The following is a 144,179-nucleotide window of genomic DNA, read 5'->3' as shown; positions in this document are numbered from 1 at the left end:
CGCGCGCTAAGCCGCCGCCCGCCGCCGCTGCCCCTGCCGGCCGGAGTGCCGCGCCGCCGCTGTAGGACTGGGGGACGGGAGCCGGTGGCCTGGTGCTATAGCAGGGAATGGGGTGTCGGGCTGACGGGCTGGACGCCTGGGCTGAGGGGAGGTGGGAGTCGGAGTGGGGGAGGAGTTAGGCGGGGCGTCCGGCGCGGCGGGGAGCGAGCTAGAGAGTGAGAGAGACCAGAGAGAGAGAGAGAGCGTGTGAGCCAGAGAGTTGTTAAGTGGGCGGGAGTTCGCCGTGTGTCCGATCTAGGACACATGGCAAATATTTTTTCCTTTTTTTTGTTTTCACATTCATATTTGCCGTGTGCCATAGTTCTTGGCACACGGCAAAGACTCCACCCAGATGCATGCTTTGGCGTGGCAGCTACGCGTGTTGCGGCGGATGATGTGGCAAGGCAGAGTCGCGCCACATTCTTTGGCGCGACTTAGTCACGCCATGCTCCGTGGCGCGACTCAGCCGATTTTGACTCGGCCCACCGACAAACCCTAGTCCAATTCTTCAGTTCCCTATCTTCTATCTTGTGGGTTGCAGCATGAGGCCCAGCGCCACGCGAATCTTCCTCTTCCAAGCAGCGCAGGCAACACATCGACCTAGCATCGAGCCGCCGCGTTCGCTCAGCGCCTGAGCCCCGCGCCCCGCGCCCCCATCCACCGCTCGCGCCCCCGGCAGTCGGCCGCGCCGGCCGCCGGCGGATCCCGTGCGCTCGGCTCGGGTCGCCCACCGCCGCGGGGATCTGCCTGCAGGGCAGCAGGGCGGCCGCCCGCCTCCGGCCTCCACCGCGTGTCTGCCTCGGCCCTCGCCCCCGGCCGCCGGTGTTTCCCACGCGGCGCGCGCTGCCCCCGCAGCAGGCACCTGCAGGCTGCAGGCCTCCTCGCACCTGAGGCCCCGACCCCCTTGCTGCAGCGGTTTGCCCAGCAGCTGCGCAGTGGCTGAGCGGTGCAGGGCGACGACCACCACGCGTGTGCAGTTTAGGTGAGGGCGGCGCAAGGTGAGCAATTGAACTTCTTGATTCCTTGTTCTTGTGCAAGGAAATGGATCGAGTGAGTACGAGAAAAATTCTGGCATGAATCGAGTTTATTCCTCAACAATCACCCTCCGCCTGTAAGATGTTCGATGAATTGTTTCATTAAATTTTTCTTTTTCCGTTACTTTTACTAGAATTGTTCTAGGCTTTAATCTTGCTCCTAATCGTGTTCCCGTAGTTTGTTCTAGCGGTAGCCTGTTAATTTTTACGGTAGCTCCGTTATTTTTACCAATATGCAGCTACATTCATGAACCAATGTTCATAGTACAAGTCTAACGAAACAAAGGGATTGCTTATTATATATTACTTTTTGTATGTAGATGGCACACCACCCGCGCTACCCTCTCCTGGAGATGCATTACGATCTGCGACACCGTGGCAAGATACAAGAAGAGCGTACGCAGGTGAATTTGTGTTTGTTTTTATTTTTGTGAAGTCATTAATTTGATTTTAGTTGATTATAAAGTTCATTGATATTTTTGTAGGTTTTGAAGCCTCTACGCCCCGCCTTCACAAGCCTCTGCAGTGGGATGATAGGTACGCACCGTACCTAAAATGGGCTGGATTCCTCCCATTGGCGTGGCTAGTCAAGGAGGGCCTCCCCGGTATGGACAATGCAGCTTTAACAGCTCTAGTGGACCGGTGGAGGTCTGAGACACACACATTCCACCTTCCCAGTGGTGAGATGTCAATTACACTCCAAGATGTGGCAATGCTATTTGGGCTTCGTATAGATGGTAGAGCCGTAATTGGTAGCATCTGTCCAAATGGATGGAGAGAAAGAGTGGAGCTGTTGTTTGGAGTGCACCCACCCGAACCACCGGAAGACATGAAGGATAAGAGGCCTACGGGAGTGACCTCAGCTTGGTTGACGCAACATTTTGGTACACCACCTGGAGCGGATGCTAATGGCGGGACGGTTGCTAGGTTCGCTCGGGCATGGCTATGGCATTTGATCGCCGGGTTTCTATTTCCTGATTCGAGCGGGAACACAATCTCATGGATGTGGCTAGAACTAATTGGTCAAGACTGGGACAATATTGCCACTTTCAGCTGGGGGAACGCAACACTTGGGTGGTTGTACCGTCAGCTGTGTGATGCTTGTAGGCGGAGCAAAGATAGTGCAAATCTTGGTGGTTGTGCTTACCTATTGCAACTGTGGATGTGGGAGCGCCTTCCTGTTGGCCGGCCGGAGCATTATGCTCATGGAGTAAGTATTTTATTTGTTCATTACTTTTGCATTGTTGTTGTTAGGTTTGGGTAATCTTCAAAATTCACTAATGTCATTATTTATTGTTATATCTAAGGTTACGCCATTATACGAGGGAGAGGCTGTGGCTACAGTGGGTTGGTTATGGAACAATATTGGTACCGTGTAGGGTAATCCAGGAAGGCGGTACATAGACTACAACAATGCCCTTGATTGCCTAAATGCTGCACATGTAAGTCTATAACCACCTCGTCTACCGCAATTCGTGTAATATATCGTCCTCAATTTGTTGTAATCATATTGAACATGTTGTATTAGGTTGAATGGCAACCATACAATCGCATGGAGGTGCAAAACATGAATCTTAGTCCGCAATGCATGAGGGATAATGAATACTGGCGCTCAGTTTGCCCTCTTATTTGCTATTACATTGTTGAGTACCACCTTCCAAATCGGGTGATGGGCCAATTTGGAATACTTCAGTCTTGTCCGCCTGAGTATATTAATACTAGCCATGAGTTGCACGGGTATGGTTATTTATTTTCTGCAATCTCATTCTATGGAAAATATTTGCATGTTTTGCAATTACATTAATTCTTGCATACATTATATGTAGAACTGATCGACGGAAGCAGCGGGGTGCCAAAAACTAGGAGGAGAAGCACCTTGCATATGTGAATGCTTGGAATGGTCGAGGCAACAACATAGTTTATGGTGGCCCTGTTCACCGTGAGGCCCAGTTCAATATATATTTGGACTGGTTGAAGCAAAACACACGGCTAAAGCTCAAGGCTGCATTGGACGATACCCACATCGAGAATCTACCTTCGAACCCCGAAGATGTCTTTGCCGAATATGATGCTCACACGAGAATGGGTACGCAGCCCGAGCGAGGACCCTTTGAAGACTACATTGTAAGTTGTAGTGCACAACACCTGAAAATATTGCAATGTCCTACATCTTTATGACCTAACTTGTTAAGTAGTTTGTAGAATTTTTATGGCATAATAACTTGTGCGACCTATGCATTTGCAGGGGCAGCAACTTAGTCGTTTTGATAACGAGGCGGGACAAGCGTTGAGGGTGCCAATAGGATCTCCGGATGAGGCCACCGTGCTGAGGGGATTCTTACAGGTAGAATATGTACAATTCCCTCTAATATGTCTAATGAATTTAGTTTTCAGTTCTCAATGATTAGTGTCTTTCGAATTCTGTGCTGAAATGCAATGTAGAGGTTTAGACGGGGTTGCCAAAAAATGGCATTCAAACTGAACTGCATAGCGGGACAAGGACAACCAGCGGCCGATGATGGTGAACCTTCCGGGTCACGCCATCGCGGTACAAGAAGCACGAGTACTTCATTGGGCACCTCATCTACCGGTGGGACATTAGCAATGTTATTTCCATTTCTACTACTTTATGCTTGTTTTTACTTACATATATGTTAAACAATTCTCTCTAATAGGAGGACGTCGCAGCCGATCCGGTGCTCTCAGTATTGGAACCCCTCGTAGGAGGGGCAAGGAGAGACCCCCTCAAGACATCGTCAGTGAGGAGTCTGAGGAGACATCAAGCTCAGATGGTGAAGATCCTGACTACGGCCATGATGAGATTGGCTTCTCACAGATTCCGGACGCTCCAGAGCCCACGCAAGATACTCCACGACCAAAGAGGCGGATAAGGGCACGAGCACGGGATCACACTGATGTCGGGAGTGCTAACATCCTAGCAACTAAGTCGGGCCGCCCTCGTCGTCCCAAGAAACCTTTCACCCCACATGCGTCCCATGATTAGCATGGTACTAGGTATGTTTGAACAAGGCTTGGTAGCCTCCACAACCATGTTGGGTACGAGTGAAGTATGAGTAGATGTAGATGGAACTATGTAACTTAGATGGAAACATGTTGGCTAACATCGATGTACTGTTGAATCAAATGTTGCCTAAATTTAGTTTGTCACTGGACCTCTTGTATTAGTGTGGTTGATATCTTTTGCTTGTGACCTCCGATATGAACAACTTTGGTGAGGATGCTTCTATTTTGCTATTGCGGCTGGATGCTTTTGGGTCATCGAGGAGTCGCGCCATTTTAGTTGCAACTTCTATTATGGAATGTTGTAAGATTATTAGCAGATTTTATTCTAGACATGTTCAGCCATTTGGCTGTTTATTCTGGATAGTCACTTTGGTGGTTTATTTTGAAAAAAAAGTGACAATGAATTGGAGTATGTGTTTATGTTATTTCTGTGTTAATGAATGTGAAATATTTCATTAAATGTTTGTTCATCGAGGAGTCGCGCCATTTTACTCGGTGTGACAAGTTGGCACAAAATATGCCCACGACAAATCTGGTCAGTGGTTGCGTGAGGCGTGACTCTTCACTGAGTCGCGCCGAGTAGCATGGCGGGACTCAGTAAAGAGTCGCGCCACGCACACCCATCGGCCAGTTTTGCCGTGGGCCAAAATGGCACCAACTAGTCACGGCAAATTACACTGCGTGACTACGATAAGAGTCGCGCCACGTGGTGTGGCGTGACTCGTTGAAGGCGTGACTGCGTTAAGAGTCGCGCCACGCACAGACATCGACCAGTTTTGCTCTGGGCCAAAATGGCACCAACTAGTCACGCCAAATTCCACAGCGTGACTGAGTTAAGAGTCGCGCCATGTGGTGTGGCGTGACTCGTTAAAGAGTCGCACCACACAGCCATCGACCAGTTTTGCTGTGGGCCAAAATGGCAGCAACTAGTCACGCCAAATTCTACGGGCCAAGAAACTTGGCGGGACCAGCTGAATGGTCGTGCCACGAGGCTTGGCGGGACTCAGCAAAGAGTCGCGCCGCACACTCCCATCGACCAAAAGGGCTAGTTTTCGCAAATTTAGATCGGTACGAGTTATTTATAAAATATTAGATTAAAAAGGATTAAAATAAAAAAATTCAAAGTGATGGCACTCGGCAAAGGGCTTGTTTGCCGAGTGTTTTAGCCAAAACACTCGGCAAAGCTGTCTAAAATTTAATTTAATTTAATTTTTGTTTTTAGTTTCAGCTCCTACAAATCAAACCCCTCACATATCACACATATCGCTCAAATATCACATATATCACACAAATGTCTCAAATATCACATATATCACCAAACAAGTCCACATATCACACATATAGTACACATATATCATCACAAGTCCATAAATCAAACCAAGTCCACCACCAAGCTCACAAGTATCACCAAACAAGTCCATAACAAATCACATACTCTGTAGTATGCAAACCGATACTCTAAATGTACATGCACACAGATCTGGCAACACAAATCCATCTCACAAGACCTTTCCAGCAATTACATCGATATAAGATCCGGCAAAGCATCTTGCTGGCTACCGCGACCTTGGCTTCCTCCTTCCAGCTGGCTACCGTGACCACTACTTCCTTCTTCCCTTGGAGTATTGCCATAGTAGTTGATGGTGACGACGGGGTTGTCGTGGTTGGTGCTGGAGAAGCAGCTGACATGGGTCGCACAGTTGCTACAGGGCATACACCCACCTAACCAGCTAATCATCTTGGAGAACTTCTTTCGTAATGTCATAGGATTTGGTGAGAACTTTGATATTTGAATGGCTCCACCAAAGCAAATACAGACAAATTTCACCTGTGGATCTGAGTTTGCTGATGTTGTTGTAGGTAGAATGCGATGATTAGAAATGCATGTACAGATCTGGGGTACCGGATTCGCCCGATGTGGAGGAGGTGGTGGAGGTGGCCTCCCCGCGGTCTTGGATTTGGAGGCGCCTGGGAGGGGGGATAGCTGAGGCCGCATACAAGAATAACTGAGTGGTCAGACAAGGATAACTGAGTCCCAAGAACAAAATAACTGAATTGGGAGAATAACTGGCATAAATTAATTATTGGAGTTGTGTATAATCGAACTGCATGACAATTTTAAAATAAATGGAACTGCATGACATTTTTCAAAAAAAAGGGACTGCATAGCGAAGCCGAATTTCTAAGCAATCCTATTAGGTAAAGCACCTGTACACTTGAAAAATATGAAATTAAATACTGAAGCCTGCTGTTGTATTCCACTAGTTTGTTTCACCCCCTTTCTTCTGAATTAGTGTGCTATGAAGTATAAATATGTGGTTTTGTTTGTGGAAGCAAGTTCAGTGATTCAGTATCACCTTGCTTACTGCTTGTGGGACTATATAGTCATTTCTATCTTCTTAATTTGTTGCCGTATTTTATCCTCCTCGTATTTGTAAGGACAATTTCTAATATATCTCAATTCAGAGATTAGTCATTTTATTTGTTTTGCATTTACCCTCTAAATCTTCCATCTTGGATCTGGACTTTTGTTTACCTAGCTGTGCTGGATGGCATAGGAATTCTTAAATATACGACTTTACAGCTATATTGTGTCATGGGATTCCTACGGTGCTTGAATGTGTCTTTGTGGTGCTTTGCCTTTGTCCTTGTTATGCAATTATTCAGTAATTGAAATCATAAAACAAATTTAGTTCAGAAAACAATGGGGAGAGAGATTGATGTGTACCGCGGACAGTGGCGCGGCAGTACGAGAGCCTGGGCCTGGCGGCACTGGACCTCCTCGCGGGATGGCGTGGCAGGAGGGGCTGCGATGGCGCCGGAGGTCAGGCATAGGAGACGGCGGCGGGCGGCTCTCCAGTAGGCCAGGACGGGCGACGCAGGACCTCCTCGCGCGGGCTCCAGCAGCGACGGCGGGAGGCGCGGGACCTCCAGCAGGGGCGGCTCCTGCAGGTCGACGGCGCTGTGCGCCACGCAGCAGCAACGGGGCAGGGCCGGGCCGATGCGCAGGGGCGGCGGCAGTACTGAATATTTTTGACACCTCAAATCACAAACTAGTAGCACATAATCGAGTACCGATAACACAAATTGTTCATAATCTGAAATGGTTTGACATATATATATAATAGTGTACTAAATGATCAGTATATCAAAGTAGGAATGCATGAAATAAATAGAGGATAAAATTGTAAAACAACTAATAGCATTGATAAGGATGCTTACAAATTATAAGATTATTACAATGCAAGCAATCAAATTTCATAAATTGATACGCATCATTGCAACAACCTTTTCTACAACTAGAACCATCACCTACATACCTAGCAATTCTGCAATCGACACGCAGCGCCGCTCCCTGGTCGCCGGACCTGGACGCCTGCTGCCCCGCTGGCCGCCCGCCTGCCTGCGCTGCTACGGAGCTGTGCTGTGCCTAGCCGGGCGCCGCTCGCCGAGCAGGGCAGAAGGGAAGCAGGGAGCAGGCGGTCGCTCTCGCTCCTTGCGCGCCCTGCACCCCTGCCCTTGCCTCTGCCGGTGTGTGCAGGTGTGCGGTGTGCTGCGCCGCCGCCAGTCCTGGCCGCCACCGCCGCCACTCAGCCGCTCAACGGCCTGCCGCCACTAGCTAGGGTTGGGATGGGAGCGGCGGGCGAGCAGCACTCATGAAGGGTGGGGGGAGATCGATAGGAGGGTGAGCGAGAGAGTGAGGCAGAGAGTTAATAAGTGCGCGGGAGTTCGCCGTGTGTCCGATCTAGGACACACGGCAAATATTCTTTGCCGTGTGCCACAGATCTTGGCACACGGCAAATATATAAATTTCGCCGTGTGCCCAAACCTGGCCACACGGCAAAACATGACGACGTCGACCGGCCGTGATCGACGGGCCACGTGGCGCTATTTTTGCCGTGTGCCTCCATGTGGCACACGGTATAGATGTAAATTGGCCGTGTGCCTAACGGAGGTACACGGCAAAATTTGACGGCGGTGCCCGACCGTGATGCTCTGGCCACGTGGACCTATCTTTGCCGTGTGCGGACCTGAGGCACACGGCGAAGCCTCCTTCCGCCGTGGGCTTTAATTTGGCCGTGTGTTCTGTATTTGGCCCACGACAAAGGCTCTCTTCGCCGTGTGCCTGATGGTTTGCGCACGGCGAACTATTAGGCACACGGTGAATTACCGGTTTCCGGTAGTGTACCCCATTGTACTTATTGGAATCTATGCATATGCCGGTGTATTTTTTCCCTTGTGCAGTACTACCCGAAGTCGTATGCGCTTGCCACTTCATACTTGCAAACACACATGTGTCATTGTATACCACTGCCGAGTGCCGACAAGTTGCGCCCGTTGCCAGCTTGCTGATAAATTGCTCTACTGCGTGCCTGCTTGCTGATAAACTGCTCTACTGCGTGCCTTCGTGCACTCTGATGTTTTGCGCCCTGATGAGCGCGTTTAGGTGACTCATGATGTTTGTGGCCGGTTGTTTCCCTGTTTTTTTTTTTTTTGGCTTGCTCAGGCTCGATATGTGTGTCCTGTGTGGCCTCCTACACGTTATGTCCTAGAGCTATTCCCGTCCTTTTTTTACAGAAGCTTGCTATTATCGTTGAATGCATGGAACAACTAGGAAATTACATACGCTCATTAAACTGACTATCTAAATTGTATTCATGTATACTTACCTGAAGTGCGTTGCATGATTATATAGACAATGGGTGACGTCGCGGCAAGGCAGTTCGATTGCCTCATGTTGAATGGCAAGAACTACCAGACCTAGGTTGTGGACTGTTAGTTCCACTTGGCAGCTATGCAGTTGACTCATACAATACTCCACGTGCAGACGCTGCACCTGCATTCCCAGAGCATGAGATTGCTAAGGCTTCTATTTTCCTGAGGCACAATATCCACAAAGACCTCAAGCAGGAGTATCTTGAGGTGTGTGACTCGCTCACGCTGTGGCAAGCGCTTGAGGAGCGCTTTGGCAAGCAAAAGACTGTGGTCCTTCCACAGGCCAGGCGTGATTGGGGACAACTGCGCTTTCTCGACTTCAAGTCAGTGCAGGCCTACAACTCTGCACTTCACCGTATTGTTGGCCAGCTTCGCTTCTGTGGGCAGAGAGTCACAGATGCCGAGAGGATTGAAAAAAACTCTTGAGACCTTCCACCCTTCAAATATGGTGCTCCAGCAGCAGTACCGTAATAATAGGTACAGAAAATATTCTGAACCAATCAATGTCCTTCTTGCCGCTGAGACTCAAAATGAGTTCTTAATGAAGAATGTGTTGGAATTAATCTCCACCAGTTGGCCCAACGGCCAACTAATCTCTTGACCTAGCGCCCTGATCGGGGGCCCAGCCCAAGAAGAGGCTAGTGGGCCCCCGTCGCGCAGCCCTATACAGAGGAGGTGGGGACTGACGGCTCTGTATACGAGGTTCGCCGCCGCCACTGTTCCCCACCTCAAATACCCTAGACCGATCGATAGAGGAGGGCTAAGAGCGACGGGAAGCGCCACCGGCTCGCCGTCACCATTGGCCGTCACTGCACCGCGCCTCTGCCACCTCTGCACCATGCCGTCGTCAGGTAGCCGCCGTCACTGCTCCGCGACTCCTCCACCCCTGCGTTCTTCGACGGCGACGCGATGTGGAGGTCACAGAGGACACGAGCAAGGTATTTTCCCCAACAGAAAGTTGTTTACCCGACTGATCCACACCTAGACGATCCACAGAATCTAACAATGGTATCAAGAGCTGCTCTACGGAGTGGATCTAGTTTTGGGGATCGAAAAGAAATGTTTTCGATCAGAAATCAAAAGAACGAAAGAAAAAAAATGAAATTGGATCTCATGCCAGAGACAAAAAGAGTGGATTCGATCTCGAATCAAAAGGAAAGAAACAAAGGATTTCGATTCGATTCGAATCGGAAGAACAAAAGTATAACCCTAACCCTAGGGGATAAAGGGGCGGCGGGCCTTACTGGAGCTCGTCGCCGGCGCCGCCGCCGGCCATGGCTGCACTCGAAGCCGGTCAGAGGCGCTGCCTCGTCGGCGCGCCAATACCGCTGGGCGGGAAAGAAGTCCGGGCACCACCAGGGCTCGCCGGCGCACTGCCTCATCGCGGTGGCGCACACCGGGCGCCGCTGCTAGACCGCTCGACGGCGGCGCATCCACCCCTGGGTGAGCGCGCGCACCGGCGAGGGGTCCGGCGGGCGGCGCCGCCATCTGCTCGGCCACCCATGGGCCGCCGCCGCTCCATTCGAGCGCGAAAAAAAGGAAAGGAGGGAAGATAGAGAGGCTTGATCCAAGGTCACCGGCCCTGTACCGGTGGCCGGACCTGGCGGCGCGCCGGCGAGAGAGCCGCTGGCGGCGCCATCGCACCGAGCCGAGCTGAGGCCGGCGGCCGGCCGCCGCTCGGGTGAAGAAAGAGAAGGGAAAGAACAGAATGGAGCTAGGGTTACGCAGGTGAGCGGCGGCCGCCGGTTTTGATCGGCCGATATCGACGGAGAGCCGTCGGATCGGATCCGACGGCCAGCGCCGCCACGTCGCCTTTTGGGCCGGATTTGGCCCAGGAGGGTGCGGAGCGCGGGCCGGTTTCCAGCCCAGGCCCAGGTTGCGGCCTGGGTCAGGGAGCGCGCCGCGCGAACGGGGCCTTGGGCCATTTTCCTTGACCGGGCCGAGTGGACAGTAAAAGAAAGAGTAAATTTCTCAATATTCAGAGGCCATTTTGATGAATTTTATTTCTATTCAATTTTACACCAACGTGTATCTTGTTTAGAGAGCAAATGTACAGTAATACTTATGAATATAGAACATATTTTTTTTTCATATTTCCATTGCAAAGTTTAAAAGTTATTGCTCTTAATTTTAATTGAAAGCAACGGAGAATTATTTTTGAGAGCATGATTAAAGAACTTACTTTGAGTAAGTTTTGTATAGTTTTATCTCTATTCAATTTTGAACCAACGAGATAAATTGTTTAGAGAGAAAATGAGTATAAAGTACTGTTTCTAAAAAGAAAGAAAAAGTTTTCCACTGCCATAAAGAAAAAAAAGGATTTCCGCTGTTATACTATTGCTATCTTTCAATTAAGTCGGAACCAACGAGAAGATTTAATTGGAAAATGGTCGAAAAGTCTTAAATGAGTTTTACCTATGGGTAAAAGACAGAAAAGCTTCCGCTATTTAAAGTAAAAGTTGAGTTTTGGCATGAAGTCTCAAAGTTGAGCATTACTAGAATTGTAAAGATATTTCTCAAAGGAGAGAAAATTAAAGTTAATTATGGCATTGTTATTTTCTGACCAACGTTGATGATAAAAATATTATAATTTTCCTTATGAATCATACCTTATAGTTTAAAGTCTTTTGGTAAATATTGCATCAAAGTACCTTTTTTCAGAGAATAGATAAGGCACTGCTCCTAAACTAGAGAAATGTGTTTTTTTCTAGTTTCCCCTGCAATAAAGTTGATTATCCTCTAATTAAATTCGAACCAACGGGAGGATTTGATTTTGAGGAGCAAATATATATGGTTTAAAGTTAATTGAGTTTTTCACACGTTAATTTCGTTTCTACCCAACGGTGATATGGAATTAATGTAAAAGAAAGATGTTTTATTCTATTTCTGCCCAACGGTGATATAGAATATAGAATCTAAAGTATTGACTATTGTCTTTTGAGACTAAGATTTGCATGTAGTCCTTCTTGAAGGGACAACAGAAAATGAACTGAGTACCTGTGACTCAGAAAGAAAGAAGACCGGCGCATGAGAAAGTGTATTCTCTTTAAAGAATGGCTTGAAAAGAAAAGTACTTATGAATGTTGATCCAACAAAAGAAGATAGAGCAATAAGAGATAGTTTTGAGAAATGTCTCTTATGTACTCTCTATCAAGAAGAATTCATTTTGAGTTCATTCATAATTGTGATAAGTCATACATGTTTAATTTGACCAACATCGAATTAAGCATGTGTGTCATGGAATATTCAGATTTATTTCTGAATTTGATATGAGCCAATCCTGACATTTATGTCTGGAAAAAGTATGAAACAATACCCGCATGACGAGGTAAAGTTGGCATAGTGCTAATCCTGCATGGCGGGAGAAAAGTTGTGATGACTAAAGTGCTGGTTTATCCCACACTGGGAGAAAAATTTGGAGTAGCTTTGCTATTCTATAATTGATCGGGCACTTCTATTGTGTCACAGTGATTACGAACTCGATGAGTTTAAGAAGAATGAAAAGTTACATACTAATCTCAAGATAAGAATGATATGCGAGCGTTACTTGCAAAAGGTCTTAAATAAAGGACTATGTTGAGTCCTTAAAGTGAAATAAGAAAAAAAAACTGTCATATGAAATAAAGGACTCTGTTGAGTTCTTAAAGTGAAATGAGTAAAAGGTACTCCCATACGAATTAAGAATTACTTTTTTCTGCATGACGTAATCATGTGGATGAAGTAAGTAATTAAAGTTTCCTCATTTAAAAAAGTTGTGAATAGTTTTCGAAATTGTGGCAGAAAAGTTCAAGCCACATTTCGAGGGGGAGAAATATGAGACAGTTAAGAAAGACACTCCCCTGTAATGTGTATTGAAAAGTAAGAGATGATGTATTAAAGAACGAATGTGATAGTCAGGGGGAGTACAACGGTCACTATATTGATACCCCTATGTAAAGAAATGGCTAAATTCCAGTATTTATGCTGGACGACCATCAAAGATAGTAAGATGGTGCTTACAGAGCACATATAATGTTTTTAACAGATAACCCAAATAAAGAGATTTACTGATACGCCATATTTACAAAAGATGGCAAAATCTGGGGGAGCATGGTATGTAGAGACCTAAGCCTTGAAGAGAAGTAGAAATGCGTGTCCACTTCGATGATTCAGGAGCAATAAGTTTCTCATACTTGTTGATGTTGAATACAACACCTGTTGTTAGCTTTTCAAAGAAGAAGAATAATATAAAGAAGGGTCTTGTTATGCAAGAGCCTATAGAGTCTATTGCCTTTTGGCAAAGAGCAACAACAACCCTATATAGAAAACAATGTACCAAGAAAAGAAATGGAGGTTGATTCCACCTCATTTGAAGAAGTCACGAGAATTCTATGGGCTAAGTCCATGTAAAAAGGAAAATAATTCCTAAAAGAGTCACCACAGTGGGCTGTAATGGACCTACAAAGAGAAATGTGACTCTAGAGGGAATGATGAAAGATATAACGCAAGGCTTGTGACAAAAGTTTCACACAAAGAGAAGAAATATTTACATGACACTACTTGACGTTTTGTCATGGAAAGAAAGAATATATGAGATACCACAAGAAGAAACCCATTTAAAGCCTTGAGATGGTGGTATCTAAAGTTCATAGAAATAGTAAGAAAAATTTGGGTTTAAAGAGATTGAGGAGGACAATAGTTTTTAAGCAAAGTTTTAAAGAAAGTTAAAGAATGGGAAATTTTATTTCCACAACTTAAAGATAACACCCTACCCACTAGTGGTGGTGTTAATATGCTATTTCAGATAAAGAATTCTTGTTCTCAAGTTTTTTATCTCGGTGGTTGGTTTTCGTTCTAAGAATTGAAACTCATTGAGATAAAAAGAAAGGGGTATTATGGTTACAACAAAGGCATACTTAGAAACGATTCTAAAGAGATGAAGTATGCATATGAGTAAACCTACGCCTGTTCCTATCATCAAGGGTAATAGTTTTGGAAACGTTAGTGTTCCAGGAACCAATGAGAGATGGAAATGGTTCCATAAGCTTTAGCTGTTCGAAGCTTTATGAGCGCACAAGTAAAGAATTTACCCTGACATAGTTCATGTATCTGGGTTATTTTGGCAAAAGCTCAATCCAGATATAGATCACTGGAATGAAATTGAGAATATCGGCCTCATGCTAAGAAAGAAATAACTAGTGCTCTCAAAGGGTTGTGAGTACGAAAGTAGAGCTTGTGAAATATGTAGCGAAATCCACAATTGTCGCTAATTTTCACACTTGGAGTTTTTGTGTGGAAAAATCTCCAAAATAAAACAATTAACATCAATGTGATGCAAAGACATGGTATAGCATGATACGAGGCCGAGGGACAGGCGGAATGGTTAAAGAAACCTGTACCCGGAGTTTTGATAATGGTTGACAACAGCGATAACCATTTAAGTAGTTTGCTCCTATAACAACGCGTCAAGTGTGGTGCCAAACACATTGACACAAAAGTTATACGTTGTAAAGGAGAAAGTCCGGAATTATGTTGAAATGCATTGAGTAAAAGAATGACAGACATGTGTTTGTGGATCCACTTATTAAAGGCTTGCCGCCCAGTGTGTACAGAGAACACACAGTCGACATGGGTTTATGGTATAGCCTATACTTTTTGGACAATAAAGGGCCCCAAAGTTAAAGTATCTATTTCAGAATAGAGACATGTATTGTAGCTGTTGAATCTATCGGCAACCGACCGTGACGATGAAACTGCTCTATGCATTAATTTGTGATGAAATATGAAAAGAAGTAAAAGATATAAAGGTGAAAGTATAAGAGGAGATCAAGGGGGAGAATATTGGAATTAATCTCCACCAGTTGGCCCAACGGCCAACTAATCTCTTGACCTAGCGCCCTGATCGGGGGCCCGGCCCAAGAAGAGGCTGGTGGGCCCCCGTCGCGCAGCCCTATAAAGAGGAGGTGGGGACTGACGGCTCTGTATACGAGGTTCGCCGCCGCCACTGTTCCCCACCTCAAATACCCTAGACCGATCGATAGAGGAGGGCTGAGAGCGACGGGAAGCGCCACCGGCTCGCCGTCACCACTGTCCGTCACTGCACCGCGCCTCTGCCACCTCTGCACCACGCCGTCGTGAGGTAGCCGCCGTCACTGCTCCGCGACTCCTCCACCCCTGCGTTCTTCGACGGCGACGCAACATGGAGGTCACAGAGGACTCGAGCAAGGTATTTTCCCCAATAGAAAGTTGTTTACCCGACTGATCCACACCTAGACGATTCACAGAATCTAACAGAATGCATTGCCTGAAGCACATGCAAACTTCCAGAAGAAGCCTAAGACCTTTTTCAAGAAATGTTTGTACAGCCAGAAGCATGGACACAGAGGGGAAGTTCAAGAAGCAATTCAACATGGCCAGACGTCTCACGGCCAAGGCAAAGCTAAGGCCCAGAGTGGCCAGAAAGGTGATGCAAATGCGATTGAGCATCCAAACAAGGGTTGTTTCTTTTGTGGATCAATGACTCATTTGTCTCGCCAGTGTAGGACTGAACCACACCTCATCCAGATATATCAGGACTGGAAGAAGCGTCAAAATCCAGAGGCTCATTTTGTTCAGGCACCCGTTGATGCGGTGACTGGGGAGCACGCTGTGGTGCTACCCCAATCTGTCCAGAAGATAGAGGATGCTTCTACTGCTATGGATGTTGATCCAAAGGATGCCTCTGCCCCAGCTACCCAGGATGGCGACGATGATTACAACCTCGATGAAGAGGACACCCTTGACGATGATTTTGGGGACGTGGAGTAGTCCCTGAGTCATGAGTCATTTGCTTAGAATATTTTAATTGGGTTTCATTAGTCAGTTTGATTTATTTCCTGAAGAACTTTGGCGTGATGTAATAATGCTCCAGTTGAGCAAACTGAATTATTTGTTTGGTCGAACATTAGCATTTAAATATTATATCTAGTTGTGGTTAAATTTGTGGCCTTTTATTGTTCGATACATGCATTGATTTGTTTATTTCTATGCATTCTATTTTTTCTCTGCCTGTATGCATTACCAAGTGCTTTAATCCTTACGGGAGAGTTAAATCAATGATATTTTAATCGAACAAGGGTGACGTACGTGATTTTATGGAGCCTGAAGAAGAGGATTATTGCCTAGTCGATAGCGCTGCCACAAACTCAATATTGGGATATACGAAATATTTTCAGACATTACAAAAACGAGCTGAAAATGTTCTCACGATTGCCGGAAGCAATGGCCGCATCGTTGGCTCCGGTCGAGCTGTTGTGGTCCTCCCAAATGATACTAGGATTCTTATAGATGAAGCTTTCCTGTATCCGGAAGCTGACCGTAATCTCCTTATATTTAAAGACATCCGTCGTAGTGGCTATTATATTACCACTGCATGTGAAAGCGGTACTGAATACCTCAATATAACGGAGTCTGAAGACACCCAAATAAAAGTGGTCGAGACAGCGCCTGGCACCTCCTCTGGAATATACTACACAAAAATTAAGCCCCCTTCTGAATATGTTGCGATGTCAACTATTTTTAAAATTCCAGAATCCTTTAGAATCTGGCATGAAAGGCTTGGTCACCCTGGATTAGGCATGATGCGAAAAATCATAAATAGCTCTATTGGTCATGGCATTAAAACGAGTCAGTTTCCTAAACCAGAAGATTTTTTGTGCACTGCCTGCGCACAAGGAAAACTGATCACTAAGCCTTCTTACCTAAAAGTAAAAATCTGAGTCTTTGGGTTTCCTGGAGAGAATTCAAGGTGATATTTGTGGTCCAATAAATTCTTTATCTGGGCCATTTAGATATTTCATGGTTCTTATAGATGCTTCTACAAAGTGGAGTCGGAGTCACGTATGCCTATTGTCTACGTGGAACCACGCTTTCCCTAAACTCATTGCTCAAATCATCCATTTGCGTGCTAATTTCACGGAGAATCGCATTGAGTCAACTCGGATGGACAATGCTAGCGAGTTCACCTCAAAAGCATTTAATGACTATTGTTTAACTTTGGGCATTGATGTAGAGCATTCTGTACCCCATGTCCACACTCAAAATGGGCTTGCCGAGTCCTTAATCAAAAGAATTAAATTAATTGCCAGACCACTTTTGCTGAATAGCAGACTCCTCACCAGTTGTTGGGACCATGCAGTGCTGCACGCTTCTGCCTTAATCCAATATAGACCCTCTGCATATCACTCTGCTTCCCCTCATCAATTAGCGCGTGGACAGCAACCAATGATTTCCCATCTGCAAAAATTCGGCTGTGGTGTATATGTGCCGATATCACCACCCCAGCGTACATCTATGGGACCTCACCAGAAGTTGGGGGTTTTTGTCGGTTATGAAACTCCGTCTATAATCAAATATTTGGAGCCAAAAACTGGGAATCTATTTACGGCTCGGTACGCTGATTGTATCTTCGATGAAGATCATTTCCCGGCATTAGGGGGAGGATTGTACCTTAAATCTAAAAAATGCCGAGAAATAGAATGGAATGACATTGGCTTTCATTCCATTGGTCCACATACTAAAGATGCTGAACTTGAAGTTCAAAGAATAATAAATCTGCAACAATTGGCAAATAACTTACCATATGCTTTTACTGATATAAGAGGAGTGTCAAAATCGCATATTCCTGCCCGGACAGAGTAGAAATACCATGGAGGGCATGAACTCTACTCAAGCCCCGAATTCTAGGAAAAGGGGGAGAGAACCGGATGACTCGGTTGATGCATTGCGCAGACGTCCACAAAAGCAGAACACCAAAGTACATGCATTGTGCTCCCATTCACTAGTCCCAGAAGTGACATGCCCTGAAGGCGAAGGCCCTAGTGCACTAGTGCGCACAAATATAACAGATAGCACAAGGGCATCAGAACAACCAGACTCGAATAATACGGGAAATCAAAATGAGCTGGATGATGCAAATGAAGAAATTGCCACAGACTATGCTGAGTCGAGAAATTTATATAATAGAAAGACTACAATTGTCGGCACAAATTTTGTCGCTGAAATCGTTACTGTAGCTGATGAGGATCCTGAACCAAAGTCCATGGCAGAGTGCCGAAAATGCTCAGATATGAGTCAAATGGAAAGAAGCGATAGAGACATAATTGCGCTAGCTTAAAAAGAGGCAAGTATTCGGGTCTGTCGCCCCGACGCCCCCAAAGTATTTCCTGTTGGATACAAATGGGTATTCATTTGTAAAAGGGACGAGAATAATGTGGTGGTGAGATATAAAGCGAGGCTTGTAGTTCACGCAGAGACCCGAGATCGATTATGATGAAACATATTCTCCTGTAATGAGTGGCGTAACGTTTCGATACTTAATCTCAATGACAACAGGATTAAGTCTGAATATGCAGTTGATGGATGTTGTGACTGCGTATTTATACGGGTCATTGGATTCGGATATATATATATGAAAGTCCCGGATGGACTGAAAATTACGGATCCTAAAGTAAATCGCAACATGTACAGTGTTAAGTTTTAGAGGGCGCTGTATGGGCTGAAACAGTCTGGTCGGATGTGGTACAACTGGCTAAGTGAATTTCTCCTGAAGAGAGGTTAAGCAAATAATCAGGATTGTCACTGTTTATTCATTAGAAAATCCTAGAATGGATTTTGTATCATCTCATTCTATGTCGATGATTTGAATATCATTGGCCATGTAGAGGACATTGAGGAGGCGAGTGCCTATCTTAAGGCGGAGTTTGAGATGAAAGATATGGGTAAAACCCATTTTTGCTTAGGCCTGCAGATCGAGTATCTTCCTGAAGGAATTTTAATACACCAATTGACCTATACGAGAAAGGTCCTTGAGAGATTTAATATACTAAAGGCACATCCCGTGACCACCCCCATGGTCGTGAGATCACTTGACAAAGATAAAGACCCATTTAGACCAAAGGGTGAAAATGAGGAATTACTCGGACCAGAAGTTCCCTATTTAAGCACCATAGGAGCACTAATGTACCTTGCAAATTGCACTAGGCCTGATATTGCATTCGCGGTTAATTTGCTCGCAAGATATAGTGCAGCCCCTACTAGGCGGCATTGGGTTGGCGTCCAAACTATATTGAGATACCTAAGGGCACTCTTGATTTTGGTCTATTTTTCCTGAAGAAAAATGATTTGACCATGGTGGGTTATGCAGACACTGGATATCTTTCAGATCCCTATAATGCTAGATCTCAAACTGGTTTTGTGTTTCTCTGTGGTGGTACTGCTATCTCGTGGTAGTTGTTGGCACTCCTTAGCTTAAACGAATTACTCCGCAAGCGCACAGAGACCGATGTAGCTTTCACCTTGAAGTATTCCAGGGTATCGAATCCACGGGGAACGATAAAGCGCGACCAGACCTAGAACTAGTTCAACCGGACCCACCAGGGGAAGAGAGGTAAGTGGGCAGAGGGTCTAACATCGGCTAGCCAACTTATTACCCAGAAGACATGCAACTAAACTATCCTGATCTTCTTCGGTGGCCTAAGCGAAGGACTCAGATAGGGGTGAGAAGGGGCTCAACATACTTTTGGCAATCCTACTACTATGAAAACACCCCAACATGGTGGACTACAAAGGACGGACAGGGCTGTCACCACCTGCCGCCTACCACTGCGGTACCGTGGGGTGGAACACAACCCTATGTAACTAATCAAGTCTAGGCACCATGCCTAACACTATTGTTGACGCTTCTTAAAGCGCCAATTTACGTACCGCAAGCGCACGGATCGTGATAGCTTTTCCCTTAGAGTACTCCCCCAAGGTTTATCAATCCGTGGATCGGAAGCGAACCGACTAGGGTTTACCATCTAATCTATCAAACCTATCCTAAACATGAAGCGAAGATTGCATATAAATTGAACACTTGATAGATATGAATGAAGCATAAGTGTTCATCACACCCACAACTGTAGATGAGATAACACAACCAAGGAGCTAGGGCCTATCGTCTCTAGGTACGGTTCTAGTGAAAAAGGTGATCAAAGCATAGATTGCATCTCAACTAAAGGTACACGAAATCATCTCTCAGAAAGGCAGCTCGCAAGCGACCTACTTTCCCAAGGTCGTCGGTGCGAGGTGCGTGTTGACGCCTAAGGTTTCCCAAAGCTTTACCCCAGACTCCCATGGTACTCGCCATCGATCCTATTCCACATCATGTCATCGCTAGAACTTTTCCCTCCGCCATGCTGTCACCACACCAGGGTAATCAACCACTAGCTAAAACATGCTACCTCAACGTATCCGCAAGATGTAGACTAATTACCACGAATAGATCTAATCTTACTATGAACATATGGATGCATTACATATGAGAAAGAAAGCATGCATTGAAGTAGACCAAAGTCGAGACAACTAGAATAAAGAATAGATTGATATCACCATCGTGTGTGTACATATCCCGACGAATGTTGGGGATGACTCTCGAACCCCACCATGGCACAACCTCGCAGGGAGGCCATGGCGGCTAGGGGTGGCCTAAGCCATCTCCTAGGTACCCTCGAAGACTTGCGGCGGCCGTCGTCTCCCTCCGGTCTTAGCCCTAGGTTTTCGTCGAGTTCTGGGTGGATTGGATCCCCTCCCTTGGGCGCCTAGGGGGTTGTATTTATGCCCTTGGGGAGCCTTGGGGCGTGTTCCACCTTGTCTTGCACGAGATGTTCCTTGGGAGAGAAGCAAACTTGGTTTCCATAAAATCAGCCTCGTCCAGATTTTCCTGTTTCGCAGCCCTTCCTTGCCGATGCCATATCTCCTATGTACGGACTCTAAATAATGCAAATTCGGTGTCCAGATTGTGTGCCACGAAATTATATCCAACTTTGGTATTCATTGCTTTCCTTGGAAACGAAGATAAGATCCCAAAAATAGCCTCGGAAGAAAATCTGTCTGATTTTGGACTTGTCTGCATAGCAGGTATTTCGGGGGTCATATCTCCTAGCTCCTTGACCCGAATTGGGCCTTCCATATGTCCAAATCGAAGATCTCATCAAGGCCCACAACTTTGGTATTCAACCTTTTTTCCATTAGAGGCCGTTTAGGTCTCTGAATTCGCACTGAAAGATCATGCTGTTTGCGCGAATATCTCTCGGGCTGAGTTGATCTCATGGGTAAACCTCCAAATCTCAAGCCCATCTTCCTTCATGTGGCTTTTCTCGACATTTTGACTTTCTTCACCTTTACATGTGGGCTTTAGACATCATTATCTCTGCGATTTAGATAGGGGTGCTTATCGTCCAAGCTCCAGCATCTTCTGTTTAAGTCCCCAGAGTTTTACGGCTTCGTGCTTTGGTCCTTGGGCTCTCTTGGAAGGTGGATGTGCATGAATGAGCTTCGAATCAACATGAGATTTGGTCCTTCCTTTGGGCTTTGGCCTTCGTCTTTCTCCGTTTTAGCGCTCGATCACGGGCCTCATCATTTCATGCTCCAAAATAGGCCAAAAACCTGCAAAAACGAAGTTCCTCCAAAATATATGTGCAAATGTGAAAATGACCAATAATTAGGCCGGGGTTAGGACGGTTAGTGATTTTGATATTGAATTCATGCCATTATCAAGGATAAATAAGGGATAAAAGGGGTACTTAAGGAGCGCCAACAACTATCAAGTTACGTACCCCTGCCTCCCGGCAAGATAGAAAGTACTCTCAAATAAGTAGAATTTGCTACTTACACAAACTAGGGATCCCGCAGATCAAAGATAGAAAGTAAACAAGTAACTAAAGTAAGAGAAATACTAGCGAGATACCGACGAGAGACGAGGAACTTCACTCCAAAGATGCTTCATTCCTCTGAGGTGGCTTACAAAAGTGGAGTAAGGCCGAGAGAACTCGGCACCGCTCCTTTACTTTGGCTTTCGCCAAGACTCTCACCTCACACTCTCCCTATTCTACTAAGTGGGACTACATCTTGCTTGAGACTCTTCTCTTCTCCAAATGGTGTGTGTAGAATGAGGGGTGGAGGCTCCCTTTTATAGTGCTTCCAAGGCGGTTATTCTGAGGTCGCCTGTACTTTACGCAAGGAGGTCGGCATCGTAACTTCCACGTGAAGGCTGGACACGTGGTGTGACAAAGTCAGGCCAGCCAGCCTCCCCTAGGCCAGCCGGCCTAGGAGTCACGCCATATGTCCACCGCCTTCGATTCGACGCTCCTAATGCTCCCTGGAGGTCGGTGCAAAAGGCCGTTCGTCAAACCGACGTTCCTTGGGCCGGGCGGCCTAAATTAGGCCGGGCGGCCTGGCTCTGGAGGGATTTCGGCCCTCCGTTGCACCGACACACTCCTCAACGGCTGTAGATCACTCCTGGATGGGTGGTTATCTTGTGCTCTGATCATGGCACAAAATTCCTCCGTTTTGCCTAAGGGTTCAAGCCTTCCGATTCCAACTCGTGCATTCTAGGAAACCACCCATTGGAATGGCTTGATTTCTCTCTCTGGGTGATACTAGTAAAATCTCATGCCAAGATTCCACAGAAAGTATGCCAGTCGGCCGGATCCGGGCCTCCCGGTCCAAACAGTGTCCGTTTTGGGTCAATTTTGGATATGTTGTTCCTGAGATCAAATATACACCAAAACTTGTGGAACTCATTAGTAATAATGGTTATGGAATGGTTATGTCCTATATTTCATGAAATCAGGTGGAGCGTTGGCGGCGAAAATCATCGATATCGACCGTCAAGACACCCCCACAGCCAGACTTTGCTCGCCCCGAGCAATAAGGTCGAAAAAGAGCGAAGCCTGGTTTCATGAACTCAAAGAATGCATAAGATTTATTTCTAAGCATTCTTCATACCTTGGATTCCGATGGCTAACACCTTCACCTTTGAATATTGATCCTCAGAACAACTCGATGGAGAACATGATTCACTTCCTTTTCTCCGTACTTGGAGGTTTTGCAAGATTTTCAAAATAGGAGGCATGCTCTCATTTCTTTCAACTCACTCTTAGTCTCTCAATTTGTGTTTGAATCTCACTAAGGTCTTTAGAGAAAACCTCTCCTAAGTTTAAGAAGGCTTTTGTGTAGCTCAAGGTAAGGATAAACTTGCATATCTTCCTCATTTATTTTGCTAGATCAAAGATCTTGTCTTTGAGAGATCATGTCACATTTTGAACTTGGTCATGTGCATGTGTGTGTGAGGGATGAATGTCCTTTTGATTGGTGTTTGACTTTGGCTTCTCCATCCTTCCCCTTGGTCCTTTTTTTTTGCTCGAGTAAGATTGTAGGCTCACTCGCTTTTGTCTTTTTTTTTCTCTTTTTCAGGGGGATGGAGAGCTTCTAGTGAACCACTTTTGATGGACTTTATTGATGAACGTGCATAGTAGATGACCAAAGTACTTGATGATCATGATATCTCTCGAAAGGCAACGATGTTTGATCAAGCTCAAAATGTCAAAAGATAGCTATGTGGGTTCAATTCTATTTATGTATGGCTCTGGATAGGACTTGTATGGTTGAAAGTAAATGAGAGTTGCCTCATTTTAGCTTTTTAAAGAAAAACTCCAAGACTTCGAATTAGAAAGAACATGTCTCTCATTTTGTCATATCATGAGGGTCAGTAAACAAAAGTTCAAGTGATCCTATCATGTAAGTTCCAAAGATAACAAGTACTCGCATAAGAAATAAAATTTAGTCACCTTTGGAAGCCATGTGTGAATTCATCTCTTCCATGAGTTTCATCCAAATTTTAATTTATTTCATTTAGAACTGATTTTAATGAAAATCTGGAAGGAAAAGAAGGATGGGGTCGCAAACCTCCGTGACGAGTTGTACATGTAGATGTTTAGGCACAGGTGTAGTCTGGCTACCTGTCTTGAGTTGCATCAGATTTTGCTCAACTTCGCCAAGGAGTTCATCTCAGTGATGTTCATGATATTCATCTACGCACTTGTTAAAAATATTAGAACAGGTGGGTGGGGGGTTGGTTGGTACACAAATATGTGTACCAACCAACTAAAGCACAAGCATGAAGCATTTTTTATTTTAGTTTATTTTAATTTAATTTTTTTTCAAACATAACTGGGCGCTACTGAAACAAAACTTGAGAAATAAACTTGCGCCCATTGTCCTAGACTAGGGTAAGGCACGTTTAAGGTCTGGCGATGACCATAGACGGGGGCTCTAGCTCGGAAAACTCATAGACGTCTATTTCTTTGAGTTCCGGTAGTTCGGGCTCGGGGAATATATTCCCGTCATTGTCCTGGAGGGTTCACTAGACAAGGCCCTTCCCACTTACTTTCTAAGCTTACTAGACCAGGCAAACGAAGGCGGGAAATAGAGAAGAGTACCTTATTTCCCACTTTGAAATGCTTGATCTCGATCCGCTTATCTTGTCATCTTTTCATCTGCTCCTTGTAGAGCTTGGAGCTGTGGTAGGCCTTCTTCCTCCATTCATCCAATTCAGCCTATTGGATTTGCCTTTTAACCCTGGCTGATTGGAGATACATTTTCACCTCTTAATTGCCCTGTGGTATTTGAACTCAAGGTCAACTGGTATATGGCAAGTTTTGCCATAGATTAGCTGGTACGATGTTGGTCCTGATGATTGTTCAAAATGCCCCGAGTGCCTCGGGTATCATGCTATTCCATCCTATCCCCATGACATTCTTCTGCAGAATGTTTCTGATCTTCTTGTTAGATATTTCTACCTGGCCATTGGTCTAGGGGTGGTATGGAGTAACAGCCCGGTGGTTTTGCTCTCAACTCCCTGAGACACTTCCTATTGGTCTTGTCTTGTGAAGTGTGAGCCTTCACCACCAGACACGACTCTTGGAAATTCAAAGCAAGGAATTGTGATTTTCTGAACTATCTTCTTTGAATTCTTCGAGTCGGCCGCAACACAGGAAGTGCTTCATCCATTTGGACAAATAGTCCATGGCCTCCAAATGTACATGCTCTGACATAGGGAAAGACTCACGAAGTGAACTCCCCATATGTCGATTACTTCCAACTGAAGGTTGCTCTTCAGTGGCAAAGCATCAGGGAATTGAAATTCCTGTGTTTCTGACATCTTGGGCACCACACAAATTCTTTAGTGTCTCAAAATTTGGTTGGCTAGAATTGCACATTCTGCCAAACCTAAGCATGGATTCAGAATACTTGTAGTATCATCCTTATGGTAAGGAGTGGCATGCTCAAGAATATTTTGCGGGTCTCACATAGTGGGATGCAGTAGTGGAGTAAACCAGTAGCACTGACTTTGAATGGATAGGGATTCTCCCAAGGGTGGTATTTGCTGAGGTGAATTTAGCTTCTTCTTATCTTTGTCTAGATATATATATATCCAGTCTCCATAAAATTCACTTAATCCTCATACCTTGGTCTAGATATAGTGACCTCTAGAAGAGTATCATCTCTCAAGAAGTCAGTTGGTTACTTGAATCCTTGATAGATGAGCAGCCACACAATTTTCTGCTCCTTCCTTATCTCTGATTTTGAATTCTTGTAGGATCAAGATCCAACGGATGAGTCGTGGCATGACTTCCTTCTTGATCAATAGGTGCTTTAGTGTAGCATGATCCGTGTATACTATCACCTTGGCACCATCCAAGAAGGAGCTGAACTTAAGGCAAATACCAATGCCAGAAGTTCCTTCTCCGTTGTTGCATATATGAGATCAGGTCAATGTCTTACTTGCATAAGATTTGGCATAATGCTGATTATCCTTGTATTGGCCTGGCACTACTTTGACGGCGTAATCATTTGCAACACCCGTGGCCTCGAAAGGAAATTTCCGATCGGGAGGATGTATGATGGGTAAAGAAACGAGTGCCTCATGGCACTCAATGTCCGAGGACAATCTTTTCTCTAACCATAAAGTGACACTTGTCCTAATTAAGGTCAAGGTGTGTTTCTTGGCAATCGCCAGAGATTGAGAAAACATCCATGAATCCCTTCATGATGCTCTCAATTGGGTCAGAGAAAGTCGTCATCTTACACCTCTGAAGTAAAGCTGGTGCGTTGCAAAGACCAACAACATTCACCTATAGGCAAATGTGCCGAGGGACAGGTGAGGGTAGCCTTACTTGGTCATACGAACTTGGTGATGACCAGAGTATCCGTCAAGGCATTGGAAGAACGAGTGTTTAGTCAGCTGTTCAAGCACCTCGTCAAAGAAAGGGAGAGGATAGTGGTCATTTCGGATAGTCTTGTTGACTATCGATACACGTCCTTGATGACTTCCCTCTGAGGTGTGATATCTCTACTCTCAAAGGTGAGTGCTTGTTGGCACTCCTTAGCCTAACGAATTACTCCGCAAGTGCACAGAGACCGGTTGTAGCTTTCACCAGGGAGTATACCTGGAATATCGAATCCGAGGAACGGTAAAGCTTCGACCAAACTTAAAGATCGTCAACCGGACACAACCAGTGAGAAGAAGATACAGGAAGAGGGCCTAACTCCAGATAACCTACTACTCTGACTAGCTAACGAGCTAACTACTAACTTGATCTGCTTCAGTGGCTGGAAGAGGAAGGACTTCAGAAAGGGATGAGAGGGGAGTCCAACAGCAACCTGCACTACTGCTATGAAAACACCTAAATGTGGTGGACTACAAAGGACGGATAGGGCTGTCACCACCTACCGACTACCACAATGGTTCCGTGGGGTGGAACACAACCTAAGGTAGCTACCAGGCCTAGGCACCACGCCCACAGCCCTCAAGCTACTTGCTCCTACCGTGTACTTAGATAGAAAGCAACCTCAAATAAGTAAAACTTGCTACTTACGTAGACTCAGGATCCCGCAGATCAAAGTACGTACTTAACAAGTAACTAAGACATAAAGTAAAGCTAGCGAGAAACTGAAGTTGAGACAAGGAACTTACTCAAATAAATTCCTCCGATGCGGATACAAAGTGGAGTAAGACCGAGAGAACTCGAGTCCGCTCCTTTCAGCTCGGCTTTCACCAGAGCACTCACCTCACTCTCTTCCTACTCAACACAAGTGTACAAGAGACTCTCTTCTTTATGGAATGGTGTGTGTTACAAGAGAGGTATGGTGCTCTATTTATACTACTATGAGGTCGGTACTGGGCTGAGCGTCAGTTGCACGCAGGTAAGATGGTTATGCTTGCCTTCCATGCCAAGATTGAGCTGCAGAGGCCGCCAGGTGGGGCCGGCCGGTCTCCCCTAGGCCGGCCGGCCTGGGGATGTGGCCGCGCGGCCACCGCCTTTGCAGGGATGCTCTAGATCTTCTCTGGAGGTCGGTAGCGGTTGTGTAGCTCCAACGGTGACAGTTAGGGGCCGGCCGGCCTCTCCTAGGCCGGCCGGCCTGGCTTTGGCTCGGCTCAGGCTCGTGTTGCACCGACTTGTTGATAACTTGGCCCATGTTGCTTCTCAGGTTGAATTGGGCTCTGATTCTTTGAGTTGTAACTGGATTTGGGCTCAACCTGACTTGGTTTAGGCCTTACGGTCTTGACTTGTGAAATTTGTAGAACCCATCTTGGTATGACCTGACCCTGGGCTGCAGTGGCTCCCCTCAAAGTTTTATGGCAAAATGTGGCAGGGGTAGGCTAACCGGCCTGGGGTTTGCCCCAATTCGACCCAAATTTGCAGATGTTGATCCTAACTTCAAATAAGCATCAAAACTTGTGGAACTTGTTAATGTTAGTAAAAATCATAGTAATATAGTTCCAAATGCTTGAAATCCGAAGAAATGTTGGCGGTAAAAATCATCGAAATCGACCACCAACACACCCCCACACCTAGACTTTGCTCGTCCCGAGCAAAAGGGGTCGATATAGATTCCTGAGGATCAAGCAAAGTCTGGAGCTCACAAACGCTAGTATGCATAAGAATTATTTCAGAGCTTTCCTTTTATACCTTGGATTTCGGGGTGGCTAACACCTTCATGTTCACCTATTAATCTCCAGAATAAAATCGATGAAGATAATGACTAGCCCTGCCTCATAGTACTTGGAAGGTTTTTGTTTTTAAATAAACCCAAGGCATACTCTTTTTGCTCAAGCCACTCATTCACTCAATTTTGTTCATACTTCACTAATCCTTCCAAAATTTGTTTTGCCAGAGAGTATGTGGAGCTAAGTGAAGGATGTTGCATATCCATAACATTTGTATTGCAGGATCAAACCTGGTGTCTCTTAGGAATCTAGATGCTCATCTCATGGGTCAAGTGCAAGTGATAGACGAAGATATATTCCATGGTGGTTTGATGCATAGCATTACACACCTCCCCCTTCTCTTTTGTTTTTTGTGAGACAAGGCATGAATTTTGTTCATCCTTTTCTTTCTTTTTAGGGGAGTGTAGCACTGTTTGGCAACCCCATTTCATGAATTCGAGTTGATGGACGTGTACGTGAATGATCCCATTGAGATGAATCAATCTAAACTCCATTGGAGGCACCAAACTTGAGCAAGCTCACAATGCATAGGATAGCTATGTGTTTGGTTTTCATAAGTATGGCTCTGGAATGGGTACTGGTAAAATTGAGCATAGAGTTTTGCCTGGTTTTGTATTTTCAAATTGAAAACTTTCAAGATCTTGAGGCAAGAGCTAACATAACTCCATGTCATTATATCATAGAAAGCAATAAGCAAGCAATCAAGTGATCCTAGACATGAGTTCCGAAGGCATTTCGGTACTTGCATAAGAAATAAATCCTAGCACATCATGGCTGTGAAAAGATTTCAACTCTTCCTTGTCATTTCATTCAAATATTTTATTTAATTTTAGTTAGCAAGATTTTGAATGAAATTGAACAAAAGCAGGAAGGAAAAAGGGAATAGAAGTTGCAAACTGTGAGTACGCGAAGGGGGTCAGAGGATGGCCGACAGGTGTGGCCGGCCGGCCTAGGAGAGGCCGGCCAGCCTAGGCCTGTGGCAACCCTCGGTGACCCTTTTAGCACAAGCTCAGCCTCGGTTTATTGTGCTCCAGTGATGGTGTTTTCGTGATTTCTCCAAAAATCTCAGGCCGGCCGGCCTGGTTTAAGCCGCCCGACTTGCTTTTTCTCTGGATTTCATCCGAATTTTTCTGCGCAATGATGAAATGTTAGAGTAGGGGGGTGTGGTTGGCACACACATGTGCACCAACCACATAAACACTAAGGGAAGAAACTTGAGACTTTATTTTATTCAAAAAGAAAATGGGGGTGCTGCTGAATACAAATTAAACAAATGAAGGAAATAAAGGAAATGAAAGCACCCAAACTAAAACTAATCTAAACCTAAACCTACTTGGGATCCGGGGATCTATAGAGATCCTCGTCCCCGGTCGCCTTCGCGAGGCGCTTGATCTTGGAACAGACCGCCTTGCGAAGGGTGTCCACCCTATCCCCCAACTCCATCCTATCTATCTCCATCTCAGCTATGCGCTCATCCATGTTGTTGAGGCGTAGCCGGAGAGCAGTAAGATGCTCACGGAGTGAAGCGACGTCGTTGGGCTCCTCCTCCTCCTCCTCCTCGTCGTCGTCGGAGTCGGTGTAGGCGTGGACCTCGATTGGTCCACGGATCGGTGGCGGCCGGATGTGGCGGCGCACCGAACTCGGCGGGAGATCCATGCCAGTACGATCCACCTGGGGAGTGAGCACCTTCCCCCTGCCGACCTTTGCCCCGGTCACGTAGTGGCGTGGGGGGCTATGGCTAGCGGGAGTGTACTCTGGGGAGTACGTGGACAGGTCCTGCTGCACCATCTGTAGTGCAGCGACCTGTGCGACACGTACCCCGCTCGACGACGTCCCCGCGCGCTTTGTCACACCCTTCCTAGGGGAAAGAACCCCCATGGTAGGTCGTGTCGAACTGCGTGTGCGGGAGCGCACGAGGGCCTTCGACACCGGGCCCTGGACCGAGCTCTCCATTGAACCGGGGCACAGACGGCCTCGGGGTGAGGCCGGCCGGCCCCCCTGGTTTGATTTGGAGGGTGCTTTGGGAGTGGGTGTGTCCATGGCCTCGGATATGGGAGTTTTGGGTGAAGTTTGCGAGGCCATGGTGGTGTTCTTGTAGAAAGGAATGGAGTTTGGGATGAAATCTGGTGGATGACTCTGAACTGAGGAAGAGAGGGGAGCCTTTCGGTTTAAATCACCTCATCGTGCTCCGAACACCTAGGATCAGAGAGTTTGAACCTCAGGGGACGTTGCACGAAAGGATGAGGCCGAACGGCCGCGGGACTAGGCCGGCCGGCCTGGGGTAGGCCGGCCGGCCCCACCTTATCAGGTGTGGGTCCTGGGCTTCTGGAGGCTTCCCTAATCCCTTTCCTTTCTCGGGTATGTAGGTGGTTTTGTCCAGAAATGGAAAGAAAGAAATAGAAAGAGAAATCTATCCTAAGATAAGGCACGTTTTAGGTACGGCGACGACCGTAGGTGATTATTCTATCTCGGTAAGCTCGTAGACATATACTTCTTCGAGCTCGGGAATTTCAGGCTCGAGGAATATTTTCAATCTCTGGCCATTGGCCTTGAAAACATTCCCGTCATCGTCGTGGAGGGTTATGGCACCGTGGTCAGCGGCGTTCAACACAAAGAAGGGGCCTTCCTATTTGCTTCTAAGTTTACCGTGACCAAACATGCGAACACGGGAGTTGAAAAGGAGTACCTTGTCTTCCGCCCTGAACTGTTTGATCTTGATATGCTTATCATGCCATCTCTTTGTTTGCTCTTTATAGAGTTTAGAGCTATGGTAGGCCTCCTCCCTCCATTCATCCAATTCAGCCAATTGGATTTGTCGCTTGATTCCGGCTGATTGGAGATCCATGTTCCACCTCTTAATAGCCCAATGGGACTTATATTCGAGTTCAACTGGCAAATGGCAAGTCTTGCCATAGACTAGTTGATACGGTTTTATGCCGATCGGCGTTTTGTAAGCCGTTCTATAAGCCCATAGTGCCTCGGGTAGTTTGCTTTTCCAACCCTTCCCCATGGGATTGACTGTCTTCTGCAAGATGTTCTTGATTTGCTTATTAGACGTCTCTGCCTGACCACTTGTTTGGGGGATGGTATGGTGTTGCAACCCGGTGGTCTACTCCTAGCTCGCGGAGGCACTTCCTGAAGGTTCTGTCAATGAAGTGTGAGCCTCCATCGCTGATCACGACTCTTGGAACTCCAAAACGAGGAAATATAATTTCCTGAAACATTTTCCTGGAGCTCCTTGAGTCGGCCGCAACACAAGGATGTGCTTCGACCCATTTGGACACGTAGTCCACAGCCACCAAGATGTATTCGCATTGCTCCGACATTGGGAAAGGATCCATGAAGTCAACTCCATAGGCATCAAAGATATCCACATGAAGATTGCTCTTCAGGGGCATTGCATCTCGGGAATTGATATTCCCGTATTTTTGGCATCTTGGGCAACGCCGCACGAATTCTTTTGCGTCTGCATACATATTTGGCTAGAAGAGTCCACTTTGCTAAACTTTTGCATATGTCTGGAAAGCTCCGTAATGTCCTCCGTAGGGTGAGGAGTGACAATGTTCTAGAATCTTGCGGGTCTCACATAATGGGATACAACGGCGGAGTAAGCCGTCTGCACAGACTTTGAACAGATATGGGTCATTCCATAAATGGAATCTGCTGAGGTGAATCAATTTCTTCTTGTCTTCTCCCGGAGGTATGTATCCAGTCACCATAAAGTTCACTAAGTTTGTGTACCATGGACTGGATGAGGTGACCTTCAGGAGAGTGTCATCTCAAGTAATCATTGATCGAAAGATTCGATCCTTGTATTTGCATCCTTGAGAGATGAACTGCCACACAATTATCTACTCCGTTCTTGTCTCTTATTTCCAGATCAAACTCTTGTAGGAGCAGAATCCAATGGATAAGTCGTGGCTTGGCGTCCTTCTTGGTTAGAAGGTACTTTAGTGCTGCGTGGTCCGTGTACACAATCACCTTAGCATTGACCAAGTGGGACCTGAACTTGTCCATGGCGAATACTACCACCAGGAGTTCCTTTTCCGTCATGGCATAGTTGAGTTGGGGTCCGGTCAATGTCTTACTCGCGTAGGATATACATAGTGTTGCTTGTCTCTACATTGACCGAGCACTGCGCCTACGACGTAGTCGCTTGCATCGCACATGATCTCGAAAGGAAGTTTCCAATCGGGAGGCTGGATGATGGGTGCGGATATGAGTGCCTTCTTGGGGGTGTAGAAGGCCACGAGGCATTCCTCGTCAAAGTTGAACGGGGCGTCTTTTGCCAGCAGGTTGGTCAAGGGTCTGGCTATGCGGGAGAAGTCCTTAATGAACCTCCTGTAGAAGCCAGCATGACCCAAGAAACTCCTGACTCCCTTGACATTAGTCGGGGGTGGCAACTGTTCGATGACATCGATCTTGGCCCGATCCACTTCTATTCCTCGTTTAGACACTATATCCGAGAACAATTCCCTCTCTGACCATAAAGTGACACTTTTCCCAGTTAAGAACTAGGTGTGTCTCTTGGCACCTCTTGAGAACCTTTTCCAAATTCTCAAGGCATTGAGCGAAGTCTTTGCCATAGACGGAAAAATCATTCGTGAACACTTCCATGATGTGCTCAATTAGGTCCGAGAAGATTGCCATCATACACCTTTGGAATGACGCTGGTGCATTGCATAGACCGAAAGACAATCGCCGATAGGCGAACGTACTATAGGGGTAGGTGAAGGTAGTCTTGCTCTGGTCATCGGGATGGATAATAATCTGATGATAACCAGAGTATCCGTCGAGGTAGCAAAAGTATGAGTGCTTTGCCAACCGTTCAAGCATCTCGTTGATGAAGGGAAGAGGGAAGTGATCTTTCCGGGTTGCCTTGTTGAGCATCTGGTAATCGATACACATTCTCCATTCGGTCACTATCTGTTGAGGTATGAGCTCGTTCCTCTCATTGCGGACTACCGTCATGCCTCCCTTCTTTGGGACTACTTAGACTGGGCAGACCCACTCGCTATCTTTCACGGGGTATATGATGCCCGCGTGCAGCCACTTGAGTACCTCTTTCTTGACTACCTCCCTCATCGCATCATTAAGCCGCCGTTGATGTTCTCGTGACGGCTTATGTTCCGGCTCCATTGGAATGCAATGGGTACAAAGATTGGGGCAGATCCCCTTCAAGTCTTGGAGGGAGTATCCTATGACGGACCCATACTTCTCTAAGACTGCAATGAGCCGCCGAGTTTCACTCTCTGTCAGCTTGTCGCTGATGATAACTGGCGTGGCTCTATTGTCGTGGAGGAATGCATACTTCAGACCAGGAGGCAGCGGCTTCAGCTCAGGTAGAGAAGGTTGCGGAATCTCCTTTCCGTCAAGCTTACTTTTGCCGGCCGGATCTGTTTCCTAGGCGAAGTGTGAGACATCTTCCTCAAGAATGGGCTGAGTTAGCCCTTCTTAGCTGATGTTCACTACATCCTCCAATGGGTCTTGCTCCGGCCTAGTTTCAGCAATGGTGTTGCATGAGCGAACTAAGTTGACCGGGACTTTCTCCTTGCCAACCTTGACCTCGAGCGTAGCTCGGTCTCCATTTGGGTTGACAAGGGGCTCTATTGGCTGACCAATCAAGGCAAACTCTTCACCTTCTGGGATATCAAAGATGTGGAAGTCCAGGAAGACCTTGTTACGTCCTATCTTTAGGGACATAGCATGTAGAATTTCCTTACTTTCCACGATCTGGCCGTCGATCCACTTCAGGTGCTTACGAGAGGAGGTCAGGGGCTCAGATGAAATGTGATCTGCCAAGGTTTTGGACATCACATTCACCCCGACCTTCGGGGTCATAAAAAGTTTCTTGTGATTCAGCGTCCCCAATAGTGCAGAGGAGCACTCTAGGATTATAGTAGATCTGAATGATGCTACTGCTGGCCTCGGCTTCCTCTATCCATTCCTTACTTATAATCGCAGAAAGACCCTCTATCTGTGATGAAACTTCGAGAATGAACGCCTCAGATCTTGAGCAAATGCACTTGTGTCCCTTTGGCATGCTTGCTGCATTACCGAGTTCCAAATACTCTTCCTCTGCGAAGAGGTCGGGTACGAACATAGACATATCCTCGATGAAGGGCTCATGATCTGGGGACTTTGGTGGTTCGGTTATTTCCTCTATGTATGGTGGAGGTGGAGAGGATATGGCTGAGAGGATTCGAAGTTGCTGTGTCTCGCTGGGCTGTTCTAAGGGCTCTGGTGGATCATCATAAATACCAGTGTACTCAGTACTATTCAGAACCTTCTCTAGGAGAGTTCTGACCTCAGCCACTGTCCTGTACATGACGGATCCCTCGGAAGTCACATTCATGAAATGTGCGCTTTCCGGTTTAAGGCCATAGAAGAAATGTTACATAAGTATTTCCTTCGGCATCTGATGTGGTGGCCCGAAGTCTACTAAATGCATGAATCTAGCCCAGGCTACTCCAAGTGATTCATCGCCTTGCTCGAATGATAGGAGCCGTTTTCGATGGGGAATCACTTTGGAGATGGGATAGAAGAACAAGCAAAATTCATCCTTCAGTTGTATCCAATCTCCTCCGACTCTTCTTGCCGTCCGGTTGTACCAGAACTTAGCTTCCCCCGTCAGAGAGAACAGAAATAGCATCCACCGTAAGGTGTTTTGGGACATACCGGGTATAATCAGAAGAGAGCAATTCTCTTCGAAGATTTGCAAGTGAGCATAAGGACACTCATCCTTCTTTCCTGAGAAGGATTGTGCGCGAACCATGGCTACGAGACTGGGACGGATCTCGTAACCATCAGATAGTATGGTGTGGCAAGATGGTGGCGGTTCCAAATACCCGCGAGATGGAACTGCCGGATAACTAGGAGAATACTTCATATGGATGGATGGAAAGTCGTACGGCTGATTAGCTCTAAGCCTAGTGTTGCTACCGTTCCCCGGCAACGGCGCCAGAAAGCATGTTGGCACTCCTTAGCCTAACGAATTACTCCGCAAGCGCACAGAGACCGGTTGTAGCTTTCACCAGGGAGTATACCAGGGATATCGAATCCAAAGAACGGTAAAGCTTCGACCAAACTTAAAGATCGTCAACCGGTCACAACCAGCGAGAAGAAGATACGGGAAGAGGGCCTAACTCCAGATAACCTACTACTCTGACTAGCTAACGAGCTAACTACTGACTTGATCTGCTTCGGCAGCTGGAAGAGGAAGGACTTCAGAAAGGGATGAGAGGGGAGTCCAACGGCAACCTGCACTACTTCTATGAAAACACCCGAACGTGGTGGACTACAAAGGACGAATAGGGCTATCACCACCTACCGTCTACCACAATAGTTCCGTGGGGTGGAACACAACCTAAGGTAGCTACCAGGCCTAGGCACCACGCCCACAGCCCTCGAGCTACTTGCTCCTACCGTGTACTTAGATAGAAAGCAACCTCAAATAAGTAGAACTTGCTACTTACGTAGACTCAGGATCCCGCAGATCAAAGTAAGTACTTAACAAGTAACTAAGACAGAAAGTAAAGCTAGCGAGAAACTGAAGTTGAGACAAGGAACTTACTCAAATAAATTCCTTTGAGGCGGATACAAAGTGGAGTAAGACCGAGAGAACTTGAGTCCGCTCCTTTCAGCTCAGCTTTCACCAAAGCACTCACCTCACTCTCTTCCTACTCAACACAAGTGTACAAGAGACTCTCTTCTCTATGGAATGGTGTGTGTTACAAGAGAGGTATGATGCTCTATTTATACTACTCTGAGGTCGGTACTGGGCTGAGCGTCAGTTGCACGCAGGTAAGACAGTTATGCTTGCCTTCCACGCTAAGATGGAGCTGCAGAGGCCGCCAGGTGGGGCCGGCTGGCCGGCCTAGGGATGTGGCCGCGTAGCCACCGCCTTTGCAGGGACGCTTTGGATCTTCTCTGGAGGTCGGTAGCGGTTGCGTAGCTCCAACGACGATAGTTAGGGGCCGGCCGGCCTCTCCTAGGCCGGCCGGCCTGGCTTTGGCTTGGCTCAGGCTCGTGTTGCACCGACTTGTTGATAACTTGGCCCATGTTGCTTCTCAGGTTGAATTGGGCTCTGATTCTTCGAGTTGTCACTGGATTTGGGCTCAACCTGACTTGGTTCAGGCATTTCGGTCTTGACTTGTGAAATTTGCAGAACTCATCTTGGTATGACTTGACCCTGGGCTCCAGTGGCTCCCCTCAAAGTTTTATGGCAAAATGTGGCAGGGGTAGGCCGGCTGGCCTAGCCTAGGCCAGCCGGCCTGGGGTTTGCTCCAATTCGGCCCAAATTTGCTGATGTTGATCCTAACTTCAAATAAGCATCAAAACTTGTGGAACTTATTAATGTTAGTAAAAATCATAGTAATATAGTTCCAAATGCATGAAATCCAAAAAAATGTTGGCGGTAAAAATCATCGAAATCGACCGCCAACAGTGCTCTCTTCTTTGGGACCACTTGAACTAGGCTGACCAAAACACCGTCTTACACGGGGTTGATGACGCCCGCGTGCAATAGTCTCAACATCTCTTGGTTCACTACCTTCCTTATCACATTGTTCAGCCATCACTGGTGCTCTCAGGATGAATTATGGTCCGGTTCCATAAAAATGCGATGGGTGCACAAGTCGGGGCTGATCCCCTTTCTAGTCCTGGAAATAATATCCGATGACGGACCAGCACTTTCTCTAGAACTGCAATGAGCCGCCGAGTCTCACTCTCTGTCAGCTTGTCACTGATGAAGACTAGCATGCTACTATTATTTTTGGAGGAAGGCGTTCTTCATCCTAGGAGGCAGCGGTTTCAGCTCAAGAAGAAGATGTTGCGGTTTTTCTTCTTCATTGAGCTTGAGGTGGCCGCTTGGATCTAGTTCCTAGGTGAATTGAGTGGCATCTTCTTCAGAGATAGACTACCTTCTCAATTGAGTCATTCTCCGGTCTAGCCTTTTGGAATTGTATTGCCTGAACGGACTAGACCGACTGGGATCTTCTCTTTGTCAACCTCGAGCTATGAAGAGTAGCTCGGAATCCATTGTAGTTGACAAGTGGCCCTATTGGCTGACCGATCAAGAGATCTTATCACCTTCAGGGATATCAAAGATGTGGAAATCCAGAAAGATCTTGTTATGCCCCATCTTCAGAGACATAGCAGGGAAAATATCCTTACTTTCCATCATCTGGCCGTCGATCCACTTCAAGTGCTTACGGGAGAAGGACACGAGTTCCTTCAGACCGTAGAAATTCTCTTGTGGTGCAGTGTCCCCAAAAGTGCAGAGTAGTTTTCAGGGATTGAATTCGCTTCCTCTATCCATTCCTTGCTAGTGATCACAGTAAGACCCTCAATCTATGATGTAGCATCTGGAATGAATGCCTCAGATCTTTGAGGTAATGCACTTATGCTCCTTCGGCATGTTCGAAACATGTCCGAGGTAAAGATGAGCATTGGCATATCATCAATGAGTCGCTCATGATCTGTGGACTTGATTGGTTCGGTAATTTTCCACTATGTGTGGTGGAGGTGAGAGGATGCAGCTGATAGAGTGGTCAGTTTGTATGGGTGGAAAAAGGGCTCTGAAAACCAACGAAATGTTGCTTCAGCATCTTCTGGAATACGATGAGGTGTCCCGGATTTTGCCATTAGCAAAGATCTTTCCCATGCTATTCCAAGTGCGAACACTTTGGTAGCAGGGAAGCAAAATTTCATCCATCAACTTGATCCAATCTCCTCCGGCTCTCCCTGCCGTCTGGTCATACCAAACTTTCGCTTCGCCCGTCAGAGAGAATGGGGAGAGCTTCACCGTAAGGTGTTTTGGTTCGAACCGGGTATGGTTGAATTCTAGCAGGTGAGGATAGGGATAATAGTCCTTTCTCATAGAGAAGGACTATGCACGAACCATGGCTGCGAGATTGGGACTGTTCACGTAACCATCAGATAAGGGGGTAGGATGGTGGCCGTTCCAAAGACTCGCGGGATGGAACTATTGGATAACTAGGAGTAGAACTCCATGTGGATGGGCGGAAAGATGTACAGCTGAACGAATTCTAGACTAGTGTTGCTACCGTTCCCCGGCAACGGCGCCAAAAAGTTTGTTGGCACTCCTTAGCCTAAACGAATTACTTCGTAAGCGCACAGAGACCGATGTAGCTTTCACCTTGGAGTATTCCAGGGTATCGAATCCGCGGGGAACGATAAAGCACGACCAAACCTAGAACTAGTTCAACCGAACCCACCAGGGGAAGAGAGGTAAATGGGCAGAGGGTATAATGTCGGTTAGCCAACTCATTACCCAGAAGACATGCAACTAAACTATCCTGATCTGCTTCGGCGGCCTAAGCGAAGGGCTTAGATAGGGGTGAGAAGGGCCCAACATACTTTTGACAATCATACTGCTATGAAAACACCCCAACGTGGTGGACTACAAAGGACGGACATGGCTGTCACCACCTGCCACCTACCACTGCAGTACCGTGGGGTGGAACACAACCCTATGTATCTAACCAAGTCTAGGCACCACGCCTAACACTATCGAGTTACGTACTCCTGCCTCCCGGCAAGACAGAAAGTACTCGCAAATAAGTAGAACTTGCTACATACGCAGACTAGGTATCCCGCAGATCAAAGACAGAAAGTAAACAAGTAACTAAAGTAAGAGAGAGATTAGCGAGATATCGATGAGAGACGAGGAACTTCACTCCAAAGATGCTTCATTCCTCTGAGGTGGCTTACAAAAGTGGAGTAAGGCCAAGAGAACTCGGCACCGCTCCTTTACTTTGGCTTTCGCCAAGACTCTCACCTCACACTCTCCCTATTCTACTAAGTGGGACTACATCTTGCTTGAGACTCTTCTCTTCTCCAAATGGTGTGTGTAGAATGAGGGGTGGAGGCTCCCTTTTATAGTGCTTCCAAGGCGGTTATTCTGAGGTCGCCTATACTTTACGCAAGGAGGTTGGCATCGTAACTTCCACGCGAAGGCTGGACACGTGGCGTGACAAAGTCAGGCCAGCCAGCCTCCCCTAGGCCGTCTGTAAGGATCGATGGACCAAGAGGGGGGTGAATTGGGCCTTTTTCAAATTTCTAAAATAAAATAAAGCAACCTTAACCTATGCAATGCTAGTAAGGCTCAATTCACCAACCGGCTAACTAAGCAACCTACACAAGCTATAAAGGATACAACAAGATATAAAGCTAAGCAAGGTAGAGCTAAGTTATGATCTCTAGGGTCAAGCACATGAATAAATTGCATGAAAGTAAGTACTTGAATGTAAAGAGTTGGCAAGAGATGACCGGATTTTTTTTCCGTGGTGTCGATGTGTTGTCACACACCCCTAATCCACGTTGTGACACTCACTAAGAGTCTTGTCACCTCCCATGTCACCAAGACGAGGGTGCTCACTAAGAGTCTCTGTTCACCATCCCGGTGTGGTGGAGCTCAAGCCACGTACAATCTTCTTCGGGCTCCCACAATCAACTTGGCAAGCTCCGCAAGAAGCACCTCAATCACCAAGATTGCCTAGGTGATGCCAATCACCAAGAGTAACAAGCTAGGGCCTTCACTTGAGCAAGAACCGATCACCAAGAACGGATGCACACAAGCTTCTCTCTACTCAAGTCCTTAGCCTTGCTTCAAATGAGTGGAATGTGAAGCTCAAGGTGGCTCTCAACAAGAGAATGAGTGTATGAGTGTTGCCTGGTGTCAAGAGACTTCAAAATGACCCATTAGAGGGGTATATATAGACAGCTCACACGGATAGAGCCGTTGGAGTAAAGCTGCCAGAAAAGTACACAACGCCGGTTAATCCGACGGCCCTCCAAAAGTCATCGTCGGTTTAACCAATGAATGTAAACTGCCCTTTTGAAAAACTAGCCATTACTACTCTAGCAATTTAACCGACGTATCAATGGTTTAACCGGTGAATGTAGCTATCCCATGATTAACTGAAAAACCAACTCTCTGGACAAATGCACCGACGTTAACTCAAATCCTTCGTCGGTTTAACCGGTGAGTGTAAGTCTGAAAACCCCTGAAAAACCGACTCTCTGGACAATAGAACCGACGTTAATTTTTAAACATCATCAGTTAATCTGGTGCACACCGTGTCCAGACTTCAGTAACTGCGTTTAACCGACATATAGAAAATTGATGTCGTCGGTTAAACCGATGATAAGACTTTTTTCTTGATTTTGCTTTTTCTAATCCGAGTCTTGAATGAAATCCAAATATTCTTGAGATATGAGCTAAATAGCACTTGTTTGAGCTTCCAAGAACCTGAGTGACCAATGTGTGTGCATCCATTCTTTTATTGACCATGTCCATGCTCAAGTTACTTGGCCTTAACCCCTCTTAATAGTGCGACCTCTACAAAACTATAAAACCTATACTAACCCAAGTGTCCTTCTCAACCTTGCGACACTTAGGACTAGAAAGATCCTTAGTCTTGTTATATACTTGAGTTGAATACCGAGATCGCCTTTTTGAATAATGAAATTTAGGGGCCTCTTTAACATATGATCCAATGAGCGATAAGATTTCATTAAGCTGCACAAACTCATTAGTCACAATAATGGTTGTCATTAATCACCAAAACATACCTTGAGGGCCTAGATGCTTTCACCGGCCGGCCTAGGAGTCACACCATTTGTCCACCGCCTTCGATTCGACGCTCCTGATGCTCCCTGGAGGTCGGTGCAAAAGGCCGTTCATCAAACCGACGTTCTTTGGACCGGGCGGCCTAAATTAGGCCGGGCGGCTTGACTCTGGAGGGATTTCGGCCCTCCGTTGCACTGACACACTCCTCAACGGCAGGAGATCACTCCTGGATGGGTGGTTATCTTGTGCTCTGATCATGACACATAATTCCTCCGTTTTGCCTAAGGGTTCAAGCCTTCCGATTCCAACTCGTGTATTCTGGGAAACCACCCATTGGAATGGCTTGATTTCTCCCTCTGGATGATACTGGTAAAATCTCATGCCAAGATTCCACAGAAAGTATGCCGGTTGGCCGGATCCGGGCCTACCTGTCCAAACAGTGTCCGTTTTGGGTCAATTTTGGATATGTTGTTCCTGAGATCAAATATGCACCAAAACTTGTGGAACTCATTAGTAATAATAGTTATGGCATAGTTATGACCTATATTTCATGAAATCAGGTGGAGCATTGGCGGCGAAAATCATCGATATCGACTGCCAACAGCGGTCGTGTAAACAGACCTTGGTGGCAACATCATCAAATCTCTCAGAGATTATAGCATTTTATGAAGCCACACTTGAGTGCGTTTGGCTACGGAGTATGATTAAGCACATCCAGAAGTCGTGTGGATTTAATATTGCCGATACTCCCACTATTATCTACGAAGATAATGCAGCATGTGTTACACAAATGCAAACATGTTATGTAAAGAATAACTTAACAAAGCATGTAGCTCCTAAATATTTCTATCCTCATGATTGTTGACGGTCACTAACGACTAATTTTGACCGTCAACTCCTACACAAAAAGGAACCAAAATGTGGAATAAATACTAGGATAGATTTATTTACTAACAGATTCCACAGATGATGTTCTAGAATGTGTGCAGGTGATTTTGAGTTAATTTTGCAGCATAATAGTGTGGTTTAATCCAAGACACAACGTTCTGGCAAATCAGGACGCGACACGTGTCAGAATATGGAGTATAGGGCCCACCAGAGCAAGGAACCGACATGATAAAAGGTAAGCCTCATGCCATTGACAAGTGGGCCCAAGAAGCGACCCACAGGCCAAAATGCAAGGTCGGTGGGCCCACTGGGAGGCCGGCCGACCAAGCAGGCCGGCCGACCTATCTGTGGGCCCCACTGCCTTCAGGTTCCATGTGGAGGCCTCTTACTGGCTAGTGATGGCGGTTTGATGAGGCTCGGCTGCAGCTCACCCCGTGGCTCCCTCCTATAAATACAGAGGGGGGGGGTAGAGGAATGAACACACACATCTCACCCTCTCAACTCACCCTTCCTCCCTTGGAGCTTGATGCCTTCATCCTAGATGCTTAGGTAGACTAGGAGGTGTAGAAGAAGAGGAGGAGAGTGAGGAGGAGTCGGGGGAAGTGCCGGGTTTGTCGGCACTCTTCTCTGCTTGTACCTCGACGAATGCTTATTCGGTTGTAAGTGTTTGAGACTTTCTTTGTTTGTTTATCTGGAATTAGAGTTTAGATCGCAAGTTATCATCTCTGCCTTATATTAGTTGATGTGTATGCTAGCAAGTAGCATTTGATCTTAGCTTAAGACCCCGGATAGAAAAGGGTAGTCTTGGCCAGGGCTAAGGTTAGTAGCGAAAGGCGTAGACGTGGTGTCTAGGCTGGACTATACCACTCAGTTGTCTGATAGTCCCACGGTTTGTAGAGGTAGCCGACAGGTGGTGACAGCCCTGTTCGAGCCTTTTAGTAATCCTCCATGTTCGGATATTGGATAGAGCATCATTTAGGAGCTATCGGCTTGTATAAGCCGGTCGACACCTTTAGCTCGAAGTATAACGGCGGCGTGATCTCTTCTTCTAGGCATAGATTCTAGATATAGAAAGTCCTCTCTTTTGTCTTCTCCACACCGGCGTGTGTGTCCTTGGATGAGCCTGAACCCGTAGATAGCGTACTCACGTTCCTTAGTGGATACGATACCCTGGAATACTCTTGGGTGAAAGCTATAGCGGTATCCGTGCTCTTGTGGATTTTATTCGTGATGTTGCAAAGCATGCCCGTAAGATGTTCCATGAGATTATCTTTCCAAGTTTTGGTACACCACGGATGGTAATCAGTGACGGAGGGTCACACTTCATTGAATCGGCCTTCCGGAACTTCCTCAAGGAACTAGGGACAAGGCACAACATCGCGACTCCGTACCACCCTCAGACCAGCGGTCAAGCAGAAACATCTAAAAAGCAAATCAAGAATATTCTGCAGAAGACCGTGAATGAGATGGGAAGGGGATGTAAGCTGAAATTACCGGATGCACTTTGGGCATACCGGACAGCATACAAGACAACCATTGGAATGTCACCCTATCAGCTTGTCTACGGGAAAACTTGCCACTTACCCGTAGAGCTGGAGCACAGAGTACACTGGGCTATCCGGAGGTGGAACATGGATCTTAAAATAGCCAGAGAGTACCGGAAGCACTAGATCTCGGAACTGGAGGAATGGAGAGATAAAGCCTATCATAGTGCCTCGATCTACAAAGAAAGAACCAAGAGATGGCACGATAAGCAGTTGAAGCCAAAGAACTTCAATCCCGGAGACAAGGTATTGCTCTTTAATTCCAGGGTCAAGTTATTTGGTCATGGGAAACTACGAAGCAAATGGAAAGGACCGTATCACGTCATCGACACATCACCACATGGAGCCATCACTATATAAGATGACGATGGTAACGCCTATAAGGTAAACGGTCAACGACTCAAGCTTTTCCTAGACCATAATAAAGATCTTGATGAGGAGATAGACGTGATTGACTTAGTTGAACCCGTACTTACATTCAAAAAGAGCCATACAGGCCAAAAGGGCAGGTGGGCCCATCCTACCTCTCAAACTTATAACCCCACCAGTTGGCCCGCGCAAGCTGGGGCCCACTGGGGCCCAGCCAGGGCCGGCCGACCTATAGGTCGGCCGAATCTGGGCCAGCCCCAGTGAGGCCCAGTTTCGGGGCACGACCTCCTTGACCCACCTAGAGTCCAACTCCGTGAGGCATGATGGCGTTTCGCGATGAGAAAAGGAGTATTGTACCCTTCTTCTTTTCCTCAGAAACCCTAAACTCCATACCTTGTTTCCATCTATTCCCCAAAATCTTCATCGGTTCCACCAGCATCTCATCACTATCAACCCATGGCCGGCAAGGGAGAATCCAAAACCGTAGCCACCACACCGGCCATGACTCCTCCAGCAACTCTTCCAGCAATCAACACCCCAACTCCTACAATGGAAGCATCGATGGAAGACGTGGCGACCTTTGTGCAGCCCCTGGCCATGATCCCGGCTGAGGGGAACAGCGGAGGACCGGTGGGAGCCACCCTCCGGTCGGCCGACCTGCCTGTTCAGCCGACCAGGGGGCGTGACATCCAGCACCCCCGCTCCGCTGTACGATCCCCCTCGCCTCTCAAGATTGCAAGATCCAGGGCATGTGCGCATAGTCCCTATGGAAGGCCGTCCAAGGAAGTTCCGGACCCATCGAGGCCGATCGTTCAGCAGCTCTTCATGGATGGAGCGGCAACAGGACCACCCGCGTCCCCTCAGATCGCACAGGCTGCTCCTGTGACACAAAAGAGCGCTCCGGGATCTGCACAGGAGGTGACCCTGACATGGACTCTAGACACTCAGAAGAGGAGCACAGCTGCAAGTCCATCGCCAAAGAAGACCAGATCCCAGTCGTCGCCTGCAAAGCCTAAGGACGACATGACTTCAGATGGACCCACCATTGCCGACCTCACCGCGATGGTCCAGCAGCTACACCTAGAGAATAGGCGTCTCGAGGACCAGCTTGTGGAGAGAAAGATCGAGGTGGAGGAGCTTCGGGATGACCTCCGTCTTTTACGGAGAGGGTTGAGCGCTAAGATGACGCGCTTGTTTGAGGCTACGGGTCACAAGGACCTCTATTAGGAGTCACCTCCTAAGAAAGGTCATTATCATAGGATTAGTTGGGTGCTAGTTTTAATCGTGTCGTTTAGGTTTAGGTTAGTGTAGTCGCGCCCCGGTTATTATTTCAGAAGTGTGAACGTTGGCTCCCCGGTGTTAATGCCGGCAAAGCCCCATTATCTTTCATATTTGGTTTGTTTTGTCTATGGTCGAAGAGCAGGTCAAAAACAAGTGTGGGGGGGGGGATCCCATGACGCTACACATTCACGATCATATTCACACGTCACGTACACCTCCCGCTCCGACTCATGAATTTGCATCACCTCACTTGTTTCCTCCCTTTAGCATTTCTAAACATGAGCATATCTTCTCAAATTCTTTAACCTGTTTAAGAAATTTGCTAATAAGAGCTCTTGATAGATGCTTTGCATAAATGTTTTTCTTACTGCGCTTAAGTTTGTGAACCATATTTTATAGGACCCATGATGCTTAGTTGTTGACTAACGTGATATATCTGGTTTAAAGTTGATCGTTTCTCTCATGTTGACCAGTTTAGAAATTTTATTTATAAAAAAAAACTGAGTTTTTGGTCTTATCTCTTTATCCACCATCATACCAGAGCCATATGATACTATCCACTTGAAAAAAAACCCATGTTTTGTCTCTTGGTTACATGTTGAGCTCGATCAAATTTTGTGACCCATTATGGTTTTACTTTGTTTACGCATTTGATTTAAGGTTTTATGCCCAGATGAACCTCGTGCTCCTTAAATACTGTCTGACAATAGTATTCAAAAAAAAGAGAGAGAGATGAAAAGATGGCATGCCAAAAAGCCTGACCCAAAGAGAGAGAGAGAGAGAGAGAAAAGATGGCATGCCAAAGAAGCATGACCCAGCAAATAAAGTCAGACATGAAAAGGAGCATATATTTATCTGTGCACTAACCCGATCAGTCGTAAATAAGAGTGTAAACCTATGGATCAAATCTTTGATCTTGCAATAGATTTGAGCCAGGGAGAGGACATTCTACCTCATCCACCGAAACGCCGGTGAGGTAAAATAGGGATAAATGCTGGTAAGAAGCTATGAGCGACTCTGAGAGACCCATGGAAGAGAGTAAGACCATGAACATTTTTTTCTGAAAAAAAATTCTTTCCAAAATCCCCAAAGTCTGGCAACATGACAGGATGACACTTGAAGCCAAGATCATTCCGTTCTTCAACAACTTAAGATATTATGATAGACACATTCAAGTTCACAAGCAAGAGCAAGGTATGGAATAACCTTTGTGCAGGATATTCTATCAGGAAGCTACCTCTTTACCTCAGTCCTGACCTTTACTCGGGACGAGCACAGGGCCAAGTGTGGGGGATCTTGTTGACGGTCACTAACGACTAATTTTGACCATCAACTCCTGCACAAAAAGGAACCAAAATGTGGAATAAATGCTAGGATAGATTTATTTACTAACAAATTCCCCAGATGATGTTCTAGAATGTGTGCATGTGATTTTGAGCTAATTTTGCAGCATAATGGAGTGGTTTAATCCAAGACACAATGTTCCGGCAAATCAAGACGCGACACGTGTCAGAATATGGAGTATAGGGCCCACCAGAGCAAGGAATCGACATGATAAAAGATAAGCCTCATGCCATTGACAAATGGGCCCAGGAAGCGACCCATAGGCCAAAATGCAAGGTTGGTGGGCCCACTGGGAGGCCGGCCGACCTACCCGTGGGCCCCACAACCTTCAGGTTCCACGTGGAGGTCTCTTACTGGCTGGTGATGGCGGTTTGATGAGGCTCGGCTACAGCTCACCCCGTGGCTCCCTCCTATAAATACAAGGGGGGGTGGTAGAGGAATGAGCACACACATCTCACCCTCTCAACTCACCCTTCCTCCCTTGGAGTTTGAGGCCTTCATCCTAGATGCTTAGTTAGACTAGGAGGTGTAGAAGAAGAGGAGGAGAGTGAGGAGGAGTCGGGGGAAGTGCCGGGTTTGTCGGCACTCTTATCCGCTTGTACCTCGACGAATGCTTATTCGGTTGTAAGTGTTCGAGACTTTCTTTGTTTGTTTATCTGGAATTAGAGTTTAGATCGCAAGTTATCATCTCTGCCTTATATTAGTTGATGTGTATGCTAGCAAGTAGCATTTGATCTTAGCTTAAGACCCCGGATAGAAAATGGTAGTCTTGGCCAGGGCTAAGGTTAGTAGGGAAAGGCGTAGACGTGGTGTCTAGGCTGGACTATACCACTCAGTTGTCTGATAGTCCTACGGTTTGTAGAGGTAGCCGGCAGGTGGTGACAGCCCTGTTCGAGCCTTTTAGTAATCCTTCATGTTCGGATATTGGATAGAGCATCATTTAGGACCTATCGGCTTGTATAAGCCGGTCGACACCTTTAGCTCGAAGTATAACGGCGGCGTGATCTCTTCTTCTAGGCATAGATTCTAGATATAGAAAGTCCTCTCTTCTGTCTTCTCCACACCGGTGTGTGTCCTTGGATGAGCCTGAACCCGTAGATAGTGTACTCACGTTTCTCAGTGGATACGATACCCTGGAATACTCTTTGGTGAAAGCTACAGCGGTATCCGTGCGCTTGCGGATTTTATTCGTGACGTTGTAAAATACCAACAATGATCTCCAGAAGCGGGGTGAGGTAAAAATATTGCAAGATAGGTCATGTGACAATATGGCCGATTTATTTACTAAATCTCTTCCAGCAACTACATTTAGAAAATTTGTCCGACGAATTGGAATGAGATTTTTTAAAGACTTGAAGTGTTCAGGGGAGTCCGCCCATGAATATTTGCTATTGCTCTTGGGCCCTGAAGATCCTACTACATATAATACAGAAGATTATAATATATCCTGAAGATATTAGTTGCACTTTTTTTTTTCTTTTGTGAGTTTTTCAAAAGTTTCTTATGTAAGGTTTTTAACGAGGCTACGAGTGTAAGACATTAAGTGGCTATGATGTACTCTTTTCTTCATTCAATTTTTTCCATTGGGTTTTGGAAGGAGTTTTTAACAAGGCGTCTGCGGTATTCGCCTAAGAGGGAGTGTTAAAGGGAGTGTTAAGATATCCCTAGAGTTAGGTATAATAATGGGCATATACCGAATATGCCCCTGAAGAGTTAGCTCTATATAATGGAACATATACCTATTATTATGATAATATGAGATCAGTTCCATCCACATTTTGTCTCTCTTGTGTTTTTTGTGTACTCAGGATCGGGAAGGGAGACATATCATTTACATCTTCTCTACGCCTCATCTGCTGCCGGGAAGGGGACACGGGACGGGGCATTCACAAGGACACCTACATCTCAACGTTCTGAACTTGGTATGCGCATGGGAGGGACCGAACCTGCAGCGATTGACCACCTGCTGGAGAGTGGAGACTGGAGTATCTATCTGGGTCCAAATCAAACATATCCAAATCGTATCGGAAAAAAACGGGCAGCCCCAGTCTTGATGCACGCCACGTGGATGCCCAGGAAATCCAACGCCAGGGGAGAGGAAAGAATCCCAGTTGCGCGCGGGGCTCCCATCAGCGCCCCCGAGTCCGAGACTTGCTCTGCTCTGCTCCGAGGCCGACTCCGGAATAGCTCGTGTTCGTGAGTCAGTCGGTCAAGACTCTTTGTTTCTCACCCTCATATAATCGATGGCAAACATCAGAGGCCTGTACCGTGCGCGACCAAGAGTTTTGAGTGGAAGGTACAAGAGATTAGAGGCAAACACCATGGATGCGTGCATGGCGACGACAGGCGAGCGCTTGGCCAACCGCTTGCTCAGCATCCACCGCTTCGTCAACCGCAACCTCGTCGGCAGGCTCCTCCACAACGTGCTGCCGGGCGGTGCGACGGCGGCGCCTTCCCCGTCCCCGATGGTACGCCAGCTCGGTAAAAACGCCCTGGTGGTCGATGCGGACGCCCTCCTCCTGAAACAACCGTCGCCGGGCGCCGCGTTCCCGCCCTACTTCCTCGTCGCCGTCGAGGCGGGCGGCTACGTCCGGGGTCTCGTCCTGCTCGCGCTCTACCCCGTCCTGCACGTGCTGCCCCACGGGGCGCGCGCCAAGGCCATGGCCTTCGTCTCCTTCTGCGGGCTCCGGCGCGACGAGGCGGCGAGGATCGGCAGGGCCGTGCTTCCCAAGCTCTTCTCCCGGGAGGCGCCGCCGGGCATGCGCGCCGTCGAGGCGCTGAACGCGCTTCCCAAGGAGGTGAAGGTGGTGGCCGTGAGCCGGACGTTCCCGACGGTGATGGTGGAGGCGTTCCTGAAAGAGTACGCGGGGTTCCACGCGGTGGCCGGGAGGGAGCTCGAGGGAGGGCCACGATACCTCACCGGCGTCATGGCCGAGCTCGACACGGAGAGTCTGGCGCGTGCTCTGAAGCAGACAGAGAGGGCCCCGTGCGCGTACTCGAAGCCCGTGGTGTTCCACGACGGCCGGCTCGCATTCACGCCGACGCCGGCAGCCGCGCTCGCCATGTACATCTACCTCCCCTTCGCCGTCGCCCTCGCCGTCATCCGCATCGCCATCTACGTGCTCCTCCCGTGGCGCCTGTCGAGTGTCGTCGCCGGGCTCACCGGGGTGAGGGTGCGCGTCGTCGGACCCACCCCGGCGGCGGCGGGCAGCAACGCCGAGCCCCACGGCGGCCGGCTCTACGCCTGCAACCACCGCACGCTTCTGGACCCGGTCGGCATCGCCTGCGCGCTCAAGAGGCCCGTCGCCGCCGTGACGTACAGCCTGAGCCGCCTGTCGGAGGTGCTCTCCCCGATCCCGCTGCGGCGGCTGACCCGCAACCGCGAGGAGGACCGGCGCCGCATGTCGTCGATGCTGGCGCGGGGCGACGTGGTGGTGTGCCCCGAGGGCACGACGTGCCGCGAGCCGTACCTGCTCCGGTTCAGCCCGCTGTTCGCCGAGCTCGCCTCCGAGGTGACCCCCGTGGCGGTCGACGCGCGCACGACCGTGTTCTACGCCACGTCCACGTCGCCGGTCGCCAAGAGCTTCGACTCGGTCTACTTCCTGATGAATCCCCGGCCGGAGTACAGCGTCCAGTTCCTGGAGCCGGTGAACACGGAGAGCGGTAAGAGCAGCATCGAGGTGGCCAACGAGGTGCAGCGTGCGCTCGCCTCCGCGCTCGGGTTCGAAGGGACGGCTCTGACGAGGAAGGACAAGTACCTGCTGCTCGCCGGGAACGAAGGGGTCGTCAACACCAAGTGAAGCGCGCGACAGCTAGTTGACATTGACATGGTGTTCTAGTGAATGAGTTTTCATTAGCAAGAGTAGGGGTGTTAGTTTGATTCCAAATTTTTTTTAGCTTTGCCGTTAGTTTCGACTTAATTTCGTTGTACGAGTAATAGTGCTTGCCGCTTCGTGTACGTTTGCCGCTAATTTGCTCGAGCTCATCTGCTTGGTGTCGCACATGACTGCTATATATCATTTGCATCGCTCCCATGTGATGCTATGCTTATTCTTCAGTTTTTCACAATTGGCAATTCGTCCTATCGCAGCAATTCGACTAGAGTCACATATTCACTTTGGAGAAATCCAATCCAATTGTCAAAACACAGGCAAGATCGACAAGTAAGCAATCAAGTAACCAGCATCCAGAATCTCCAACTATGCCCATCATTCAACAACTTCATCACAAACGTAACGAACTCGATCACCCACTTTCTACATGGTCTCATATATTGCCTCAAACCGAAGAACATATAGGCTTTCCATTTGCATATGGCTACTCTGGTAAGAGCATCTCCAGCAGTAGCCTCTATTTTCAATTCCTACTTTGTTGAGTAGGAGCCCCTCCTACTTTTGAGGGCTATAATTTTTACTCTCAACTCCAACAATAGCCCTTAAATTTCAGCCCCTACTCTCCTATAATATATGGGACCCATGCATCAGTGTCTCATCAATTTTTATTCTTTCTTTTTTTTCCTTCCCTGCGCAGGATGATGCCCCTATCCCTCTCTCGCATCTCTTTGGATGCATCTCTCGCGTCTCTTTCTCTGTATCGCTTTTCCATCCTCTCTCCACCCGTTCGGCCGGTGGCTCCATGGAGCCAAGAACCATCTCCGAGCTCGGCCGATTCGTCTTGAGGAAAGCCGGAAGGGCTCGAATCCATGGGCAGGCGCGCGGGCGTGCAGGATCTCAGGTGCCGTGCGGGCAAGCAGGCAGCGACCGTCGTGCGGAGCGGGATCTCGGCTGGCCACGCGGGCGGAGCTCCACTGCGTGTGTGCTGCTCCATCGCCGCGCGGGTGGGAGTTCCGCCGTGTGCGAGTGGGCAAGCAAGACGCGTGCAAGCAAGATTCGCCGGCTTGTGGGCGAGCGAGCTCCAACGGCACATGGCGGTGGCGGCGGCAGAGCTCCAGCTTCGCGTCATGGCTCGCGTCGCGGGCGGAGGCCAGCGTGAGGAGTGCGCACGGCTCGCCGGCGGAGGCCGCCGTGCGGAGTGCGAGAGACGGAGCAACGCGGGCTCCTACTCCGGCGTTGTGCTAGATCTAGCTCGAGGCTCGAGTCTCTCTCCCTCTCTCTCTCTTCACGAGGCTGGAGCCGGCGAGCTGGGCAGGGGCGCTGCTGGGTGCTGGCGAGGCCCGCGGCGCCGTGCGGGATGGTAGTACCGAGGTCTAGGCGGCGCGGAAGTTCCAGGCCTAGGCTGCAGGCCCAAGCTCCCCACCATGGCGCAAGGAGCAGGGGCGGCACCGCGACCCTGGCCTGCGGCGGCGGCGCGGAGGAGCGGGACAGCGCTGCGAGCCCGTTCGACGGCGGCAGTGCGGAGGAGCTGGCGCTGCAGACCCGGCCCACAGTGGCAGCACGCAGCAGTGGCAGCGGCAGCGGCGCGCAGGAGCCACATTTCCCACCGATGCGCTCCTCGGCTCGCTGCCGCGCGCTCCTCTAGCTCACCCGCCGATGCGCAAGATCCGCCTCTGCTCCGACCCGGCGGGCGGGCAGGAGCTCCGCCGCATGCACGAGCAGCTCCGGGAAGCGGCGCGGGCAAAAGCTTCGCCGTGGGCGCGGACGGCTCCGGCCGGCGGGAGATCCGCCACAAGCATGGGCGGATCCGGCCGAGCGCGTCGGAGTTTCGCCTCGTGCGGGCAGGAGCACCTCCACGGGCACGGGCGGCTCGGGCCAGCTGGGCGGGCGGGAGCTCCACCGCCAGCGAGGCGAGGTGCGCAAGGGAGGCCGCCGGGCGGCGCTCCAGAGAGGAAAAGCTGCGGATCCGGCCGCCGGTGCGGAGGTCGTGTGGCGGCCGGCGTGGAAGCGGTGGATCCGGCCGCCCGACTGTGGCAGATCCGGCCACGCGGGGGCCCGGACCAAGGCCGCCGCCAGTCCGTCGGCCTTGCCGGAGCTGTTGACATCGTCAGTAGGTGGCGGCGCGGGAGAAGCCCAGGAGAGCGGAAGGGGGAGCTGCGGTGGAGGAGGTGGGACCCACGAATCGGAGGGTGAATAGGAGGCTCCTATTGCTGGGGGCTTGGGATTGGAATTTGGAGACCCATGCAAAATGACAGCCAAAATAGGAACCCCACTGGAGTTTGTTTTTTCCTCAAAACTCTTAAAAAGTAAGATGGGGGCCTGTTTAAGGGCCTCCACTAGAGTTGCTCTATCATGCAGGTCTCATATTTATATCGCCCTAACCGAAAACTTACTACCCAACAGTCAAGAAGATTTCAGCAAGTTCAGTTCCACGCCTCCTGCAGTCCTGCTACACTAGCATGCATCTTGTATGTTGATTGCTGTCGCTCTACTGAGGTACGACCTCAACGTTGTCATGTCCAGTCTTCGGTGCTTCATTCTCTCAGCCAAGCTCATTTCTTGCACAAGTGGTGGCTTGATGATGGTCGCTGGAGTAACATGCTCCTGGGTAGGAAGGCGGCCTTTCCTTTCACGATGCTCCTGACAGATTGCGCACCAGTGCAGACTGCAATGGACCAGCCAAAAATTGCATTGGGGAGTCCTGGTGGAGAAGAAGAACAGTGAGATGTGCCATTAAGGTTGATGATGACACAGTTACTTGAAAACTAAAAACAGAATTGCATCCACCTAAAATGGCTAAAAGTGGACTAGGTTCTTTGAGAAATCTTTATCTAAAAAAAGGTTCTTTGAGAAACATCTAGGGTCAGAACATATCTGGAAAGATTATAATTCATCCTATTTTAGGGTAGTCACGGAAAGTGGATGGCATGGCAAAAGGAAATATGGTGTGCACCGAATTTTAGTGATTATTGGTGATGAAATTAAACCAGCATTCAATAAAATATTTAGCGCACCGCAAGGGATAACGACAAACAATGCAACTTTACCAAATGACACCTCTCCAGGGCAAACTACTTGAGGCCTGAAATCACTATCATATCCCAAATAAAAACTGTATTTCCTTCTCTTATTTTCCAAAAGAATACAAGCGTATAATATAAAGCCAGGGGCGGATCCAGCGGTGGGTCAGGGGGGCTCGAGCCCCCCCTACCGCCACAGGAGCCACGGAGCCCCCCTGGAGCCCCTCCATGGATTTTTGATCCTAAGAACAAGCAGTAGGGGAGGCTGGAGGTCTGTCTCGAGGTAGAAGACGACTGGTTGGGCCGTCGGGGCATCGCCCTGCTCATGAGTTAGTCATCACGGTCCGCCCACTAAAAATTTCAGCCACTTAAAACCCAAATGTCCAGCTGCTGAACTGCCCAGGCCCAAGCCCAATAGCAAAAGAGTGGACAGAGCAAACCCTATCCCTGTCCATCCACCACATCGCGCATCGCCGCATCGGGCTCGCAGCCTCGCAGGGACGGCGGTGGCGCACGGCGGGCGCCGGACAGGGCGGGTGACCAAGGGCCGGGGCGACCGGGCGAGGCGAGGCAGCAAGCGGCCGGTGGCACGCCACCCGCGGACAGGCGCGCGTCTCAGCGTCTGTGCCTCCCTGCTCTGCATTCGTGCCGTGCGCCGCCCGGCTGCCGCTCACCTGCGCGCGGCGCGGCTGGGCCTGAGACCGCAGGCCTGCGCGGCGCGGCAAGCGGGAGCAGTGCGGTGCTGCCCTGCTGCAGCCTGCAGGTGCAGGCCTGCAGGCGTGCTGGTGCAGCTGCAGGGCCGCAGGGGGTGAGGCGGACAGACTCAACCCCATTCCTGATTCCCCCAAGGCTGGCTGGTACGATTCAATTTCTAATTTTGTATGATTCAATCATTCAATTTCTACTTCTATTTGTCCGTGAATTTATGATTCAGTTTCTATTTTAATTTTTCGATGATTCAATATTTGATTGGTAATTTGGTATGACAGACTCACAGATTTCAAAATGTCGAAAAGAACCATACACACGTACTTTTCAAGTTCAAGTTCTTCAACTCCGCATACTAATGAGAGCACATCTCAACCAAAGAAATCTAGAGCAGAGTTTAGTCATTCAGATTTAATTGGGGACCCTAGAAAGCGCAAACCAATTGATGATTATCAGCCTGAAATTAGAGATCAAGTAAAGAGGGCATATGCTTTGAATGGACCGAACTCAACCTCGTGATATCATATTTCCTCGTAAATGGATGAGTGGTGAATTTAGATCTTTTCAGAAGACTTGGTATGATGAGTTTGATTGGCTAGATTATAGTGAGTACAAGGATGCAGCTTATTGCTTGTATTGTTATCTTTTCTTTAATTCGGCAAAGCCTGAAAAGTTTGGTAGTTCGGTCTTTGCACATCAAGATTATGTGAATTGGAAAAAAGCTAAGGATACTTTTAATAACCACAATGTTTGCAAGACTCATGTAGAAGCTAGGCTAAAGTGTGAAGACTTTATGAACCAAAAGACAAATGTGGGTAGAAAATTAGTTCAAATTAGCAAGGAGGAAGAAAAGCGTTATGAGATTCGATTGACAGCTTCCTTAGGTGTTGCAAGATTTCTCATAATGCAAGGGGATGCTTTCCGTGGACATGATGAGTCTTCTACTTCCCTTAACAAGGGTACATACAGAGAAATCATTGATTGGTACAAAGATAAGGTTGAGATAGTGAAGGAGGCATATGAAAAAGGTTCTAAAAATTGCCAAATGTTATCTCCTGATATACAGAAGGATCTTACAAAAGCTTGTGCAGAAGAAGTCACGAGTGTCATCATGGATGAGATTCGGGGTAAAAAATTCTCAATGCTTATTGATGAGTCTCGAGATGTATCAATTTATGATGAGGATTTTGATATTGGTGACATTACTGTTTTGCCAAATGAACTTAAATCCTTCGTCAACCGTGCTAGAAGAACTTCTGAATTCCTTGGATGTACTGAACTTGGAAAAGTTGCTGAAATTATGGTCAAGACTAATATGAACACATCTTATCAGTTGGTTTATCGTCTCATTGAGCTAACCTTGATACTACCGGTGGCAACAGCTTCAGTTGAGAGGATATTTTCAGCCATGTCCATTATAAAGACAGATTTGCGTAGTAAAATGGGTGATGAATGGCTCAATGACTTGATGATATGCTATAACCAGAAGGAGATATTTAGAAAGATTTGTAATGAAAAGATCAAAAAGAGATTTGAAGAGATGAAGAAACGTCGTATGTTATTGCCTAAAAAATTAATGGTAAATTTTGTTCTATTCTAAATTCATAATTTGGATGTCCATATATGTTTGTCTAATTAATTATGTCTATTTCTGTAGATTGCTTCTTCGGATGAATAATGGGTGTCACCGTCACGGGCGGCGTCTATTAGTTTTGTAATTTGGCTTTTCGGTAGGGATAAACCGCATCCTTTAATTTTCATGATGTATTTTGTGATTTTTATTGTCCATCGATGTTTTAATATAAGACTACTTCAAACTATTATATTTGTCTTTCGTGAGGTGTCGTAGTGGTGCCATGTCGTTGTGGTATTTTTTTCTCAGCCCCTCCTAAATTTTTTCCTGGCTTCGCCACTGTATAAAGCTATTTAAGAACCAAAACATTACGTACCATGAGATGATACTTCTTCCGAAGAGCTTCACGAGACAAACTGGTGACGGCAGCACATAACATAAACCCACAGAGTAGTCCTTCACCAATCAGGCATGATACTGCTGGGGTAGCGACGAGAGCAAGGAGTCCAACGGCGGATGTGGCGAGGCCCCCGGTTGTTGTGTTTTCGTGATGGCGACTGCGAGGCGGCCTGCGTGCGGTTCGGGTTCGGTGGTTCCACCCTGCCAGATGATGTACGATGTTGCAACGGCACTACGGCGGCAGGTCCCGCATGGCGGTGGTCTTCTCGGTGCGGTGCTGTCCGTTCCTCTCGTTACCCTATCGACTTGGGGTCATGTCTCGGCGGCGACTTCAGAAGATGAGAAAGGTTGTTAGCCGCAGCGGCTATGCTTCTTTTCTGCCTCCATTGCCCTGACCGGACTCAGTTGTCTCGTTTGAGACATGTGGTGTGGCTTGTCTCGACGTCCCAATCCGACCAGTCTGGGTTGAGTCGAGTTGAGTTTTGCGTGTGTTGAGATCTCAATCCAACCCGCCAGTGTTGTTACTCAGACGTTTTTTCTTTTTCTTAATTATGGCCTCTCAGGGACATAATCTTGTATTTTTTCTGCTATATCAATAGAAATACACTCGTCGAGTGTTGTTCGTTCAAAAAGAAAATGAAATGTTGTTGTTAGGATAGCCAGTGCAATGCTACCTTCAACGCAAACAGCATGGCAAGTGCAAGGGCTGTCCATGGGATTCCTGTAACGGCCAGAGTATTACGTCCAAACAGCACACAAGGGCAAAGTAATCCAGTCCAACCTACACAGAAATAAGAGAATGTTACACTCATTAGGTAAATCTAGAACAGTGTATGTCTCAGAGAATAACAGACCAGTTACATAAAGCAGATATTGGCAGTACTCAGTGCAGATTTCAGTAAACTTGGTGGTGTTACCTCACTCCCTTTGTTTGTTAGTTCGGTAACTACACACTCCTAGTTAGAATGACAGTACAAGCAACAGCAAAATCAAATGGATAAGAAAAATACCCGGTGTGTCCAACATTGATACCCAACAAATTATGAGTCTTTAACCTGTATATCTTTATGAAAGTTAGTGATTACCTTCGTACCCCTAAAAAATTCAATCGCACTTATAAACATTTGTTCGAACTTTTTTTTACCCACATGCACTTCCGTTCACCTTCCAGCCATTCTCTCCGTTAATAAGTATTCTGACTTGTGGGCCCGGCCATCTAAAATACTCCTTGCTCTCTCCCAGTCCCTCCTCCGCTGTTGGCTCCGCGGCGGCGGGCAGGCCCTCGGACTTCACCGTGAGGCCGGCGCTCAGGCTCTGCAGGAGGGCGCGGGCGTCCGCATTGTGCTCCGGCGGCTGCGCGGCCTGGCCTGCCACCACCGGCGCCGGAAGCCCTCTGGACGCAGGTGTGCGCGCCGGGGTAGTAGACGTCGACGAGCGTGGGGTCCGCGTCGGAGCGCTTCACCTGCTTCGTCGCCTAGCATCCCTGGGAGTGGCGGTGCGTGCACTGGTAGTAGCCCCTGAAAAATTCGCCAGCCACCGTTTCATTAAAATTGTTATTGTTGCGAATCTTTTACGAGAACAAAAAGGAGATATTTTTATTGATTGTGAATATAATTCAGAGGAAGATCAAAGAAGACGCCGCCAAGGTGGCCGGTATGCTGCCGTTGAATTGGTTGAAAGCGAGGGAGCCTGCTGCCGCCGGAACCGCCCGCTCGTCTCGCTGCCGCCGTGGTCAGGGACGATGTTGCTGCTGCTCAGCAGAGCGGCTCGGCCCGGCCTCCGAGCTGGTGCCGGCAGCAGGCTCCTTGTGCGGCTTATTCCGGCCGAGGCCACCCGCGAAGGCCTCCTGCTGCGAGGCGCCAGTCTTGGTCGCCGGGAATCTGCAGGAGCTCCCGCACCCTCTTGTGGCGGCGGCGATGTGCCTGTCGCCTGCGCCGAGCTGGAGGTCGTCGCAGCAGGAGGCCTCGTGGTCGTCGCGCGCGAGCGGGAGCGGGAGCAAGACGCCGCCGGTGACGACGGTGCGACAGGCCGACAGAGTGGGCAGTTGGTTGTGGTAGAGCCAGGTGTCGATGCAGTCGATGTGAAAGGCGTGGGAGGCGCTGGGCAGCTGCTTGAGGCACTCGTCGTGCGCGAACTCGGCGAGGCAGACGGCGCACTCGAGCGCGGACGACGCCGAGATACCCGCGCGCGGCGGTACCTGATGACGGGCAGTGCGGCGACGAGGTCGGGGTCGAGCCCGGCGGGCAGCTCGGCCTCATAATCAGTGAAGAAGTCCACCAGGTCCTCGCCGGGGCGCGAGAGGTGGAGCAGCCCGGACCGGGCCCGCCGCCGCCGCGGAGATGCAGCGAAAATGACCTCTCATGCCATATTCTAATATATTGTTTTGGCGATTGATGACACACACAATATTTGGACTAATATGATTGTTAAGGTGATCATTCTCAGGCTTTTAGTTTCAAGTGATGACAAAGAGAAGATAGGCAAAATTAGGCCCGATGGTTGTTGGAAGAACCGACGCCATGGTATTTTGGTGCAGAAGGGAATCGAAGCCAAGTCAGCTTATAGGCACCGGATGAATCGATGGTTCAAAAAGAGGCATCAGTGCATTGGGCGTACTGTGTTCCAGAGACGATGTCAATCGCCTAGGAGAATATTTTTTAGCACCGGATGAACCGGTGATGCATCGGTGCATTGGGCGTACTGTGTTCCAGAGACGATGCAAGTCGCGCAAGAGCCAAGTCTTCAGCACCGGTTGAACCGATGAAGCATCGGTGCGTACCATCGGTGTAATGACGTCAGGTGTCAGGAGTTCAACGGCTACTTCGGGTTATGAGTGACCGGATGAACCGACGCTACCCCAGCCAGAGGCATCGGTTCATCTGATGATACGCAGATTTTCTACTGACCGTTGAAGCAATGGCTACAAGACTTGGTGGCCTATATATACGCCTCACCCCGGCCATTTGAAGTTTGCTGGAGTTGCTGGACATCGCACACACCCAAGAATATCTCCAAGCCATACAAGAGCATCAAGATCATATCCTTAGCCCTTTGCACACTTTGAGAGTGTTGTGAAAAGGTTAGCTCTTAGTGAGTGTGTTTGCTAGGTCTTGAGCCTTTGTGCTGTGGTTCTCTAGTGAACCAAAATAAGAGCTTGGTGCGCCGGCACCTTGGAGCTTTGAAGCTCGCCGGCAACGTCATCGACCCTCCGACTTGGTGTGGAGCGGCGACGACACTTTGTGCGGGGGACGTGGAGACCCCCATCCTTTGTGGATAAGCTCCTTAGTGGAACTCGGGGCCAAGGTGACCGTGATTGTGCTCACGGAAGAGACTTGGTGGCCGAGTAGCAATACTCTTAGTCAGTGCTACAACAACGTGGATGTAGGTGTGCCTTTGTGGCTAACCGAACCACGGGATAAACACCCGCGTCAAGAGTTTGCTATCTCCTATCCCACTCATTAAACTTCCGCATTTCATACTAGCAATTTGTGTGTCTTTACTTTCATAGAATAGTTTTTTGATAGTAAAGACTATAAGTTGCTAAACTCTTTTGGGATAGGGGTTTCACACTAGAACAACCTAGTTGCACATCTAGATAGTACGTTTTAATTTAAGTTTTGTGCAAACTAGTTGGAGCCATAGGTCAAAGTTTTTATTAGTGCCTAATTCACCCCCTCCTCTTAGGCTAGAGCACCCGATCCTTTCAGGAGCCAACAGCAGAGGAGAGACTGGGAGAGAGAAAGGAGTATTTTAGATGGCCGGGCCCACAAGTCAGAATACTTAACGGTGAGAATGGATGGAAGGTGGACGGAAGGACACATGAGTAAAAAAAAAGTTTGCGCGAGGGCATACAAGTGCGATTGAACTTTTTAGGGGTATGAAGGTAATCACTAACTTTCACGAGGATATACAGATTACAACAACAACAACAACAACATAGCCTTTTTTCCCAAGCAAGTTGGGGTAGGCTAGAGATGAAACCCGAAAGAAATAAGTTCAAGGTTCAGGCACATTGATAGCTAGTCTCCAAGCGCTCCTATCCAAAGCTATCTCTTTAGAGATGTTCCAATCCTTAAGATCTCTCTTAACCGACTCATCCCACGTCAGTTTAGGTCTACCTCTACCCCTCTTTACATTATCGACTAGCTCAAGGATCCCATTACGCACCGGCGCCTCAGGAGGCCTTCGTTGGACATGTCCAAACCATCTCAGCCGATGCTGAGTAAGTTTCTCCTCAATTGGTGCCACCCCGACCCTATCCCGAATAACTTCGTTCCGGACTCTATCCCTCCGTGTGTGCCCGCAAAACCACCGCAACATCCGCATCTCTGCTACACTCAGTTGCTGCACATGTCGTCTTTTTGTAGGCCAACATTCAGCACCGTATAATATCGCCGGACGAATTGCTGTCCTATAGAATTTGCCTTTTAGCTTTTGTGGCACCCTCTTGTCACAAAGGATGTCAGAAGCTTGCCGCCATTTCAACCAGCCAGCTGAAATTCTATGCCTAACATCTTCATCAATGTCGCCATCCTTTTGTAACACCGATCCTAAATACCGAAACGTATCCTTCTGGACCACCACTTGCCCATCTAGACTAACGTCTCCCCCCTCATGCCTAGTCGCGCTGAAATCGCACATCATGTACTCGGTCTTGGTCCTACTAAGTCTGAACCCTTTCGACTCTAACGTGCGTCGAAATTATAGAGCTTCCAATTGCAATTCACTATTGGGAAATGATTGCATATATGGTTTGACTGATTTGACCTCAAAACCGGGGGAGACAAGTTTGATCGGTTTGGACCTCAAAATCGAAGGCGGACTTGGCGCGTTCAAGGTCTGAGCGGATGGAACATGGCGCCGTCGCGAAACTTGCGTCGAGGTGAAGCGAAGTCGTGAAGGCATTTTGTCCGTTCGACGCTTCTATCAACAGTTTGACAATTTGGCCCCTGCGTGGGGAATACTTAAATTAATTGAGTAGGGGTATTTTAGTCTTTGTAGTGGAGAAATTAGGGCATAAGAAAGGGGTGGATGGCACATGGTGAGCTGGTCAACCCCCTCTTATTCTGTTCGGTCCCCTCCTCTCTCTCGTTACTCTCTTTTCTCCCCCCTTCTCCACCTAGAGTTAGAGATTTGAGATGGATTTTTGAGAGATTTATGCAACGGATTTGTTGACGTCTTTTCTGGTCAACACACGAACGCGCTAGATTGCGCGATGCGAGGCTCCTTGCAGCGCCTCCTGCGTGGAGCGGTCAGACCGGTCAGAGGGACCGGTCAGACCGGTCGCCGTGCAGAACGGCGACGATCCGACAAACGCTCACCCGGGAGGGACCCTGTCGGGACAAATGCGCGTAGAGTTGCCCTAGGCTCGGCAGGCCAGCTAGGGCGTCCTCAAAGGCCATGGAGACGAGAGAAGAACAACATGTCGAGGTTAGAAAAGTAAGATAACGAGGAAGAAAAGTAAAGATAATGAAATAGTAGATTTGTTTTGTATTTTGATCGATTGGATTCCATAATCGGCCGTGACCCTTTATATTTATAGGGTGGGTGGACTTATCCCGCAAGAAATCCTGTTTACAGATCTAAATCTATGAAAAACCCTAGTTGTACTCGGACTCTATCTGGACCGGTCAGACCGGTCGGAACTATCGGTCAGACCGGTCGGTCCCTGCCGGACAGGCCACAGTGCCTCGACCGGTCAGACCGGTTGGTGCCAATTTTGGCTGTCAACACGATGTATGGGAAAAGGAGGCCCTTCCCTCTCGAGGCCGCTGGGCTTTTGATTTGACTCCAATCGTGCCTTGTTCATCTTGTTTTGTTGTTGGTTTTTTTATTTCCCTTTTGCTTTTTCTTGTGCGCAGGGAAGAACCTTGGGCTAGAGCAGAACTGCGGCCATGGTGCGACGGCCTCTAGGCGCAGCCATCCAGGAGAGAGCACAAGGGCCTGGCGCGTAGGGATGGCATCCGCTAATGAAAACTCGCCCGCAGGCAAATTTGTGAGGTTGGGAAAAATTCGCCTGCAGGAAAATCTGCAAGTGTATTTCTGCACCTGCACCCGCACACATCGGGTTTCGGGTGCTCGTAGGTGTGGCAAATAGATATAATAAACAATACACAAATTCATTAATTTAAACGATCAAACAACACATTTCTATAAGTAATAAGAACAAATTAATAATAAATCCATAAATTTAAAATAATAAAAACAAACTAATAACAATTTCATAAATCTATGTGCTCATTTTATAGTTAAGATAGTTGGCTGGTCCTTACCTAAACAGGCTGAGTTGGTTTTTCTTTTTTTATTTCGGATGGATGCGAGTCCACTAGCAGGTAGAATCTCAAACCTGCATCCGTACCTGCAATATACGGTGCAGCTGCGAATCCATCCGATGGAATATCGGATCCGCACTGTCAGGTTTAAAATCCACGGTAACATTGCCAGGGATCCTGGAGGCGCTACAGCACGGCGGCGGCCGCCGACGCACAAGGCGTGGCACTGCGGGAAGCCCCTGGGCAGCGGCGGCAGCAACAGCCAGCAGGCTCGAGCGTTCGCTCGGCCGAGCAGTGCGTGCAGCCGGCCCGCGCAGCGGCCAAGGTGGTGCAGCCCACCAGGAGGGTTCACGCGAGCCTGAGCAGCAATGCAGTTGGCTCGAAATTTTTTTATTTTTTTTGATTTATCAAAAATATATACTGATTTTTTTTTTGCAAATTTGTCACTCTGCCGCCAGTTCATTTGGCGGTAAGGAGCTACCGCCGGATGAACTGGCGGTATGTCTGCTAGGCCACGGCCCATTGCACATATCGTCGACTGATCCGACGGTAGCTCCTTAACGCCGAATGAACTGGCGGTAGGAGGTACCGCCGGTTTGGCATGGCGATAGCCGTCCTGTACCCCTGTGCAGGCCTAGTAACCTTCCGCCAATTGAATTGGCGATAGGTTTTAGTGCCCTTTGCGTCTATATTATTTTTGTATTTCGTGGATCTATTATTTTTGTGTTTTTCCTGGTTTAATTACATCTTTTTTCTTAGCGCTCTTCCGAACCATTATATCTTCGAAATTATTAGGCTCCGGGCCCGAACCATAATTCCTAGGAAAAAAGGATGCAATTGTCGCGTCCCCATGTAAACAAGACATGGTAATAGTCTCTAGCTAGCAAGCCTCTGCCAGGTTTGAAGACATTTTTTTTAGCGGATCGGACTTCCGAAAATATTAGCCTTTCGGACGTCCAAAAATATTAAAAGAAGGTGACCGATTTTGCTAGTAGTTGTCCGATTTTCTATTTGTACAGAGTAGTAGTACGATCTTTTTTCAATACCGGATGATGCACGATTTTATTAGAAAGGAGAACAAACTCCATAACACCTCGAGTACACATGAAAAGCACGGTAGGGAAAACAATACATAGAAAGCGAAAAGAGGCTTCCAAAATAAACACGCAACATATTGGCCGGGCAGCTACATTACTTGTTCAGACAGCACGATTCATCCTAATGAGACGGAGCACTACAACATCCATCATTCACAGCCAGTACTCTTATCATGTCCCGCCTTGTCTGCTTTCGCGCGCTCGCAGTTGCATACATCTTCATCCAACTTCTTCAACCACTCCATATAATGCTGATCACGATGAGTGATCCACGTGTCAATCCACTCATGGAAATGACACCAATGAGTATGCGTGTCATCACCAGCGTACTTTCGTAAACAAGAAATGATTCAAATTTATTAAACATAACAAAACCACTAAACAAACAAATGTACAAATTAATCTATACCTGTGATGTTGCACCTCTTTTTTGGACTTCTTCGATATTCTTGCAACACCAATACCTCTAGCCAAAATTCTCGTTATCACGAGATATGTTCGGAACACAACGCATCTGGCAATAGCAATCGGGTGGCTCTACACCTTTCGGCCATACCTTGCAATCTGTAATACATCTATTGGGATCGTTAGGATAGGGTCCTAAATTAACCTCCATTTCCTGACGAAAAACTGCCCTGGAGAATGAGGAGCTCATAGCGGTTTGTTTGGGCTAACTGAAAATATACGGAAGCAAATTTGCAAGCATGTGCTCTCGTGCACCACATGCTTGCCTTTTATACACGCTGGGCTGCCTGCAGCGCCCTTTCCAACGGCGAGGGAGTCACGGAGTGTATCATTTTGCATTCACAGTGACCTTTCATGTCAACAGTTGAAGCTCTTTAAGCACAGACATTACCTCTCACTGCTCCACAGTGCTCCACACTTCTACACTCCAGGGTTCACCTTACCGACGGTAAAGCGATTTTCGCCAACTAGCGGTATCGGTAAACCGGCGGTAAATCGCCGAAAACCGCTAGAAACCGCTCGAAATGACAATTCAAATTCAAAAAACTGGTAACCATTGTTTACCGACCGGTAATCGATGTTTACCGACCGGTAACCGTCGTTTTTAACCGGTAAACACCGTATGACTTTGGAAAATTAAAAATTTTGGCAGCATTTCACCGTAATTTTGTAAATATCATTACTGATGGTATATATCAAACAATTATATAACATTTACACATACATAGAATAGAAGTTCATATCCATAAAAATAGAAATTCACATCCATAGTCCATATAGATCATCACAACAATAGTCCATGCAAATCATCACAACCATAGTCCTCACAAACCATCATCGTCAATATATATAATACATAGTAGTGGTTTCCGGTCCAAATGAACAAATGAAAATATATGTACATATTTGAAATATGAACACACATATATACATATAGCTAAAATGAAAAAATTAACATCCGACTACTATGAACAAATGGATCCATATAGCTAATATGAACACATGTTTTTGAATATAGCTACACAACAAACATATAAAAATCAATGTAAAATCAAGAAATACTCACAATGCAGTGGTTTCCGGTCCAAACGCGCCGATTTTCGCTCGGAAAATGCCGAATACCGCTCGGGATTAGAGGATACCGCTCGGGATTACCGATCCGAAAGTTTTTTTTATTTTTTTGAGTGCCCAAATAGTCAAATATTTGAACTTGTTCTATATTAGAATGATGTATGTCATCTCTACTTTCTTACCATATTTTTTCCTTTTTTATTTCAAATATTTTTGAAAATTTTAAATTCGGACGAAATTTTTCGAAATTTACCGCCGGTATGGGTTGCCGCCTAGTAGCGGTATCGGTAAAAATCGGCGGTAACCGGCGGTAACCGATCGGTAAGAAAAACACTGCTACACTCACACGCTCCACACCGCTCACTGATCGCACTTTAAACACGAACACGACCTCTCGCTGCTCCTGACTTTTGCAATCGCACGGCAGTAAAAACGATCGCCATTAACTGTGGCACACCACTGCACTCTCACGCCAGGACAGGCAAAGCAATCAATTAGCATCGTTTCAACGTCAAGTTATGTCAGTTCACTGCAAAGTCAAATCCAATGCACGATTAAATGAGACTACTGTCCTTCGCACTTTAAGGACTGACGTGACCACTCACAGCTCAACACTGCTGCCCTCTCTCTTTAAACACGGAAATGACCAGTCCCTGCGGCACCCTGCTAACCTCGCACAGGACAACAGGAAGGGCTGCCAGCATTGTCCTTTGAAACAGCGACGGAGTCAAGAGATGCCCTCACTGCGCCACACTGCTGCCCTTACAACTTTAACGTCGGAAGGGGCCACTCACTGCTCCATACCGCTGCCAGCAAAAGCGAGCACCGTTTACTGCGCAAGACAGACAAGACATTCAATTAGCGTCCTTTCAATGTCAACTCATAGCAGTTTACTTTATACTCAAATTCAATGCATAATAAAATAAGGCAGGAGCCATAAAGTGATGGATTTCATTAAGATAACGATAACATAGCAACGGGTCATTGCGTTTGCACTACTATGATAAACGACGCATGATATCTTTGCTCTGAACTTGGAACTAAAACAACGAACTACAGTGGCACGTGCAACACGGTAACCATGCCTTAGAGAATTTAAATTGTGTAGATTACATGGTGGTGCTTTACTGAGTGCACCAGGGATATTTCCCCTTCCTAATAGCCTCGGGCCCTGCTTCCTTAGCACGGCAGGCCCTCTCTTGCTTCTTCTCCCTATCAGCTTCATGTGCCTCCGCCTCCTGACGTTCGACTTTAGCAATCCTCTTTCGGATATCTTCCTGGTCTTTCTTGCGCTTCTCCTCCATCTTTTCCTCGTGCAGCATTCGTTGCCACCTTTCTGCAGCCCACCTTGCTTCGCGTTCAACGTGATCCTTAGCCTCCTGAGATTGCTCGGTGTCTAACCACTGCACGAAATCACATAGAGGCGGTGGAGACTTTCCCCAAATCATGTTAGTAATCAGTAACTAGTCAACAACTGCGAAGATCTGGTAGTTTATTTCAGTACCTTAGCTCGGTGGTTGCCGTAACGCTTGGTTGGATCATACTCATAGTTGTCGCACATGAAGAACCTCATGCCGAAGTCGTCTCCCAAGACTGTCGACTTCTTGAGCTTGCACAACGAACCGCAAAAGCACATAGGCACCTAGATTCCTTGTGGTACATTTGCTCCACGCTTACTCCAAGGAATATAGGTGGATCCTGAGGAAGACATGTTTTTGAGTTGTTTGGTGCTTGCAGTGTGCTGTTGTATGGTTCCATGGTATGCCTGGTGGCCTTATTTATGGAGCAACTTGGAAGGTCCATGGGCTATGTTCACGGATGTTCCGAAAAGAATGCAGTGAGGTGTCTTGTCACTGGTTCATAGATGTACATGCAGTGAGCATCTCGTCCTATGCATAGCACTGCATCGGTCTATTCGTGATACAAGTACTGCACACTCCACACAACTGTGTCCTTTGGCCTGGACACGTAACATCAGTCAGAAATGATTCCCCAGCATGCAAACATCATTGAACAAGTGAAGACAATACACAGACGTACTGAACGTTCTACCTCTAGGATAAATCGAGCGGCATACAGACAGCACGCTATCATAAACCTAGCATGGCGTAGGTTTTTTAGATAGTCAGCTTTTATTCGAATATAACAAAGGTTACACCTAGTTGTGCGACCACCTTGCATATTGTGTGGCTCCTTCGCTATAGTAAGCATCCGTTGTTGGTGGTGGCGGCAGCGGTGGCGGCGGTGGCAGATCCCCATCTTTCTTGTGACACGGACAATTGCAGTATGGATCACTGCAGATTGTCTCCTGTGACACGGCAACATTGTTTTCATCATCTTCCGTGCCGTTGTCACCAATATTCATTTCTAGATTGAAGATACAATTCTGCAGGTACTCAATGTATTCTTGATGTGGATGAATAGGAGCTAGATCCACCCACCTAACGAACCCGCAACCATCCTCATCTGCGGAAGACTGAAACATGTAACCTGGGGTAAGTAATACGAACGAGATGCGACACATATTACAAACGAAGGTTAATTAAAGTTACCCATGCTCGCGGGCATTTGAAGAAACGACGGCCTCCATCCTCTCCCTCGGTCATCATCTGCACTACACAATCCTCACCATGCATACATTTTGGCCATTCCTCTTTGCGGTTATCGTATCCTCTTAGGGGTTTTGTGGTAGTGAACTCACTTTTAATCTGTATCGGAAACTCAAACACTGGTTCTGGATAAATCTCAGGACCAACAGAACCCTCCCACACAATAGGCGGTCCATTCCGTAACCCCTTTCCTCTCCCACCACCGAAACCCTTACCACTAGACGACCCCCAAGACATAACTACCTAATCAAGACGCTGCTACCGAAGTGAGTAGCAATGCGTCTCCCACTGCGGATATATATAGGCGATCATGACACCGCGGCCTCGGATCAACGGGTACCGGTCATAGTTGTATTGCATGCAGCCTTGTCGTCGTACTGTCAGTGCAATGTCGTATCCCATCGAGCATACTATCGTACGGACCTAATAGTCGTACTGCCACTGCATCGACCTACTCGTGATTATTGCACTGTCCTAACACATCCCATCGCCCGGAACACTGCACGGCACCGGCCTAATCGTCATAATGTCACTGCATGGACACATCCCATCGCCGAAAGCACTGCACCGGCGTACTCATCATAATGGCACGTAACGGACACATCCCATCATAGTCTGCACATACCTACATAACATAGTCTGACGGAATAAAGTAATTAACAAGCAATAACCTATACACTAGATGCGTCCACGCTTGCCCCCTCTCCTCCTGCCACTTCGCCCTGCAGCCTGGGCCGCCCTAGTGTGGTGCTGCGAGTACGTCAGTGGCTCCGGCGGGATGGTCTCGCGAGTGGACCGACGACCCTGCTCAGGAACAGGCGTCTGCTCCCTCTGAGTGTAGTCCTGCATCGCGGGTGGGGCGCTCCCCAGCTGTGAAGGGCAGACGACCTCCTGCGTCGGTGCAGCAGAGAAGAACGTGTTCACCCACTCCGTCTGCGCGAGGCCGTCCACGTCATGAATCTTCTTATCGTCGTTTGTCCCTCCCATCTGCCGGTACTCTGATTCACAAACCTCCATCCATCAATGTTCAATTAAGTATGTACTTGTTATCGCAAATTAACAACTCATCTTAGACGTATCTAAATCGTGTATTGGACGACGATGGGTGGAAGATCCGGCGCCATACGGATCTATCGGCGGAAACGACGACGAGCCGGGCACTACACGAATAAGAAGTACAAGTTGATGAATAAAGTTTTACATGATGCGGTATTGTAAGTGACACGAAGTTAGAGTATGATTTACCTGCCGAGTACAGTTGTGCTGGCAGCGGCATGTACGTGGGCGGAGCTGCAAAAGCCGACGGTGTCGCCATCATGACGTGCGGCGGTGGCGGTGGACCTGACTGTGCCGCGGGTGCAGACCGTCGTGACGATGGACCGGCCCTAGGCACCGGCCCCGAAGTGCGAGGTGGGAGCAAGGTGTCGTCCTCACGACAAGTCACGGCTCGCCAAAACCGCCCGCACATGTCGACGATCTTCCGCACATGTCCCTTCGACTGACCACTGCCATGAAAGAGATCTCATGTTCATCTCGATTAAGGCCGAAAGCTTTAAATAGCCAATTGGATATTGAAATCCAAGTCATCTCTCTAGCTCGGGGTACTTTTTTTATGATCGAGTTAAACTCTGACAAATCTACCCCTTCAGGACCATATCTAACTTCTCCTGACCCATAGAACACTTGAAAATATAAATCATCTGACATGCCTGCCAACATTTACGACAATAATTACTCTTTCTTAGAATTTAATCAATGCTAATAAATGTTTCTGCTATTTTAACATCTATCTTAATTGTTTCTCTAGAATTTCTATTATTGACATATATTCTTAGGTTTTCTATGTAATATAATATCAATTAATAATATTTCTATGAGACTAATATGTCTATTTGAATATATTAATATTCATATGTAAAATAATATTCGTATGAAATCTAATATTTTCAATTTCATATTCACCGATTTTATATCAAAAACAATTATATCCAAATCACTAATATTTATTGAAACTATTTCTACACCTAAAACTATATCCAAATCACTAATATTTCTAGTGCTAATCAACGAACTATTATTAATAAAACTAGGTTTTAAAATTTACCTGAGACGAGTAGGTGCGCACGGCCGGGCGTGCGACCCAAGGTGGCGTGCGCCGCCGCGGTGCGGTGGCCGCGGGAGCGCCGGCCGGCCAAACCCCGGCGCGCGGGGGCCGGGCGCACGCTGCCGCGTTGCGGTCGGGGGCGGCCTTGACCAGGCGCGACGCGAGCGACGGAGCGGGCGGGCGGCAGCATAGGGCGGGCGGCGGCACGGGGGAGCTAGCGGGCGGGCGGCGGCGCGGGGGAGCAGGCGGGCGGGCGACGGCGCGGGGGAGCGGGCGGGCAGGCGGCGGCGCTGGAGGAGCCGGCCGGGCATTAAGAAGGGGTGCTTACTGCCGGTTAGTTCGGCGGTAGGTACTACCGCCGGATGAGTCGGCAGTAATTGGCAACTACCGCCATTTCAACTGGCTGTAGGTTCCCGGCCCACCACGGCCCATCGGCCTAGCCTCCTACCGCCAATTGAACCGGCGAAATGTTGTCAGGCCGTGGCCCACAGCCCCTACCGCCGGTCCATCTGGCGATAACTCGCTTCCGCCGGATGAACCGGCGGCAGGGTGACAAATTTGCAAAGAAAAAGTATATATTTTTGATAAATCGAAAAAAATAATAAAAAAATAAAAAAAATTCAGTCGGCTCCCACGTGGCCCAAGCGGAGCCAAGTTGGCGCAGCAGCCAGGCAGCTGCCCACCGCGAGGTAGCGGCCCACGTGGGCAACGAGCGGAGCGGAGTGTCCAAGGCCCAGGCCAAGACCACCAAGCAGGCCGCAGCAGCTTTTCTTCACGGTGAGCATGGTAAGCCCTTTTTCTTTTGCTTTTTCATTTATTTATTTCTTGTTCTCACATGCTTAGCTAGTCTTTAATAAATATTGCTTCTAATCTTTGTTAATCGTGCTAGCCTAGTTAGTTAATTTTAGTTAGCTTTTGTTCTTTCTAACACTTGCTTGCATACTTATTAATTGATCAAGGTTGATTAGTGCTAAGTCTATTTTGGTGAGGCTTTTGACCGGCTTTTTAGTTAAGCTTTGATTCTGCTTACTTTGAGCTTTGTTAATCATTGATGAATCTTCTTTTTCCGCATGCCTTGTCAAGTGAAGCTTTCGTGGTAGTTGTTGTTCGAGTAGTTTACTTCTTACTTGCTTCCGCTTAGTCTCGAGCTTTCGGGGTTTTGATTAATCATCGTTTTCGTTTTGCGTCAAGCTTTGCCTAATCGTTCCTAGGATGAGCATGTCACTAATTGACTCGATCTTAGTGATTAGAAGAGAGAATTTTTGGATTGTGAATTGGAGTCCGCTTTTCTCAGAGAATTTTTTAAAGGCTCCCATTCACCACCCTCTAGTCGCCCGTTCTGGTCCCACAGGTATCAGAATCGGTTGGGATCATTCCTTGCTTTAACCAGTGTCTGTGATCTATGAGGTGACCACGGAGACGGCGCTTTTGCTTGTGGATTCAGTTTTTCGCGTTTTGAGTTCGTTGTCACTGACGCAAACCGGTGCTTTGAGTTTTGGCACCCAGCTTTTGTTCTGTTGGCTCTTTGTCCTTAGGTGGTGCAGTCGCAACCAAGGATGAGTGGAGAAAGAAGCGCGACGAGCTGAAAAATGATGATAAGCTATGACATTTTTCACATCTTTTGATGGAAGAAATATCTGAAGAATGATGAACTGCGACACAAGCTTCACAAGATGAGCAAAGGTAAACTCTCCAAAGGTATAATCGGTCTGTTCATTTGTCTTTGTGCTCATCGTGAGACGTTTGCCGAGCTTAAGGAAAATTTGGATATGTCTAGATATGATAATGTGAATACCTCAATTTCTTGCAAGTCTAGCTTATCTTTGCCATGATCTTGTGATGTGTTGTTGTTGAAAATGAGAAATTAAAAAGAGATGTCTATCTTGCTGATAAGCAACTTGAGTGTCATAGAAGATTAATTTATGAGCTCTATGTTGATTATGATGCTTTGAAATATGAAATTGAAATGTTGAAATCCAATGCCTCTATGCCTTGCAATTTTTGTATGCTTTGAATGATGATCTTGATAAGGCTAGAGATGATATTTCTTTATTGAAGTAAAATGTTTCTTTACCATGTGTTTCATGTGAGTCTTTACTTGCTGAAATTAAAGAATTAAAATTGACTCATACCACATGTGTAGATGAACTTGAGCAAGCTAGGGTTGAAATTTGTAAAATGAAGTCTATGCCTTGTAGCATGTGCTCTTTGGTTCTCGATGATGATGTTTGCCCTACTTCTTGTGATACTCATGATATCTTGCTTGATGTGAATGATGATGCTTGTTCATGCGGTCTTATTTGCACATCATACATTGATTTGGAAAATGAAGTATTTGCCTTGAAGCAAATGCCCGATGGTCAGGGTTAAAAAAACCGTTGGAAACCAGTCCGGGCCGGTTACGGTTTGGGCCGGTATCAAACCGGCCTCAATTCAAAATTCAAATTTGAATTCAAAAAAATGAAAAATTCCCAAAAAACTCCTAAAAATACTTCAAGGTGCGACGAATCTAATGGTGTTAAATTTTTTCAAAAATTCGTTCATTTAGTATAGTTTGCAGACATTTGAAGTTAAATCAAAAAAGAAAAAGAAAAAAAAGGGACGACCCATTAAGGCCCATCGCGCGGCAGCATCCAGTTAAGCCGCCCCTAGTAACCCTCTGCCCAACACCCCCTAGACTCTGCTCCCACTCCTCTCGCGCTTGGTCCGCCGCCAGCACGCCCCGACCGGCGCTCGACCCCGGCCAGCCACCCGGAGCACGCGGCTAGCCGGGCAGGAGCACCGGTAAGCCGGGCCGGTAGCGGATCTACCGGCCCCGACCGGTTTGCCGCTCTCGCATCTTGGTTTACCAGCCCGGAGCGGCGGTAAACCGGCCACGAGCGGCGGTTAGCTGCGGCCAGGTATGTTTTTTATTTTCCCCCTATGATTTAGAGTATTAGATGATTTGTTTTAGGATTTAGGTGTATGACTTAGATGTATTTAGAATATAGGTAAGATTTATTTGTATTAGATGATTTTTTACACTATGTAGTAGGATTTGGGTAGATTTGATTTAGGTGTATTAGACGATTTTTGACACTATGACTTAGGATTTAGAATATTAGATGATATGTTTTTGTTGTCCATTTATGTAGATAGACAATGTCAGGCAGAGATAGAGATGTTGTATGGGAACATGGTGAAAATCTTTATCCCGGATGGCGATGCAACTATTGTCGTACGCAGAAAGGAGGAGGTGGTGCGACTAGATTGAAACAACATTTGGTGGGGCGCAGGGCGGAGGTGGTCCATTGCAGGAATGTGCCACCAGATGTGCGGGAGTTCTTTCAGCGTGACATTGAGAGGGCAAAGAAGGCAACTGCTGACCGGGTTTGAGAGAGGTTGAGACGGGAGAAGTCTGCAGTGGAGGAAAACTATCCCGGTTATGAAGAAGATGAGGAGGCACAGCTGCAGCGAGCCATGGATCTATTGAGAGCGGAAGCAGAGTTCCGACGGGGGGTGGAACAGAGAGGAGGTGCATACGAGCATGGAGGGGGTAGTGGTTCGACGAGAGGGAATGCTATGCAGAGGATGTTTCGAAGGGCAACTTCGCAGAGGGAGAGTCCTGTGGTGGAGGACTATAACTTGGCAGCTGGTGGGAGAAGAGGAATGATGCAACCAAGGATTGATATAGGCTCCTGGACGCAGAAGAGTAGGAATGAAAAGGAAGCTATTGGTAAAGCTTGGTCAAAATATTTCCATATTGCAGGAGTACCTGGAAGACAGGCTGACAGTCCATACTTTGTTAGCGCGGTCAGGGAGACACAGAAGTGGGGTAAGTTTTCATTCATTGGAATGACACCTATGAGCTTACATTCTTGTATCTCATGATTTTCATATGGTTGCAGGTGAAGGTATTGCATCACCCACTGGACGGGATATTGATGGCAAGTACCTTGATCAGAATGAGCAAGACTTGAAGACAAGGTACGTAAAGTTTCAGAAAGACTGGCCCTTATTTGGCGTCACATTGATGTGTGATTCATGGATTGGCCCGATGAGGATGAGTGTCATCAACTTTTTGATATATTGCAATGGGGTCATGTGGTTCCATAAGTCTATTGATACGAGTGGAAGAACTCAAGATGCCGCATATTTGATCAAGGTAGCCCCTAAACATGTTCCATTCACATTGAGTATGTTTTGACATGTTACTAAACAATCTGTCTTTGTTTGCAGGAGATTCGAAAGGTGGTGGACGAGATTGGACCGGAGAATGTCGTGCACATAGTCACCGCCAATTGTCTAGCACACACCGTTAATTTGATGTTGAAGGATATAGCTCAAAGGCCTGAACATGCTAGTACGATCAAGCAGTGCAAGCGAATTTCAAATTGCTTACACAATCGTGGTCAGTTGAATACAATGATGAGGAACGCAATCGGTGGTGAGTTGGTTGTTGACGCTCCTTAGCGCCCCGATTTGTATACCGCAAGCGCACGGTTCGTGTAGCTTTTCCCTTAGAGTATTCCCCCAAGGTTTATCAATCCGTGGATCAACAAAGAACTACCTAAGGTTTTCCATCTAATCTAATGGATCTATCCTAACATGAAGCATTGATTGCATATAAAGGGTAAACCTTTAAAAGATATGAGTGATATGTAAAGGTTGATCTCATCCATGAATATAGGCTTAATCATAGCAAAACCAAAGATATGACTAGGCCTATCGTCATCTAGTTGTAGTTCAAGCTAACGAGCAAATAAATCATGCATCTCAATCAAAAGCATCTTTAAACCCAAAATCTATCTCGATAATAGATCTAAGATGAAGCAAACCCAAAGAGAAGAACGAAATCGAAAGAGAGAACATGATCGCTAATAGATTCGGAAGACATGATTATCATTACTCACATAATAGATTAGTTTGGATCATCACCGCCATGTGCACACCATCGATGAATCCAACTAGCTCTTGAACTTCGCCATGGCACAACCACGCAGGGAGGCCACGGCGGCTAGGGTCGGCCTAAGCCATCTCCTAGACAACTTCGAAGACTTGCGGCGGCCGTCGTCTCCCTCCGGTCTTGGCCCTAGGTTTTCGTCGAGTTCTGGGTGGATGGATGCTCCGAGATGAATAAGGTGCGAGCTATTTATAAGCCGAGGAAGCCACCGGTCGAAGGGGAGGCCAAACCACCTCGAAAACGGGCTGGGCCGGCCGGCCCCATGGGCCTAGACTGGCCGGCCTACCCCTTTTCGGGCTCGCCTCGGTCTCATCTTTTGCGTGTAGACTCCTCGCATCTTCTAGAGTTTATGTCCTTTACGATTGCACCCCTTTGGATGTCGTTATCTTGGAGATATCTTCGAGGAAATGATGGGATAGAGAATCCTTCCTTAAATCTTCATTTGCTTTGCTTAATCCCGAAGTATCTTGATCTCATCTTCGTGGGCTCGGTCCTTTGGGCTCTCTTGGAGGATGGATGTGCGTGAATGGGCTTCGGTCCTCCCTTTGGGCTTTGGCCTTCGTCTTTCCTCATGTTAGCGCTCGATCACGGGCCTCGTCATTTCATGCTTCAAAATAGGCCAAAAACCTGCAAAAACGAAGTTCCTCCAAAATATATGTGCAAGTGTGAAAATGACCAATAATTACGCCGGGGTTAGGACGGTTAGTGATTTTGATATTAAATTCATGCCATTATCAAGGATAAACAAGGGATAAAGTGGGTACTTAAGGAGCGCCAACATTCCCCCCATGCTTAAACCTTTCTCGTCCTCGAGTAAGTCCAAGAGCTTTGCTTATAAAGAAATCAGCGTTGCCCCTCAATGTCCTCTCTACACTTAGTCATACATAACAAGACATATTGCTCTCTCAAGTATTTAGCATTTAAGTTCATGTTGTGACCGGCTACTTTTTCATTATGGAAGATATACTAGCAATTAAAGAACAAGCCACAATAATAGATAAATGCAATGCTCTCAAACTTAAGCGAACTTCAAACCTTTACCTTGTTTCATCGTGAAGAGTTTTCAAAAGAATGCATATCAAAAATAAGTGAGGTTCTCTTGCAAAAGATCATGGAAATACTCATCTCATCAAGTCGCTCAAGCCTACATTAGATTGTCTTCAACCTATTCCACTCATATGTAAAATTGAAAGGCTTATGTGGAGCTTGGTAGGTAAAAACAATCCTAGCAAAACATTATATCTGAAATATTGTCAAACTAAGAGAGAGATCTATTGGATTTACTGAGACTAGTCAAAAAGGCCATTGGAAAATAATGTTGGAGAGGGAGAAAGATGAAACACACACATTTAGATAGGTGGACATGTGCAAGTGGCAAATGGATGATCCCGAGACACAAATGAAGTTCTCGTTATCGGATTGCACATGGTTGGAAGATTTGAGTATGGAATAGTTCTTCAAAGTAACTTGGAAGATTAATGAAGCCAAAAAGAACTAAAGAGCATTTTATTCTTCTCTTTTTTTCTTTCATTTTTCTTTTCTTTTCTCCTTTTTCATTTTTCTATTTTTCTCTTTCTTTCTTTTTTTCTTTCTTTTTGCTCCTTAGAACTTTTGATAGCATAGAATACTTACCCAGCCATCCCCCATGCTTGAACGAATGCTCGTCCTCGAGTATGAATAGTGGGAGAACCAACTAGCTAGGGTAAGTATCTCAAATTCACCTTCTTCTTCGTAGAACCTCTTGAATCTCTGGAGAGCGTTGTCTCCCAAAATTTTTCTTTATATGGTGCCCTTGATTCTTTTGATTCCGTCGAAATGATAATCCATACTCAAATTGGGTTGTGGTCAAGGAGGTAATCACAAAAAGATATTTTTGGTTTAGGGTGGATATCCAGCGAGGTTTGCAAAATTCCCGAAGTAGAAACTCACAATGCATGGATAAATAGGCTAGCAAAAAGAAGGTTACACAACAAAAAAAAGGAATGACCAGCTTCTTAGTCTCATACCAAAGAAATTAATCTTAATCCAACTCATCAAAATATAAGTTTGCAATCTAAAGGTTTCATCATGAAAGAATATGTATGTATAGGCTTTGGTAGGTAGAACTTTGCAAGAGATTCACAAATGTAGATAGCATAGGAATTAAATTTTCAAATTAAACAATCACAAGGTGTAAGGTCATCGGTAGACTTAAATCAAAGAGCAACATAGAATATGTGGGTTTAGAATTTAGTCATTTAACCTCCACAAATAAAAGAGCCGGTATTTAATCATTTTAATTCCATTTAATTGAGAGCAAATGGTCAAGTCATATACAACATAGCGTAGGTAAAACAAAGCAGCAACTTTCATCATTTTTCCATAAGCATAAGGCATTGCCAAAATGTATCAATGTGGTGAGAGCAAAGTGATGGTGATCCTACACTTATTGAAAACAAAAACAAAACTAGGTTGTCCTCCTAGAAGCCATGTGATAGGTTGAGTGGTATATACAAAGGTTGCATCTATGGTTGAAGGCATATATGTACAAGCATTTAGAAAAAGAGAGAGTTGAGGAAGAATTATCGCCCTTCTCGATGCTCGTAATGAAGTGTAGCGCGTCCTCCCCCATACTTAAGCATTGTGCTAAGCATGGAAGAAGAATCATGAGCATCTTGTGGCAACCATGATTATCTTACTCCATGAGATTTTTCTTCCTTGTCCACGAAATCCTCCCCCATGCTTAGCATGATGCTAGGCGTAGAAGGAGAAGATGGATCATCTTGCAATTCTTGAAGTCCTTCCCTCATGTGTATGAATACCATCTTCAATGTATCTTCACCTTTATTGCCTCAATTTCCTTCAACTTCTTCTTGTACAAAGTCATGGTTCCAATCTTTGCTTCCCATCGTCGTCGCCTCCTTCAATTCCTCGTTGTCCCATTGCTGCCTCATCTTCACGAATTTTTCTTTCAATTTCCAGAACAGAACATATACTAAAACATTGCTCCATTGCGAAGTGCACGAATTTTTATTTCCAACGAGTATTCATTCGCCCAAAATTGATTCCGAACAAGAGAGTTATGTCCATTTTATCCCAGCGCTGCAATCTGTTCCGAATTTCAGAACGCGCAGCGTCCAAAGTTTTTGCCATATCTCCTTGTACGGGTCTTCAAATTCATTGATCTTGGATGTGTTGGAATGGTAATTTCATGGAGCTTCTGAATATCAACTTTTTCTTCCTTGTACATCTCTGTCCATGTGCAAAATTTTGATGAAAACAGCGGGGCTTGCTTTCGAACTTTGGAGATGTTGACGAATTTGATTTCTTCTTTGATCACGAATTCATGGGAACGCTTTGTCATGCCTGCAAAACAATTCAAGTGCACAATCTACCCCCAAGGTGACAGTCGGGAGTAGAGACAATTGCCAATAAACCTACCATTCCTAATATCTCAAATTGTGGCATAGCTAGCTTAGTGAAAAAAAATAAAAACCTAGTGAGTGTACGTGTGTGCTAGTGTAAATGCAAATGAGAGGAAGATATATAAACAAATACAATGTTTACACCTAGTTCTAAACACCATGTTTACAACTAGGTTGCCGATCTTCTCCATAGCCAAAAAGACTTATTTAACCAAGGTAAAAATACCATGTCTATCCCAAGATCAATAGGCCTTCATAGCATAAGAAAAAATAAAGCGCATTGCAAAGCTTATAAACCAACCAAATGCAACCTCATAGCTTGGTAACTAAATGATGATGGTCTTCAATCATGTCTAAACACCATGTTTACACAAGATTACAAAAGGTAAATGCTATCATGATTAGCATAACATAGATAGGAAAGCATACATCAGTAAGATTGAGACCAAGCTAGCAAAATGAGGGCATGAACGATGGAATGGATGCAAAGTGCAAATGCAAAGTTAGCAAAAACAAGTGTTAGCGAGGTTGAAAGGACCTTTCAATGTCGTTCCGCAACTAGTTTATTCAAAAACAATTGCTAAGAGTGACAAAAAGCCTTCGCGATACTTCATAAGAAGTGAGGCTTTTGTCAATGAAAAGGTTATTTATCGAAAAAGGATCAAGCAACCGAGCTAACAAGGTTTTAGAAGTAGGTTTATGGGTTTCCTATATTTTTGGCTTAAAACAAAAATTTTGAAGAGAGAGAGTGTTGGGTATAGAAATTCTATCTAAGGTGGTTTCAAAAAAAAACTAGAGAGAAACAAAAGTTAGATTTTTTTTGAATGAAAAACATACCCTATGGCTTTGGGATTGCTCTATGAGTGGTTTTCCTAAGGGTTTTAGGATCTCAAAAGCGAGGCTAGTCAATGTTTTTAGAAAAGGTTTTTTTTAAATGCAACATGCAATGCAATGCAAGGGTGAGACGAACAACATGGTATGCAATGCAACACGGGGTGGGCGAATAAAATGATATGACATGATGAGGTGGTCTAAAACAAAACAAAAATTTAGCCTAAGTTAATTAGCCACAAGTTTAGAATCAAAGGGTGGTGCAATGCTTCATAAATCTCTCTAAAAAGACACAAAGAAAAAGACTCAAAACACTAATAGGCACACAAAATGGTCTACAAGTTTCCCAAGATCAAATAACAAAGTGCTCCCTCAATAACATTTAGAATGAACAACATGAAGTTGTGGTTTTTGTTAGAGCAATGGTACAATGTTACTTGATATTCCGATTAAAGAGTGCAATGTATACGGTCATATTAATATATATAAAATAAAAGATCGGGTTGCCTCCCGCAAAGCCCTTCATTTAAAGTCATAGAGCTCGACTTTCTCACATACCTTCTCATTTATGTGAAGCCATGGTCCTTTGTGCGAGAATCCGAAGTGTCCATGCAGGTTGATGTCGCCTCTTGTAATCCATCGTGGTTTGCTTGCAACATCTTCATTTGTCGAAAGTCGACCGCTTGTGTCTTCATTCACCAATGTCATTGGGGTTCTTTGTTTTGTTCTTATCCTCTGAATTTGATCATGTACGCTTGATGAAAGCATCGCCCAAGCTCCCCTTCATTGTTGTCATCGTCATCTTCTCTATCTTGTTCTCATCGCGTTGCTCCTGCCTCTTCTTTGTGGAATCTCTCCTATATACTCAACAGAACATATACCAAAATATAGCTCTATTGAAAATTTTATGAAATTACCTTTCCAACAAGTGGTCATTCGCTTTAAACAGAGTCCAAACGAGAGAGTTATGACCGTTTTACTTTAGCGCTGCGTGCTGTCCAGAAAATTTCAGAGTGCACGACCTTCGATGTTTTGGCCATAACTTCTTGTAAGAAACTTCGATTGACTTCATTCTTGATTCGTTGGAACTGGAACTTCATGGGGGCTTTTGAATATCCAAAAATATACTACAATTTTCTTCTGAGATCGAGTAGAATATTGATGATAACAATGACTTGTTACGAATCGATCCGAAGATGTCGATGATCTCGATCATGTGGTCTTTGGAGTGTAGTGTCATGCGTCCCTAGGCTTCAAGGTCATCACCATTGATTCACCAGCAAATATCATGGCTTCAATGATGTGTCTTCTCCATTGTTCTTGGTTTACCCATGGTGTCGGGATTGGAAGATGCTCCTGTGCTTCGTGTTGATGATCCGAATGGTTTCCTTCCTTGATAGCATCACTTGATTAGAAGTATATCGAGCATCTCACTGGAGAAGATAGGTGGTGTCGTGGTTCTTCTAATCTTGTTGCATCCAGCTTTGGTTAACTTCAAATCATCATCTTTCGCGTACACAGCCTTCCAATCATCCTTTGACATCATCATCACCTTCTTCGTCGGTTGCTACTGCCTCTGTCCTCATTGAATTCCCCTTCATCCAGTGCAGAACATGTACCAAACTTCTCCTCCATTGCAAGGTGCATCAAATTATCTTTCCAACAAGTGATTATTCACCCCAACGAGTGATCTATCTCGATAATAGATCTAAGATGAAGCAAACCCAAAGAGAAGAACGAAATCGAAAGAGAGAACATGATCGCTAATAGATTCGGAAGACATGATTATCATTACTCACATAATAGATTCGTTTGGATCATCACCGCCATGTGCACACCATCGATGAATCCAACTAGCTCTTGAACTCCGCCATGGCACAACCACGCAGGGAGGCCACGGCGGCTAGGGTCGGCCTAAGCCATCTCCTAGACAACTTCGAAGACTTGCGGCGGCCGTCGTCTCCCTCCGGTCTTGGCCCTAGGTTTTCGTCGAGTTCTGGGTGGATGGATGCTCCGAGATGAATAAGGTGTGAGCTATTTATAAGCCGAGGAAGCCACCGGTCGAAGGGGAGGCCAAACCACCTCGAAAACGGGCTGGGCCGGCCGGCCCCATGGGCCTAGGCTGGCCGGCCTACCCCCTTTCGGGCTCGCCTCGGTCTCATCTTTTGCGTGTAGACTCCTCGCATCTTCTAGAGTTTATGTCCTTCACGATTGCACTCCTTTGGACGTCGTTATCTTGGAGATATCTTCGAGGAAAGGATGGGATAGAGAATCCTTCCTTAAATCTTCATTTGCTTTGCTTAATCCCGAAGTATCTTGATCTCATCTTCGTGGGCTCGGTCCTTTGGGCTCTCTTGGAGGATGGATGTGCGTGAATGGGCTTCAAATCAACATGGGCTTCGGTCCTCCCTTTGGGCTTTGGCCTTCGTCTTTCCTCATGTTAGCGCTCGATCACAGGCCTCGTCATTTCATGCTTCAAAATAGGCCAAAAACCTGCAAAAACGAAGTTCCTCCAAAATATATGTGCAAGTGTGAAAATGACCAATAATTACGCCGGGGTTAGGACGGTTAGTGATTTTGATATTAAATTCATGCCATTATCAAGGATAAACAAGGGATAAAGTGGGTACTTAAGGAGCGCCAACATTGGTCAAGTGGAATGCCACTCGATTTGGAACCAACTACATATTCCTAGAGAGCATCTATCGGAAACGTGATTGTTTCATGCAGTGAATGGCATCTAGTGAGTTCCAACACAGCAAATGGGTGGATACCGAAGATGGTAGATTTACTCATGCTAGGTTTTCAAGTATGGAGTGGTGGGATGGATTGAAATATATCATCGACACGGTTCAACCAATATACAAGTTCCTTCGCTTCGCTGATCAGGACAAGAGGCCCAACATGTGTGAAGTTGTGATGGCCTACCAGACTATGAAACGAGAGCTGCGGTCTTTCTTTGGAACAAATGTTTCCACACTAAAGGAGTATGGTGAGGTGGTGGACGAGAGGTTGGGTGACGTGTTCATAGGCACGTATGTGGGTCCAAGTAAGCACACACATATATCATCTATTTTTAAGCTCTATTGACCTTATGCTTATTTGAAGTGATTTATATTTTGCAGCTGCTGTCCTAAATCTGAGGTATGCATATATGATGGATCCAACTCAAGAAATGTTTCATGGACTCAAGGATACATTTCAGCGTATGACGGATCTCCAGAGCGTCGTGCAGGCATTGCAGGAGCTTGACTTGTTTCGGCAGAAGGTTGGCGAGTTTGGCGGTGAAATGACAATGAATATGGCGATGGACCCAAGGACATCCCCATGTAAGAGTTATTCCGTACGACATTGTTTTTTGCTCTATTCGAATATATTGCTTACATACTCGGTTGCACATGCAGCATCCTGGTGGATGATGTTCGGATCAAGTACTCCAAAGCTGCAGTACCTTGCCATGCAGCTTGTTTCACAATGTTGTTCGTCCAGTGGATGCGAGCGGAACTGGAGTACTTTTGCCTTGCTGCATACAAAGGTTCGCAATCGGTTGTCGCATAAGAAACTTAACAAGCTTGTCTATATCAACTACAACCTTCGTCTCTGACTTGAGGAGGTCTCCGGCCCACCGATGCGTGAAGAAGGTGATTTCATTGACTAGCTGGCCCATCTTTCTTTCTATGATGAGAATAATCCGGTGCGGGAATGGATGGAATATGGTAGATCTAATTGGGCTCCAGTTCTGGACGAGGATGATGATGACGGCGATGTCCCTCTCCCGTCCCATATTGTTAGAGATCAAATAAACCACTCAGATCTATGTGAGGCTACAGGGGATGATTCCATCAGCGATTGGGCATGTAAAAATGTGGGTGACACTCACCTAGGGAAGAGGAAGCTCCAGAAGGGGCCTACGAAGGGTGACCCAAAGCGTCAAAAAGGAAAAGGCAAAGCAACAGCAAAACCAGTGAGCAGTGACACCGAGACTGATGATGGCGAAGGTGAGCGTAGTCCACTGTATTAGGAGTCCAAGGATAGCAGCTCGGCCGATGATGGTGATGATAGTGATGGTGCTGATGTTGATGCTGATGCTGGTGGTGGTGATGGTGGTAGTGGTGGTGGTGGTGGTGGTGGTGGTGGTAGTGGCGGTGCTCGTAGTGTTCGTTTCACAGGTATACATTGCACCTACATATGTACACATGTTTATGACTATAAGTACTAATTATGATATATGGTTGATTGCAGGGGAGACTCAGTTCACACATGCTACTCAGGACACCGACCATGGAGCACCGCAATCGCAGAGGAGAACGGTTGGACCGATGGACTATGACACTCCTCAGTACTCTTCTTCCTCCTACAGTGATTCCTCGCAGTCTTTTCACTACCCCATACCTGACATTAGCATGCAGCCACCGACAAGATGGGTGTACGAATGGGAAGACCCCCATTTTTACACTATGTTAGTTTAGGAATCGGAGACAACATCGGCGTGGACGGGCCAAACTTGGCAACACTACAAGGCTGAGCTACTTAGAGTGCGAGGTATCGCTGTGATGTCCACCGCCGAATACCAAACCGCGTCCCAAATGGGGATCTTCCTATTCCTACGTTGAACTTTTATTGATGTGTATAAGTGTATGCACGCTTATGACTCGGTATTTGTATGCACGCTTATTACTATTGTATTTGTATGCATGATTATAAATTATTGCTTTGGTGCGGTCTTTTACATTAATATGTGCATAAATCATGCCAAAATTTTCTTTTATTTCACACTAGGGAACCACTTTTAAACCGTCAGATTTTTTGGTTAAAACACCGGTAACCGGTCAGACCGGACCAGTAAACCGGTCAGTATACCAGTCGGAACCAGTTACACATGCGATTTTGAATTTGGTTTTCAATTCGACCGGTTTCCACCGGTTTCCGGTCAAACCGGTCCGGTAAACCGCTACCGTAGGGCGGCGGTTTGACCGGACCGGTCGGGAAAAAAAACCCTGGTGATGGTAGGAACGCCAAGTTAGTTGAGCACAATGATATGAGTGCTCGCTTTGAGATAGAAGTTGATCTCTTGCATACCACATTTGTTAAGTGCATTTAGGAGCAGGTGGAAAGCTTGAGAAATGCTCCGTGTGGTACTTGTGATCATCTTAAGTTTGAGAATGAGTTTTTGAGCGGGAGATGCATAGATTGATTGCTAGGTATTTTGATTCTCACGATTCTTGTCACTCCGGTATTGGTGTTCTCAATGTTGCTTCTTCCCAACTAGAGTTGGCACCATTTCCAAACCAAGATATGGCACGGAAAAAATTTAGTCAGGGTACTCACATACCTCCCCCACACTTGCATTGCTGGGCAACAAATCTTCAAGTGCGTGGAGTTCAAGTTGGGAACATATCAGGTGCAAACCAATCTCTCCGTGCAAACCATGCAAACTCTAATATGGGCCACCATATCAACATTTAAGGGGCGTGTAGAGGGAGTGGGAGGGGAAATTTGCAAAAGTGTGATTACGCAATCCAAAGGTGGGCAGTTAATTGTAAAATTACCCAATCCCCCCATGCTCCTTGGATGTTGATCCAGTGACCTAGATTGGAGTTTGCATGGAGAGGTTGGTTTGCACCTGATATGTTGTCGTTCAAGTTTCCTTTCATAGTCATTCCCTCACCAAGACGTACCAAGGAGTTGAATTTGGTGTTGCTCCCATGTTTGTAAGCATCGCCTATCCGTTGTTCTCTTTGATCTCCACCTGGAATGGTTAGAGACCAAAAATACCCGAAGGAAGACTCCTAGAACATGCTCTTGCTTTTATAAAAGGGAAATATAAATGATAATCCAGGTTATCTCCCGGTAGTGCTTTGTTTTTATGGTCATAAGCTCGACCATGGGAATTTTTGCTGCTATCATTGGTGATGTGTACTTGTTTCACCACCAATTGTTGAAGCTTAACTGCAAGGTCAGTGCCACAGTGCACCCATTGAATCTGCAATGCTTACGATAAACAAATGCATCTACAATCAGCCTTCTAAAGATTTTTGCAAATGAGAGCATTAAGGTGTCTACAGTCCTCGTGCATGCGTGGAGCACTAAGCTTTGCTAACTCTGGAGCACAATTGCATGAGCACAATATTTCAAAAATGACGATTTCATGCTCATCTATGGAATCCTACTCTTTGGACTCCAGAGTCGATGCCTCACATAACACCATGGCCTATGGATTCTCCATCTCAAGAGTTTCATAGTGAAAGATCAATGTTGATTCTTGATCATGATCGAGAACAGCATACTCCAGTCCAGTGAGAAGAGGCTCAAACTCAATCGAAGGAGATGACGATCGTTCGTCTTCACAAAAGTGAAGGGTGTCTTCCAGAACATACTCTTCGGAAGTGGAAAATTTTGCAACTTCAAAGAGTATAGGCTCGTATGATACAAACAGAGATATGTGCATCATCTCCTCAAGAGGGTTTTGCACAGGAAGAAACTTCGCCATAAGATTTTCTAAGCAAGAAGTAGCAGTGGCAGAAGCGGTTTCCATATACAAATCATCTAGGCTCCCTTGATGAGATGTGAGAAAACTTTCAAGTGGGTAGTCTAGGAAAAGATCCAAATCGAGGATATCGAAGATATGAAAGTCTAGGTGCACCTCGATTTTGTGTAATGTTAGCAGCACGACACTTTGCAACCTCCTGACATTCAAGAATATGTCCAAAGGGACAACTTTTGAATAGCTTGTCGGGTGGTTTAAGCATAACGTCGCCCAAACGAGTATACACAATGTCATGGCATGATGTTAACCTCCATGATGGGGTTAACATGCGCTTCTACGGTAATCCCCCCTATAGAGCATGGGATGATCATAAAGGGTGAACTCATCCAAACATCTTCGGAAAAGCGTCTCGCTCCATCTAACCATTCCTCCTTCATGTCCTCCTTGAGAATTGGTTCATTAGAAGGGTCAAGAGGTAAAAGAGGTTCCATCAAAGGAATTTGAGATTGTTCGGGCATCGAAGAAGTTTCCTCCCCTGATTGGGCATCGAAGCAATTCGAGGTGTTTTGGTGATTTCTCGGTGGATCGTCCTCGAATTTAGAAATGAACTTTAGGGGTTGAATTTCTTATTCCCCCAATGTTCCTTGTCCGAACGAGTTTCTATGGCTGAATCTGAGAATGTGAAAGGTGGAGGATTGGATTCAGCCATTGAAAGATCCTCTTGGCTCGACTTGCTCTCTTTTCGAAGGGATTCACACTTGACCGCGAAGTCGGTGTACATCATGATGTTATCTAGGATTTTCCTACCCTCAATCAGAGACTTATGCAGAAATGACCCTCCATTGGCAACAACGAGATAATAGGAGGAGTGTTGTCGAGGTCCTCATAAAAGTTGCGAAGCAACAAGGATTCATGTATCGATAGAACAGGTCCAAATTTCACTAAACATGAAAATCTACACCAAGCCTTGCCTATAGATTCCTTCTTATTCTGCCAGAAATGACAGATATCCCTATGTAGATCAATGATACATGATATCCGGAAGAACTCAAGACAAAACTTATCTCTAAACTCATCCCAACTATCGTTCACACTGCCTATGTTATACGTGTACTATTGTTCGGCCTTCCTTATGAGAGAGTAGGGGAACAACTTCCACTTGAGGGTATATTGTGTCATACTTGAAATGTCAAAGAATGAACACAGTTGCTCAAATTACGATAGACGGCTATATGGCTTTTCACTTTCTAACCTAGAGAAGAAACATTTTCGAACCAGAGTGATAAGGTTGGGAAGGAATTCAAAGCCGGATGTGAGGATTATTTGTGTCGAGGGTGGTGGCTCAAAGAATCCCCGCCCCTTGGGGTAGAGAGCTGTTAGAAGGATAGCTGCTACATGGGTAGCAGGGGTAAAGGTAGAATCAAGAAAAATGGGAAATATACGAGGACGAAATAGGTCCTAAGATAATATAGCTGCCGTTACCCGGCAACGGCGCTTGAAAACTTGTTGACGTTTTGGAGCGTCACGAATAGAATTCGCAAGCGCACGAATATCATCGCAGCTTTCACTCAGGAGTATTCCAGGGTATCGTATCCACTGAGGAACGTGTGTAAATTATCTTAGGCTCGTATTCATCCAAGAACACCACACTACTAAAGAGGTAAGGGGTAGAGAGGATTTCTAAGGCCCAGAATCAAAAGCAAGATAGTAGTAACTAGTTGTTTACTTCAAGCTATCAGGTTTGCTTAGATAAAACCAGAATCTCTGATAATAAGGCTACTGTCGTACAACCGAATGTGGAGGATTACGATAGCACAAAATAGGGCTGTCACCACCTGCAGGCTACCTCTACAAACCATGTGATGTCACAACAATTGAAAGGTAGAGTCTAGTTTAGACACCACGTCTACACTGTCTTCTACTAACACTAGAGTCGATCAGAATTATCCATCTTTATCAGGAGTCCTACTCTAGAGGCATCCACTAATATTAGTGAACTACCAATATGTAAACAACTAGAGACCTAGCACTACTTAACTAAGAAACTAAAACACAGATTAGATCACGAACACTTACTATGATTGATATGTCTAGGTACAAGCTGGAGAAGTGCGCCGGGGGCCAACCTGCACCTCCCCGACTCCCCATCACTCCCTCCCTATCTACCTAGGCAGCACTACCACTACATGAAATCTCTTAATCCATGACGATGTTTTCGTGACGTTTATATAAAGCGTCATAAACTAGCAACATCTATGACGATTTAAGAATTTTCGTCACAGATTTGCAAATGACCCATTTGGGCTCCAATTCAAGCCCAGCTTCTATGACGAACCTTTGATAACTGTCATGGATTGAAAATTAAAATCGTCACAGATTTGATACTATACTCAACCACAAATTTGACAAAACAAATATGTTGCTTACTTAAAAAAATGCATTACTTCTTTTTTCTTAAAAAATGTGGGTGTTGTGCAAGATAGGAAATAAGAAAAAAATAAGTTGCCTTTATTTGCGTGCGATGGAAGAAAAAAATTATCCGCAGAATTGGTGATAAGAAAAATAAAGAGATGCTCACAAAAAAAGATAAAAAATTGGGGAAAAAAGAAAGAATGGAGCGTTGGTGATAAGAAAAATAAAGAGATGCTCACAAAAAAAGATAAAAAATTGGGGAAAAAAGAAAGAATGGAGCGTTCGAACCATGATCTCCAAGACCATGGCCGCCGAACCATACCACTGTTCTACACCTTCGTCTCTGAAATATCTTGGTATTATCCTTTATATACTAATATTTTTGCTTTAATTTAGAAAAATAAAAAAAATGTGCGCTTATAGGGCATCGAGAACTGCGGGGATTGGAACCCGGGAGCCCTACCAATGCGCCAGACCTTTGTTTGTGATTATGTTGAATAATAGATATTTTATATATTAGTGTTGCATCGTGGCCCTATAGGGAAGAACAGATATGTGAATCATCTTTTTCTTTTCGATCCGGAATTAAATTTTGTAATTAGTATTTTTCCTCATATAAACTCCAAATTTAATGGTTCTTTTTTTCCAAAATTTTCTAAAATCTGAATCTATTATTTAGCGGCTTTTGTTTGTACGTTAATCGCTATATCTAGATTGTTTTCGTAATACATGTTTTATTCCAATTAAATAGAGAATTGAAAAACATGTTTTTGCATAACAATTGCTAATGTAACTTGATATTTTTCATTGTTATGGTCAACATAAGGTGGTGTCCAAATTTGAAGTGCATACAAGTTCGAACATGTTTTGAGGTATTCAAATCTCAAAGTTTGACTTGAGATATATGAAACTATGTAAGAAAGGTATCGATTTGTGAACAATGTATAGTGACATACTATTAGAACTACTTGATTTTTTTATGGGAAGCTAAATGACCAAAAATATGTTGTCATATCAATTTATAGAAATTTTTTACTAGATTTGAATATTACTGTAATTATTATATGGTAATTTGGAGAAAGAAGTTTGAATTATCCCTAGAAGACAATTGAATTTTTCACCCATCTCCGAGACAGGGGACAAAATGGAACATATGAGCCTAAATATAATTTCTTTACAATTTTTTGTTTCTTTTTGGGTACACATAGTTCAAATTGTAATTACTTTCAATAAACATGCAGAAATTCATTGTTAATATCTGTGAATAAACTAATACATCTCCATTTGGTTGTCCTGTTATCATGACTGTTCATAGTTGGTTCTTTTTAACTGCAGTGAATTTCAGTGACAGTTTTACAATTTAGCTAGTAATTTTGTAGTTGCTGAAAACTGTTCTCTTTTCCCGAAGGACTAGTTGCTGAAAACAGTAGTTAGACTGATAGGTGGATCTAATGTGTAGTCAATTATTTATGTTTGAATTCCATTAGTAACTTAGAGCTATTACTTGCTGTTAATTTTACAGTAGTTCATTGATCACAATTCCTTTTATTGCAATATTGCCGACTGTAAGTATTTGACATTTTGACAATGTGCTCTTTTCATTTTCAGGCTGAGTATGATCATATGGAAGGAACAGAGATGATCTTTTATCTCCATACTTTCTATGCTTCTAAGTTTAAGCTTATGTAATGCTAGCTATTTCGCTGGATAAGACTTGCATATGATCTATTGGATTCGATTTCTTTTCTATTTACAAGACTTGTACAAAATTATGAAGATGTCATTATGGTTTTTTTTGCTATAATCTTGTGCTGAAATTATAATATTGAAATGGGCTTTATGGGTTGAAATTTTAATCTAAGATGGCTGTGGTGGGCCAAAATTTTTATGGGCTGTGCAAATTTAGTGGGCTAGAGATGTTGCTATGTCATCATCCACTTAGGCAGCCACGTAGTTGGCTATGTCATCATCCACGTCCATGTCATCACCATGTCAGCAGCCACGTCATCCTCCATGTCATCAATGTGTGACATGACAATTGAATCTATGACGAAAATTATACTGTTTAATTTAAGAAACGTCACGAGGTGTAATCTGTGACGCTCAATACATGACACAATTTGTGATTGTCATAGATACTGTTTTATGACGGTTATTTAGTGATCTATGACGAAATTTAATCATCATGGATCAACAGATTTTTTATAGTATACACCTCAAGGATGAGCCTAAAGCTCAAGTGAAGTAGTGAAAACTCAAGAGAGTGCATAGGATGTGTTCCTATTCTTACCCCCTCCTCTACTATTTATAGAGGGGGTAGAAAGGTGTTTCGGCAGGTAGGAAGCTTGGGGCACTAGAAACCAACTTCGGGAATTCACCAGGGGCCGCCACATGGAAGCTGGAGATGAGTGGGGCTAGGGTCTGTTCGGCTGACCAGTGGGGTCGGCCTACCAGTGGCCACCGCCTTTGGTCAGGAGACTAGTAAGTGGGCCCTTGAGTCGGTTCCTAGTGGCTTGGGACAAAACTACGTCGGTTGCATGCTCTGGTGGGCCTTTCAATCCATGTGCTGCTATGTGTCGTGCTTTGATTAGTCGAGAAGGTATTGCCTCCTATTAATGACGTGTTCATGTATATGGTTATGTTTCATTCTCATGTGAGGCTGTCAAGTGGACCCTTTTGATCCTTGTGGTTGGCCATTCCTATCTTGGACCATACTTGCTAGTTTTTAGCAATTTTGGTCCTAATTAACATGCACACATTTTCAGACCAGCATATGTGGAATTCACCAATAAGTCATCCTATACTAGCATTTATTCCCTTCGATATTTATATTTTGTGCGATATTTGACGGTTAAAATGGGTCAAAATAGACCATCAACAGATAGATAGATAGATAGATAGACTTACACATATATATAGACAGATAAATATGATAGAGATAGATAGATAGATAGATAGATAGATAAATAGACAGACATATAGACAAGATAGACAGATAGATAGATTGACAAATAGACAAATAGATAGATAGATAGACAGACAGATAGATAGGCACAATTTTTTTGATAATAGGTCTGCTTTCTACGGCTGCAGTTACAGTTGTGGTTCAGCCACAACTGCAGCCGCTCGACTGGCGCAGGCCAAAAAACCTCGACTGCCCTCTCTTGTAATAAAGAAATAGATACTATTTAATTACATGAATATCGTGGGAGAGGTATTAGCTTACAGATTTAGTTTGAATTAAAAAACTGCAGCTTTTACATGGAAAGATAGAAAAAATTTATCAGTACAAAAGCATTGTTTTACAAGTTATTCTGGAATATCTTAAAATTAAATTTAGAATTTAGTGGTAGCGCCGTACAGAAAAAAACAGCTTCTTATATATAAATATTTTATTATTGTAAAAATGTGTGGCACACAAACAGCAGGTGCAGTATAAGGGCCTGGTTTAGATTCAAACTTGAAAATTCCAAATTTTTTGTAAATCGTCTGCATGTTGTATTAAATGTAGTCGAAAAAATCGCAATATACAAATAGACTGTAAATCGCGAGACGAATCTAGTGAACCTAATTAAGTCCTGATTAGACACTAAATTGCTATAGTAAAGCTACCGAAAATATATGCTAATGACGGATTAATTAGGCTCAATAAATTCGTCTCGTAGTTTACGGATGAATTATGTAATTAGTTTTGTAATTAATTTATGTTCAATACTTCAAATGTGAAAATATTCTCTTTCAAAATTTCAAAATCGGGAAACTAAACACACACAAGATACCTTTTAATATGAAAAGATACAGGCCTAGAAGAAAGTGAAGTGTCTCCATATGTCACATAATAACATCTCCTTTTTCTCTGCCTATAAGAATTGAAATTCTCTCTTTGATTTGATTGCCAGAATAGCCCCTTGGCCTCCCGAGACGGCTTCTATAAAGCTGCCTTAGTTGCTAATCTCAACCTTCTCACACTTCAGGAAGCTCGCCAACCTCGGATCCGCTAGAAGATGAGCGGCTATCCACCGCCGCCGGGGTCCTGGACCACCGGCCTCTGTGGCTGCTGCAGCGACTGCAAGAGCTGTGAGTCATGCCACGCACGCCCAAACCTTTCCGGAAACAAATCCTCCAAAACAACTTCATTTTTCAGTGTAACCATGCAATAATTTCTCGTGGAATTTAAATTCCCACAATCCAAACATGGCTTTTACTAACCTAGGCAGCCTCGGTTCGTGCAGGCTGCTTGGCGTTCTTCTGCCCGTGTGTCGCATTCGGCCAGGTGGCAGAGACCTTGGACAAGGGATCCACATGTAAGTCAGTTTTGCTACAACTGTTGTGGATGGATGATGGAAGTCTTGTCTGTCCATCGAGTAATTGTCTCTGCTCAAAGCAAGTGTGCCAACTAATAATTAATACTTCTGTTGTATATATATGCAGCCTGTGGTATGGCTGGTGCGATCTACTGCGCGCTGCTGCACGCGGGGGTGTGCCTGCTCCACTGCCTCTACTCCTGCTCCTACCGCCGCAAGCTCCGGGCGGCGTACGGCCTGCCGGCGAAGCCGTGCGCCGACGGCTGCGTCCATTGCTTCTGCGAGCCATGTGCGCTCTCCCAGATGTACCGGGAGCTCAAGAACCGGGGCGCCGACCCGGCAGATGGTAAGCGTATGGGATTGTATATATTCATCCACCTCATACCGCCCACTAGTATAGAAAAATCTTTTTGTCGCAGTTCCAACCTCCTTTTGTCCCGGTTTTGGAATTGGGACAACGAAGCCGGGACTAAAGATCCGGACCCGATCATTAGTTCCGGTTCCTTCAATCAGGACTAAAGGGTACATACAATGCAAAAAAATTAGTCTGCATCCAACATGATTCAAATCCGTGATCTTTTGACTCGCGTAAAGCTTACTTGCCACCCCACCTACACAACACATGTGACCTTATATGTGATGACTTCATTTTAAACTAACCCGTAAATAACCCTTTAGTCCCGGTTGGAGCTACCAATGGGGACTAAAGACTCTTTTGGTCCGGGTTGGAACGACCAACCGGGACCAAAGAGTCACCCTTTGGTCCCGGTTGGTGGCTCCACCCAGTATTAAGTGTCCAGGACCTTTGATCGGTTGGAGCCACCAATCTAGACAAAAGGGTGATTTTTAGTTTCGGTTGGTGGCTCCAACCAGGACTAAAGCTCTCCACTGGCCCCCCTAACCGTTGGAATTGGGACTAAAGCCTTCAGTGGTCCCGGGTCCAATGGTGGTCGGGACTAATGTGTTGGACCAAAAGTCATATCTGTAGTAGTGGCCGCGAGCTCCAGGCTATATTTGAAGAATAATATATATCAATAAATAGCTTGTTCGGGTGGGATGAAGTGGCTGGGCAAGTTGGCTTGCTGAAACAGCCAACCCATCCAGCTTTCAGCCCAACCAGTTTAGTCCATCCGAACAGAGCGAAATGTGATACGGCTATGCTAAAATTTATTGGGATCTGAAATCTATGAAGAAAGGATACGAAATGCTAAAGAAACTTGGTTTTCAAATCTGGGAAAAATGTGATATGGTCGACCGAGACTAAGTGTTCTTCACGAATTAGTTTAAAATGAAAGTATATCATCTAGAGTCATATGTGCTGTGTAGGTAGAATGATAAAAAAACCTATATGTGAGGCAAGAGGTTTGAGTTCAATTCCTGTGGACCGTAGGATTGGTTGTGTAAAAAGTAGATTTAGTCCTAGTAGGGAAGAGACTTTAGTCCCATATTCTCAACCGAGACTACCAATTCGGGACCGAATTCCCAATAGGGACTAAATGGTGACTTATAGTTCCCTTCTATGAGTATATATCGTAAGTATATACTTCCATGTTCATAAATAAATAACGTTTAGGACAAGATACCCACTTATTGAAAATATGATCTAGCTTGTCCAAGACGACTTATATTCGAGAACAGAGATAGTAGTATACCGGTAGATGCATAAATCGAGAGTAATTAATCTGGATCACCGGATCAACATCCAAGAGTATGGGGGAATAGGTAATTTTACAATTAACCACTCATCTCTAATCACACTTTTGCAAATCTCCCATCCCACTCCCCCTGCATCCCTCCTTGAATGTTGATCCAGTGGACCAGATTGAAATTTGCACGGATTGTATATGAAAAAGTTGTTTTTGCATCTGATATGTTGCCAAACTATATATGTGCAATTGTAACATCGTTGCAGCCTCACACATCACACATGCTTTACATGTACGATGTATAAGCAATAAAGTAGCCTGCCGTTACTCCAGAATAAGAGGTGCAGACAAACACCACCAGGACTCCAGGGGGGCAGAAAATGGTGGCGACAGGAAAGGAACGGGGACACGGACAGCGCAACGGCAGCCAGCATATGCTCGTCCTGCTTGCTTTATGTTTCGTCACACACAACGACCTCCACTGAGATACATATATATATTCTCTAGCCAAAACTTGTCAACGCCTAGTAGATAGTCCTATGTGGAGTTTCGCTATCACAAATGGTATCCAGACCTCCTCCAGACGTTAGCAGCTTTGACGTTTTATAGCCATTTAATAAAACAATGTCTACAGTTAGCAACCTCATATACCAACATAGTTAGTTACTCTTTCCATTCTTAAACTTATGATGTTTAAGACAAACTAATTTGTTTTAAAATGAAACATATAAATACCTTGGCCTAAAAGCCATATATATGATCGTTTCAAACTAATTATGGTTCTATTGTTATCTGTTTATTACAAATGGAGTATTCAAGCATAAAAAATCTTGAGACATATTTTGAAAAAAAAATCTCCTACCTACTGCCTAAGGTAAACCACCTATCTCATCTCCTTGCCACGGACCCCTTATATTGAATTAGCTAGTTCTAGTCCTATTGGTTATTTGCTCGATCAGCCTACACTACTAGAAAATATACTATCGGTGCATCTCAAAAGTACCGGTAGGAAGATGACCCGGTACTTAATTCTAGCATTAGTACTTGATCATTTTCCTACTGGTACTTTTGAGATGGATGAAAAGGTATAGGGACCTTCAGTACCGGATGGTAATATCAACTAATAATACTAAAATCTACATATTAGTACCGGTTGATATTATCCTCAAGTAAGAAAGGTTTGACCCACATTAGTACCGGATGGTATCAATGTCTAGTCGTGCAGGAGCTGTGACTTTGAAGGCCTCTGCTGCCGCGCCCTGCTCCTCGTGTGAACTGAATACGTTTTCACACAAAATCAGTATGCATATCTCCTATTAGCTGCATGAGTCTGGAGCCTCACAAAATTAGCCAACATTAGGGGTGGTAATGGGCCTACAAATTGAGTCCTAGACATTTTAAGGATCGGGGCTAAAAAAGGGTTGGGCCCATATTCTATATGTTTTTAAGCTAAGAATGATTAAGGGCTGAGTTAGATCATGAAGAGGGCAATAGGACTATGATCCATTACCATCTCTAAGCTACAATTATTCCTATTGGCTAGAAACAGATTAATCCTATTAGCAAAATCCTGATATACCAAAACTAATGCCATATTTTCTACATCTATTCATATAAAGGCCGTGTTACATGAGCTAACACCAAGCTCTACCTTACCTGCTAGTGGTAATACAACAAACTCCATGTATAAACTCTTTTGGTACAAAATATTCAACACATTTATAACCTAGTGGCATTATTGTCATAGTAGCACTTTAGATGATTTGGATACTTATAATCGAACGTCAAGAAATCCAAATTCCTTAATTTCTGAAATGCCCTGTCTTTAATTCAGAACAAGTTGAAGCAATGTGTAATATGTAGTGTGCTAATCATTTTCCCTTTAATGTTTTATCTACCAAGGATGGGAAGTGAACTCACAGAAGATGGTCACGGCTCCTGTACCAATGCAAGACATGACACGTTGACGAGTGTGTCCTAAAGCTAGAAAAGCTCTTGATCAGCAGTCATGTTGTGCCTCGCAGTACATTTGTGAGCAAGGTGTTTGCATGCATAGCTGTTAGCTGAAGTAAATAAATAGAGATGCATGTGTGTGGATCATGTGTGAATTATTGCTATTTAATATATATAACTGTAAATTAACGTGTGAGAAATAAAAGTCATCAAGCAGTTTTAATGATATTAATATCAGATTTTCTAATTGATTGATAAATTACATGGACAGCAAAGTTTACTTGTAATTAGTTACTTTTTGCTGTCTAGAACTAAATATCTAATTATGACCACAGGGAGTACAAGTTACTCCTACTCAAAGATATTAATCAGACAGTCAAATTTTTCAGCATGGATTTATTTACACAATAATGATTTGGTTTTTCCACAAAGGGTGAACCCAAAATTTCATACCGGTAAAAGCAACAAAATTAAAAAGTCTTAGACGTTTTATCCCTCCCGCGTCGCACTTAGACCCTCCTTTAGTATAGAGACTGAAACGACCATCTGTTGATGGCACACAGGGCTGCAAACTAGAGCTGCACCCTACTGGTGAAATATATATGGGTTATTATGCTTTCAGTAAAGCTGGGCCGGAGGGTCTCTGGTCTAAACATATATAGGTTATATAAAGGTTACAAGGCCTCAAGTCCAAAAGAAGATCCTAGCTAGCTATAAGACTTAAAATTACGAAAATTTACAGATCCATTGTTCTAACTCCAATTTGGCCCTAAGAATGATGAGACTAAATTCTTCTTTGAGGACTGTAAGGACCCTATTCTGTATTTGTGCATAATCTTGTCATCATAAGCATCACTGTGAATTGTTAAACAATAAACATGTTCATGCTTGTTATCTAACCCCTTGTCGGTGGGACCATGAGTGTCCCAATCCGTCCACCAGGAGCAAAATGACACGTCAGCACATGTTGACTCCAGTCAACCATGACTCGGTCAACCCTGTCCTAGGCCGTCACGCTTGGTCAGGTGGTTAGACCACCAGGACCCGACCGTGAGCTGTTGTGCTTGTATGAGGTAGGCCATGCATGGCTCCTCCGTCCCATTCCCTGTTTGGAACGGAGGATTTTCACGGGAAAAATGGAGGAATCGCAAAACAGAGGAAAGGCTAGAGGAAAAGCTTTTGGAACCAAGGAAATCGTTGAGTCCTTTCCTCCGAAAATCCTGTTGCAGCTCTTTGATTTCACAGGAAACGAAAAATCTACTCCTACCTCTGGTTTTCGCTTCCTTTGCGGATGACCGAGGCAGCCCACGCCGTCAGCACACCAGGATGAGGATTAGCGCTCAAGCTTGCTCACTGTCCTCTCGGCGACCTGCTAGACTTTTCCATCTGCTACCTGCGTCGTACCCTTGGTGACGCCGGGACAGCTTGCTGCATCACTAAGAAGTTGCTGCTACAAGCAAACACCGTTCCGACACAAGAAACCAATCCTCCGCCAGCACCATGAGACGCCAAGTAGAGAGAGAAAGAGAGAGGGGGCAGGGAGCAACGATTACCAGGCATGGATGGGAAGATGAAGGGATAAGGCTAACCATCCGTTGAGTTATTGCTCTATGGATCTTTGTGTGACACCTGGGTATTTACGGAGTAATTAATGAGATCATTAACCAAATCATAATGTATAATCACGTACGATTAAAACAAATGCCAATATAAGCTCTTCGGACCGTCAACTGTATACTAGCAGACCGTCCGTAGTAGAAAAGATCGGTCACCCGAACCTTGTGGGGCAGACCGTCCGTTGTATAATAGCGGACCATCCGCGGTAGAAAAGTTCGGATGTCCGAACCCGCTGCGTTAAGTTTTTGACTGTCCGAACACGCAAACCTTCCTGTAGCCACCAGCGGACCGTCCGCTTATATCGGCGGACCGTCCGCTTCACATTTCTTTCGGCACGGTCCAATTCTGAGGTGTTTTGATCATTCTTTTCAACGGCTGGCGGACCGTCCGCCTCCTAATCGCGGACAGTCCGCGTACCTAAAATTTTTGAGGAAAATCATTTCGTTTTCTCTCTCCTTCTTCCTCCTCTGTTTCACTACCCATGGTAGGGCTGGCAGCGATGAGACACCGCCTGCTGCCGCACGTCTGGCCAGCCGCGTCCCGACGGCCGCTGAGTGCCCATACACCGTTGACCCAAGAGAGGAGCAAAGTGGCATGACTGCGGCCGCTTCTCAATGCCGCTTCCCGGCTGCGCTCCCACCACTGGCCTTCCATGATGAGCACACCACTGATGCCTCCATTCCCTCTCCACACGCCAGCTCGCCTATTTCCATCACCCCTGCAGCACCGCCTCCCTCCTTGCTGCACCCCTGACCCGGCGACGATGCCCGTCGAGCATGCGCTACGCCCCTGCCGCCCTTGCACCGCCGCTGCATCAAGCACGTGCCGCATCCTTTCCGTTGTTGACGCTCCACTCCGCCGGCCGCTGCCCGAGCCCTTGCTCGTGCCCAACCTCTCCTCCCTCCACCCTGCTGCTTATAAAAGGCCAAACTCGGCCCCTGCTTGTGCCCGAGCCCCTCTAGGCCTCCACGCACGCCATTGCCACCGCCGAGCTGAGCTCGCCGCGGAACCCCCTTCTATATCCTTCCTCGCCCCCAAAAGACTCTGCAAACCGCTTCCTCATGGACCTGTGAAGCTCCTTGGCCCATCCCCGCCGCCTCCATCTCGCCGGAACGCCGTCGTTGCCACCAACCACTGCCGTGCGGAGCAACTGCTCCGCGGGGAACCCACCTCCGGCCGCCGTCCCAACACCGTCCTAGCATACCATCACGTAGAGCTCGACTTCCTCTAGCGTTTCCCCCACCTATCCCTCCCTGCCGGCGAGCTATTTTGCAGATTTCGGCCGGTCATGACCGCCCCTACCTCCAACTCCGGCCAAGGGCCTTTTTGCATTTACTTTAAATCTTCCAGGGAAGTTTCTGCAAATTCTAGGGACCCTGTTGCAATTTTAAGTTCTTGTTTTAAACCCTTTTCAACGAGTTTACAAAATCGATAATAAATCGTAGAAAAATCAGGAAAATTAAACTCAGTTGTTCTGAGTTTCTTGTGACTAGATCTACAACTTTTGCCACATGCATAAGAATGGAAACGGATCGGATACGCATGAAAACGGATTCGGATATCTCAGATATCTGTTTTCCTATTTCATTCCAATTTCCATCCCTTAGGATAGAAACGGATCGGATATGCATGGAAACGGATACTGATATCTCGGATATCCATTTTCCTGTTTTATTACCGTTTCCATCCCTACACATGCACATTCTCACTCGTTTTTTTTCATATTGAATGCAAGTTTAAATAGTCTTTAATTAGATCTCAAGTTCAATGCCTGATTTAGTAGTCATTTTTGGCTAGTGTGTTACATGCTAGAAGATTAGCCCTGTGTGAAGTTAGCCTGAAAGTCCATCGGAGCCGGACAATACACCGGCCACTCCAGCACCGGGGCGTCACGAATAGAAATGGATTGTGGCGGGCAGATCAGCCCCCCCCCCCCCCCCCCCACTCCGTCTTTAACAACAGGGCCTTGCAGCTTCTATCCACCTGTGGTCAACCGTGGCATGAAACATCTATCTGCCTACCTTGACCACGGTCGCACTAAAAACACCTCCCGACGGCGGACTAACGCCGTGACGTTGATTAAACAACAATGCCTGCCCTGCCCTAAACATGATTAGCCGCGCGTGGGCGGCGGGGAACGAACAAAGGTCACGAGCCGTCGATCGACGGCGCAGCGAAAAAAGTGGAGTATCTACACCAGAGGGTAGGAAGTAATTTTCGGGACAACCGCGACCTGGTGGCGCCGTTGGGGAAGAGGACGGCCGCAACCCGTCCCGCCCTTGTGGCCGTCGTCCTAGCGGCCGCGACCTGGTGGCGTCCGCCCATATCTGTTTGAAAGACACAGGTCCAAAAGAGACACGCACTCGCTGCCTGAAAAGTACCATTGTTTGAAGTGTACAGTAATGTCCTACCTAGACCTCCGTTCTTGAAACAGGACACACTCGCTGCCTGAAAAGTACTCTGCTGTGGACTGAAAGTTTTGCTGCAGCGTCTCCATTCCCTCAATCTGGCAGAGTGAATCAAAACAGGCGCTCAAACTCACCACTGGAAGCTGCCATGGAAAGAGCAGATGAGGAGAGGCCCCTCCTCCATCTCCAACCTCCTACTTCTCCTCCTCAGGTAGCTCATGTTTCCATGATGGCCTCAGGCAGTACCACAGTAGATAATCACAGATTTTTGTTGATTCGACATTTAATTTGAAAATTGAATATTTTGATGCTGGGACGCAGGATGCAGCTTCAGAATATACAAGAGATGGATCAGTTGATATCAACAAACAGCCTGCTCTCAAGCACAGCACAGGGAAATGGAGGGCATGCTTCCTCATCTTAGGTAACAGACAGCAGCTCATGCTCTGCTCCTGCTCTTCTCTTCTCTGCAATACTGTGGAAAAGATAGTTAACTGCTTGAACATCACGAGCTAGGTGTTGAATTCAGTGAGTGCCGCATGGCCTTCTTCGCGATCTCCAAGAATTTAGTTACCTACCTCCAGTGGCGGAGATGGCCAAAAATTTTAGCTGGGGCAGGATTTACATCAACTTTGAATGGTGAAAATGCTAAGTCCACTTTTGCTCGGTGGCCATAGCAGTCATGTTGTTGCCGCTTTGGTCATAAAGAATTATAATTTACATCAATTTTGAATGGTGCAAATGCTAAATCCACCTTGTCTAGTTCCTACGACAATTGCGGCTTTGCTCGCTAGCTATAGCAGTTATGTTGTTGCCGCTTTGGTCATAGAGAAACATAAATGAGATTGTTTCATCTTTAATTCAACCAATTGTCATATAAGGTAAACTAGTTCAGTGACCCATTTACATTCGTGATGAGCACCATCGATGCATCACAAAGATCATGGAAACACATGAATAATCCCATAATCATAAATGCATGTATTATAGTTCCATTAGTTTGCTAGGATATAAGACGTTGACCGGCTCCGGTGAATGTCTTGTGCCATATCTGAATGTTACAAGCAAAGCATGCATTTCTGTGATGCCTCAACATGCACAGCTGCACAAACGCATATAAAAGAGCTTAGCCCGTTTGGGCATACCCACGTTCTTTAGGTGCTTTAAAATTGAAGCGTCATCTTAGGCCACACCACCCACCTAATGTCGACCCACCAAATGGGCTATTATCGACTTATCTATTCTCGGCCCATATCTATTCATTGTCTTCTTCAATTAACCACAAGATGATGTCTGACGTCCAGTCATCCAAACGCTGCCGCAAGCTTTGATTTGAGAGCCACTAGATCGCAGGGAAGAGAGGGAAGGGGGGTTTCGTGCCGCGGAGTAGCTGGGGCGGCTGCCCCACCGTGCGGTATGGGCAGCTCCGCCTATGCCTACCTCACAACTGTTCTACATGAAAGCAAAGTCGCTGCAGCAGGAAATGTCTCCGCCTGGGCCGGAGCTTGCTTCTTCACGCCACTTTTTGGTGCTTTCATTGCAGACACTTACTGGGGGAGATACTGGACAATTATTGTTTTCCTCCCTTTTACTTTGTCGTAAGTTCAAAGCAGTTGAAGAAATTTGCTTTGCATCTTCTGTTACATTGACTGCAACACTGAATACCCTTCCATTTTATCAGGCTATGGTCGTTCTAATAGCCTCTACATCCCTCCCCATATTTGCCATGTCTACCGACCATGGTGGCACTTTTCACCGAAAAGTGGTTTACCTCGGACTCTACCTTGCTGCCATTGGGAACGGCGGTGTTAAGCCCTGCACATCAGTCTTTGGGGCTGACCAATTTGACACCAATGACCATAGTTGACCTCGTTAAGATGGTCTGCTTGCAAAACTTCCAGAAAACAGCTCCACCACCAAATACAAACACATATCCACTTGTGGCCTTTATCTCATCAACATCAGAAATCCAGTTTGAATCACTATAACCTTCTAGTACCCTAGGGTACCGGTGTAGTGAATTCCATAGTTCATTGTGCGTTTTAGATAGCGCATTACTCTTTCAAAAGCCTTCCAATGACCATCTCCCGGGTTTGAAACAAACCGGCTTAGTTTGCTTACAGCAAACGAGATGTCAATGATCTAATGATCTGAGAATATCTCAGCTGATCTCGCATTATCCTTTTGTTCTTTCTTAGAATTAAACTAGCATCATATGATGTTGAGACAGGTTTACAGTCGCTATAACCAAAGCGACTTAACACCTTCTCCACATAGTGAGACTGTGTAAGAATCACCCCACCATTGCTCTCTTTTACCAGCTTTATATTAAGGATAACATCAACTTCTCCCAGATCCTTCATCTCAAAACTTTGAGATAAAAAGTCTTTGACTTCCTTAATCACATTAAGGCTAGTGCCAAAGATCAGTATGTCATCCAGATACAAGCACAAAATCACTCCTCAGCCCCACCATAGCAATAGTACACACATTTGTCAGCTTCGTTCACAACAAATCCAGCAGATGTCAAAGTTCTGTCGAACTTTTCATGCCACTGCTTAGGCGCTTGCTTCAAACCATATAAAGATTTCAGCAACTTACAAACCATTCCTTCTTGACCCTTTGATACAAACCCATCTGGCTGATCCATATAGATCTCCTCTTCCAACTCTCCATTGAGGAAAGCCGTCTTAACGTTCATCTGATGAAAGAGAAGACCGTAAGAGGCTGCCAAGGAAAGTAACACTCGAATTGTGGGCAATCGGGCAACTGATGAATAAGTGTCAAAGAAATCTTCTCCTTCTTTTTGGTATAACCCTTGGCCACAAGTTTAGTCTTGTACTTTTCAATAGTACCATCTGACCTAAGCTTCTTCTTGAACACCCACTTGCATCCAACCGGTTTACATCCATAAGGACGTTTAACAACCTCTCAGGTTCCATTAGACATAATAGAATCCATCTCACTCCTCACTGTTTCCTTCCAATAGTCAGCATCAGAAGATGAATATACCTCTTCAATGATTCTGGGTGTATCATTCATGAAGTATATAATGAAATCGTCACCAAAAGACTTTACAGTCCTTTGTCTCTTGCTCTTTCTTGGAGTATCATTGTTATCCTCCTCAGGATTTTCCACAAGTGTAGGTTCATTGTGTTCTATCGGCTCAGCAGAGCTATCATCCTCGATGAACTCTTGCCTAGATGAACTTGTTTCATCTCTCATGAAAAAAATGTTTTCAAAAAATGTAGCATCTCTGGACTTCATTATTGTACCAACATGCATGTCAGGTACTCCAGATTTCACTATTAAAAATCTATTTCCAACGCTGTGAATAGCATAACCTAGAAAGACACAATCCACAGTTTTAGGTTCAAACTTACGTTTCGTGGTTATTGGCACATTCATTTTTGCTAAACAATCCCATGTACGTAAGTATGAAAGTGTTGGCATTTTCCTCTCCCATTCCTCGAATGGTGTTATCTCTTTATTCTTTGTAGGAACACGGTTTAGGACATGACATGCAGTCAATATAGCTTCACCCCACCATTCCTTGGAAAGTCCCGCTGTATCTAACATGGCGTTCACCAAATCAATTAGAGTGTGGTTCTTTCTTTCGGCAACCCCATTTAACTGAGGTGAATAGGGAGGCGTCCTCTCATGAATAATACCATGTTCCTTGCAGAATGAAGTGAATAAATTTGAGAAGTACACGCCACCACAATCTGACCTAACCCTTTTGATCTTTCTCTCAAGTTGGTTTTCTACTTCAGCTTTATAGATTTTAAAGTAGTGTAAAACTTTATCTTTTGACTTCAACAAATAGATGTAACAAAATCTAGTGCAGTCATCGACCAAAGTCATGAAATATATTTTACCACCTTTTGTCAACACTCCATTCATTTCACACAAATCGGAATGAATTAATTCTAAGGGTGCCCAGCTCCTCGCCTCCGCGGTCTTATGATGCTTGCGAGTTTGTTTTGATTCAACACATACATGGCACTTAGAATTTTTGACAAAAGTAAACTTTGAAATTAAACTCAAATTAGCTAAGCACATCATACAACCAGAATTAACATGATAAAACCTCGAATGCCAAACATTTGATTCATCAACGTTAATAACATTGTACGCAACTTTATTACAAACATCTGACAAAGAAAGACGGAACAAGCCTCCGCTTTCATAACCTTTTCCAAAGAAAGTACCAAACTTAGACAAGATATATTTATTGGACTCAAAGACTAACTTAAAACCATCTCTACACAGTAGAGAGCCGCTGACAAGATTCTTTTTGATGGTGGGGACATGCTACACATTCTTCAGCTGCATGGTCTTCCACGAAGTAAACTTCAGATTTACCATACCAATATCAAGAACACGCGCATGCGATCCGTTCCCCATTAGCAAGGAGGAAGTCCCTCCGACTTGGTAAGAAAAAAACAAAGAAGCATCAGCACAAATATGAATATTAGCACCAGTGTCAACCCACCACTCGGGTGAGCAAAAAACTGAAAGAATTGTAGGTAATGAATTACCGTACCCCGATATTCCTCCAGGCTCGCTAATTACCATGTAGGCGGAATTCTTGCCTTTGCAGTTCGGACACTTTGCAGCAAAGTGTTCCGTACTGGCGCACACATAGCAAGCACCCTTCTTCTTCTTCTTGAAAGTGGTTGTCTGCTTAGCCTTTGGTTGGTTCAGCGGTGGCTTTTTCTTATTTTTGTGGGAGTTGTTCTTCTGAACAAGATTGGCACTTGAAGCACCAACAATTTCTTTCCCACGTATGTCCTTTGCTCTCACTTTCTTCTCAACATCAAGATCTCAATGAGTCCATCTATGGTGAACTTCTGTCTCTTGTGTTTCAGTGAAGTAGCAAAGTCCCTCCAAGAAGGTGGTAGTTTAGAGATAATACCTCCGGCCACAAACTTATCGGGTAACACACATGGAGACTCTTTGCTACAATTTTTGAGATCTTTTGTCAGAGTATGTATTTCATGAGCCTGTTCCACCACAGAACGGTCTTCGACCATCCTATAGTCAAGGAACTGCTCCATCACATACAACTCACTGCCGGCATCAGACACTCCATATTGAGCCTCAAGAGCATCCCACAATGCTTTGCCAGTTGGCAGCCGGATATAAGAATCCACTAGGTTTTCAGCGAGAACACTAATGATGCAGCCTCGAAAGAGGGTATCAGCCTCGTACTCCCTTCCTCTGGAGTGAACTGTTCAGGCTTACCCTCTTTTACATGCATCACTCTCAACACTGTCAGCCATAGTATAAGCCGCTCATGACCACGTTTGTAATTGGAACCATCAAAAAGTGGTGGTTTGATTGTTGTAGCAAAGCTAGATACCAAAAGCCTATTAATAAGATCAGGTTTTTGGATTGTTAGAAAACTAGGCATTTTTCGGTATATTTTAATTCCAAAATTAACAATGTATTTAAACAATAATTCCATGACTATGGTGAGTAAAACTAACCAGGTGCAAGTGTTCAAGATTAACACTAAATTGAACAAAATGAAACACATGAGTTTCAGATTGTACCCCAAGACGGGACCAGTGCTGGAGGCAACGGTTGTGTCGTTACCAGCTGGAATAGATATTCTATTCGACTGGTCTTGCTTGATTTAGCCGAACAACGTCGATGCAGGAAGATGTTCGCAGTGCAGTCCCACGAACCACGAACGACCACCAGGAAGTAGACGAAGTAGTCGTTCTGGTCACCGGGATGTAGACGAAGTAGTCATTCACGCCGCCAGGAAGTAGCCAAGGTAGTCGTTCAGGGAGCGAGCAGTCACGTCAAGATGCTCCCCAAAAACCGAATTGCCCGCTATACCATGCAGGACCTTCAGCGAGCAGAGGTTCCGCTCTCGCTAGAACTGTGCGCGCAGTGCTAGCGATGGAGATTGCAGAAAACCGCGATGGAGATTGCAGAAAGCAGCTGAGGGATGGTTTATATAGGCGTGGAGGTGCCTCAGATTCAACGAACCTGGACGCTGTAATTAGCTTTGATGAGTGCAGTTACTGGTGAATCAGTGCCATGGAGGAGGGCTGGTTTATATAGGCGTGGAGGTGCCTCAGATTCAACGAACCCGCGTCAAGACGTTCCCCAAAAACCTGATTGCCCGCTATCCCGTACAGGACCTTCAGCGAGCAGAGGTTCCGCTCTCGCTAGAACTGTATGCGTAGTGCTAGTGATGGAGATTGCAGAAAACAGCTGAGGGATGATTTATATGGGTGTGGAGGTGCCTCAGATTCAACGAACCTGGACGCTGTAATTAGCTTTGATGAGTGCAGTTACTGGTGAATCAGTGCCATGGGGGAGGGGCTTGTTTATATAGGCGTGCATGTGCCTCAAATTCAACGAACCTGGATGCTGTGATTAGCTTTGATGAGTGCAGTTACTGGTGAATCAGTGTCATCAGTTACTAGTAACTGTCAAGGCCATGGAGGAGGGGCTGGTTTATATAGGCGTGGAGGTGCCTCAGATTCAACGAACCCGCGTCAAGACACTCTCCAAAAACCTGATTGCTCGCTATCCCGTGCAGGACCTTCAGCGAGCAGAGGTTCCGCTCTCGCTAGAACTGTGCGCGTAGTGCTAGAGATGGAGATTGCAGAAAACAGCTGAGGGATGGTTTATATGGGCGTGGAGGTGCCTCATATTCAACGAACCTGGACACTGTAATTAGCTTTGATGAGTGCAGTTACTGGTGAATCAGTGCCATGGAGGAGGGGCTGGTTTATATAGGCGTGGAGGTGCCTCAGATTCAACGAACCTGGATGCTGTAATTAGCTTTGATGAGTGCAGTTACTGGTGAATCAGTGCCATCAGTTACTAGTAACAATCAAGGCCATGGAGGAGGGGCTGGTTTATATAGGCGTGGAGGTGCCTCAGATTCAACGAACCCGCGTCAAGACACTCTCCAAAAACCTGATTGCCTGCTATCCCGTGCAGGACCTTCAGCGAGCAGAGGTTCCGCTCTCGCTAGAACTGTGCGCGTAGTGCTAGAGATGGAGATTGCAGAAAACAGCTGAGGGATGGTTTATATGGGCGTGGAGGTGCCTCATATTCAACGAACCTGGACACTGTAATTAGCTTTGATGAGTGCAGTTACTGGTGAATCAGTGCCATGGAGGAGGGGCTGGTTTATATAGGCGTGGAGGTGCCTCAGATTCAACGAACCTGGATGCTGTAATTAGCTTTGATGAGTGCAGTTACTGGTGAATCAGTGCCATCAGTTACTAGTAACTGTCAAGGCCATGATTCTCCTATCCGGCCGCGCCGCGCCACGCCCCCGATGAGGCGAGCGAGCGCGCGCGTGTGGTTCACCGACTTCTTTTTACCGGCTTCATAAGTGGTGTACACAGGGTCCACCCTTTAAGTCAGTTGAGATCCTCCTCAAATCCCGATATAGAATTAAGCAATTGATTTTCTAGCATTTAATAACGGGTTTTGAATTCTTTTAATTGCATTGAAGAGAATAAATGGGGCAAGCCCATAATTCCAACACCAAGTGCCGACGAACATGGAATAAAAAAAACACTTAGGATTCCAAGGCTGACACCCATCGAAATCACTTGTTGCGGACAAACCTCATGTTGTTGACTGTAGCTGCCTGCGCCCCTCTGCTTCTCTCTTATAGCTTCCACCTGTGTGGCTGTGTAGCTCAGCTAAGCGCATCCTCTTCCCTGTTCAGCTATAGCAACGCATATTCTTTTGCCATCAGTCTGATCAATCATCACTTCACTGCTCCATCAGCAAGAAGGCGTTGCTTGGACGAAACAGAGTTTGATTTCTTAACGATGGGCCGGGGTCACACGCCTTCCGCATTGAGAAGCTCTGGATGGGACTGATTGAGCAACACACTTCATTGCAAACTCAGAAATTTATGGCTTCAATTTCCGTGTTGGATATCTAAATTTGGTATCAGGAACTCCTGAACCATGGCAGACGATTAGAAAACAACTAGAAAAACCGTAACACAACTAGTTGCCCCATGCACATATATGCATTATGTTATGTAGGATCGGAGCCCAAAATCTCTCGTCTCATGCGAACACACGTACTCTTTACCATGCCATCACAGCTTTTGCTAATGACAATAAATAGAATAGTCTTCAGTTTTAAATCTCATAGAAAACAATCATTGATTGTAACGAAATGGATATGAAAATGCCATTGTTGGAAACGATTCCTTGTGTGAACCACCTTAGTTTGGCATGGGTGAAAAAGTGGAGTGTAAAATAAAAACGTTTATTTAGTGATGTGGGTCCAGGCATGGGTGTCGTTTAGTTCGGGTTAAAAAGAACCCAAAACAGAAGTCCTTCTTGGTCGCAGGTAAAACAAAAATAATCATCATACATAACTAGTACTAGTGACTCCCCGCGCGTTGCTGCGGGATTTGAGAGAGTTTTTCGATAAATTATGATAAAAATATAATAATTCTTTAAATAAAACACTATAGATAAGTGAGACCTCTCCTGCCGGTTTATAAAAAATATAATAGTAAATCTCCATATCACCTATGCATTTTAAGGTATCAGAAATTCGACAGCATGGTGCTCCTTGTCACTTATCAATGTGTTGAGTTGTGAATCACAAAGCTACTCCCTCCGTTATAAATTATAATTCATAACTTTATTCAAAGTCAAATTGTTGTAGCTTTGATCAAATTTCAAGGAAAATATTATAACATTCATAGTACCAAATAAGTGCATTATTATTAAGACATACTTCATGGTTGAACAAATGATACCAATAGGTGATACCCCACGCGTTGCTGTGGGATTTCTTAAACAAAATTTTAAGGTGAAATTTGAAAGTAGAAACATTAAAGTGATTGCATGGCAACATTCACAGAAAATCAGCGAAAACAAAGTGGATTTTAATTGCATGTGATAGTGCATTGCTGAGGTGGACAGCTTGCATATTGAGAGAAATCTCTAGTGGGACCAACTATATAGGTTTTATAGATTCGTCGCTATGCCCATCTATTTACCGGTTACAGCGAGGATTTTTTTTATTATATTACATATTACAACACAAACACTCATAACTTATGCATACTCACGCCTATGAACGTACCGACACAAATCCTACTCTATAAGCATATTTAAAGACTGCATCAGTAAATTCTCGAGATTGATGATGTCACCACAAGCTCCTCGCTATCGATGAGAATAGCGCCTACCGTTGAAAGCACAACGCCGTGAAATCCTAGAATATTCGTTCCATAGAAGTCGAACCGAAGACCTAAGATGCTACCGAGGCTCTTATAACAACTAGGCTACATGTTCTTTCACAGGAAGGAAAATTTTAGGGTGTACATAAAACATTTGAGAAATGCATATTCATGTTGTTATCTATTAAACATTTGTGATCTCATGATGCTGTTGAATATTTGTGATGAAAAAACTAAGTTACGCGCATCTTCAAAGATTAACCCAAAACTATTTACTGTTATTGATTTCATTTGGAATCTTGCAAAGGTTGCCATAACAAGGTTAGCTATTTGTGAGAGCAGACTTCAAAAAAATTCTGGACAAGCACGCCAATTTTTCCATAGTGGGATTAGAATCCTTTCTTTATTCAAGGCTTTGTTAAAATCAAACGGATAGTCATGCATGTTGTGCAAATTAATAAAACAATAATATCCTAATTTTTGTTTTAACTGAAATGATAAAGTTCAAAAGTGCACGTAACTACTTACTGGACACACACAAACCACAAAACTAGCATATAATGAAGTTATTGATTGGCATCGCTTGCAAGGAAACGTAGTTTGTCTTGTAAACGAACATTGCTGGATGGCATGCATTGAATTCAACGATTATCTCATCTCTATGAAAGCTACTCCCTCCTTCCCCGTTTATAAGGCACACACGCATATCAAGATTCAAACATTTATATCTTTGACCAATAATTTAACTATTAATTTTAAATTTTTATAATGTAAATTTTATATGATTGGATTCGTCATCAAATATAGTTTACAATGATTATAAATTTATATAATATATGACAAATAAATGGTCAAAGTATCGTTTGGAAGACCGTGCCATGTTCCACCGTGCCTTATAAACGAGGAAGGAGGGAGTAAATAAGAAAATGAAGAATTTATCCATTGTTGACTTTTGAAAGAGGAGTTCTCCAGTTACATCAAAAAAGGATTGACTATTTATAGAAGACAAATGCAGCACTACTGCTGACAACGAGAACTTTTTATTTTTTGGTCAGGGAAATCTGGAGTAGTTTATTTTGCAATAACGTGCTTTGTAATGCTCTTGATATCATGGCGTTATTTATAGGAGGTGCTTCTGCTGAGACGTAGGGGTGCAGCGTTGCTTGAACTCCAACCCGTTGGACAACATTGCTGAAGCTCAGGCTCCTAGTGCGTCATCATGGAAGTTACGGATGAGGAGAGGCCACTGATCCATCACCTGTCTCCACAGGTGATACTCCTTTTTGTCTTTCTGAAAACTCATTCCATGTTACCTTCTGACTACACAAAATGTTTTCATGGAGAAGCACATTACTGTGCAAAAAGTGCTACAGCTAACTTTAGCACGGCCATCCTTACTTTGTGTACTACCGATGATTCAGGATGAAGATTCACAGTATACTAGAGATGGAACTGTGGATATTAACGATCAGCCTGCTCAGAAGCAGAGCACGGGGAATTGGAGAGCATGCTTCATGATTTTAGGTGGGTCCTGCAGATAAGTTCTTCCCACAGCAGACCAGAAGTTACTTCCTAACCTACTGAATTAACCTCTAGATCCTTAAAAATGATGTGCTAGGTGCTGAATTCACCGAATGCATGGCCTTCTTCGCAATCGGAAAGAACCTGGTTACCTTCCTCACGGCTGAGCTTCATGAGACCAATGTTGATGCCGCGAGGAATGTATCCTCCTGGATCGGCAGCTGCTTCCTCACACCGGTTATCGGGGCGTTCTTGGCCGACACATATTGGGGAAGGTACAAGACAATAGTGATCTTCCTCTTGATCTACATCATTGTAAGTTGCAACAGGAAGATGCTCATTCTGAATTTCTGACCATGTGACCGTGTTCCATCTCCGACATTTCTGAATGAATGGTTTGCTCTGTCAGGGAATGCTCATTCTGACGGTTTCAGCATCACTCCCGTTCATCGTGGATGTGCCATCCAACAGCGGAATCCGCCGTGTCTCTGTGTACCTGGGGCTCTACCTTGTTGCCCTTGGCACGGGTGGCATCAAGCCCTGCACCTCCGCCCTCGGTGCCGACCAATTCGACGGTGCCGACCCGGTGGAGCGAGCGACCAAAGGGTCCTTCTTCAACTGGTACTACTTCTCCGTCAACATCGGCTCTCTGCTGTCTGGGACCGTGCTCGTCTGGGTGCAGCAGGACATTGGGTGGGGCGTCGGGTTCGCGGTCCCGATGGTGCTCATGATGTCTGGGCTCGCCGTGTTCGTCGCCGGCAGGAAGGTGTATAGGTATAAGCAGCTGGGAGTGAGTCCTCTGACAAGAGTTGCCCAGGTGGTCGTTGCAGCTGTGAGGAACTACCGTGTGGTGTTGCATGAGGATACCTCAGGAGGCATTGAGCATTCCAGGCAATTCAGGTAGGCCTAATTATACTTAAAAAATTTCAACTCCAAATTCTTCACTTTATTTGTTCGAATTTCAGTAATGATCAATCTTTATATATTGACTGAACTCAATGGTGTCATCATCTGCACAAATGTGAAACTTTCCTTTAGATATCTTTGAAAAGATTTGTAAATAATAGTGGCATATCTATGCAATTTTTTCGCAATCGGCAAGTACTACTGGCATAGTGGCATGTCACCTGAACAATGTAAAATTGCCAATGAACTCACATCTTGTGAGATCTCCTGTCCAGGTTCTTTGACAAGGCTGCCATTGTGGTGCCCTCGACACGGGAGAAGGGTCCAGCGGCGGCGACGAGCCCATGGAGACTCTGCACGGCGTCCCAGGTGGAGGAGCTGAAGATGCTGCTACGGATGTTGCCCGTCTGGGCTTCCATGGTGCTCTTCTTCGCCGCCACAGCGCAGATGTCGTCGACGCTCATCGAGCAGGGCGCGGCCATGGACAACCGCGTCGGCCCGTTCACCGTCCCTCCGGCGTCCCTGGCAACCTTCGACGTCATCAGCGTCATGATCTGCATCCCCGTCTACGACGCCGTGCTGGTGCCGCTGGCCCGGCGCGCCACCGGCAAGGACCGCGGCCTGTCGCAGCTGCAGCGCATCGGCGTCGGCCTCGCGCTGTCCGCGGTCGGCATGGCGTACGCGGCGCTGGTGGAGGCGCGGAGGCTGGCGCTCGCGCGGGCCAGCATGCCGGCGATGAACATCATGTGGCAGGCGCCGGCGTTCGCCGTGCTGGGCGCGGGGGAGGTGTTCGCCTCCATCGGCATCCTCGAGTTCTTCTACGATGAGTCGCCGGACGGCATGAAGAGCCTCGGCAACGCGTTCGCGCAGCTGGCCATCGCGGCCGGGAGCTACCTCAACTCGGCCGTGCTCGGCGCCGTCGCGGCGATCACAGCGCGCGGCGGGGATCCCGGGTGGATCCCGGAAAACCTGAACGACGGCCACCTGGACTACTTCTTCTGGATGATGGCCGCTCTTAGCTTGACGAATCTAGCTCAGTTTGCGTATTGTTCAATTAAGTACAGAGGAAAAACAATTTGACACAAGATTGCAGGATCTGTTTGGCACGAACTGATTATTGCCGGCCTGACAGAAAGTCAGAAACTTGCCCGTTTTCATCTAGGAGGATCTATATCCATCTTTTAGATCCTGTCTAGAAGCAAAGGATTGCTCTTGGAATTTTTAGGATTTAGTTCAGGTTTGCTCTATAGATCCGAGGGATCTCAAAACTGCCTTTCAAAACAGGCCATTTATGTTTTCCTACCTTTCGTCTGTATAAATTTCGACATTTTTATCATAAAAAATCAGTTGGTTGCATCTTCACTATTGCTCACGTCATAACATTTGGCAAGAGAAGTTGATTTCTAGCCAAATTCAAATTGTTAGATCAAGAGTTTGATTAGGAGTTCCTGATGCTGCCTTCTTCCGCCACGGCGGAGAGTTCCTCGGCGACGGCGTTACCGCCGCCGCCGGAACCACCATCCTCTGTCCGCTCACCAGCCTCCCCAACTCCAACCCCCTCCGATGTCTCCTTGTCCCGTCCGTCTGCGCGGGAACAAAACCGACAACGCTCGAAAGTCAGGCCCCCACATCTCAGTGAGGGGTCGACTTCCACCTCAGACCTCGTGGGGACGGGGACACTTGGCGCCAGATCTGTGAGGGAACCAAAGGATCATGCGGTCGAGCTTCATCCGAGGAGAAGATCGAGTCCTTCTTCGGTCAGCTTTGGGCAATTCCCTCTTCCTCCCATCGCCGCCACCAACCTAGGGTTTCGGGCGATGCCGGCTTCCTTGCCCGGGTGAGGAGGGACCTGGTCCAGGAAGGGAGGATCACCTTCGATGATTGCTTCCCAGTTGGCAAATCAGATAGGATCGAAGGGAAACCGACTCATCTTAGCTTTGCGCGTGGCATCTGGGGGAGAAACCATCAACGGGAATCATACGCGGAAGTGGTGAAGAGGAAGATGGCAGAAGAGAGGGGAAGATAGGTGTGGCAACCGGAGGCGCACCCTCAACAGCCGCGCCCCCAACCTCCACGACCTCTGCGCCGTGAGGCCCCTCCGCCTCCACCCCCAATTCGGCAACAACAACAGCTTCAGCGCCCAAATCAACCTCTGTTGCAGAATCAGGGGGAGGCCACAGCAGACTCTTGTGGGTGGTCGTCAACAGCAGAAAGGAATGAATCAAGGACGCCCACCACCGCAACCCCAGCGTAAGCCACAGAAATCTCAGCAGGAGAACAACTCTGGTGATATTCCTCCAGTAATTGATGCTAGATATCGCTCCTTGACTTGCTTTAATTGTGGGTAACCGGGGCATTTTGTGGGTATCTGTGGGAAACCTAAAGTGTGCTTTATTTGTGCGATACCTGGTCACCATATGGATGCTTGCTCCGCTGGAATCAACCTTATCCTGATGCTATCTACTATGGCAATGCAAGCTTAGGCTTAGATTTCTATCATGTGGAAGTAGCTGAGAAGAGCCCTAGCCAGTGGTTAAACTTGACTAATTGTGGTGTGGTAAGGGTCTTTACTGGAGAGATTACTCTAGTGGAATTGGAGAAAGAGTTGGCTGATATATACTGCAGAGAATAGCCTTGGCAAATTAGAGGGCTTGAGCCTGGTAATTTTTTGGTCAAATTCCCCCCCCCCCCACATAAAGAAATTGCTGACATCAAGAACTATCCATCCTTTGGGCTGAGGAAGACTGGTGTTCAAGTGGAAGTTCTGGAATGGGTTGGAGAAACTGATCCTGTTGAAGAGCTCCAAGAGATTTGGGTTCAGATTAGAGGAATTCCTCCCAAATGGTGTGACTGGAAAGTATTTGCGCAGATTACTTCAAGCTTTGGTATTATGCTAGATGTTGACTGGCCAACTATCTTTAAATCTTTCTATGAAGTGGTGAGAGTGAAGTTAGCTTGCAGAGATCCATCCAAAATACCAACTGAAAGAATGTTTGAGATGCAAAGGAAGCTATATACTGTCTCTCTGGTGATAGAGGGAGATGAACAACTGAAGGGAGGAGGGGCTTCTAATCCTGATTACCCTGACAATGGTGATGATGATAATGATGACGAAGCTGATGACTTAGATCCTGATCCTGACAGAGATAATCACATGGAAACTGAAAGACTACCAAAAAACACATCTACAAGTGCTCCCAATACAAGAGGTGGTACCCATCAGAGTGTTACAGGACTGAAAAATAAATCTGCACCCTATCCTGATGTTTATCCTCAAGATTCTATCCAGGCTTCTCAGCTTAAGGAAGATATGGCTAAAGAGGGATTGGACACTAGTCCACCTCTGACCCTTGAGAAGAATTCCAAAGCAGAGTTTAAATTTCAGAATCTGTGTCATCAGGAACCTATCCAAGTTGATGATTGCCAGGTGAATTTGGGCACTAGTCCTGATCTCACTAAGTCAGGTGACAATTCCCAAATTCTAAATAATCAGACAATGGGGTGTTATGATCAGCCATCAGTCCAGGAGTCTGAAAGTTACTCAAAATGGAATCAGTTCAGAGAATTAGCTGAGGAAAGTTTTCACAAGAATGATGGGGCTACTATTCTGAGAGCAATGGAATTAGAAATCTCCAGTGAGTCTGATGCTGAGGAGGATGAACAAATTCAGAATATGGATCTGACTTTTCTCTCCAACACTAAAAGAAACCTGATAAATGAATTAGAGGAGGCTGCCACCCCACCAAAACTGAGGAAACGTCAGTTGAAGAAGCAAAAATGGGGACCTGAATTGCTGACTGAAAGACCAAGAAGGAACCTTGGTGACAACAGGAACATACTTCAGAAAGCTGTTGAGCTCAAAAGTTATCAGAATCTAGAAATACCTGCAATAAAAACATGTAACTCTTTTGCTGTTCTTGACACACATTATTTAGCCCAAGTGTCTAGTAACGTTGGTGTTTCTCTAGGTAGTAATGATACTGCAATTCTTGCTAATAGTGGTTCTATGATTAGGGATGAAAATACCAAAAGTAGCCTCTTTAAAGAGGAATTTCCAGAAATTTTATTGCCAAGTAAGCTGGAGGTAGATAAGTCCTTATTTGATAACAGTACTTGTCTTGCTGACCAAGGGTATGAGGACATTATCCCTCAGCCTTTATTAGTGCAAGAGACATGGTCTCAAGTGGTTCAAAAGAGCATTGATGCTCATAAATCCACAATTGTTAATGATAGGTGCATTCTGGAACATTAGAGGCCTGAATAAAACAGGCAGAGTAGAGTGCTTAAAAGACTTTATCTCTAACAACTCTCTAGATTTTGTGGGAATCCAGGAAACTAAAAAAGAATCCTTCCATCAATCCTTTTTTGATTGCTTTGGGCAATTTAGTTGGAACTTTCTGCCTGCTAACGGTACTGCTGGAGGTGTTCTTGTAGGCTTCAAAACCTCTAAGATCAAAATCTTAGTCTGGAATGTTAAAAACTTTTGTGTTTCTGCTCTTGTCACCAATGTTGAGGACAATTTTTCTTGGAGACTAATTACTGTTTACGGGTCCCCTTATGATGACCATAAACATGAATTTCTTGAGGAACTTCACTGCTTGTTAGGAGATTGGGATTGCCCTAATTTAATTGGAGGTGTTTCAACCTCATTAGAGGTACTTCTGAAAAAAATAATGGTAATATTAATTACCATTGGGCTGATTGTTTTAATGAGTGGATTAACCAATGGGGCCTTATAGAATTTAAATAACCAAACAGATCTTTCACCTGGACCAACAATCAAGAACAACCAATTATGGCTGTTTTAGATAGAGTCCTGGCAACAACCAACTTTGAAGCTTTCTATCCCTCAGCTAATATTAAAGGGATCTCAAGATTAGGTAGTGATCAGGTGCCTCTGGTTATCAATTTTGGTACTAACCATGAAAGAAAACCTTATCTCTTTCGTTTTGAGAAATGGTGGTTGGAACAGGAAAGTGTATATGACATAGTTAAGAATTCTTGGAATACTCCCTGCCACTTTTCAAGGGCCATTGATATTTGACAATTCAAACTAAGGACCCTTAGAAGAAAACTCAAAGGTTGGTCATTAAATATTAATGCTGACCTAAAAAAGAAAAAAAAACAAGCTCTCCTTGAGGAGTTCAACCTCCTAGATGTGTTCTCTGAAGAAAATACTCTAGAGGATGCTGATAGATCAAGAATGCAAATTGTCAAACAGGAGCTAGAACATATCTGGCTTATGGAGGAAATTAAAGCCAAACAGAGATCTAGAGATAGAAATGTTAAAGAAGGGGATAGAAATACCTCTTACTTTCAGACTATGGCTAACCAAAGGAAAAGAAAGAAAAGGATTGAAGTCCTTCAGGGACAGGAAGGTGAAGTTACTGAAAATGCTGAAATGATAAAGATTGCTACACATTTCTACAAAAACCTTTTTGCCTTTGAAGACAAACTAGACATCCACCTTGACTCCTCCTTTTGGAAAGAGGATGATAAGGTAACAACTGAGGAAAATGGAAATCTAGATGCCCCCCCTCTCTGAAGAGGAAATTAAGTAAGCCATTTTTTATTCTTATGCTGATGGAGCTCCAGGGCCAGATGGTTTTTCCTTCCTCTTTTATCAGAAATTCTAGGAGTTAATCAAAGCTGATTTTATGGCTCTAGTGAGAGATTTTGAAAATAATGAGCTGGATATAGCCAGACTCAATTATGTTATGTTAACTCTTATTCCAAAAGAGGAAAATGTGGTTGAAATGAAAAAATTCAGACCTATAGCCCTTATCAATTGCAGCTTCAAATTTTTTAGCAAGGCTCTGAATAATAGGCTGATTAAAGTTATTAACAGGCTGATCTCTCCAAATCAAACAGCCTTCATTAAAGGCAGGTTCATTCTTGAAAGTGTGGTGTCAGCACATGAAATCATTTATGAAATTGCTCGTAAGAAAGAACCGGATATTATCTTGAAATTAGATTATGAAAAAGCATATGACAAAGTTAATTGGGACTTCCTCATGGAGGTCCTAAAGTCTAGGGGTTTTAGTGAGAAATGGACTGCTTGGATCCTTAAGTTGACCCAAGGTGGCTCAGTCTGTGTTAGATTGAATGATGAAAATGTCCCTTACTTCTCTGTTGGAAAAGGCTTGAGACAAGGAGACCCTCTGTCCCCTTTGCTCTTTAACTTAGTGGCTGATGTCTTCACTAGGATGCTCATTAGAGCAGCTAGCCAAGGGATTATCTGTGGTTTACTCCCTGATTTGTATGAAGGGGGTATTATTAGCCTACAATATGCAGATGATATAATTTTATTCTTACAAAATAACCTGACTCAAGCCTGTCACTTCAAATGGCTATTAGCCTGCTTTGAAAATCTGTCAGGTATGAGTGATCTCTTAACCATGAATATGAATGAAGAAGAGGACTTGGCCTTAGCTAGACTCTTCTGCTGCAACTTAGGCAAGTTTTCTAATAAATACCTTGGGGTTCCCCTGCATTACACAAAACTTAGAAGAGAGGACATCCAGCCTGTTGTTGACAAGTTGATTAAAAGAATTGCTGGCTTGAAAGGAAGACTCTTATCTAGTGCAGGTAAACTGACTGTCTTAAATTCTTGCCTGGCCAGCATACCTGTCTATCCTTTATCTGTAATCAAGTTTCCAAAATGGGCCATTGAAAATATTAAATCTCACATGACTAATTTTCTCTGGAATGATCAACATGGTAAACATAAATACCATCTCTCCAATTTTCAGACTATAGCTCAAAGGAAAGAGTTTGGTGGCTGGGGAATAACTAATCTTGGTTGTCTAAACATGTGCCTCCTCTCTTCTTGGATCAACAGATATAATCTCTCTGATAATGCCATCTGGAAGAAGATTATTGACCACAACTATAACACCCAAAAACCAAATATTTTTTGCTGCACTGAAATCGGTTCCTCCCCTTTTTGGAAGGGAGTTCTTTGGGCCAGCAAGGCGGCACAATTAGGAGTGAGATGGAAGATTGGTAATGGGAACTCTGTTAGATTCTGGGAAGATCAATGGTTTGGAAATAGTAGTTTATCAGTTCAGTTCTGGGAACTTTATGTCCTGGCTGAGCAAAAGAACATGACCATTGCTGAGCTTTGGGATGGTGAAACTCTAAAAATCTCTTTTAGACGAGCTGTCTCACCTAGACTGTTTCAACAGTGGGAAGAGTTGGTTTCAGTGGCTGAGTCTATTTCTTATATTGATGATTGTGATGCCATCATTTGGACTTTTGATGGTAGCAGCAAGTTCTCGGTACAAAATCTATACAAAACCATTAGCTTCCGTGGAGTGCAACCTGTTTTTACACCTAGTATTTGGGGGATTTGTGTCCCCCCTGTTCATATCTTCCTCTGGTTACTATCAAACAACAAGATTCTAACAAGGATGAATCTCCAGAAACATAGACATATGGATGATGTCTCCTGTTTGTTTTGTACTGAACAGGAAACGGTATCTCACCTTTTCTTTGATTGCTGTGTTGCCAAAGTTCTTTGGATTTACCTTTCTGAGATTTTTCATATTTCCCTGGGTGTTAATTTTGAATCGGTTGCCCATTGGTGGGTTAGTAATAGAAAATATAAGGTTATGAATTGTTTCTCAGCCGCATTGATGTTGTGCTTATGGAAATTCCGTAACGAAATGTGCTTCCAGGGCAAAGGTTGGAAGGGGGAGAAGATTATTTTGCAAAAGCTATGCAACATGGTGAAAAAATGGCGGATCCTTTTCTCAGAAGGGGACTTGGAGCTACTGGATCAGGTACTGACAAGCCTCTACTCCAAATTGGCGCAACCTCTCGGCCTCCCCAACGTGCCCCAGTACTCGCCTACAAGATCATTGCCGGGGAACGGATCAAGTTTGGAGACATTTCCTGGGAGAGCCTCTATCAATGCTCTATGGGTGAACGCTGAAGATGATGGATTGTCTACCGAGGAGTCCATTTGCATTACTGCCTGTGCTTCTGTCCTACCTATCTGTGCTAGTCGTAATCGTTTAGCTACTCTGAACTCTAGTGGGCGTGCTTCGAATATGCCATGAGGATGTACGTCTACACTGCTATGTTTTGGACATGCTTTGTTTCTCTGAAATAAAGCGGGGGAACTTTTTCTCTAAAAAAAAATTCAAATTGTTATACGAGGTTTAAAAAAAAGGGCAAATAAATATAATAGAAAAAATAAGAACAGTTGCAAGACTATTTGATTCTAGACTTGCAGTACGCACCAGTTTGGGAGTTTTGCTTCAATAATTGCTCATTGCCAGCTGCATATTGTCGCCATCTTTTTACAAACTCAAAAAATAGTATAGTCTAGTTTACATCTAAAAAATACCCTACATGCGGATAGGTATGGAAATTTTGGTGTCCCAAAACCAGTATAGTTTCGAGATATGAGCTACCTGATATATTACAAGAAATACATATTTTAGACATACGTAATCGCTCAAAAACTGTACGTAGAAAATAACTCCAAGAAAATAGGTCATTTGAAAAAGACTACAAGGTTAAAAAATGCAACACTAACTTCTAGAACATGTGTTTAACTTTCTAGCTTAAAAGGCTATGAGAAGTTCGAAAAATTAAAGGCATGTTTGATTTGGGGCCACAGATTGCCACCGCCACACAGCACCTGTCACATTTTGTGCCGAGCTTTTTCTACGCCATAATCGTCACGGAACAGCACAAATAAAAACTGTGGTGGTCACATCATGAGGTAAGCAACCAAACATCAAATTTTTTTCTCTCGTGGCTGCCTAACTTTTGCTGTGGAGAGCTGAAAAAACAGACAGGCCCTTAAAGGTGTGTTTAGTTGGTGAAAAAATTTGAATTTTGATACCGTAGTATATTTCATTATGACTTAACAAATAATGTTTCATTATGACTTAACAAATAATGTTTAATTATTAATTAATTAGGCTTAAAAGATTCGTGCTAATCAGATAGACTGTATAATTAGTTATTTTTTAAATTATATTTAATGATTCATGTATGTGTGAGAAGATTTGATGTGACATTGTGCAAATTTTTTTAAAACTAAACAGGGTTGATTGTTCTGTTTCCTTCAGATCCCCCCACCCGCCCGCGACAAAACAGACCGGCGCAACAGTCCCGCCCCGCCGGTGCTCCACCTGCCCGGTGGTGGTGCACCTCCTGGCCGCCTGGCCGCCTGCCCCTCTCGGGTGACCTTCCCTTTGGGCCCCTCTTATCCTCCGGGCGCAAGCGGAAGCGAAGGAAGCCCCGCGCCTCTCCACTCGATTCAGCAGCGGCGCAAGTGGCGGCTCATCGGCTGTGCGCGAATCATGGGGCCATCGGTGGCCGGAGTTGTCGAAGGAGGGGTTGGGGAGTGGGGACGGAGCACAGGTGGTGAGGTAACTTTAGGTGGCGGCGATTTTGTTTTGGTGGCCGGAGCCGAGGGAATTTGGGCGGCGGAGGAGCTCCAGGCGGTGGGGAAAACTCAAATCCCTGACCGGGCAGTGGTCGGTGGGGCCGGGGTGGTGTCGAGGCGGTGGTTGGTGAGGTGAAGTGGGTGTGGGCTTGGGCGTGGGCGATTTGACAATGGTGGAGTAAGGCCGGAGTATTTGGCCGGTGAGGGGAGCTTGCTCGGCTCGAGCAGGCGCAAGCGCAAACGTAGGAGCTCTCCCTCCCTCCCTCCCTCTCTCAAGTCTGAACAGAGCAACACAGCAAGCCGTTCCGCTTGATCAATTCGAGCGAGCAGGAAGCAGCAGGTCCAAATTTGGATCACAAGAGTGCACCAAATCCACCAGCGCTCGCCTCCTCTCCGCCCGTGCTCGCCTCAACTCCGCCGGCTGAGGTGCTGCCGGGCCGGCGGCCACTAGGCGGGAGGAAGATGAAGATTATGACAAGCGGAAGATTATGACAAGTGGGGTCCTCTTGTCACTGACGAGAGGGAGAGAGTTGATTGGGGTGGACTGGGTCCGCTCTTTAGTGTTTCTAAAAAGGTACCGTTATTTCACGGAAGGGCAAACAAAAGATAAGATGCAGAGCATACATGGAATTAAAGAAGATTGGGTTGGTTGTTACTGAATTGTATAGGAGTGAGTTCCTTTCGTACTGTCCGAACTAGTTCCATCGGCCAGTGTAGTAAACCAATCCAAAATCTCCTGATCTACCTTCCAGTTTTATGGGTCCAGAGTTGAGCTTCGAGTCCATGCCACGATCAATCGCCAGATAAAACACAAGGCCGGGCACTCAGCAAAAAGGTGCTGTACTCTTGCCATTTGTTGGCATGTCACTGTCCAGCTGCAGGCAGCAGAGGGACCATCATATAGGAAGTGCTTCTGAGAAGTGGGAGTGCAAGAGGTTGTTCATCTCCAAATCTGTTCGGCACCATTGCTGAAGCTCACAGGGTGCCATGGAAGGAGCAGCAGATGAGAGGCCACTGATTCCTCATCTACCCTCACAGGTGATTTTCAAGCACCTTACCAAGTTACCATGTTAATATTGTTGTTCACATAGCATAGTTGAACTTTAGTTGGTCAGAAAGACATGGAATTCTTGTTTACCTGCAACTTTTCCTATGCAAGAAGACACACAGTAACTATGGCCAACCAGTTACAGTCTCGATACTATTAATCTTTCAGGATGAAGAAGGTTCGCTTTATACTAGCGATGGAACGGTTGATGTTAACAATCAGCCTGCTCTGAAGCGAACCACGGGGAACTGGAGAGCGTGCTTCTTGATCTTAGGTAGCTTTTGTTCAGCAGATAAGTTCTTCCAATTGCATAACAGATATCACCATACTGAGGCTTGATAATGTGCTAGGTACCGAATTCGTCGAGTGCTTTGTCTTCTTCGGAGTTGCAAAGAACCTGGTCACCTTTCTCACGGGTGAACTCCACGAGAGCAATGTCGATGCCGCGAAGAATGTGTCTACCTGGATCGGCACTTGCTTCTTCACACCAGTCATCGGAGCCTTCTTGGCCGACACCTACTGGGGAAAATACTGGACACTAGTAATCTTCCTCTCAATCTACACCATTGTAAGTTGCAACAGGCAAAGTATATCAATTACAAAATTTGTAGTATGTGGCCATTTCCATCTGCAACTCTGAATGGACGGCTTTCTTCTGCCAGGGTATGCTAACACTGACAGTCTCAGCATCATTACCCCTGCTTATGGGCACAATACACAACAATGGCATTCGTCATTTCACGGTGTACCTGGGGCTCTACCTTGTCGCCCTTGGCGAAGGTGGCATTAAGCCCTGCACCTCTGCCCTCGGTGCCGACCAGTTTGATGGCGCCGACCCGGTGGAGAAGGTCACCAAGGCCTCCTTCTTCAACTGGTACTACTTCTCCATCAGCATCGGTTCTCTGCTGTCCGGTACCGTGCTGGTCTGGGTGCAGGACAATGTTGGGTGGGGAGTGGGGTTCTTGATCGCGACGTTGCTCATAGTGTTTGGGCTCGTCGCTTTCGTCGCCGGTCGGAGGGTGTACAGGTACAAGAAACTGGAAGGGAGTCCTCTGAAAAGAGTCACCCAGGTGGTCGTTGCAGCTGTCAGGAACTACAATTTGGGGTTGCCTGCAGACTGTTCTGCTCTGCATGAGGTGCCTTCCCCAACTCGACCAAATTGCAAGATTCAGCATACCCCTCAATTCAGGTACTTCAGCTAGATCCAAGCATATCAAATTATTGTTGGAAGTTGGCATCCACGAAGTGTTCACCTGCTGCTAGTTAAGATTAGTTGCACGTGCATTTCTACATACTACGGTACCCATCACATCGATCTTCGGTCACATGCATGGAGTATTAAAAATAGTTAAAAAATAACTAATTGTACAGTTTAACTCTGCAAACGATGAGATGAATCTTTTAAATCTAATTAGTCTATGATTAGATATTAATTGTCAAATAGCAACGGAAGCGCTACAGTAACAAAATTCAAAAAAATTCGCGAACTAAACAAACAAGGCCTAAACACGACTGTTCCTCCTGTAGTTTTGGTGCCGCAGGTCAGGGCTTGGAACACTAAATCCAGAAAACAGAGTCCTCGCTGAGTAAAATGCTTTCAGAGATACACACAATTTTTTATTTGAGCGAAAACACACACAATTGTGTACTGGGAAGCTAGAGTTTCGCCCCTTTCTCGATTTTAATTGTAACTAGGCGTATAGCCCGCGCATTTGCGCGGCTAGTATTGAAAATTCAAAAGTTTGCATGTCTTTGTATCCTTACTTAAAGATTATACTATTTTTTTACCATATATTACCATGTTCATTAGTGTAAATTATGTCTTATTGTTGGTTAAACAATTCAAATATGATCTACCTATCATAACAATTTGATTTGTTGAGCTTTAATAATATTATGCATATAATTATTCTTATTTTCTTTTTATTTTGATTGATTGTTGTTAACTTTAGTTTTTATTAATAGTATATGTTTGTAATCGATACATAGCTAAATGATATTTTATATTTAATTTTTTATAATGGCATTGGTGGGTGATTTGTCATTAAGCACAGGAGTATTTTAGGCTAATTTTTATTATAATGACAGTGGTGGGTAATTTTTATTTTTCTATTTTTCTCTGATTAATGTGGGAATTTTTAGGTTTTGAGAGCGAACGTGGAGGCTCCGTTTGTTGGCCAAATAATAAGATAATAGATGCATTGGGTTGAGTTTTATATATAAGTTAACTGAATCAGCAAGACGTCACCTGGCACAATGATTGACATCTTCGTGTTATTTCTTTTTTTTTGAAGAAACAATCTTCGTGTTATTTCACGAGCCTGGTACATAAATACAAAATTAGTGGCTGAATTTCCTTCCGAAAATATCTGCTCTAATTAAGACATGTCACCTTAACATCGTAAAAATTGGAAATCACCTCACATTTGAACGCGTCTCCTGTGCTCCAGATTCTTTGACAAGGCCGCCATCGTAGCGGCATCGTCGGACGAGAAAGGCGTAGAAGTGTCAAAGAACCCATGGAGGCTCTGCACGGTCTCTCAGGTTGAGGAGCTGAAGATGCTGCTCCGGATGTTCCCCGTATGGGCATCAATGGTGCTGTTCTTCACGGTGACCGCGCAGATGTCGTCAACGTTCATCGAGCAGGGCGCGATGATGGACAACCGCGTCGGCCCGTTCACGGTGCCGCCGGCGTCCCTGGCGACCTTCGACGTCATCAGCGTCATGGTCTGCATCCCCGTCTACGACGCGGCGCTGGTGCCGCTGGCCCGGCGCGCCACCGGCAAGGAGCGGGGCCTGTCGCAGCTCCAACGCCTCGGCGTCGGCCTCGCGCTCTCCGTGGTCGCCATGGTGTACGCGGCGCTGGTCGAGGCGAGGCGGCTGTCGCTGGCCCGTAGCGCGGCAGCCAGGCAGCCCACGATGACGAGCATCATGTGGCAGGCGCCGGCGTTCGCCCTGCTCGGCGCAGGGGAGGTGTTCACGGCCATCGGCATCCTCGAGTTCTTCTACGACCAGTCGCCCGGCGGCATGAAGAGCCTGGGCACCGCTCTTGCGCAGCTCACCATCGCGGCCGGGAACTACCTCAACTCGGCGGTGCTCGGTGCCGTTGCCGCCCTCACGACGCGCGGCGGGAAGCCCGGGTGGATCCCGGACGACCTGAACGAGGGGCACCTGGACTATTTCTTCTGGTTGATGGCTGCTCTGGGCGTGGTGAATCTGCTGCACTTTGTGCATTGCTCCATGAGGTACAGAGGCAATAACAACAACACAGCCTTGTGAGAAGCATGCGTCAATCTATGAAACCCCGACAACAAACCATCTGCAGTAATTCCTCCAAGCCCACACTAATAGTAGAATACACAAACTGCCATCTGTGTGACTGTGTCCATGCATGCCGGGTAACATGATTTCTGGTTGGATTCAAGTCAAATTTTAACTTTGCTTTTGACATGTTCTAGTTTGATTGAGTTGTACTAAGACTAGTCTCAGTGGGAGTACTATCATGAGCATTAAATTTGCTAATGTGATAAAATTTTTATGAAGAGAGAGATGATAGAGTGTCATGGAATGTGAGAGGAGTGTCATCACCATGACACTCCTCCGGCTCGATTACCTAGTTTATGCTCTTGGTAACTGTGTCGATGACACTCCCACTGAGACTGGTCTAAAACTATGGAAGGTTCAAGTATAGGATTTGGATTTGAGCTGTCTGATTCGATACTTATTCAGCATTGAGATTAAATCACCTACTAAGCAAAAGCACATTTGATTTGTCTCGGGTGTGAAAATGCGTCTTGTTTCAAACCAAATGGTCAATGATATACACATTTGAGTTTGAGGAGTGAACCAGAATTTCATGATAATTCGAGGGAGTATGCAAGGAACATGCCTCATTAGACTATAGTTCGTGAGTTTGGTCATTGTGTGAAAATATGATCATGGTACTAACAGATATGTCAAGTGAATAATATTAGGTTCTAAGAATGAAGTAAAAAGCCCTAGCAGAGTGTTGACGACCAAAATTGGCAACAAATCGATCAGCCTAGACCAATCGGTCTGACCGGTATTTCCAGGCAGTCTGACCGGTCTAGACGCTGTAGCCGATCCGGCAGAGGCCGACCGGTCTGGCCGGTAGGTCTGGGTGGCCAGAGCGGTCCACGTAGAGTCCGAGTATAATTAAAAAGTTTTATAGATTTTGATATGTAAAAAGATTTCTTGCGGAGCAAGATCTCCCTTCCCTATAAATAATTAAATATAAAGGACCACGATCGATTGAGACATCCAATCGATGAAAAACAAATCAATCTATTATGTTTCATTACTTTTTATCTTCTCCAAATCCAAGCTCTTCCAACCTCTGTATCTGCTGTTTTTCCTTCATCTCAATGACGTTCGAAGGTGTTCTAGATGGCCTGCCGACCCAATAACTTGCTTGTGCTTACCCTGACGGGGTCCCTTCCGGGCAAGCGTTTGTTGGATCTTCGCTGGGTTACTCGACGAACCGGTCTGACCGGTCTCGAGTACCGGTCTGACCGGTCCCGACTACCGGTCTATCCAGCCTACGTAGGAGGTGCTGTAGCAAGCTTCTCCTCGCGTCGCACGTGCTAGTGCGATCGTGTTGGCCATGAAAGGCGTCAACACTTTTTTGGTGACTCCTCTGGGGAGGAAGATCTTGGTTATAAAGACCAATTTAATCTATCCCAAATAAGATGGGCTCCAACATTGAAATCGACAAGGACAATATCATCCTCATGATGTTCGACCATCTTCCTGAAGATATTCGCCAGATGTTGGAGGAGCGCAAAAAGAAGCGTGATGAAGATCTGCAGGCAGCGCTTGCAAGCGTTAAAGTCGACTGATAGGGCAAAGTCACCAAGGTCAAGGAGATCGTTTTCGCTTCTGTGCATCTACCGAGGCAATACCCAATGTGAGTGATTCATCTTCTGGTGTTACCCTCGAACAAGTTAAAAAATTGTTAGCTGAGCGGGATGTTCATTGTGTTAATTGGCTTAGTTCTAGAGAAAGGGAAGCAGCTGTTAAACAACCAGAAATAGCCAATGACACCCCACCTGTTTCTGCTGCTATTACTTTTGAAGTTCATACTTCTCAACCATCGGAAACATTACCTGTGAGCCAACCACAGTTTGGAATGACGTTGAATTATTTTAGTAGCTAAACATTAACACCTACTAATGCCATGGTTGCTCAGCCTACAAATTCTGATCCTATTGCAAGGATCCCTAGTTTGGCCAAACTGTACTTATACAAATAGCACACCACCAATACCCCCCACAGATACCATGGCACCTATCGGTCCTATTTCAGATGAGATGTTTGACCGATATGTGTAAAGATGACAAATCAGGCAAAGACCGGTCAAACCAATTCCTCAATCTGGTCAGACCGGTGCAGCCCAATCGGCCCGACCGGCCTCAGTAACTGGTTAGATCGGTTCTCAGCACCATGCATCTAATCCACATAGCCAAATTCATCAAGTAATTTTGATAAAGTGCTTGCTGAATATAAGAATGATTTGGCTAACATGCTTAGAGAATTGGAGTAGATGTTAGACGTAGAACTCGTACATATAAAAAACCCTATCCTATTTCATTTGATTCGGTTCAGTATCTTGCTGGTTTTAGGTTGCTTGATTTTGTTAAATTTAGTTGGGGAGATAGTAAGAGTACTTTTGAGCACATTAGTCAATATCTTGCATAATTAGGAGAAGCCGGTTCTATAAGCGAATTGAAAGTGCGCTTATTTCTTTTATCTTTAATTGGAACCGTTTATTTACCTAATTCCATTAGCCCATGGGAACAATTAGAGCAGAAATTTCATGAGCACTTTTTCTATGGGCATAATGAGCATAAGTTGTCTCACTTAACATCGGTTAAACTGATGCATGATGAATCTGTTAATGATTACATAAGAAGATTCTGTGATACAAAAAACCAATGTTTCAGTGTAAATATTACTGAAAAAGATCTAGCAGATTTGGCTTTTATTGGTTTATGCTCTCATATCAAAGAAAGATTAGAGGACTATGACTTATTTATTGTTACTCAGGTCCATCAAAGAGCTTTGACGGTAGAAAGCTAAAACAAAGAGTCTCAATAAAGTCATAGGCATCATAGTCCTGATATGCATGCTCTCGAGTGCAGTTCAGATTAATCGGATGATGAGTCGAAAGAATTTTATGCTGCTGAGTTCGTTTGGCCGTCCCAAGCCAAATCTTATGCTTGTTCAGCTCTTAAGCCGACTCACAAAAATCGGCAAGAAGAGAAGTTTACTTTTGATGTATCCAAGTGCGATAGAATATTTGATGAATTATGTAAGAATGGATACATGAAGATGTCGCATACCATACCGCCGCTCGAAGAATTAAAGCGGCGAGCTTATTGTAAATTTCATAATACCTTCTCACATGCCACCAATGATTCCAATATTTTACGTAGACAAATTCAATCGACAATAAATGAAGAATGATTGGTTCTTCCTATGATGCAGGTGGAACAGAATCCTTTTTCTGTACATACCCTCGAGTTGAGGAATCCCAAAGTGTAATCATTGGTGAAGTGAAGAACGATTGGTTCTTCCTACGATGCAGGTGGAACAAAATCCTTTTCCTGTACATACCCTCGAGTTGAGGAATCCCAAAGTGTAATCATTGGCGAAGATAGGCTTGAGAAGAAGGTGATACACAAGAAGACCCCTCAAGCGCAACAAAGGCTTCAATGCTAGGGGGCAAGGCAAGGAGACCGGCAGCAAGCCAACCGGTCTAACAGGTCCCAGGGTCGATCTAACCGGTGTGCTGACCGGTCTAACCAGTGTATCCAGCGAGCCTGGAAGTTCTTCCAAGGCCAATAATAAAACAAGGTCGAGTTTTGAGGAGTTGCTGGCCAAATATGAGAAGAAAGGGGCAGCTCAAAAGCCGAAGAGGTGGCTAAAAAAAAGTTAAGGATGCAAATCCAACGTCGGGGCATCGAGAGCAATTGGGTTCTTATCCACATCAAGGTAACTTTGTTGCTATGCCTTATTCGTTTGATGGGCTGGTTGCTCTCTGGTTTTGGTCGTATCCTTGCTATTATGCGCCTTTAGATTATAGTAGGATGCATATGCAGTCATATTTCATTGAATATCCTTCTATATATCCAAGTTGTGGTTCATCACAAAGACCGATTATTGCTAGCAATAATCCAATCAAAAGAGATCTTGGTTGCAGCAAGGAGGGTGAGAAGAACCTAAAGCAAAACTCAAAATATTTGTCTCACTAAAAAAAGGCTACAACGGATGCGCAAGAAAGAATCAGTGGAGCAACAACCTGAGTCGCACCAGCAAGGCCAGTCACTCTAAAGAAAGTATGGCGACCGAAACAGATTGCTTCATCGATAGTTGGAGTTTAGGCAAGTCATGGACGATGCATAGTTTCATCGCCCTTACAAGCAATATAGGGATGATGTATTGTTAATCATTGTCCTTAGACAATTTTGGTCGAGAAGATTATTTTTTGGCAAGCAAGCTTTGCCAAAAAAATAGAGAGGCATATGTTGATTACCAAAATTGGTAACAAGCCGTTCAGGCTAGATCAACCAGTCTAACTGGTATTCCCAGGCGGTCTGACCGGCCTAGACGCAGTAGCCGATCCAGCAGAGGCCGACCGATCTGACCAGTAGGTCTAGGCGGTCAGACCGATCCACCTAGCGTCCAAGTACAATCAATGAATTTCGTAGATTTAGATCGTAAAATAATTTCTTGCAGGGCAAGACCTCCCCACTCTATAAATATAAAGGGCCTTGACCGATTGAGACATCTATTCAATAAAAAATGAAGCTACTATCTTTCATTACTTTTTATCTTCTCTAGACCATAGCTCTTCCAACCTCTATATATACTATTCTTCCTTCGTCTCGATGATGTTCGAAGGCATTCTAGGTGGCCTACCGACCCTAGAACAACCCTGCCTGCGCTTGCCCTTACGAGGTCTCTCCCCGGCGAGCGTTCGCTAGAGCTTCGCGGGTTACCCGACGAACCGGTCTGTCTAGTCCCGACTACCGGTCTGACCGGCCTGTGCAGGAGGTGCTACAGCGAGCTCCTCCTCACACTACATGTGCTAGTGCAATCGTGTGTTAGCCATGAAAGGCATCAACACAGAGCAAGAAACAAAGATAGAACTCAAAGAGATAACTAATTGGATGAGTTCAACCGAAATTAGGCGACCGGTTGAACCGATGCTATAAAAAATGGGAGTGTCAGTGCATTGGATCGTGTAATGCTGAGGCAAGTGAAGAAATGACCAACTGACAGGTTAAACCGATGGCATGAAAATGAACAGGTCGGTGCATTTGGCTATGCAAGTGAAGGCCAAGTGAAGAAGACCCAGTGCGACCGGTTAAACTGATGGCTTTAAGTCAAGACACATCATTGCATTGGCTGTATTAATGTCCAAAGAGCTAGTTTGGCTGCAGAAGAAGCCTTCATGACCGGTTAAACTGACACTATGTGGGTCCAATCGTTGGTGCAACAACGGCAACAACAGGCGCATGTCAACGGCTACTTGCTGGGCTATGATGACTGGTTGAAACGACACCCCCATGCAAAGGCATCACTTCAACCAACACCTATGGTGTTTTTGCTAGTCGTTGGGGGCAACAACTCTTTTGAGTTGGTGTCCTATATATACACCGCACCTCAGGTCACTTGAGGTTGCTGGAGGCCAAAGAAGCTACACACACATTGAAAAATGTCTCTAAGCCATCAAAGAGCAAATATCAAATCCTTAGGCTTAGCACATACTTTTTGAGTGTTAGTACTAGCTTGACTCTTGAGAGAGTGAGAGATATCAAGGGTTGTGTCTTGTATGCTGTGCTTGAGTTAAGCTCAAGCTTGTATCTCGGTGTGCCGGCCCCTTGGAGCTGTGGTGGCTCGTCGGCAAGTCTTCAACCCTTCGGCTTGGTGTGGAGCGGCGTTGACGGTTTTGTGCGAAGTATGTGGAGAGCCCCAACCTTTATGGAGAAGCTCCTTAGTGGAAAGCATCATCAGGGTGACCGCAAACTTGGTGCGAGCCTTGGTGGCCTAGCCATTGTGGCAAGTCAAGGGGTTCCCGAAAGAGACTCGGTCGCCGAGAAGCGATACTCTTAGTAAGTGCTTCAATAATGTGGACTTGGGGTGGTTTAGTGCCTATCGATACCACGGGATACATTCTCACGTCAAGACTTTGCTTCTCTTCATCCCTCCTTTACGTTTCCATAACTCTTACTTGCAACTTGTGTGCCTTTACCTTCTTAGAGTAGCATCAAGGTAGAATTGGTTATAGGTTGCGAAACTTGTTTTGGGATGAGGGTTTCATGCTAGAAGAACCAGACATCTACATCTACATAGTATGTTTCATTTTATGTTTTGTGCATTCTAGTTGGAGCCATAGGATAAGGTTTTTAGTTTGCCTAATTCACCTCCTCCCCCTCTTAGGCTACAAGCACCAATGCCTTTCACTTGGTATCACATCTGGGACTCACATCTTTCACAAAGAAACACCAATTTTGTTGACAAATTGTGAAAACCAACTCATTGGAATGCATGGTTAGGCTTCACCGCCTAGTGAGTTAGCTCATCAGGGAAGGGACGGATACCTTAGAACCCGCTCCACAGTTTGACAACACGGGCTTCTGACGTTGGAAGGTCTTAATGCAAGCCTATCTCCAAGCTAAGGGCCTAAATGCTTGGAGAGTAGTGAGTGAAGGAATGAAAAACAATGGTCAACAAGAGAAGCAATATGATGTTATTTATAAATGTATTTTGTTGTGTTCTCTTGATGACAATGTGTTCAATTGTGTGCTTGCATGTGAAAATGCTAAAGAGCTATAGAAGACTATCAACAAAAACCATGGTGGCACAAAGTATGTGGTTAATAGCTTCACTCAACTTGATCATGGAAATGCCGAATCTATGCACTCACGATTGAATGTTCTTGTGAATGAGATTAATTCCTTAGATGTGAAGCAAATTGGAGAAGTGGAACTCATTCACAAGATCCTTCATGCTCTACGAAGGACGGACTATGATTTGGTGACAACAATTCCCTATGAGAAAAAGCTCAACACTATGAAACCAAATCAAGTCCTCAATAAGGTGACCGCCCATGAGCTTCACAATAATATCAAGCCAAGAGCACCACCTTCTTCACCAACATATAGTGCTCTTGCAAGTAAACAAGCAAAGATATTGAAAAAGATGACAATCAAAGGAAGCTCAAGTGAAGAGGAAGAAGAGGATGCAAGCGAATGCCCCTCAAGTGATGAAAAAAGAAGAAATGAACCCTGGCTTCTCAAGCAAGTCAAGAAAATGAACAAAAGCTTGAAGAAGATCAACTTGATGGGGTACATGGTCTTTCTCAAAGATGGGCGTCATTATCAAGGGATGAAGGTTGAGAGAATCAAGTACAAGAAGAAGAAGAAGAAGAAGAAAAAGAAGAAGAAAAGAAGGAAGGAATAGAAGCCCCTAGGAAGAAGCCCTCACGACCTTTGGTGAATGGGTAAGTGGTGGTGAAGAATCAAGCACAAGCTCAAGCGATGAGTCAATCAAAAGGTTCACCACCCGCATCAACAAGGGTGCTTCATCATCATCAGACATGTGCCTTATGACCAAAGGTATGGAAAGCGAAGTAAGTAATGATGACTCAGACTCTCCCTCCTATGATGATATTCTTGATTTGGTCCATGAGCATCAAAAAGTGATTAAGAAGCAATCTAAACAAATCAAACAACTTAGTGCTCTTGATGAACTCAATGCTACCCTTGTCACAAATTATGATAATTTATTGTGCAAATTCAAATTTCTTAGCAAGGGGCATGAAGATCTCAAGTTAAAAATTGAGAGCATTTAGAATAAAACTAATGACTCTTTGGAAATGGAGCAATCTATCCCGTGTACAATTTCAATCTCTAAGGTAGATGCTTCAACTTCTTGCATTAATTAATTAATGAATCTTGCTCTAACCCTTGCAATGAGAAATACTTTGAGAATATGGCTGTAGAATCATGTTATGATCTCATTGCCAGGGAAAATGATGAGCACAAGCAAGAAGTAGAAAGGCTAATGAATGTCTTGGCAATGCTGAAGAGCAAGATCATTGTCCAACCTTCTCAAGATAACCGTGAAGAGATGGTGAAGTAGCTTGAGAAGGGTGCAACTGTGACTTGCTTCAAGTTCCATCAACAAGGCCATAAGTCCTACAAGTGCTCTCAACTGAAGAAGAATATTCCGGATGAGAAGAACAATAAGAACCCCACCATCAAGAGTTCTCTCATCTACACCAAGCCCAAACAGAGGAATAAAATCAAAAGCACCTCCTATGTTATCAAGAAGAAGAGCAATGGTAAGGTGGTTGCTCACAAGGTTGGAAAGAAGGACTGGAGTTGGAACCACTCCATTTGGGTGCCTAAGGAAGTCATCATCAACATGAAGAGACCTCGAATGGTGTGGGTTCCAAACTTGAAGCCCAATATCGGCTTCAGGGAATATGGAGATTTAGCTCACAAGTTGATGAGAAGAATCAAGCTAAAAAGTCAAGTTCACTTGTTGGACATTTGTTACCCAAGTCCCTCATAAGGTAAAAAAATGTAATGGCAGCTAGAGTTCAATTCAAACATCATGTAGCTCCATTGCTTTGTTTAGGATGTTTTGCATTCATTGCGTCTCCTAATGTTATCTACATATGGGGGGTTGCTTGTGTCTAACTGTAACCCAGGAGCAACCTAGATGGTTTGATAAGTGTGTAGAAAACTACACGTGGTTCACTTTCATAGTACATGGACTTCATGAGGTATGTGTTTCATTTGTGTACCATGAACACAAGCTATAGCATAAACTGCCCGTTGCTGTCAAAACAATGTACATAATTTTGGTGGTGATTCAAACACTAAATGCATATATTTATGGGGAGTTCATCCTATAGTTTGTGATTTTGGAGACTAACAAGTTTACAAACCTATCTTTTGTAGTCTCTCAATGGTGCAATCACTCTAAGAGAATATTGTTCACTCTCAATGTGAATTAATAAGCATGATTATAGAAGTTATTGTGCTTTTCATGCATATTGAGCCATGCTCTATCAAACTTAAATTCTATATCTAAGTTCACAGGCTATGTGTTCATACATTTGCTCACCTTGGTGTACCAAATTATCATTGCTCAACTTCCTTCATTTGGTATCAATCAAACTTCTTTCAAGTGGTACAATCAAGGTAACTAACTAATCCCCAGAGGTATCCAAGGTTCTAACTTTTTCAATCGGTATATTTGTCAATTCTTTGTATATTTAGAGCTACCTCTGTGCATGATATGGTCTAGGCTTTCTTGTTCAAAATCTAGTTGTGCACTTGATTGTTTACATTATCAATTTTTGCACACACTTGGAAAGCTTCGCTCATGTCATGCTAATTTCTTGAACTTGTGATCCACCTTACCGAGTTTTCAAATAATATCTTCAATGATATCATACTATTTGGATCATGATTCATGGAGCTACTTCCTAGGCTACTAATTAACTTTTCCCTTTGAGCTATATTGTTTTGCAAGACCTTTTTGGTTATTTGAATCCAAAGGGGAAGAAATGTGGATCAAAGCAAGTGAATCAAGAAAATATTGGGGAGAAGTTGCAAATATGAGGGAGAAGCAAAGGGAGAAATCATGGACTTAGGGGGAGGCCAAGTCAAGATTGGATGGTGGTAAGCATCCAAGCAAGTGTAAGTGGTTGAATTTGTCAATTCGTGCAAATTTATGCTTGCTTTGATTGTGTTGTCATCAATCACAAAAAAGGGGAGATTGTAAGGAACATGACCCCATTAGGCCATAGTTTGTGATTTTAGTGATTGTGTGACAACATGATCATGGAACTAACAAGTATGTCAAGTGAATAATATAAGGTCCCAAGGATGAAGCAAAAAGCCTTAGCAAAGCAAGAAACTAAGATAGAACTCAAAGAAATGCCAAATTGGATGAGTTCAGTAGAAATTGGGCGATTGGTTGAACCGACACTAGGAAATATGAGAGCATCGGTGCATTCGACTGTGCAATGCTGAGGCAAGTGAATAAATGGCCAAGTGACTGGTTAAACCGATGGCTTGAAAAATGAATGGGTCGGTGCAGTTGGCAGTACAAGTGAAAACCAAGTGAACGTTGACGGTCGTTAAGTACAAAATTTAACCATCAACTAAACTCATTAATAAAGGAAAACTATACGCCTTACTCGCATACTTGTATCACTAACCTAGTTCCATAGCTATTTTGGAGATTTCATGATTTAGATGAGCAAGAGTGAAGTAAGATGAAAACACGATGAATACGCCACAAAATTACATAGAAGATTGCTTCCGCCATCATTCACTTACAAGGAGGGCCCACCTAGCAGAGCAAACGGGCACCACGCAATATGCATAAGAGGATAAGGTTGAGGCCCCACCTGTTAGCCTGCCAGAGGAAGATAAGGCCGGGGGAGGCTCAGCGGGAGTCGGCCGACCACAGGGTTCAGTCGAACCTGGACGGCCTTGTGGCGGAACCACCCGAAATAAACTGACTTGAGTGCGCTAACCATCATTGCAAAGCAACTCTGATCCAACTCGCACAAACCACGGCAGTTCCTTGAGTAAACTCTCAATTAAAGCCACAATAACCGGGATCGAATAAGCAACATCTCACACGAAGGCGAGCCCATACAGTACAAGAACAAGCATCTCATACATCACAGAGTTTGCAGCGGAATTTAATTATTTCAAACCACTTTTGAAAAAATAAGACAAGCACTAAAGAGTCTTATACTACAACAGTTCCATCAGAGTACCATTATTGAGCGGAAGGATAAAAAAACACGATAGCTAGCGAAATCAGAATATCTCGATGAAGCCCGTACGAGACATCAGTCAGTAGGAGCAGTATCAGCTTTGGCTAAGGGATCATCTCACTCAACAGACCAACCCGGTGGTAAAGTGCACGACCAAGTCAAAACCAGCAATCATATCCTCAAAAGCATCACCTGAAAACAATGCCACAAGCAAGGCTGAGCAACTAATACTCAGCAAGGCTTACCTGTCAATAGATATACTTAGTCCACTTTAATTAGACATGCAAGGCTATAAAGCTCTGGGGTTTCTTTTTGTTGAAAAGCAATAAAGAGTAGGTCCTTACAGTCAAATTTTATCTTTCTAGATTCTATTTTTAATTTAACCAGTTTAGATGAGCATCTATTTCTAAACAAGCATGGTAGTGAAAACATTAATCATACAACAGTATTAATCATCATCATATTCTACTTTTTACTCTATACAGTAGAAATGTTAAGCAGTCCCAAACCATGAGAAGCGGCTGATTCGAATCGAGTTTCTTAACCTTGCAAGGCAAACCTAATTCACACGCATGAGGAACGAAGTCACCCACATGACTCTTCTCTTTCTTTCCAGTACGTGGATCAGGGTGTCCCCCCCTCAACTACAGAGTACGGCTACTCTGCACCCGCATGTTGCGCTCATCCTGGACAAAGGTCCAGAAGAGAGTGGAAGTCAAGTCCACTCGCTGGTCCAATCTGGTACTTAAGATTACCAATTACCATATTTCTCGGCATGTGGCTAGTACTTTCAAAAGCTTAACAAGTGTGCCACACACTGCGACCTTAGCATTCTTCCACTATACCGACAGGGTCACATCCATGAACAACAACCCATGACCCTGCCGGTCAACCTTATATTTTACAGTATGTAGTATGAAGTCAGAACCTATCGTCTCGCGAGTGGCAGGAAATCACTTGACTTTTACCGGCCCTAATTAGCGGAGCATCTAGTCGAGCTTAACAAAGGGTAAGCAATGCATGGGAACCTAAAATCATGCATCTAAGGTTACAACCAACTCCTGGAAACTGAAATGTGCTGATAAATAAATTACAACATAGATTGCATATACTCAAAAATAGTAGGTATTTAAATGCACTAGGGCTTGCCTTATTGGGCACTGTTAGCCTTGGGCTCTTCCGAATGTTGGGCCGAGTCTTGATTCACTTCAGTTAGATTCACTTGAGATTCCGCGTGCTCATTCTCGTTTGTAGGCACCAATGTAGGTACCGTCGGATAGATGGACAATTTCTATATGAATGCACAAATGCTCTTTGTTACAATATAGTACAAATTACATTTCTTTCCTTCATGATAAAGTTGCAGTCCAAAATAAGATACTTTTCAGTGGTGAACTTAGTTAGCTTAATTTATAGGGCAATCGTTTATAGAGTAGTTCTTATCTTGACTTTACTTCATAAAGTGAACTGTGTGGCTGTTTTTATTTCCAGTTAATATTCATAAGGATATTTGATAATTTCATTTCATAAGCTAGGAACAGTTTTTGGTGCTGTAAATTTTATACAGTGTAGCAACCCTGAATATGAAGTAGTGGTAAATTTTTCAGCTAAAAACAGTAAAGTATCTAGGTACGAAAATACAGTAAACAGAGTACTCTAGTATCAAAATGAAATTATACAGAGCAATCTACAACAGTTATGAAGCTCAAAAATTTACACAGTGCTCTACACAGGATGTCCATCATATTGTAAATTTACCACAATTTTTCTAGGCATTTATCAGGAACAATAATTTAGACAAACATAAGTCACATATAACAAAATTAAAATCTACAGAGAGCTCTAGGGGTGTTTCTGAGTCTCAAAGTTTTACCAAATCCTACGCTAAAAATGAACATTCTTAAGTACAAATATCAACAGTTGTATACAACAACAACTTTAGTATTGCATTTACTTATCTTAACACATGCATAACTATTCGAGCTAGATTCTTGTAAACAATAAATCCTAAACTTTTTTGTGTAACCTCTATATAAATTTATCATGCTTATGTGCAAGTTTCACAGTTAAATACACAGTATAACTACCAGAGGAAAAATAACAAGCTAAACAAGGTGATATCATGAGCAAATAATATCTCTGTTTATACTCAGTATTTGCCTCCCAAACTTTGCATCCAAGATTAACTACTCAAGAATAAGTACTGGTATAATTTTCAGATACTACAACTATTTAACAAGATATAGTGCCATTTTCTAAAGATTAAATCATAAATATAGTTACACAGTTCCGAAAATAACCAAACTTGTGCATTGGGGGTTCATTTAGTACTCTCAGATCATGGACAAAGTTGCATGCACAGTACTATAATAGAACAACCATAAATAATATGTGAAACATTATACTAGATCTAGCAAGACACAAGTTTTCATCTAGTTAGCAGTATCCACAGGTGCTCAAAATTTTACACCGAGCAAAGCATGGAACAAAGGAACTTCTAGCCAAAAATCAGATCTAGTGGATGAGTAGAACTTCTAGAACATTTATACGCTAATTAAATTTGATTTATAAACCAAGCTAAAAATATTTGGATTCAGCGAAAGTTCATGTTGACAAAGTTGTAGATTTCAGTTCAAGGATTCCAGGACAGATTGATTTATATTTTTAGGATTTTTTTATGAATTGATATGCATTTTCAAAGTTCTCTGAAAAGGATTCTAGTGTTCATGTATGTTTTGCATTCAGACCCCTGGAAAACCAGATTTTATTTACATTTAGGTCCCTCAATGGGGGAGCTCGAACAGAGCTATCCCCGCCGACGATGTTTCGGCGAGGAGAGTCCACGACGATGCGTTCTGAGGGGCAAAACAGCTAGAGGAGGTCCATGTGCACCTTTTGGTGCTCGGGGTCGGGGCTGAGGTGCCCGAAAGAGGGGTCGTCGGCAACGTGCGGCGGTGGGTCGGAGTAGGTCGTCGACGGTGAGGCTGCTCTGGTGACGCTGGGTGCCGAACTTCGAGTGCCTGAGCTTCAGTGGGATGTGGGGAAGGTTTTGGTGGGGTTCAATCAGACAATGTGCATCGGGGATGGGCTGGCCACAGCGAGCGCGAGCTCGCAGGCATAAATGGCAGGCAGAGGAGGGGGAAATGGGGGTCGCGCGACTCCGGCAGCCCTGGGTCTCTATTGATAGGGTAGGTGTCTTACGCGCACTGGGGTAGGCACATTTGGCCCGAGAGACGCTCGACGGCAAGGTGAAAGGCGTCGGCGGACGTCGGGGGTGGCGTGGCGGCCTGTCGCGTTGTCCAGGACACATGCCATGCGGAGGACGTGCCAGCGTGCAGCGGTTTGCCTCAAAACTACGGGCCACTGGCCCACTTGGCCAGCCAGGTGGCGGGGCGCTATTGCCGGCGTACAGACGCCGTGAGGGAGAGAGAAAGGAGAGAAACAGAGAAGCTAGGGACTCTTCTGTAATTTGTGAAATTTTTAGGGACTGTTCTATAAACCAAAATTATCTCCTTCTCCCTGGCCTCAAATGAAAAACTTTTGAATACAAGTTTTGTTTAGTTATTCAAGATCTACACCTTTTGTCTTAGGCACTTTTTCATTTGAGCAATGGTTTTTGAACTATTTCAAATTTTCAAACATTCATCAAAGGGCTTTATATTTCATGTATTTTTTAACTAAAATTGGGCCCACTTCCTATTAGGCACATGCTGCTAAAGGTACTAGAATTCAGTTTACATTATTTTTGTGAGGTGTTTGGCACATGAAATAGAGTTGCAAATATTTTTCCTTTCTATTGCAATATAAGTCCATATTTTTTGAGTTCATTTTTAATTTATTTTTTGGTGTCCTTTCTATTGCTTGTCCTCACATTAAATCACCTAGTTGTTTCATTTTGATTATTTTTGCCTTTTTAAACACCTAGGGTGTCACAGGCCTCCCGTCCATGTGCATTTCGAGAAGTAGCTGCTGAGTCACTTGATCACCTTCCATACTTGCATTTGGTGGGAAATTGACCTCCAGTAGTATAAATAGACCTCTCCTCCAACCCCCTCAACACACACACACACACACACACACACACACTCTCTCTCTCTCTCTCTCTCTCATTTGTAGAGTAGGCTAGTGGAGCTAGGCTATTATTTTCCTTAGCGAAGCGAGTCATCCTCGGAGTCGTTGAGCGATCCTCGGCTTGGTATGGCTTTGTATTCATCTTGTCAGTACTCTGTACATAATATAGAGCTTGATCATGCTTGCTATGCTATCTTATAGTTTATCAATCCATGTTTCAGTTTATCATGAGTTGTGTGACGGATATTGTTAGGTCAGATGATACGGGTATGGATACCGGTTTGTTGTGCCTTCGGGCTTGCTCTGGCATTATGCTCGTCCATCCTGAGGGTAGGAGTCCTAGGGACACTGGAGTAGTGACCTCATACACGGCCGTGGTGCTCGGGTATGCAAAATCCATAGGATATGACCATGCTCCACGGTTTGACTAGGGTAGACGGCAGGTGGTGACAGTCATGTCCATTCGCCGTAATAGTTGTGTTGCGGTTAGCATATTCCCCGACGTTCAGGTTCAGTATAGGTGTTCATGCAAAGAGGTAACAGTCCTAACAGTACCTGGGCCGGGACCTTCTCCCCATTATCCCATTATCCTGACACCTACAACCCTAACCAATGTTCTAACATGGCCTTTGCTTTGAATAGTTACACTAGGAGCCTCTAACCTAGTCTAAACTCCAGCTAACTTAACATAGGATAGTTTAGTTCTTTCTTTCTTTTATTCCTTCTTCCTTGAGTGTGGTTGTGTGATGTGTCACATTACCCTGTTTATCTTTTTATCATGACTTACCCCTGTCAGAGCTGTGCCTATTACTTAAGGAACATTGCCATGATTATTACTAAGTACAGTACCTCTGCCACTGCCATCCTTTGGGAAAATATAAATAATGATATCCGAATACTCACATGTGAAATGCCATAATGGTATATCCGTGCACTAGCGGGTCTTTTTCTGTAATCGTTAATTATACCCCAAGGCATTTCTGTCATCGTTGCCCAGAACTAACAAACCTAGTGTTCACGCTAAGAAATGTCAACAGTGAAGAAGACCCGGTGCGACTAGTTAAACTGACAAGTTTAAGTCAAGAGGTGTCGGTGCATTGGTCGTAACAATTTTCAGAGAGCTTGTTTGGCTGCAGAAGAAGAAGCCTTCGTGTCTGGTTAAACCGACACTACGTAGGTCCAACCATCGTGCAACAATGGTAGCAGCAGTCACGTGTCAGAAATGTGTCAGAACTCCAACAACCACTTGCTGGGTTAGGGTGACCGATTGAATTGACGCCCCCATGCAAAGGTGTCGGTTGAAATGACACCTATGGTGTTTTTGCTAGCTCTTGGAGCAACGACTCTTTTGACTTGGCAGCCTATATATATGCCTCACCCCAGTTTATTTGAGATTGATGTAGTCCAGAGAAGCTACACAGACATTGAAGAACGTTTCCAAGCCATCCAGGAGCAAATTGATCAAATCTTTAGGTTTAGCACATACTTTGTGAGTGTTGGTGCTAGCTTATCTCTTGAGAGAGCGAGAGATTGCAAGGGTTGTGCCTTGTGTGCTATGCTTGAGTGAAGCTCAATCTTGTATCATGGCGTGCCGGCCCCTTGGAGCTGTGGTGGATCGTCGGTAAGTCTTCGACCCTCCAGCTTGGTATGGAGCTTCGTTTACGACTTTGTGCAGGGGACGTGGAGACCTCCATCCTTCGTGGAGAAGCTCCTTAGTGGAAAGCGGGATCAGGGTGGACAGGAGCTTGGTGTGATCCTTGTTGGCCTATCTTATATGGCAAGTCAAGAGGTTCCCGGAAGAGACTTTGTGGTCGATAAGCGATACTCTTTGTGAGTGCTTCAACAACGTGGACTAGGGGTGGCTTAACGTGGACTAGGGGTGGCTTAGTGCCTACCTATACCACGGGATACATCCTTGCATCAAGAGTTCACTTTTCTTCACCTCCTCTTTACATTTTCGCAACTCTTACTTGAACCTTGCGTGCATTTACCTTCTTAGAGTAGCATCAAGCTAGAACTGGCTATAGGTTACAAAACTTGTTTTGGGATGAGGGTTTTACACTAAAAGAAGCATAGATGTACATCTAGATATATGTTTCAATTTATGCTTTGTGCATTCTAGTTGGAGCTACAGGTTAAGGTTTCTAGTTTGCCTAATTCACCTGTCCCCCTCTTTGGCCACGAGTACCAATTCCTTTCAGAGTACTACAAAGGAATCAGTTCCAAGATGAGCATATCAAACATTTGTTCTAGATGTTACAAGTAAATGTGAATTTGCTTGCATGGTACCCGATGAGCGCGTGAGGCTAAGGTTCAACGTTTTGGTTGGGATAGCCAAAGAGAGGGAGTGGAAGATGTCAAAAATCTGACACAGGCTAAGAAACGAGTCTTCGCTGACTTTGATCCAGGATCACGAACGTGAGCGTCCAGATCCATGTGTCAATGGGCCAAAGTCAGAGGTGAATTTTTTAAGGAGAAAGTGCATGGAGAAAGCATAAAGAGAGAATAGATAAAGAAGAAATGAGCAGGAAGTGGAAGTGTTCTAGTGAAAGTATTTAGATTTTAGTCGACTTTTGGCATGTTCTCATTAGGTTGAGTTGTAGTAAAACTATGGAAGGTTCACATATAAGAAATCAGATTTGAGCTATCTGATTTGGAACTTATTAAACATTTAGAAGAAATCACCTACTCAGCAAAAACACATTAGGGCCTCGAGTGTGAAAATGTGTCGTGTTTCAAAACCAAATGGTCAATGATATCCGGTATTTGAGTTCAAGGTGTAAACCAGAATTTCATGATAATAATGGTTCATAAGGTGTCGCTTAGGCGATGACTAGGCATCCAGGCGCCCTCGTGTTGATGGGCGTCCCCCTCGCCTTACCAAGATGCGTATGGCATCCGCCTCAGACACAAGGTGTTGTGTCTGCCTGGTCATCCAAAGGCATCCTCTAGATGCCATGGAGGATGGGGCGGGCGCCATCTCTGGTACCAAGCGAGAAATCAAGGGGGTAAGCAGGAAATCGAGCGGGCAGTGGGAAATTGGGCGGGAAACAATGGGAGGGTTGGAATTGGACGTAAAATCCAGTGGCAAAAGTCCACTGCTGGCTTAATCAAGCGAGAGAAATAAAGAGAAGAGGGAAACAAAGAAGAGGGTTAGGACAACTCATGCGGCAGGGTGAGTGGATCTTGGTGAGGCGGCGACGGCGACCCCCAGCATCGCGACCTCATCTCCTCGTCCATGAGGAACAGCGTGACCCTGCGCATCTCCGCCGGTCCGCGAGGACCTGCGCTGCCCTGTGCAGCTTCATTGCCCGTGCGGCCCTGGCTCCTCTATGCCTCTACCTGGCGCCGCCCCTGCTGGTCCATGGCCCCGTGCGGCCCCGCCTTTGTGCAAGTCCTCTGCTGGTCCGCCATCTGCGGCCTCGCGCGACCCCTACAAGACGACAATGGCCAGGTAATTCCATCTCCAATCTCTGGTCTTCCTTCTCTCTTCTTTTTTGGTCGTGGGTGGCTCTGCTTGTGCTTGCTCTGCTTTAATCATATACTCTGGTAGCTAGTGTGTGGCTCTGTCTGCCATTTAAAAATCAAGTTATGTTAGTTGCTTGTGCTTGCTGTGCTTTAAGCATCTACTCTGGTAGCTAGTGTGCGGCTCTGTCTACCATTTAAAAATCAAGTTATATGTTAGTGGCTCTACAATCTAAACCTTTTTTGTTTACTAATTGAGCCATGTGGTGTTGCTTTGTGCTATGGGCTAGTTAATGTATACTTTATTACTGTCAATTGGATTAGTTAGTATAATGTTTGGTAGATAATACTATATTGATCTCTCAATTGTGTTGTGCAAGTTCTTGGTAATACACAGCCAACATGGCAACACCAGCAGCACAACAACAAGTCCGGCTTCTGTGGCAACCGATTACGATCCCAAGACTGATCCAAAGAGAAGACCAGCCAACTCAAAAAATCCAGGATGGGAGTTTGGCTACTAGGAAAATCATAATGACCGAGATAAAGTGACATGCAAGATGTGTGGCAAGAGGATTCAAGGAGGAATTAAAAGGTTTAAGCAACATCTAGCTGGTTGTTATGGAGATGTGATCCTTTGTCCAGGGTCTAGCACCGAGTTAAGGAAAAGGATGAAAGAATACTTGGATAGGAACAAGAGGTGGAGGCCACTATACTTGGATGATCAAGAGAATGTCGAGAATGATAAAGAGAAAGAGGAAGATGAAGATGTGGTGGAGGTGGTACAAGAAGAGGCTTCAGGGGCTGCCACTGCAAATTCCCTGGTCACCAAGGTGCCAAGTTCAGGAACAACAGCTAAATGAAGGCAATTAACCCTCCATTCAAGCCTGCAATAGGTTGCAAGGGAAAGGCAAAGCCAAATGAGAATACAAAGTCAGTTGCTGCTATGTTTAGAAGAACTCCTGAAGAGATTGTTGATGAAAGGCATTCAGGGAGGTTCCAAAAGACCATCCGAAACAGCATGAGGACTAAGGAGGAGAAGCATTATGTGGAACTGCAATGCGCTCTATTTTTCTACAAGGCAATCATAGCAATCCATGCTGCTGCTGCAAGATAGTTTGAGGTTGCACTTGAGGCCACAACACAATATGGTTTTGGATACGTGCCTCCTTCTGAATACATTCTCAGGGAGCCATTGCTTTGGGAGTGTGTCAAGCTGACAAATAACATGAGAGCTGACCATGAACGAGCATGGAAGCATTATGGTTGCACACTTATGTCAGATGATTGGACTGATAGGAGAGGGCATCACTTGATCAACTTTCTTGTGAACATCCTAGAGGGGACTCATTTTTTTGGAGTCAATTAATGCTTCAGGTGAAGTACATGTTGCCTATTTTCTAGCTGATCTGTTGGAGGAGAGAATTGAGCAGATTGGAAAGACAAGGTGGTTCAAGTTGTCACTGATAATGGTTCTAACTACAAGGCAGCAGTCAAGCTTCTAATGGAGAGGATTCTTTTACTGTTTTAGAGTGCTTGTGATACACATTGCCTAGATCTTATGCTGGAGGACATATGGAATTTGAAGGAATTTTAGAAGACAATCACACGTGCTAAGCGGGTCGCCAATTTCACTTATAGGTATGGGAGAATTCTTAGTGCAATAAGGGAGAAGACAAATGGTAAAGAAATTCTGAGACCTGGTGCCTCTATATTTGCCACTTCATATCTTTCTTTGAAGAGCTTGTATACGCTCAAGGATCCATTGAAGGTCTTATTTGTTTGTGACATATGGACTACCACCAAGTTGGCAAAAACTAATGCTGGGAAGACAGCACATGACACTATGCTCTCTACTGAATTCTGGAACTCAGTTGAAGATTACCTTAGAGC

General features: G+C 45.3%; 6 protein-coding genes across 11 annotated transcripts; all 6 read left to right on the top strand.

Annotated features, from left to right (window-relative positions):
* The first annotated feature begins 2,932 nt into the window (after positions 1 to 2,932).
* Positions 2,933 to 9,239, top strand: LOC120689110. Its single transcript, XM_039971445.1, has 5 exons — positions 2,933 to 3,197; positions 3,319 to 3,417; positions 3,516 to 3,663; positions 3,749 to 3,932; positions 8,891 to 9,239. Exons 1-5 carry the CDS (start codon positions 3,156 to 3,158, stop codon positions 9,237 to 9,239), a joined length of 822 nt encoding a protein of 273 aa, XP_039827379.1. The 5' UTR covers positions 2,933 to 3,155.
* Positions 9,240 to 48,017: 38,778 nt separating this feature from the next.
* On the top strand, positions 48,018 to 49,484 carry LOC120689109 (probable glycerol-3-phosphate acyltransferase 3). Its single transcript, XM_039971444.1, has one exon. The coding sequence runs from the start codon at positions 48,018 to 48,020 to the stop codon at positions 49,482 to 49,484; it is 1,467 nt and encodes a 488-aa protein (XP_039827378.1).
* A 3,206-nt stretch (positions 49,485 to 52,690) lies between these two features.
* Positions 52,691 to 55,079, top strand: LOC120693548 (zinc finger MYM-type protein 1-like). Of its 2 annotated transcripts, XM_039976998.1 has the most exons (3): positions 52,691 to 54,024; positions 54,119 to 54,824; positions 54,903 to 55,079. In XM_039976998.1, exons 2-3 carry the CDS (start codon positions 54,150 to 54,152, stop codon positions 54,921 to 54,923), a joined length of 696 nt encoding a protein of 231 aa, XP_039832932.1. In that variant the 5' UTR covers positions 52,691 to 54,024; positions 54,119 to 54,149; the 3' UTR covers positions 54,924 to 55,079. The 2 variants fall into 2 exon arrangements, with proteins under 2 accessions (XP_039832932.1, XP_039832931.1); XM_039976997.1 differs by having other exon boundaries at positions 52,691 to 54,824.
* A 35,735-nt stretch (positions 55,080 to 90,814) lies between these two features.
* On the top strand, positions 90,815 to 95,046 carry LOC120688202 (cell number regulator 4-like). The gene is made up of 4 exons (XM_039970394.1): positions 90,815 to 90,988; positions 91,144 to 91,215; positions 91,343 to 91,561; positions 94,764 to 95,046. Exons 1-4 carry the CDS (start codon positions 90,916 to 90,918, stop codon positions 94,826 to 94,828), a joined length of 429 nt encoding a protein of 142 aa, XP_039826328.1. The 5' UTR covers positions 90,815 to 90,915; the 3' UTR covers positions 94,829 to 95,046.
* Positions 95,047 to 98,793: 3,747 nt separating this feature from the next.
* LOC120688201 (protein NRT1/ PTR FAMILY 8.3-like) lies at positions 98,794 to 111,824 on the top strand. 4 transcript variants are annotated; one of them, XM_039970393.1, is made up of 7 exons: positions 98,794 to 99,050; positions 99,161 to 99,263; positions 109,162 to 109,305; positions 109,457 to 109,559; positions 109,654 to 109,871; positions 109,966 to 110,456; positions 110,776 to 111,824. In XM_039970393.1, exons 3-7 carry the CDS (start codon positions 109,255 to 109,257, stop codon positions 111,287 to 111,289), a joined length of 1,377 nt encoding a protein of 458 aa, XP_039826327.1. In that variant the 5' UTR covers positions 98,794 to 99,050; positions 99,161 to 99,263; positions 109,162 to 109,254; the 3' UTR covers positions 111,290 to 111,824. The 4 variants fall into 4 exon arrangements, with proteins under 4 accessions (XP_039826327.1, XP_039826324.1, XP_039826325.1 ...); XM_039970390.1 differs by having other exon boundaries at positions 98,803 to 99,050; positions 110,738 to 111,824; XM_039970391.1 differs by lacking the exon at positions 98,794 to 99,050 and having other exon boundaries at positions 99,079 to 99,263; positions 110,738 to 111,824.
* Positions 111,825 to 119,579: 7,755 nt separating this feature from the next.
* Positions 119,580 to 124,632, top strand: LOC120688200 (protein NRT1/ PTR FAMILY 8.3-like). Of its 2 annotated transcripts, XM_039970388.1 has the most exons (6): positions 119,580 to 120,906; positions 121,085 to 121,190; positions 121,267 to 121,484; positions 121,579 to 121,790; positions 121,944 to 122,105; positions 123,367 to 124,632. In XM_039970388.1, exons 1-6 carry the CDS (start codon positions 120,856 to 120,858, stop codon positions 124,193 to 124,195), a joined length of 1,578 nt encoding a protein of 525 aa, XP_039826322.1. In that variant the 5' UTR covers positions 119,580 to 120,855; the 3' UTR covers positions 124,196 to 124,632. The 2 variants fall into 2 exon arrangements, with proteins under 2 accessions (XP_039826322.1, XP_039826321.1); XM_039970387.1 differs by having other exon boundaries at positions 119,581 to 120,906; positions 121,579 to 122,105.
* Positions 124,633 to 144,179: the final 19,547 nt, after the last annotated feature.

This window comes from Panicum virgatum, chromosome 9N (genome assembly GCF_016808335.1).
Source record: "Panicum virgatum strain AP13 chromosome 9N, P.virgatum_v5, whole genome shotgun sequence".
In the NCBI taxonomy this organism is placed as follows: domain Eukaryota; kingdom Viridiplantae; phylum Streptophyta; class Magnoliopsida; order Poales; family Poaceae; genus Panicum; species Panicum virgatum.
Note: the sequence above shows the minus strand (reverse complement) of the source record. Positions and strands in the feature narration are given on the sequence as shown.

Bases quoted from the DNA above. Each gene is read 5' to 3' on its own strand.
- LOC120689109 (XM_039971444.1), top strand. From the start codon at position 48,018: ATGGCGACGACAGGCGAGCGCTTGGCCAACCGCTTGCTCAGCATCCAC.
- LOC120688200 (XM_039970387.1), top strand. From the start codon at position 120,856: ATGGAAGGAGCAGCAGATGAGAGGCCACTGATTCCTCATCTACCCTCA. The intron at 120,907-121,084 runs GTGATTTTCAAG...TTAATCTTTCAG, and splicing joins TTCCTCATCTACCCTCACAG to GATGAAGAAGGTTCGCTTTA. The intron at 121,485-121,578 runs GTAAGTTGCAAC...TTCTTCTGCCAG, and splicing joins TCCTCTCAATCTACACCATT to GGTATGCTAACACTGACAGT.
- LOC120689110 (XM_039971445.1), top strand. From the start codon at position 3,156: ATGGGTACGCAGCCCGAGCGAGGACCCTTTGAAGACTACATT. The intron at 3,198-3,318 runs GTAAGTTGTAGT...ATGCATTTGCAG, and splicing joins GACCCTTTGAAGACTACATT to GGGCAGCAACTTAGTCGTTT. The intron at 3,933-8,890 runs GCAAGATACTCC...TCCACTTGGCAG, and splicing joins CCGGACGCTCCAGAGCCCAC to CTATGCAGTTGACTCATACA.
- LOC120693548 (XM_039976997.1), top strand. From the start codon at position 53,742: ATGGACCGAACTCAACCTCGTGATATCATATTTCCTCGTAAATGGATG. The intron at 54,825-54,902 runs GTAAATTTTGTT...CTATTTCTGTAG, and splicing joins TATTGCCTAAAAAATTAATG to ATTGCTTCTTCGGATGAATA.
- LOC120688202 (XM_039970394.1), top strand. From the start codon at position 90,916: ATGAGCGGCTATCCACCGCCGCCGGGGTCCTGGACCACCGGCCTCTGT. The intron at 91,216-91,342 runs GTAAGTCAGTTT...ATATATATGCAG, and splicing joins CTTGGACAAGGGATCCACAT to CCTGTGGTATGGCTGGTGCG. The intron at 91,562-94,763 runs GTAAGCGTATGG...TTATCTACCAAG, and splicing joins GGGCGCCGACCCGGCAGATG to GATGGGAAGTGAACTCACAG.
- LOC120688201 (XM_039970390.1), top strand. From the start codon at position 109,255: ATGGAAGTTACGGATGAGGAGAGGCCACTGATCCATCACCTGTCTCCA. The intron at 109,306-109,456 runs GTGATACTCCTT...CCGATGATTCAG, and splicing joins TCCATCACCTGTCTCCACAG to GATGAAGATTCACAGTATAC. The intron at 109,872-109,965 runs GTAAGTTGCAAC...TTGCTCTGTCAG, and splicing joins TCCTCTTGATCTACATCATT to GGAATGCTCATTCTGACGGT.